Source organism: Eubalaena glacialis, chromosome 1 (genome assembly GCF_028564815.1).
Source record: "Eubalaena glacialis isolate mEubGla1 chromosome 1, mEubGla1.1.hap2.+ XY, whole genome shotgun sequence".
Taxonomy (NCBI): Eukaryota; Metazoa; Chordata; class Mammalia; order Artiodactyla; family Balaenidae; genus Eubalaena; species Eubalaena glacialis.
The window spans coordinates 197,346,915-197,491,093 of record NC_083716.1 but is presented as its reverse complement, the minus strand read 5'-3'; the positions used below and the strand labels follow the sequence as shown (position 1 = coordinate 197,491,093).

Below are 144,179 nucleotides of genomic sequence, written 5' to 3'. Positions count from 1 at the left end.
TCAGTTTTCTCTGACTACACTGATTCCCTTGGTGAAGAAAGCAGTATTATGGCTTTAAATACCAGTGATATGCTGCTGACCTCCAAATGTATATCTCCAACTCAGACCACATTCACAGGCTCCAGATTTGTATGTCCTTGGATGTAAAATAAACATCTTAAACACATCTTAAAAACCGAATTTGAACTGATCTTACTGCCAAAACCTGCTCTACCCTCAGCTTTCTCTCAGTTAATAACAACCCCACCTTCCTATTCAGCAAATGAAAAATGCTGGAGCCCTCTTTGACTTCTCTCTTTCTCTCACAGCTCACATCCATTCCAACCACAGATCTTATTTGCTGTACTTTCAAAATATATTCAGAATCTGAATGCTTTTCCCCACCTTCTCTGCTGCCACCTGCTGTACGCCATCATCTCTCACCTGGCTACTGCAGTAGTCTCTTAACAGTTCTCCCACTTCCACCCTTGCCCCTTTACAAGACTCTCAACATGGCGGCTAGAGTGATTCTTTTAAAACACTCTTGTATCCATCTTCTGCTCATAATCCCCAATTGTCCTCCCCCTGGCACAGAGTAAAAGACAATGGCTTACTAGACCTTACAGGACTGAAAACACCATCTTGCTTACCTCTCTGACCTCATCTCCAACTGCTCTTCCCCTTGATCACTCCGCTCCAGTCACATCAGTCCCTTCTTCTTCCTAGAACATGGGCCAGACAAGCTCCCACCTTAGCACTTACACTTTAGCTGTTCCTTCCATGTGGATGTTATTCCCAGCTTGGTTAAATCCATAGCTTTTTCATGTCTTTGCTCAAATGTCACCATATCATGGAGGCTTACCTTTACCACCTCATTTATTACCACCTCATTTATTACTGCAATGACACAACTGCGCAACACACACACACACACACACTGCCAGTGCCCACTCACCCTGTCTCATTTTTTAAAAATTGTCTGGGGACTTCCCTGGTGGTGCAGTGGTTAAGAATCCGCCTGCCAGTGCAGGGGACACGGGTTCGAGCCCTGGTCCGGGAAGATCCCACATGGCTCGGAGCAACTAAGCCCATGCGCCACAACTACTGAGCCTGCGCTCTAGAGCCTGTGAGCCACAACTACGGAGCCCACGCGTCACAACTACTGAAGGCTGCGCACCTAGAGCCCGTGCTCTGCAGCAAGAGAAGCCACTGCAATGAGAAGCCCGCGAACCGCAACAAAGAGTAGCCCCCGCTCGCTGCAACTAGAGGAAACCTGCGCACATCAACAAAGACCCAACACAGCCAAAAATAAATTAATTAATATTTTTAAATTTTTCTGTCATTTGTCATATTCTAAGGTATTTAGTAATTTATTTATTTATTTATTTTTATTCACTATCTTTCCCTAATTCCTTCCTCTTCCTCCTACAATGCAAAATGAAACCTCTTTGAGGGCAGAGATCTTTATAATAGTCACTGATCTATCCTAAACCTAGAACTTCACATAACCTAGTCAATAAATCAATAAACAATGTCCTCCTAGAATTTACCACCAAGAGATTTTAGGTATAGGTTCTACAGCTAATTCGTAGAAGAGCTAAAACTTGAACTCAGACTTTATGATTACAAGTTCAGTGACCTTTCCACTCTCTTGCTCTACCTTCCAGACAAGAACAACCCTTTATCAAACCCTTGAAATACCAATATTATTTGTTAAATTTTGACAACTTAATGAGAGTAAAATATATTACTTTAATTAAGTATTTGATTATTAGGGCAAGTATTTTTCATGTTTTTTGCTGAATTAACTGAACTGACGGTATATTTTGCACCTCCAAAACTTCTGTTTTGTGGCCAAGAATGATTGCTTTCTTAGACCTCTATTCTTTCTCTTTACTACCATTACCAACGCTATTTTCTTTTATAGCCCATTTTACACAAAGAAACTAAGGTTTTATCACTTTAGGAGAGTTTGTGTGCATGCTAATGAGAAAGAACACAGCCAAGTTGAAATTCAGAGGCTGTGGTGGATGCCTCCCTATTTCTGTGAGTCATTCTAGCACATCAGTATTGCAAAGCTTACCACCAAAATTCACTCCTCAGCGAAACTGCAAATCGCTACATGTTAAGTTGCTTGAAAATAGTCAAAAGCACAAATTTTTAAAACTCAAGTGCCAATGATGTACTGTCATTGGATTGAATCATTACAACAAACACCTTAAAGTAGGGGATAGCACACAGATGAAAAAGAAAAAGAGAAGGGAATCCAAAGTTAGGACTACGTAGAGTTAGAAATTTTTCTGCTTTGGGCAACCCTCTGCTCCTCCAGACGGTGGCAGGAGGAAGGTAGCAGAAGCAACAATGAACTGTCAAAGTAAAAATGTTTTAATGTTACAATTGTGACTCTTATAAATATTAAGTATGTCAAAATTTACATAACTCATTCATGAGGGAACCAGCAGGATGATAAATCTGGCTCAAAGAGGATATGGAGAATTGAGTAGTTATAGAAACTGAAGGAAGAATGTTGGAATAGATTGCTAGGTTAGATACAAAACTGGTTGATATTCTACAAAGCAATAAAATCATCATCTCAGGGTTATATTTTCTATAAACGGAAATCATTTGCACCTCTACCAGATAAAACTTTATACATTAACATGTAATATCACAGAATACGGGCCCTAATCAATACAAAATAATATGTCAAACAAAAGGATAGTCCTCCAAAAGAATTAAGTAATTCTTGGGTGGGCCTGTTAGACAATGTTACATTATGATGCTGAAAAGACACACAGCCATCCCTTTGCTTTATTTCCAAATTTTTAATAATTTTTTTTTAACAGAAATGACACAGGAGAGCCTTCTCTTGAAAAGCTGCCTTTGGAGAAATACTCTATTCTACTCCATGAGAAAGTGTGTATGGTCTGTTTTGAGAACCCCTCCTGGTTCCAAACGCTAAAAGGATCCCTTCAGACCACAGCCTATCTTAGTACAGAGTATTTTGCTTAAATATAATTATATCTCTTGTAAACAAGAATATAATTTATTAATTAATGATTGAATGAATCCCATATTTCAGTCTGACTGATAAAATTCTCTATATTCAAAGAATTTCAACTGTATTTCAGAAATGGGAAGCACCGTAGTGAAGAGTCTTAGAGTAAAATGATGTCCAGAAAGGTTAAGCAATTTGCCCAAGGTCACCCTGTGACTCTCAAACTTAGCTCATAGAGAAACTTAGAGCAGAAAAACACATGGGGCTATAACAGCTGTAGAAATTCCAGCTTCTGTGGTTGGTCTCTCCATAACCATGGTCTCTAACCCTCAAGTCATGCCGCTGTGCCAGAAAACAGGCTTTATAGCAAGGAGCTCATGTTTAAGGACCATGAGAACTTTCTGACTCTTAGTAATTTTCTCCAGGAAGATGCACAGAAAAAGAAATAGGTTAATTCAACTGCAAAAAACGAAATGATGAAAGCTTAGACGTAGCACCATTTAAATTGGCTAGTCGCATCATTTCCTCTTTCATAACTTGACCATCGCTTTTTCTAATTGTTTTTCCAGAGAGAAAACTGCCTCCTTGACAAACACTTTCATTTTAGAAAATAAGGCCATATTGGTGAAATAATCAGGTTTTCAAAAGATAAGAGTATGTGCTGATACCAAAAACACAAGGGATTTTGACTAGTGAATAACCTTGATGGCAGATTAGAAGGCACTCATCTTCTTTTTAATTCTCCTTATCTACGAATTGAATTTCGAATACAGGATGGGCTGGTAGCGTTGAGAGTGAATTTTGTTACTTACTCTCAAGTACTTATGTCAGTCATGATAATTATGCTTGAGCAATAACAGTCTTTCATCATGAATCTGTGGAATACTGATTCTTCTCCTACCAAAATTATTCACTTAAAACCAAGGATTTGGTATTCCAAGATGAACCTCAATGAGTGTTCAAAATTGGTTGCTAATTCCTGCCTTGATTCTGTAGTCCCTAAGTTACTCTGAACAATAGTCTTCACACAATTTAAAGTTAATTCAAATCTACATTAGTTTAAAATACATATGCATACAACATGGCACTTTTACATTTAGGGAGACGGAGAAAACTGTCAGACAAATAGGATAACCAAAATGGATGGTCAAAATTCTGAAAACTTTAATAGTTGTAATATCAAAAATACACCTTCTTAGTTATATTTAAAGTTTTAGCTCCATATTACCTCATAATTATCTTAAATCCTAAGAGGAGGCTTAATACTAACTACCCAACCTGGACTATTGAAAATATATATTTTATTAAAATCCTCCAGATATACCTTTCAAAATGACTGAATAAAAATCTTTTAAAATGGAATCTGATGATTCTTATTCAGCTCTCTCAAGGTTGTTAATAAACACTCACCTTTTAAAATAAATGAATATATCCTAATACAGAACAGAGGTTTCAAGAAAATTTAGACAGCTTAAGCCACCCAAAGCAGTATTTCCTAATAGTGTTCTTGCCACATTCAAATGATTTCATATTCTCCCACTTTGGCTAAATGTATACTAAAAAGAAGTGTTACTAGTTTGATACAAGTGAGTGACCAGAATGGGGGATTTTGGTGGCACCAACCCCATGCTCTGACAAGACAAACTGGAGCCTTCAAAGGGCAGAGATCCTTTATGACTGAGAAACCAGCCCCTGAAGTCTGGGGAAACTTCTGCATCTCCATTCTGCTAGAAAAAACAAAGCGTCTAATTGTTCTTAAAAATATAATGGGGGCTTCCCTGGTGGCGCTGTGGTTAAGAATCCGCCTGCCAATGCAGGGGACACGGGTTCGAGCCCTGGTCTGGGAAGATCCCACATGCCGCGGAGCAACTAAGCCCGTGAGCCACAACTGCTGAGCCTGCGCGTCTGGAGCCTGTGCTCCGCAGCAAGAGAGGCCGCGATAGTGAGAGGCCCGCGCACCGCGATGAAGAGTGGCCCCCGCTCGCCGCAACTAGAGAAAGCCCTCGCACAGAAACGAAGACCCAACACAGCCAAAAACAAATTTAATTAATTAATTAATTTAAAAAAAATATGATGAAAGGACAATAATTCTGGTGTTTTGTTTTTTGTTTTTTTGTTTGTTTGTTTTAGCATTTGAATTAAATGTATGTGTATGCCTAGGAGAAAGAGGGAGCTGAAATTCCCAGGTCCTAAAATCTAGAAACTCGTTGAGTGAAAGTCAGGTTCAAAAACGTCCTTTGGCCATTGAATCATGTCTGTATTCCAGCTGACCATTTTCCCCCCCTTTAGACCTCCTTAAAGTCACTAGAAATTTATATCTTGAGGGATTTGCATCATTTTAAAAACAAAATTCCTTACTAGAACTCAGATACAAAGTCACTAAGGTCACGCTTTCACTTACTCTAGGGGATTGATAAGTGGGGATAATTTCAACATATTGCTCCTCTCTCATACTCCTTGAGTTTCCTATATCAGGTGGGTATTCATACAGATTGAAATGGAAATTAACAATGATTTTTTTGCCTAAGGCATGAAAAATGCTAGCAAAATGCTACCTTAAAAGGTTTTGGTGGTCCATCCAGCTTCACAGGTGATCCATAAAAGGGTTAAAAAAAAAAAAAGGTTTTTATTAGATGAAGAGAAAAGTCCCAAACTGGAAATGTCAAAGATAATCTAAGCCAAAGGGGACATTCTAAAGTCGGTGGTGACATCATTGTCTTTCACCTTACTGTCAACAGACACTGTATATTTTTTAATGGAATTATATGAAAGTATGTTTATGTAATTCTAAAAGAATGAAATATCGCTATCTCAAGAGATAATACATTTTCCCAATGTATACGTGCCCTTGGGGATTTTAGATTAGAACAGAATATGTGCCTTATATATCTAAGCAAGGTTAAAAAAAATGTGCTTAATAATAAAATTTAGCAAATACACTGGGAACATGACATGCCCTAAAGTTATCATTTATAACAAAAACAAAAATAATCTGAGAATAAAGACTTCTTTGAAGAAATAAGAGAAATAAATTCACAATCATGTAGATGGTTGATGCTGAAGCTAGAAATTGAATTCACTAACATATTTCTATGCCCTGTTAGTAATAACTCCCTAGGTTTCCATACTATGTTCAGTCTTTTTGCTGTTGTTTTTAATTGTTGTTTTAACGAATGGAAACATTGTATATGTAAAATAAATGAGAAATTAATGAGTATAAACTACTACAACAATCTTGGTAGCACATGTACAAGATATAAAATAAATGCTTTAAAAAGTACTTAAATTACTCAAATCCTAGCTCTGAAAAAATGGGCCCACATCAAGGAAAACACATAATCAAGCCAGACATGTGGAAATTGGGAAGTAGCCTTAGCCAGCCACATGGATCTTCCCCTCCTAGCCTCCCAGGCTCAGTAGGTCTATGCTGTACTATTCCCTGGGAAGGACTGGTGTTTTCCTTTTTGTAGTTCACAGGTAGCAAGGTCAAGTTTGAATCTACTTGACTTTTTCTCTTTGTAAGCAGCAAGTCTCCTGTAACCAAGGCAACTGATATTGGCTCTGGTTACCTATTCCATATTGTTGTGCTGTCCAGGGTTATTTTCATAGCCATAATGAATCTGTTTGATAACTTCAGGGCTCCAGGTAATATAGACAATCTTGGGACGTCTTTTTCTAAATAAGAGGAGATGCTTGCATTCTCCTAGATACAGAGAGTTTCAGTATACCTCTCACCCATCATTAATATCTTATACTACCATAAAACATTTGTCAAAGCTAAACCAAAACAAAACAGAACAAAATCCTTGATACATTATTATTAACTAGTCTCCTAGTTAATAATAATTTGGATTATTAAATATTAATAAATATTTGGATTTCATCAGTTTTTCTAATAATATCCTCTTTCTGTTCCAGGATCTAAGGGTGACACGCTTCATTTACTCATTATATCTCCCTAGTCTCTTCTAGTCTATGACAGTTTCCCGGGATTTCCTGGGACAACTTTCCAGTATTTTCCAGGTTTCTCTACTGGAAAGTTACTATTTCTCCCTTCCTATAGTCTCTTTTTAGAATTAAGTCACTAAGTCTAGCCCACCTTCAAGGCAGAGAGGGTCCACCTCCTGAAGAGGAGAATATCAATATATACAAAATAGAATTCTTTTGTAAGGAAGGTTTGTATCTTCTCCTCCAAACTCTTTATATGTGTCCCATCTCAGTACACACACACACACACACACACACACACACACTCTCCCAGTGTTACTCTCTGAGTCCTTCTCCTAACAGTCTCCCCCCATTCACTCTGTGCGGGCTACACTGGCTTCTATGCTATTTATCAGCCCATCAGGCATGCCCCGGCCTTAGGTAAACTTACTGTTTATTCTGCCTGAAATGCTTTTTCCCCACTTATCCACATGGCTCATTTCTTCACCCCTTCAGGTCTTTACTCAAATGTTATTCTCTTAGTGAGGACTTTCTTGGCAACCCTATTTAAAATTACAATCTCCCCTCCTAATCACTGCCCATCACCTTCCTACTCAACACTACTTATTCCACCTCCCTGATTTAATCTTTTCCATAGCGCATGGTCAAACATGCTATGCATTTTGTTTATTTATCTTTTTATTGTCTAGGCTACCCTTTGAGAATGCCTAAAAGCAAAATGGTTATCTCCTGTGGTGATCACTGTTTCCTCAGTCCTTGGAACTATCTCTGCCCCTTTGTAGAAACTCAAAAATACATGTTGAATGAAATTATTTTTTTCAATATCTTTTTTTCAGGATCATTTTTTTCAGGATCTTAGTCATTTCAAGCTTCTGGGCCTCCTCACTTTGTCCTGGGGGCTGTATCTTTGTTCTTGGGCATATGCAGAGTCATTGCAGCAGGGGGAGAGCACCTGGTCCATGGTTATTAAAGATGATAGTAATAAGGCAAGCAGAAGTAAATGACATGAAATCTGTATATTCACCAAGATTTCCAATTGAATGGTCCATGAACTCTGCATCCTCCTCATTCCCACTGTGGTGTCCCTTCAGGTCCTCTCACCCTCCAGCCCAAACCTTCTCAAGAGATCAGGAATGCTCTGCTGTCTGAGACCTGTGAAGCTGCCTGCAGCCTATTTGTCTATGCCCGCCTCACTACTGATTCACCATGCCAGCACCAAGCAAGCCAGTGGATTCATGGAGAAGCTAACAGTCTCCTCGGGCTACATTCTTTAAAATGAATCACATGGGGCTTCCCTGGTGGCTCAGTGGTTAAGAATCCGCCTGCCAATGCAGGAGACACGGGTTCGAGCCCTGGTCCGGGAAGATCCCACATGCCGTGGAGCAACTAAGCCTGTGAGCCACAACTACTGAGCCTGTGCTCTAGAGCCTGCGAGCCACAACTACTGAGCCCGCGTGCCACAACTACTGAAGCCCGTGTGCCTAGAGCCCGTGCTCTGCAACAAGAGAAGTCACCGCAATGAGAAGCCCACGCACTGCAACGAAGAGTAGCTCCCACTCGCCACAACTAGAGAAAGCCCGCGCAAGGCAACAAAGACCCAATGCAGCCGAAAATAAAACAAATAAATAAATAAATAAATTTTAAAAAAATAAAATGAATCACAGATTTTTTCCATAGCTTCCTCCAAACTTTATGTGGAGTTGCAATCACCCTCTCTATCTTGGTGGATGGGAGTGTTAAGGACATAATTAACCCTTGAAAATTCTTGTCTTCATCTTCAGTGCAGAAAAGGTTTTTAAATTTCTTTTGTGTGTGTGTTGGAGGAGTGGGTAGAGGTGGTGGCACAATTCTCTCACACTTACAGTTAATGGATAAACTCTATATACGAATATTTGTTAAGACCTTTGGCTCTTGATATTCAAAGTAAAGCTTGTACAATTCCAAAAAAAAATCTTTTCTCTCTCAGAAAGCTCTTGCAAATCAAAAGCACCCAGGCTTCCAAAATTTGGAAGTCTACTATGGATATTTCAATGTATTTAGAAGTGCAAATAACATTTTCTTCTTTCCTGACTCTTCCGTGTCTGGCCATCCCTGGAACAAATGAATGCCTCCTGAGGCCACAGAGGGTGTTAGTTCAGTGAGGGAGTCGACGGTTGGGAGGTGGAACAAACCAAGAGAAACAAAACTCACCCTGATAGTTCCCAAATTTACTCTACCATGCAGAATATTCTGCTCCAACTTTTATGAAAACTCAGAAGTGCAGGCCACCTAACTTGTTTCTGAACAAGACAGCCAGATGGGGTCTCTTGTACCAAGCAAGTGTCAGGAAATGGTGCAAACCTGGCCCTAGTTGACTTGCCTAAGGCCATGATGGCCAATAAATGGCTTCATTGGTTTAGCTCAGGAAGAGACATAGCAAGGAAAATGTTATCATGCAGTAACTAAGTGGTCTGGAGTAGTGGTCTCCAAAGAGAGGGAGTACAGTCGAGGAATTCTAGAAAAATTATTAGAACTATTATTTCTATTTTATCTAAAGAAAAATAATAAAGTAGTTTAGCTTTGTTATTATCTCATACACCAGTTGACCCTGGCACCTTGCCTAGTTCTGTATGTTAAGTGGTTGTGTGCACATTAAATTCCTAAACGGCCTTGAGACAAGAATGGGAGTTTCATGAAGTCGAGAGTGGCACCTGCTCTTGTTCATCTGCCTTCATTATATTTTGATATATTATAGCTAACCTGTGCCTGGTAGAGCAGCCATACTCATCTGAAATTAAATTCGCTGATGTGGCTTTTCAATAAGGAAATCAGCCCCTGAAGTAATCCAGCACCACATACAAGTTGTTAGAGAAAGCAAGTCAAACTCTCAACAAATGGATAGACTAATATTTTACTGGACTAGCACTGTGACCACTTTCAACTGTAGTATATTATCTTGTTTTAGCTACACTAACCTTCAAATGTTGGGCAAGTGACTTAAAGGAGTTGCTACAGTATAAACACTAATATACTACTAATAAGATAAACAGAAGTAAATTTTATAAATTTATTTATTTATTTTTGGCTGTGTTGGGTCTTCGTTTCTGCACGCGGGCTTTCTCTAGTTGCGGCGAGCGGGGGCCACTCTTCATCGCGATGTGCGGGTCTTTCACTGTCGCGGCCTCTCTTGTTGCAGGTCACAGGCTCCAGACGCGCAGGCTCAGTAGTTGTGGCTCACGGGCCCAGTTGCTCCGCGGCATGTGGGATCTTCCCAGATCAGGGCTCGAACCCGTGTCCCCTGCATTGGCAGGCAGATTCTCAACCACTGTGCCACCAGGGAAGCCACAGAAGTAAATTTTAAAATGGCAGCAATGACCCACAAGAGAACTCTTAGCCACATACAGACAAAAGCAAGGACAGTTTAATCCAGAGGCTCCCAAACATTCTCCATTCACGTCTTGATGTCTCAGTAGTATTTTCTTGGTAGCCCTAGATTAAAAAAAAAAAAGTTTAAAAATTCAATAGTTTCATTTATTAAGTAGTTAGGTCCAAAGAATTTAAGTATTTCTTTCCTAACAACTTAGTAGTCATCTGAAAAAAAGTAATACACATAAATTGAAAAAAGAATTTATCTCATTCTTTAACAGGGACAATTACTAATAGGATAAATGCACCTGTTGGGGTCTGCACAGCCTCTCAAACCTTGGAATCAGATTAGACACACCACTCTCTTTTCCTGTTGCACACTGATTTTCAGAGGCACTGCTTTTTATTCCAGCAACCACCAAAAACCTAGGACTGCAAATATATGCCATCACTGAAAATATTATAGCATTACATAATGTTGAAAATGGAATCTACCTTGTGCTGGTAGTTCACATCCTATCCAACAGATGTTGATTTTTGCTGTGTTTCACTCAAAAGTTTAAAATATCTTACTGCATCTCTGTGTAAGACCCTTGGAAAAAATGCCTGAGTCCAAGACTGGGGCAGAAGATCCACAGGATAAATCTAGAATATTTTCTCATATTCATAGGGGGAAGGAAAAAAACTCTTAAAAACTACTAGAGTTATATCAGAAGGATTCTGGAGCCAACTTAAAGAGGTTCTCATTGGCCAGAGATGGGATAATTTAAGCATGTTAAGAATAATATCTTTAATAGATTGAAACGTTATCAGTTTGTTTAAATCCTTGTCTTAATAATAATGATTTAAAAATCCAGTTGGTCATCTTGTAGATATATATCAAGTCATTATTTTGAAAGCTGGTAAATAAATAGAAATAATCTAGCATTTCTCCTCCCTCTCTTCTTTTTTTTTTTTTTTTTTTGCTTTATCTATTACAATATTTTTAGTCTACTTTTTATTGTAGTTTACATACAATATTATATTAGTTTCAGTTGTACAACATCGTGATTCAACGTTTATATACATTACTAATTGATCACCATGATAAGTCTAGTAACAATCTGTCTCCACACAAAGTTATTACAATATTATTGACAATATTCCTTATGCTGTACATTATATCTTTTCAACATTTATTTTATAACTGGAGCTATATATTTTGTAGCTTTCAGTCTTCACCTTTTTCACCCAACCCCCCCACCTCCCTTTCTTCTGGCAACCACCAGTTTGTTCTCTGTATCTATGGGTCTGTTTCTGTTTTATTTGGTTAGTTGGTTGTTTTTTAGATTCCACATATAAGTGAAATCATACTGTATTTGTCTTCTTCTGTCTGACTTATTTCACTTTGCATAATACCCCCTAGGTCCATCCATTTTGTCGCAAATGGCAAGATTTCATAATTTTTATGGCTGAATAATATTCCATTGTGTAAATAAAATATACCACATCTTCTGTATTCATTCATCTATCAGTGGACACTAAGGTTGCTTCTATATCTTGACTATTGTGAATAATGCTGCCATGAACATTGGGGTACATATATCTTTTTGAATTATTGTTTTTTTTCCAGAAGTGGAATTGCTGGATCATATGGTAGTTCTATTTTCAATTTTTTGAGGAATCTTCATACTTTTTTCATAGCGGCTGTACCAATTTACATTCCTACCAACCAATAGGAGGGCTTCCTTTTCTCCACATCTTCACCAACAGTTGTTATTTGTTGTCTTTTTGATAACAGCCATTCTGATAGGTCCAAAGTGATATCTAATTGTGGTTTTGATTTGCATTTCCCTGTTGATTAGTGATTTGAGCAATTTTTCATGTGTCTTTTTTCCATCTGTATGTCTTCCTTGGAAAAAGTTTATTCAGGTTTTCTGCTTATTTTTTAATCAAATTGTTTGTTTTTTTGATATTGATTTGTGAGAGATCTTTATATATTTTGGATATTGACCCTTTATCAGACATACAATCTGCAAATATCGTCTCCCATTCAGTAGGTTGCCGTTTTGTTGTATTGATGATTTCCTTCACTGTGTAAAAGCTTTTTAGTTTGGTGGGGTTTTTTTTTCTTTTTTGCATTTGTTTACTATTGCTTTTGTTGCCCTTACCTTATAGATTGAAAAAAAATATTGCTGCAGCGTCAAAGAGTGTACTGCATGCTTTTGTCTAGTAATTTTATGGTTTCAAGTTTTGTATTTAAGTCCTTATTTTGACTTTATTTTTGTATATAGTGTGAGAAAGGGGTCCAGTTTCATTCTTTTGCATGTAGCTACCCAGTTTTCCCAACACCATTTATAGAAGAGACTGTCTTTTCCCCCACTGTATATTCTTGCCTCCTTTGATTAATTGACCAGTTAAGCATGGGTTAATTTCTGGGCTCTCCATTCTGTTCCATTGATCTATGTGTCTGTTTCTGTGTCAGTGCCATACTTTTTGATTACTATAGCTTTGTAATATAACTTAAAATCAGGGAGTGTGATATCTCCAACTTTGTTTCTCTTTCTCAAGATTGTTCTGGCTACTTGGGGTCTTTTTGGGTTCCACACAAACTTTAGGATTATTTGTTCTAGTTCTGTGAAAAATGCCATTGGTATTTTGTTAGATTCCACTGAATCTGTAGATTGCTTTGGATAATACATTTTAACAATATTAATTTCCAACCTATGAGCACAGTATATCTTTCCATTTGTTTGTGTCATCTTCAATTTCTTTCATCAATGCCTTATAGATTTAGAGTACAGGCCTTTTACTTCCTTGGTTAAATTTATTCCTAGGTGTTCTATTCTTTTTGATACAATTGTAAATGGTATTGTTTTCTTAATTTCACTCTCTGATTGCTTTTTTTTTTTTCATTTCTGATTTTATTTACTTGAGCCCTCTTTTTTCTCCATGAGTCTGGCTAAAGGCTTACCAATTCTGTTTATCTTTTTAAAGAACCACCTGTTAGTTTCAGCTGTTGATCTTTTCTTTTTTTTCTTTTCTTTTTTTTTTTCTTTCTTTTTTTTTTTTTTGTCTCTATATCATTTATTTCCACTCTGATCTTTATTATTTCCTTCTAGTAACTTGGGCTTTTTTTATTCTTCTTTTTCTAGTTCCTTTAGGTGTAAGGTTAGATTGTTTGAGATTTTTCTTATTTTCTCTCTTTCTTATATAAACTGAATCATTGGGTAACCAAATAGTAGATGAAGGGTGTTTCTCTTTATACAAGCATTGCAGCTAGCTAGTAAATAAAGAAGAGATGAAATAATTATAGAATATTACCATTTTGCAACATCTAGTAAGTTATAAAATCTTGAAATCAATTATAAATGGTTGGGACCATCACAGGAGAGAGAGAGAGAGAGAGAGAGAGAGCGAGTGAGAGAGAGAGAGAGACATCCAGACACTTGATAAATTTGACAACACACAAATTTTAAACTTTAAAACACCATAAAAGATGTCAAAATACAAACAAGCTGGAAAAAAAATATAATATATATATTAGAAAATAAGTTAATTTCTTTAACATTTAGAGAACTCTTAAAAATCAGTTTGAAAAAATTAAATATGCCAATAAAAATAGATGAAAACATGAAACATCAGTTCCCAGAAAAATAAATACAAGGACATTTATTTCAGCTTTGTTTATAATAGTCAAGTCTTGGAAATACATGTTCATCAGTGATAAAAAGATGGAGAGGAATATATAAATAAAAATAAAATTAAAAGACATGTCAACCAATCACTATGTGTGGACATTATTCAAATGATGACTCAAATGAAAATATTTTTTAAAAAGGAATGACATTGGGGCTTCCCTGGTGGCGCAGTGGTTGAGAGTCTGCCTGCCAATGCAGGGAACACGGGTTCGAGCCCTGGTCTGGGAAGATCCCACATGCCGTGGAGCGGCTGGGCCTGTGGGCCACAATTGCTGAGCCTGCATGTCTGGAGCCTGTGCTCCGCAACGGGAGAGGCTGCGATAGTGGGAGGCCCGTGCACCGCAATGAAGAGTGGCCCCTGCATGCCATGGCTGGAGAGGGCCCTCGCACAGAAATGAGGACCCAACTCAGCCATAAATAAATAAATAAAAAAAAAAAAAAAAAAAAAACTCAATTGGCAAAATTTGTATGGGCCCTCTAAATACGTTGGCCAAAAGCACTGCCATTGATCCTTCTAAATCTTATAAAAAAAAAAAAAAAAAAATAAGGAATGACATTTATGAAACAATTGGAAATTTGAACATTGACTGAATATTTGATAATAAGGAATTAGTGTTACTTTTTTTCATCTGATAATGTTTATGTTTTAAAAAGCCCTTTTCTTTTAGAGAGTCATACTGAAATATTTATGGATGAAATGACATGATATCTGAAATTTCCTTCAAAATAAATAAGGGAGAGAGATGTGTAGATGAGCCATGAATGGCTATAAGTTGATAGTCAGTGGAGTTGGGTACTGAGTACATGTATGTTCAGGAAATATTTTGTCTACTTTATTGTATATTCAAATTCTCATAATAAAATTAAGTTTTAATTTTTTAAGAAGAAAAAAAAAAATGAGCCAAAGAGGAGACAGTATAGCTTGATTTTTAGGAGCACAGGTTTCAGAGTCCAATGCCTAAATTGAAATTTTAGCTCCATGGGGCAATTATCTGAGCAGTTGCTTTCTCAGTTTTCTGATCTGTAAATTTGAAGTGATAATAATACCCACCTCACTGGATTGTCCTGAAAATGACCTTGACATAACACCCTAAATTTGGAAGACAGAATGCCATTGACTTTGAGTTCAGAAAATCATGACATGGATGTAATTCTTTCTATTATGTACACTATTAGTTCTAAATTGTTCCCACACCATCCTTATCAGTGTAAATAATCAGAATCCCAGAATAAGAGTGATATTTTGAAAATTCTACACAGAGACTCTAGTATGCTTGACACAGGGGTCATGATTCTGCAGACCATTACTCAGGCAGTTTCTTGGGGATGCTCACATGGCAAGAAGCCAACAGCCAGCACCAACTTGCCAATCATGTGAGTGAGCCACCTTGGAAGTGCATCTTCCAGCCCCAGTTAGGGCTTCACATGGCTGCTGCCCCAGTTAACAACTGACTCAACCTCATTAGAAACCCTGAGCCAGAACCACCGAGCCTAGACACTCATGAATTCCTGACTGGCAAAAACAATAAATACTATGAGTGATAATAAAATAAATTATTGGCCATTTAAAGCCACTAATGTTTGGAGTAATTTGTTACACAGTAATGGATAACTAATAGACATATAAAGATATGTGAACATTAAGATTCACTGGTAAATATAAATTCAGCTGTAAAATGCTACTCCAGTTTGCATAATTCTCAGAAAAAAAAATGTTCTGGAGTGCACTACAGAGAAGTTCCTTTACAAGATCAGCAGTGGTCATGATTAATATATGGACCAATTAACACAGCAGATTAAGTGTTGGCTCAAAAAAAAAAAATGAATTTGCCTTCTTGGGCTATATCATCCACTTGTTTGAAAACAAAGTGTGTTTTTAAAAAATAAACATTTGATTAAAAACTATCTAATGTAAAGCATAAGAGGTAATATGGATTGTCAGCAACAAACTGCTCCTGATGGCATGTGTAATTTGGGTTTGTGGTCAATTTATTTTTTTCCTCAATTGATCTTAGTATTCTTGTTGGAACCAGCTGGCAATACTATTTCCAAATATGCATTGGAAGTTCCAGTATGGAACTTTGCATGGAGCTATGCAAATAAGGTCAGGGATAGTTAGAGCTATAAACTATAATTGACAAAGACTTCGGTTGAACAGAAGGTCTTCTATTTGTCAAGTGCTGTGCTAGATGCCTGAAACAGAAAACTCAGTCAAGTGTGAATTTTTAAAAACTCAGAGACTGAAAACTCTTTTAAGTAATAAAGGCATTGATACAAGGGATTAATCAATTCAAAAGGGATGGGAGGGGAACCAAAATGAAAATCAGGGGCCACAAAGAACTAAGATGACTGAAGAAGACAAGGGGCCAGCCAAGAGTTATATGACTTCCCTGCTGAAGAGAGATTGGAAGTTCAGTTAACACCATCACGATGCCTGTTAGTTTTAGGTTTTTCTCTAATATAATTATGATATTAAATTTTTTTTTTTTTTTTTTTTTGGCTGTGTTGGGTCTTCGTTGCTGCACGCAGGCTTTCTCTAGTTGCAGTGAGCAGGGGCTACTCTTCATTGCGGTGCATGGACTTCTCATTGCAGTGGCTTCTCTTGCTGCAGAGCACAGGCTCTAGGTGCGTAGGCTTCAGTAGTTGTGGTGCACGGGCTTAGTTGCTCCGCGGCATGTGGGATCTTCCTGGACCAGGGCTCGAACCCATGTCCCCTGCATTGGCAGGCAGATTCTTATCCACTGCACCACCAGGGAAGCCCGATACTAATTATTGAGTAAACTCAACTCTCAATTAACTCTCATTCCATGGGGTGGGTCCTATTAGTCTCGGTATTTCCAATAATGATATAAATTATAATTGTAAAACATTTATACAGAAATATGTATGTCACACTACAGTTAATCTTTTAAAACTTAAAAAAAATTTTTTTTTTAATTAATTAATTTATCTTTGGCTGCGTTGGGTCTTCGTTGCTGTGCGTGGGCTTTCTCTAGTTGCAGCGAGGGGGGGGCTACTCTTTGTTGAGGTGCACGGGCTTCTTGTTGTGGTGGCTTCTCTAGTTGTGGAGCACAGGCTCTAGGCGCGCAGGCTTCAGTAGTTGTGGCACGTGGGCATCAGTAGCTGTGGCTTGTGGGCTCTAGAGCGCAGGCTCAGTAGTTGTGGCTCACAGGCTTAGTTGCTCCACGGCATGTGGGATCTTCCCGGACCAGGGCTCGAACCCGTGTCCCTTGCATTGGCAGGCGGATTCTTAACCACTGCGCCACCAGGGAAGTCCCTAAACCTTTTGAACTAAAAAAAAAAATTTTTAAAGAACTAATTTGGTAAATGTACATACCCTAAACCTACTAATTTCCCTTCTAAGGAGCTACCTTAAAGAAAAATCTTGCACATTTGCACAAGAAAACGTGTAGAAAATATACTTTCCTGTATTGTTTATAATAGGCAATATTGAAAAGTTTAATGGGGTATTAAAATATAATTTCTTTCATTGCTTTTCATTTTAGGGTTTGCCTAGTTGTTCTTGCTTGTTTATTTTTCAAATTATCTTTAGATTCAATTTGTCTAGCTCTAGGGGAAAAGTTCAGTGGTATTTTTATTGGTTTTGCCTTAAACTTATATACTAACTTGAGAGAGTTGACATTTCTATGAGGTTAAGCCATTCCATCCAAGAGCAAAGAATATCTTTCCATTTGTTTAAGTTATCTGGGGTTTTTTTCTTTCATACAGTTTGCAGAGCCATCCCTCTCTTACTCTTTGATCATTGGTGTGGGTGGCGTTGAGCCTAATCTGACTGAGGGGAAAGAGTGGGCACACGGCCCAGGTTCTATCCATCAGAGTGAATGTTGGGTTCAGGAATGGATATATGACCTGACCTGGACCGATGAGCATCAGCTGGAGAACTGTTTCTGCCTCTATAAGGAAAGAGAGACAGTCTTTTGGGGTTGCTGAGGTGATAGAACGTAAAGCTTCAGTTGTTTGGAAAGAGTCTAAGAACAAAGCCAACACCAAGAAAAAGACAAGTCAAGGGATGGAATGAGTCAGGCTCCTGAGAACAATCCTTGTACACCAGGATCCAGCCTTGCCTGATCGTGTACCTTGGAGTCAATACATTTAGTTTTTTTAAGACAGTTCAAGTTTAATTTTTATTCCATGCAAGTGAAAGAGACAACATGACTAATATAATACTTTAAAAAATTATTTTGTTAATCCATGTAGCGCATGATTCCATTGTTATCAGATCATTTCTGTCTTCTACCTTGGTCACCCTCATCTAACTTTATCTGGATCAAGGTCTTGAGGCAGAGGAAGGACATAGTGAGAGCAGTCCACACACATCATTTTCTCTGCAAACTTTTTTGTCTCTATAGCTGGACAAGAAGGTCTTTGCTTAGAGACATGCAGTTAAACTTATATTAAAGATTTCAGCTCCGGAAGAAACGGCCTGGCCCTCTGCAGCCACGGGACACTGTATCACACGTATAAGACTCCTGATAACAATGAGTCTGACACATCCCTTTTTTCTGAACGTAAAAATCAGCCCTCCGGCTCTCATTTTACAAAGCGAAGACATGCTTTGTAACTGACTAAACACATAAAGGACAGAAGGTATGAACCTGGAGCTACTGTTTCTAAGTAGTTGAAATACATGCAACCAAAAGCTACAGGAGATCTTTAATATACCTGTCCCCGGTTCACATATTCCGCTGCTTCTGACTTGCACCACAAAACACAAAGAGCCCAGCAACACAAGAAACCCAGCAAATGTGCAGACGGCATGTCCCAGCAGGGGCCTCAGCCTCTCACAGCATGGGGCTCTGCCTCTCAGCGATGTGAAAAGCCCATCACAGAAACGAGGTTTCCAACTGATGCTGCAGCCTTCTTACATTGCGGATAAGCAACTTCTCTACCGCTACTTTTCTCCCACGAATTTCACAGATGGTTCCCGTGAATTTGGCACAACCTCGTCACCTGAAATTTCCTAAGAAATGACATCTCTACCCCTGGAGAGATGAAGTAAATGTGTAAATGTATTTGAGGATTTTGCCTTAAATATCATGCTACATATTCTAGTTACATTGTATCTTGGCCATCGTAATGTGTTTCTTTTTATACATTCTAGATTATATAACATACACTCTCTAAAAAATGTATCAGAATCTATAAAACTGTTACTTACTTCCATCCATTCCTCTTCTCTTAAATTGTTAAGGATTTATTATGTACTCAATTTCTTGAATTCTGCACCAGAACTAATTATTTATTCCATTCCTCCTCTTTTGTTTTCCTCCCCTTTCATTTCCCTCCCCTTTTTATTCCCTTGTCCAGTCCTTCCTTCTTACTGTGCAAGTTCCTTCACTAGGCCCTGGATTACTGTTCTGTGTGTGTGTGTGTGTGTGTGTGTGTGTGTGTATGATAGAGTTTAATGAATCTATTATAGGTACATAATCTGTTAGAAGTATATCAATTTACCCTAAGGTTTGCTTACTGGGGGATTTAGGAATGGTGAAGCAGGCAAATCAAGAGTCTATCTGCAGGACTTCCCTGGTGGCGCAGTGGTTGGGAATCCGCCTGCCAATGCAGGGGACACAGGTTTGAGCCCTGGTCCGGGAAGATCCCACATGCTGCAGAGCAGCTAAGCCCGTGCGCCACAACTACTGAGCCTGTGCTCTAGAGCCCGCGAGCCACAACTACTGAGCCCACGTGCCACAACTACTGAAGCCCACGTGCCTAGAGCCCGTGCTCCGCAACAAGAGAAGCCACCGCAATGAGAAGCTCGTGCACTGCAATGGAGAGTAGCCCCTGCTCACCTCAACTAGAGAAAGCCCACGCGCATCAACGAAGACCCGATACAGCCAAAAATAAATAAATAAATAAAATTTAAATAAATAAGTGAATAACAAATCTTTAAAAAAAAAAAAAAAGAGTCTATCTGCAGCAGGAAAAAAAAAAAAGGAATTTCCTCAGAAAAACTCATTCTAAGGGGAGAGTCAAGATGCACAATTTAGTGGTAGGAGTGAGGGTGGTGAGTGCCAGAAAAAAGGGCTACAATAAAAGAGTGAGAAAGCAGGTGATGTCACCATCACAGTTGAGTAGGAGACCCCAGCTTCCACCCGCAACAAAAATCAACAATTAGACAGCTATCCACGAACAAAATTAGCTCTGGGAGAGCTTGGAAGTCCACTTAAGAAACTTCAGCAACACAGTGGAACAAAATTCCTTCTGAGAATAACCACACACACACAAAAGGAAGAAAAAATAGCTTCATTTTCCCTACATCATCGTATCCTCCAGATTGACATTGCACAGTACCAAGAGGGAACTCTCTGGCTCAAAAGAGTGCCCCTCACCAGGAAAGCGGGAACAAGGTAAGTGACCAACTTCCCCAGACTTTCAGGATGCTTCATGAAAGACCCTCTTCAGTCTCGCCCTATCTAGAGACTAACAAAGCTGAGACATCTAGAGATGGCTAGAAACAAGGAAGAAGAGCAGAGGCTAACAGGATCAGACATGCAGTGGGAACCATGAAGCAGGGGAACCATGAAGTGGGGGGAGCCATGCAGAGCAGATTCCTAGTGACTGGTTCTGCAGAGGACCCCAGCAGCTTTCACTGCTGAAGAAACCAAGGCAACACAGCTGCCTCAGGCCCCCTACAGATCTCACCACTGAGGTTTCCCCCCGAAGATTTTTCCATTTGCAGACACCAGTTCTCTCCTTGCTTTCTCTCCAACCCTTCCCTCCCCTTTCCCCAACAAAGCTGGGATCCATACTGGTAGCCAGCGCTGGCCTCTGCTACTGTGTGAGTGTGAGATACCAGCCTAGATGCCAGCAGCTGGCCCCCAGAACTATATGTGCTTTGAGGACTACCCCCTCCAGCTGTGCACCTGCAAGACCCTGGCCCAATTCCTGTCACCAGTCTCCAGTGCCATGCACATGCCCATAGGGAGACCCTGAAGCCACAGGAGTACACACAGACAGCCAGGATTCCCAAAGCTGATTGTGGGCCCAGACCTGACACAGTCTCCTGTCACTGGCCTGTGCTGCTGGCTCACCTGTAGCTAACCCCTCTGGCTGTACACCTGTTTGCCCCTGGCCCAACTCCCATCACTGGCCTTCACTACCGTATGCATACCTGTGGGGATACCTACAGCCATACGAGTGCAACGAGGCAGCCAGGGCCTCCACAGCTACTAGCATGCCCACAGTTGGCCCCAGCACTTACTGCTGGCCCTGGCCACAACCACTATGTATATGTCTGCATCCAGCCCCTGCCACTATACAGGCACCTGAAGTCAGCCTCCATGGTCAAGTGTATGCACACCACCAGTGCCAACCACCACTGATGCCCTGTTCTGGTAACTGGAGGCCCTGCTAAAGACCCCAACAGGCCTTACAGCCACTGCAGAACTCCTTCAGTGCTTGCCAAGGACCACACAGTTGTCAATGCCATGGACCTCAGCAGCCTAAGCCAACAAGACATTATACCTCCCCCAGAACCAGAATCACCACAAGCCCCCACATTTGGTGACTTATATCACTAGACCCCAGTTTGCAGCATGCTACAACATGCACCCACCCTGAGGTGAAGTACTTTCCATACCAAAGTTAGTCTATAACATCTGAAAGAGGTGACTGCTTCTTCAAATGTGCAGATACCTATGCAAGCCTACAGGGATCATGACGAATTAGGGAAACATGACACCACCACAGGAACACAGTTAACTTACAGTAACTGACCCCCCAGAAATGTAGATATATTAATTTCCTGATAAAAGATTCAAAATAATTGCTGTAAAGGTGTTCAGAGAGCTATAAATGAACAGAGATAAACAATTTAACAATTATCCATTTGAAATTATCCAGTCAGAGGAGGAAAGAGGAAAAAGAATGAAAAGGAACGAAGAGAGTCTATGGGATCTATGGAACACATAAAGAGAAACAATCTGTGCATTACTGGCATGCCAGTGGGAGAAGAGAGAGAGAAAGGGACAGAAAGATACTTAAAGAAATAATGGCTGAGAACTTTGCAAAACTGGGGAGAGATTTGGACATACAAGTTCATGAAGCTCATAAATTTAAACCCAAAATGATTTCCTCCAAGAAACATTATAATAAAACTGTCTAAAATAAAACACAGGCAACTTTCCAGAACGCTCGGTGGAAAGGCTGAGGAGCGGCGGCTGCCCGAGCTGCGCACGGCAACGCGCTCCTTCCCGCTCCCCCACACCGGCATCGGCCCCCTCACCGGCTGTAGGAAATGGTGAAAGAAACCACTTATTATGATGTTTTGGGGGTCAAACCCAATGCCACCCAAGAAGAATTGAAAAAGGCTTACAGGAAACTGGCCTTGAAGTACCACCCTGATAAGAATCCAAATGAAGGAGAGAAGTTTAAACAGATTTCTCAAGCTTACGAAGTGCTCTCTGATGCAAAGAAAAGGGAATTATATGACAAAGGAGGAGAGCAGGCAATTAAAGAAGGTGGAGCAGGTGGCGGTTTTGGCTCCCCCATGGACATCTTTGATATGTTTTTTGGAGGAGGAGGCAGGATGCAGAGAGAAAGGAGAGGTAAAAATGTTGTGCATCAACTCACAGTAACCTTAGAAGATTTATATAATGGTGCAACAAGAAAACTAGCTCTGCAAAAGAATGTGATTTGTGACAAATGTGAAGGCCGAGGTGGTAAGAAAGGAGCAGTAGAGTGCTGTCCCAATTGCCGAGGTACTGGAATGCAAATAAGAATTCATCAGATAGGACCTGGAATGGTTCAGCAAATTCAGTCTGTCTGCATGGAGTGCCAGGGCCATGGGGAGCGGATCAGTCCTAAAGATAGATGTAAAAGCTGCAATGGAAGGAAGATAGTTCTAGAGAAGAAAATTCTAGAAGTTCATATTGACAAAGGCATGAAAGGTGGCCAGAAGATAACATTCCATGGTGAAGGAGACCAAGAACCAGGACTGGAGCCAGGAGATATTATCATCGTTTTAGATCAGAAGGACCATGCTGTTTTTACTCGACGAGGAGAAGACCTTTTCATGTGTATGGACATACAGCTGGTTGAGGCATTGTGTGGCTTCCAAAAGCCAATATCTACTCTTGACAACCGAACCATAGTCATCACTTCTCATCCAGGTCAGATTGTCAAGCATGGAGATATCAAGTGTGTGCTAAATGAAGGCATGCCAATTTATCGTAGACCATATGAAAAGGGTCGCCTAATAATTGAATTTAAGGTAAACTTTCCTGAGAATGGCTTTCTCTCCCCGGATAAACTCTCTTTGCTGGAAAAACTCCTACCTGAGAGGAAGGAAGTAGAAGAGACTGATGAAATGGACCAGGTAGAACTAGTGGACTTTGATCCAAATCAGGAAAGACGGCGCCATTACAATGGAGAAGCATATGAGGATGATGAACATCATCCTCGGGGTGGTGTTCAGTGTCAGACCTCCTAATGGGGCCAGTGAATAACACTCACTGCTGGCATTTTATTTGCAGTAGTGATTGAGTGAAGGACTATAATCATAATATGCTCACTACTTGCTATTGTTTGTTTTAATATTCAACTATAGTAGTGTTTTAAAAGTTAAATGAAGAATAAACTCAAATATAAAAGCTCTGACTTTGCCCTGTATGTATGATGACTTCAGTGTGCAAGATAAGTTTAATAGTTGTAAAAACGACTTTAAAAAATTTCCCCTAGCATTTGTTAGGCCATACTTTGTGATTGATTTCAGCTATGTACATGGAATAGCTTAGACTGAAATGCCAGGTATATGTATTGGCTTCAGTGTATGACCCTTAATTGTTAAGCTATGAGTTAAAACTGTATTTAACTGGCAGTCAGACAAAGAATTTGTAGAGAAGTGTTGGTCTGTATAGTGGTATTAAGTGGGATTCATTGTGATGCCTCTGCATTTACTCTATTGCCTCAACTGTTACTTGAAGATGGCATGCTATATAATTTAATTTAGCCTGTGGTATCAGTGATAGAAATGATACCTTTCTAAAGAAGGGGTTTATTATATAACATGCTGCTTCTTGAGGGCTTGCACTTGTAGAATTGCATTCCCTTCTGCTGTGCCATCTTTTTTTAATATATCTAGCTATTGGTCCTGGTTACTTGTTTTTTTTTTCTTCCTTCTCTTTGGACCACAGTAAGCCTTAGAGTAGTCACTTCTGGAGCAAGGTAACTTAGAGGTTAGAGTGATGAGACCTTTACATGGAGAAGTAATTTGCATGTATGAGTTAGGAAGGTGTTTTGCAGGTATGTTACAGGCTTACTTTAAACCATTTAACTTATGCTCCAAAGTAACTGTAATTTAATGTTGGTAGAATAGCAAATTATGAATAGCTTTAATTGTATGTTTAAAGTCATATGTTCATAAGCTTAAATCTGGATATCAGAATTTAAGCAATTCTTGAAATGTATGAATGTCTCCTTAATATACTGATTCAAAGCATGAAAAAAAATAAATAAATAAAACACAAAGAGAGAACCTTGAAAGCAGCAAGAGAAAAGAAGCTTGTTACTTACCAGAGAACCCCTATAAGTTTATGAGCAAATTTCTCAGCAGAAACCTTACAGGTCAGAAGAGAGTGAAATGATATATTCAAAGTGCTAAAAGAAAAAAAAATTCCAACCAAAAACACTTTTCCCAGCAAACATTGTCCTTCAGAATGAGAGATAAAGACTCCCAAACAAAAGCTGAGGGAGTTCATCACACTAGACCTACCTTAAAAGAAATGTTGAAAGGAGTTCTGTAAGTTGTAATGAAAGGATGCTAATTAGTAACATGAAAACATATGAACATATAAAACACACTGGTAATGGTAAGTACATAGCAAATTCAGAATACTTCAATACTGTAATATGGTGGTATGTTAATCACTTAACTCTAGTATGAAGGTAAAAGGACAGAAATATTAAAAATAGCTTTAGCTACAATAATTTCTCAATGGGTACACAATAGAAGAACATGTAAATTGTGACATCAAAAACATAAAAGATGAGGAGGGAGTAAAAGGGTAGAATTTTTTAATACAATTGAAGTTGCAATCAGCTTTAAGTAGATTGTTATACCTGTAAGATGTTTCATGTAAACCTCAGGGTAACTGCAAAACAAAAACCTATAGTCGATATGAACAAGATAAAGAAAAGGGAATCAAAGTATACCACTATGGAAAATTATCAATTCACATTGGAAGACAGCAGGAGAGGAAGAAAGGAACAAAATAATTAAAAACCAGTCAGAAAAAAATTAACAAGGTGTCATTAGCAAGTCCTTACCTATCAATAATTACTTTAAATGTAAACTAAATTAAATTCTTTAATCAGAAGGCGTAGAGTGGCTGAATGGATTAAAAAACAAACAAAACAAACAAACAAACAAAAAAACACCAAACTATCTGCTGCCCACAAGAGACTCATTTCAGCACTTCAGCTTTGAGGACACACATAGGCTCAAAGTGAAGGGATGGAAAAAGATTTTCCATGCAAATAGAAAGCAAAAGAGAGCAAGTATAGCAAAAGCTATACTCATATCAGATAAAATAGACTTTAAGTCAAAAACTGTAACAACAGAAAAGGTCATTATATAATGATAAATGGGTTAATTTACCAAAAATTTATAATAATAAATTATATAAATATATGCAACCAATATCAGATTACCTAAATATATTAAGCAAATATGTAAAATATCTGAAGGGAACAATGGAAAACAATACAATGAGAGTAGTGGACTCCAATACCTCACTTTCAACAATGGATACATCATCCAGACAGAAAATCAATAAGAAACATTGGACTTGAACTATACTTTAAACCAAATGAACCTAACAGACATATACAGAACATTCCATCCAACAGCAGCAGAATACACATTCTTCTCAAGCACACACTGAACATTCTCCAGGACAGATCACAAAACAAACCTTAGCAAACTTAAAAAGATTAACATCATATGAATACATTTTCTGACCACAATGGTATGAAAGTAAAAATCAATAATAAAAGAAACACTGAAAAATTTCACAAATATGTGGAAATTAAACAACACACTCTTAAACAATGAATGGGTCAAAGAAGAAATCAAAGGGGAAATGAAAAATATCTTGAAACAAATGAAAATGGAAACATAATATATCAAAACTTATAGGACACAGCAAAAGCAGGTTTAGGTAGGAAGATTATAGCAATAAATGCCTACGTTAAAAAAAAAAAAGAAAGATCTCAAATAAACAACCTAACTTTACACCTTAAGGAACTAGAAAAAGAAGAACAAAGTAAGTGCAAAATTAGTAAAAGAAAGGAGATAACAAATATCAGAGCAGAAATAAATGAAATAGAAAATAGAAAACAAATAGAAAAGATCAACAAAACTAAAAGTTGATTTTTTGAAAAGATAAACAAAATTAACAAAACTTTAGCTAGAGTAACCAAGAAAAAAAGGAGACTCAAAAAAATAATATTATAAATGAAAGAGGAGACCTTAAAACTGATAGCACAGAAATACAAAGTATTGTGAGACTACTATGAATAAGTTAAGTAAACACCAAAAAATTGGACAAGCTAGAAGAAATGGATCAATTCCTAGAAATATCCAACCTACCAAGACTGAATCATGAAGAAACAGGAACTCTGAGCAGACCAATAATGAGCAAGGAGATTGAATCAGTAATCAAAAACCTCCCAAGAAAGGAAAGCCCAGGACCAAATGGCTTTATGAATGAATTCTACCAAACATTTAAAGAAGAATTAATACCAATCTTTATCAAACTCTTCCCAAAAAATGAAGAGGAGGGAATGCTTGCAAACTCATTTTATAGGCCAGCATTACCCTAATACTAAAGCCAGATAAGAAAATGAAAGGAAAAGAAAAGTACAGGCCAATATCCCTGATAAATATAGAAGCCAAAATTATCAACAAAATATTAGCAAACCTAATTCAATAACCCATTAAAATTATCATACACCAGGTCAAGTGGGATTCATTCCTGGGATGTAAGAATGGTTCAACATATGTAAACCAATAAATGTGGTATATCACATTTATAAAATGAAAGATAAAAATCATGATCATTTCAATAGATACAAAAAAAGTATTCAACAAAATTCAATACCCTTTCCTAATAAAAAAAACTCAACAAAGTATGTATAAAAGTAACATACCTCAACATAATAGAGGCCACATATGACAAGCACAACTAACATCATACTCAATGGTGAATGGTTGAAAGCTTCCCTTCTAAGATCAGGAACATGACAAGAGTGTACACTACCACCACTCCTATTCAACACAGTACTGGAAGTCCTAGCCAGAGCAATTAAGCAAGAAAAAGAAATAAAAGGCATCCAAATCAGAAAGGAAAAAAGTAAAATTGTGTGCTTGCTGATGACATAATACTGTATATAGAAAATACTAAAGATACCACCAAAAAGCTGTTAGAACTAATAAATGAATTCAGTAAAGTTTCAAGATACAAAATCAACATACAACAATCAGTTTTATTTTTATACACTAACAATAAACTACCTGAAAAATAAATAAATAAATCAATTTCATTCACAACAGCATCAAAAACAATAAAATACTTAGGAATAAATTTAACTAAGGAAGTAAAAGATCTACACACCAAAAACTATAAGAAAGAAATTGAAGAAGACACAAATAAATGGAAAGATATCCATGTCCATGGATTAGAAGAGTTAGCATTGTTAAAATGTCCATACTACCCAAAGAAATCTACAGATTCACTGCAATCCTATCAGAATTTCAAAGGCATTTTTTACAGAAATAGAAAAAAAATCCTAAAATTTGTATGATATCACAAAAGACCCTGAATAGTCAAAGCAATATTGAGAAAGAAGAACAAACTTAGAGGCACTACATTTCCTGATTTCAAACTATATTACAAAGCTATAGTAATCAAAACCATATGGTACTGGCATAAAAACAGATACATCAACCAATCTAACAGAATTGAGAGCCTGGAGATAAACTCATGTACATACAGTCAACTAATATTTGAAAAGGTAGTCACGAATACTCATTAGGGAAAGGACAGTGTCTTCAACAAATGGTATTGGGAAAACTAGATATTCACATTCAAAAGAATGAAGTTGGACCCCTACCTTACTCCTTTCACAAAACTTAACTTCAAATAGATTAAGGACTTAAGCACAAGACCTGAAACCTGAAACAGAAAACCCTTAGAAGAAAATAGAGGGAAAAAACTCCTTGACATTAGTCTTGACAAGTATTTTTTGGATATGACACCAAAAGCACAAACAACAAAAGCAAATATCAACAAGTGGGACTACATCATACTAGAAAGCTTCTGCACAGCAAAAGAAACAGTCGACAAAATGAAAAGGCAACCTATGGAATGGGAGAAAATATTTACAAACTGTATATATGATAAGGGGTTAATATCCAAAATATCTATAGAATGCATATAACTCAAAAGCAAAATAATAATAATAATAATAATCCAATTAAAAATGGGCAAAGGACCTGAGTAGATATTTTTCCAAAGAAAACTTCCAATTGGCCAACAGGTACATGAAAAGATGTTCAATACCACTAATCAACAGGGGAATGCAAATGAAATCCAGAATGAGATATCACTTCATATGTGTTAGAAAGACTATTATCAAAAAGACAAGATACAAGGGTTGGTGAGGACTCAGAGAAAAGAAAACACTTGTGCACTGTTGGTGGCAATGTAAATTTGTATAGGCACCATGGAAAACAGTATGGCAGTTCCTAAAAAAATTAAAAATAGAACTACCATATGATCCACCAGTCCTACGTTTGGTTACATAGCCAAAGAAAATGAAATCACTATCTCAGAGAGCTATCTGCACTCCCATGATTATTGCAGCATTATTCACAATAGCCAAGACATGGAAATATTATTCAGCTGTAAAAAAGACGGAAATCCTGCCATTTGCAACAACATGGATGGACCTTGAGGGCATTATGCTAAGTGAAATAAGTCGACAGAGAAAGAAAAATACTGCATGATCTCACTTATGTGTGGAATCTTATAAAGCCAAATTCACAGAAGTAGAGAGTAGAACTGTGGTTCTCAGGGGCTGGGGGGTGAGGGAAATGAGGAGATATTGGTCAAAGGATACAAACCTCCAGTTATAAGAGGAATAATGCATAGCATGGTAACCACAGTTAACAATACCGTATTTTGTAGTTGAGAGTTTTTATGCGAGTAGATTTTAAATGTTCTCACAACAACAACAACAAAATGGTAATTATATGAGGTGAAAGATGTGTTGACAAACCTTATATATCTCCACAATATATACATCTATCAAATCATCACAGTATACACCTTAAACTCACACAATGTGTCAATTATATCTCAATAAAACTGGGGTGGGGGGAGAATGGAAAAAGTGAGAAATGCTAAAACAGACAGAAGTTCAAGACAGCAGAGTGATTAGCATTGAATCCATCAGCCTCTGCAGCATCAGAACATGGCACCCTCAATGTATATTACGCATGCTCTCACAGTCCTGGCTGCCTTGAGCCCAGACTTAGGGACAGACCCAGAGGCCTCACTACCACCTCTGGCAGTGTCCAATACTAGGTACTAAGGCAGTGGAGCCATCAACAAGGAAAACTGACCATCACTGATGGACATCAGTGGACACTCCCATAGGCATTGATGTTTGGGCTCCCATAGCAGCAGGAACTATCACCATCCCCAGGGCCTAGAGTGAACTCTTTCCCAGTACTCATCGTCAGAAGCTGAGAAGGGCCAGACTGTGACTCTATTACAAGTTGTTATTATCCCAGCATCTACCACAATACCTGACACAGAGTGGGCATACGCTGAATATTTATGGAATGAATGCGTGAATAAATGGATGAGCAATGAATGAATGAACAAACTAGAAAATACTGAAGTCACTGGATACACATTTTCAACTATGGGAATAAGCTTCAAAGGCTGTCTTTAAAAATGTATGAAGGGAATGTTTGTGAACAGTTAAAACTCCAATCAAGGTGGCGGAGAGCAGTCTCAAGGAGGCAGAACTGTATTTGGTTGTAAGTAGAACCCTAATCAAGTATATCAGACTCATGTTTGAAAGAAAAACCACACGAATAGAAGATGATCAGCCACATGAGCAGAGGAAAAAAACAGGATCCCAAAGGAAGAAAATGTTTACAGATAACTATGCAAGTGTTACCTAGAGGAAAAGGAATTCTGACTGAACACTAACATTTTGAACTTCTTGGTAACAGTACCCCAATCTGTTCCAGCTGGGGGATACTTCTTGAATCGAATCACTCCTAATATTTAGATTCCTTGCTCACCAATCTTCTGCCAATCCAGGCATTTTCATTTCTTGACAGTTATAATGCTTCCTAAAATTTGACAAATTCGTGCATAGGAGACAAGCCTCTGAGAGCCGGGTTAATGGCACTCTCTTGGGGTGCTGGAAAAATGAGATTTCTGAGCCCCAGGGCTGAGGACTAGCTATGCCCTGATGGTAGTGAAACTCCCAGAGTGAAGGCCACAAGCTGTGGAAAGTGGTTGGTGGCTGGCTGGTCTTCTAGAAGTCACTTCTCTTCTTTGCCCAGTGCCCTTGCCAATATCACCTCTCCCCCAAGAGAGTCAGAGGAGGACAGTAGGAAAATGGTGAACGCCACTTAGCAACCAGTGGTTTGTAATAAACATAAAAAAACACCCTGGAGTTCCCCAAAAAGGTATAAATAATTTTTAAATCTCTGGATTTTTCTACAAAGAAAATAGAAGCAGAACCAAAGAAAATCCGTTTTGTGTCTGTCACTATGACGCTATACTTTGTTGGGCCAGTGTCTCTGGGAAACTTTGTTTACACCATATTTATCCCAAATCTAATAAAATTCAAAGTCACTTAGTATTTGCTTCTGTGCATCTCACCAAGTCGCCAATTACTTCCAAATTACCAAGTTCATCTTGTTCATTGATTATCTTGGTACCTCTGAAACATTTGACATTGTAGATCACCAGCTCTTAATGGAAACTTTTTCTATTAGGCACAATGATGGGGCAACATGTTGCCTCTCACCCTATCTCTTCAGTGGCTTCTTCACTAATTCCAATTTTTCCTCCTTATGCCTACTGGAGTTTGAGTCTTCAGACCTCTACTCTCTATCTTTACTCCCAGCGAGTCCTGACCCGTTCTGACTACTCCAACCATTTTCAACCAATATTTATTTATTGAGCAGCTCCTGTGTGGTATGCTATCTTCTTCATAATTGTGACTCAAGCCCAGCCCTGACTGGTGTCTGGAGCATTAGATGCCTGTCTTTAACAGAACTTCCGGACATTTATGTGTTGATGGCCTACCTTCACCTCCAACAAAGCACAGTATTGGATATGCAAATCAAAATAGCTTAAATATAAATGAAAATCATTTGCTCAAGCCCAGGTTTAGAGTGAATTTCAGGATTCTGGCTTCTTTTTTCTGTCTCAGTTCTGCCCTCTTCCATGGGTTGAATTAATGCTCAGGCAGGCTACTGGCCCTAGCACCATCTTCTTAGAAACCTCCACACCATGAGAGCCAAGTGGAGGAAGAAGCAGATGTGCAGGCTGAAGCCCAAAAGAAAAAAGAAAGATGAGTTAGAGATCCAAGCAAACCACTACCTTGAACACTCATAGAGGCCACAAGAGCAGAAATATGGAAGGCAGGTGGCCAGGCACAATGGTACAAGTTGTTAGATTGCATGCTACTGCCTGGAACTTGTTTCAATGGATCTAGAACTTCCATAGCCATCTTGTTGCCACAGCCCCCGCTGAGAGGCCCACTTTGCACACACCAAAACAGGCTCTCTTGGTTCTGTGACATTCTGGACTAGTTGTATTCTCAGGTGTGGCTGAGTGTAACACATGTACAATAGATCATCTCTTCTGCTGCCTTAAAAAATATCCTCAGGTGGACTTTCTCATTGTAATGAGTGGTTGCCGCAGTTCCAGGACTCAAATGTACATCTCAGATTACAGGAGAAGAGAGCCTCTCTTCCACAGCCGCTGAACAGAAGCTAATGGCTTTATCCTGACTGATGAATTGGGGTCAGCATCTACCTCTGAATGGTCACTGTGGCCAGAGAAATGCTTTGAGCTGTTGGTTTAGGTCACAGCTCCAGGCTCTTTCCTGAATCAGTTACTGGGGCAAGGGGATGTGATTATCATGACTAGCTTAAGTCAAGCAGAGCCTTTCTCTGTAGCTAGAATTGTGTCAGCCCCACCAAAAGTATGGCTGCCAACTAATGGGAGGAGGGTGGAATGGATGCCAGAGAGGCAACCAATAGTTTTAGCTACATCTTGTCTATTTGGAACCCATAGAAAAAGAGGAATTCTGTATAATCAAGTTTCCATACAGCTAAGGGTTTACTTCATTCCTTATGCATATTAACCAGCTTGAAGGACATACTTCAGAAGTGTATTCTTTATATCTTCTACTATTAACAGAAGTATACCGAATATAAATTAACAATTTAATGATGATTTGAGGTCATCATGCTGAAAATTTATTATTGTACCAATTACAGTACAGGGACTGACCCCAGGAATTACTGAGCTGTGCATGGCTATGGCCCATGAAATGATCCAGAACACTATGAGCTTTAACAAATTGTATCTACTTTTTATGACTTTTCTTTCTCTTCCCTTTCTTTAGATTGCTACTTCTAATCTACAGTGGAATAATGAAGGTTTTTAAATTGCGTATAAATTAAAAGTAAAAAGAAATTGCCTAGGTGGAAATATGCCAGAATGCAAACCATGGTTGCCTCTGGGAAGGGGTGTTAACTTGTTTTTATTCATCTTTGTTTCCTCATTATTGTTGTCTATAATGATTAAGAGTAACTTTTATGATCTCTCTCTCTCACACACACACACACACACACACACACACACCACACACCCCATACACACACACATGCAAAACTAAACAAAGTAAATAGGATTTGGGTGGTGCCTTAAAATTCCCCAAGTGGAAAAATGTCCCAGGTATTAATTCTTCCAGCCTGTGACAGATTTTCTAGCAGATTTAAGGCCTTGTTGTTGATTCTCTGTTGCCTGGTGTTTTCTGGGTCAGGGAGTATATATGCTTGAAGCGAAGAGATCATAGAAATGTCAAAACATACCAGGGGGAAGGTCAGCTACCTACCTACCGTGAGGCTTTGACCTGGTAGCTCTCCACCAGGCAGAGACTGGCCCTCAGCCTTACAGATGGGGAAACCCAGTTTTGCTTGTGCCTCAGGGTTGCACAATTCATGAGGATGATGACTCAACACTGTGGAAACTCATGATTGACATGTGTGTTTCTTACCCAGAATATCAATTTAATGACAGACAATGAAAAAGGACCTGCTACTCAAAAGGAATTTCTCTCCCGGCATAGAAACCATATGGGGAGCCAAATTATATTTAGAAGGTTGATTTGGTGAGCATAAAATTAGAACAAATTATGAAGTGTCATAAGGTTAAAATAGCCTGGTACATCCATCCATCAACAGGCTGGGTCATATCTGCCAATCATACCAGACTGCCTAAGGCCTCAGACCATTCCAAACAATGCTTTTTGGACACTGCCAAACTTTATCTTCATGGCTCACCATTTTATTTATTTCATTACCAAATAACCCCCTTTCTAATGAGCAATTCTTTCTTTGGATGAGTTAATACAGTCACAGGCTTTGGATAAAGATTATTGCTCTTAAAGTTACTTTTCATACTTCTCTTTACATATAGCTCCGGGAGAGCAGTTTTCAACTGCCAGGGCCACCTCGTGGTTACCTCCCACTCTACATACTGTGTTCAACTTCTAAGAGAACCGAAATCCAAATCAAAAAGAGTACAAATAAATATAAAACCAAACTAATTACCTTACCCACAGCTCCTCCACCAAACCAAATCAGTTCCCCAAACTACCTTATCTTTTTAAAAAATTAATGATAAAGCTCATCTTCGACTCTTCTCTCTCTGTTGTCCCTTATTCTTGAGGTGGCCAAGTCTTATTTTCTCCTCCTTCTCAATGTCTCCCCCATCCATTGTTTGCTTTCCATTCCCACTGCCCCACTTTTTAAAAAAAATCTCAACCTGAATTACTGCGAGTCCAGTAATTCCTTTCCTTGCCTCCTGTTTCCTCTCTTCTCCTCTCATCTGCATATCATTGCCCTATTAATCTTCTAGAAACTTTCTCAAAATATTTAAGGACCCCTCATGACACAAAGAATGAAGTGCGAATGCTCTGGACCAGTGCTCAAAGTTCTCCCAAGTTCGGTCTTTATGTTTTGTTTGGCTTTGCTTTCTGTGACCCCTCAACAGGACCCTGCATTTCAGCTTTGTATATTCACTATGGACAAATGAAAAAGTTAAATACAGACAATACTTATGTTTTGTAATGCAAACCTACTGGGAAGAAGTCTTAGAAATCAACACCAATAGATGCCGTTTGCAGATTTTCATATTAACAACTCATTCAACTTTTTAAAAAAAATTCCCTGTATTTACCTTCACAGACACATACATACTTTCATAGAACCATGGCTAGTTACCAGGTAATCAATGAGTATCCATAGCTGCAGTCATGCTTTTGAAGGAAACCTAAACCTGTCCAATATAGGTCTTAATCCAATGACAACTTCAGACAAGCATCACATAACTCATATTGACTTGTGACCTACAATCATTCAGGAATATCTTGGGACATAAATGTCTCTGACATTTAATGTGATAGAAACTCTGCTTATTTCTTACGCAGGCAGGATGTGACCTTGAGGGACATAATATGATCTGTTGGGTTTAGTCACCTTTCAGTAAGAACCCAACACAAAGTGATTTGAGCAATAAAGGGAATATTTTGACTCATGTAATTCAAAACGTGACATAGCTATACCCAAGTATTCAAACATGAACATATCTCAGCTCTGCATTTCCTCATGCTTTATCTCCAGTAGATTCTTTCCAGATAGAAGGAACGACCAGCAGCTCAGTCTTAGCAACCAGAGCAAAAAGATGGTGTCACTTTCCCAATACTATCAATAAATATGCTACGGTAGATTCTTATTGGGCCAGCTCAAGTCATATGCCCATTACTGAACCAATCATTGTGGCAGGGGGGTACATTGTCTTGATTACCCAGGATTGTCTCATATACTCCTGCTCCCTGCTGAAGCCACAGGATGGGGTCAGCCCCACTGCACTACATGGATTGAGAATGGAGGAAATGTAGTTCTCCAAAGGAAAATCAAATGCTGTTATCAGAAGAAGCGAGAACAGATACAAAACAAACAGGTGAATACTAGGGGCAGATTCTTACATTAATGGGCATCCCTATTATCTCTTACTATCATATATTCATTCATGAGTCCCACAACTTTATAATCAAATTTTAAGATTAACTTTAGCAATTTGTATCAATATTTTTAAAATACATACCCTTAACCCAGCAATTCCGTTTCTAGGAATGATAGTTCTGCTATTAAGTGTTTTCCTACGTGCCCAGCACTGGCCTGTGTACATTGTAGACATTATTTCATTTAATACAGAACTCTAGGATGGAGTGGTATTATCTCTATCTTTGAGCTGAAGAAATTGGGCTGTTAAGGGACTTAAACAAGGTTGCCCAGCTAATAAGAGGTAAAGCCAGAAGTCAGCCTTCAAAGTCTTCACTACTATTAGTTACTTCCCTCAGCAGTCTCTGTGGCATATAGTCTCATGAATTTACTCTAAGCAAAACTATGACAGGTGAGAAAAGATGTACATCCCAGGAGGTTATTTATAAATATTTGTCCACAGAACTCAAGTATGAAATAAAGTTTCAATAAATTATGTCAACCTACATATTCCTCTCATTATCAGTAAATATATACTAAGTTCTTACTTTATAAAATGATAAAAGATTAATGACTTTTTTGGTAAGGCTGTGAAATTACAATTTTGTTCAAACCAGCTATCTAAGCTACGGAAGCATCCACAGTTAATCAAACACAATAAGGCCTTGTGCATTGTTTCGTATCTCTCACCATGTCAGTTTACCATTTAGGAAAAAGTTGGATACTTAATCTGTACAACAACTCAAAATATATCTTTATACATTGCAGCTGTCTATTATCAGGCCAAAGAGAGCTTTAGGCTAAATTATTTAACCTTGATGACACTCAACAGTGGAACATTCCATCAAATTGGAAAGTGAGTGGCCTAGGAGCCCACAGACCTGCTGGTTTTAACCATTTCACCCAAGAGTGAGAAGCTTCTGTTAGCAGTCAGAAACCTTTGCTCTGCCCTAGTCCCCAAATCAGGGCAAAAGAGGGGGCAGGACAGCAATGGCCCTGAAGCCAATGAAGAGCTTAGACCACTCTAAGGACAGCTGGAAAGGTAGCCATACCGGTCTAGGTTTCTGACAGCTGCCTGGACTAGGTGGGAGGAGGGGGAAAACTCAATACATAGAACTCTGTAACACATAGAAAGATCAGTTAATTTATAATCAGTCTCTTTTTTACCATGCCTCTATTTCTCATTATCCTCAGGAATGTATCCTCAGCAAATATAGCCTTAAAACACTACTGAAAAGCACATGAAGGAGAAGCTCATTTGCACAAGAGTAATGATTTAGTCTTGTGAACTTTTAATTTGCATAATCCCCTTTCCTTTCCCCCTTTTGTAAAGGTCTTTGATATTTTTTTCTCCAAATGACGTGGGTTGGGGAAAAGAATTAAGCATGCATCAAAGTTCTCCCTCCTGTGTTCTCAGCTATTACATTAATCTTTAAGATTTTTCTCTCCCATTTATTAAAAATCAGTGACTCATCCAACTTTACACATAAATCCACATTAAAGTTAATTAGAATCTTGGTAGGCTAATGTTTGTCTCTTCCCTTATTAATTCCTAGAAGCTTGAAGCAAGGCTCTGTGTGTGATTGTGGAAGAAAGGAAAAGAGAAGCCAGTGGACTGACCTGCTAGGGTTTCACGGGCTGGATTGTGTTTGCATGGCTGGATTCAGAGTTGGGCCCAAGCCCACTTGCTGTGAAGAAGGACCAGGCCTCTAAGTAGCCCTGCTGATGGTCAGGTCAACCTCCTCTGGAAATGCGGTGAACTCTGACACCAATCTGAAAGAGGGAAAATGGAAGTAAGAATTAAACAACAGAGGATAGAGCCTTGCTTGCTGTCTTTTGCTCTCCCTCCTCTATAATCAGGAAAAGCAGCCAATCATTCTTGTAAATTGACTTTCTCTCCTTCCTTCCTGTAAAGTTAAAAAAAAAGATACCATGCAGGTTTGTAGAACTTCTACTGGAAGCAGGAAAAAAAAAAAGTGCAAGAGGTAAGAGGATAGTGCAAGATAGAAATGATCACGCAGCAAGACATTTTTGCGTTTGGTTTTCTCAAAGTGCACCTGGAAAGAGAATGTAGGGAGAGTACATGAGTAGGACAGGGGATTCGATCTAATGTACTTATTAGTGAGAAACTGACAGCACCAGCTCCAGGATTTTATTGCATATTGATTTTGCTTTAGGAAGTATGTGTGGAAATCACATAAAACAAACTGAGAAAACAAACTTTCTTCCCAAACTATTCTTGAAATGTGTTGGGAAATCTTCCGAAGTATTTTCTTATTTTGAAAAATTAGTTACATTATTAACATTCCAAAGTCTAAAGAATACATAACAGGAAAGCCAAAATCTCATACTTCTGCCCCATAACAAGAGGCTTAAATTATCCACAGATAAGACAAGTTAAAGTTTTAGAGCATAATAAACTTATTTCACATTCATACATTTGAAACTACTCTTTATAAAGCCATATAATTCCATGCTATATGTAAGGAGATAATTTGAAGTCCTAGAAAAACTTAAAACCAAAAGAGTTCATATTGAGTTTAACCCACACTGGAGGGCTGATGCATTGTATTCAGAGCTTCCTCCCTTAGCTCTGATGACTAAGACTTTGTTCTGGGTCACATTCCCTGTGCTCAGATCCTTTCCTCCCAGGAAGTTTCTTACCCTTTCCCACCACCTTCCTCTCCCCCTCAAAACACAAGTGTCAGGCCGTCTCACCAGCTTGCCCAGAGCCAATGCTCCTGAGCCCCAGCTTGAGTTCACCTCCCAGGAGGCTCTTCTGCCTCCAGAGAACAAGAAATCCAGGCAGGTTGAACCCCCAGAAGAATTGATGATTACAGAAAAAGAACAGGGACGTTAACGGGCAGAATCAAAGGCACTTTCAGTCCCACAGAGGGGCGGCCACAAGATTGCTTTGGATCAATGGGTTCTTCACACCATTACACAGCATGGCTAAAATGTAGGGCTGGGGGTGGGCACAGATGCCTCAAATATGATAATCAGTTTATAATATTCACATTGTCACATAAGACCAGGTAAACCAGACTTGGGTTTTGCAATTTACATAGCCAAGTTCACATCCTTGTGGCAACTCTACCACATTTCTACCGGTTACTGTTCAGTCCCTTTGAGATATGAAAAGGGTTGTTTTCCAACATCCCTTGGCCCTTCCTTCCCTAGATGCTACATTTAAACTTCATCTTCACTTTTCAATGCTCAACCCACCCTGCTCTTAAGGATCTATTGTTGTTTTGTATGAAATAAAATGATAAACATTGAATTTTGACACACCTCTGTGCCACACTAATTCAACACCTACAAATGAGACGTTTGTTTTGATTCATTATATGTAACAGAAATCATATAGAGGAGTCATGTTTTATGCAGGGATAGGTCTAAAGTCAGCATGTAAAATAAAATCACGTAGCAGCTAAATTTGTTATGCCCTTAAACTAATTTGGAATGCATAATTTTGTGTATACAGCTCTACTCAGTAATATATATCACTTTCAAATGATTCCACTTAATATAAGTGAAAAATATAATTTTCAACATTTTTTAATTTTGTAAGAAGAGAGAGTGAGAAGTTGGTATTCTTCATTGAGTTCTGAATAAGGTAGCTGGCTTGCATTTAGAGTGCATGTTCTATTAAACAAAAAACAAAAAACAAAAAACACAACCATGTCTTTAAGGGCTAGAATCCCACAGAGCAGCAAGATGCTCCTCTCTGAGAATCACACAAGAGCTAGACACGCAGGGGAGCACCTGTTGTTGGTGTCATGGTGGATGCACGATTAAAATAAATACTTTTGTCCTTCTCTCACCTTTATCTTGTTTTTTATTGTTGTGTAGGTTGTTGGTTTGCTAAGCCAAGCACTTTTAGTTGAATTCCCATAAATTAAATGTGTATGTGTATGAAATGCAACTCCACTGTAGAGGCAAAAATGTGTATCAGGTTGATTACCCAGCAATGTTCACTTATTTGTCTATTTACTCTAAATATGAAGTTTGACTCCTTTTTACTGGGGGATTGAATCTCCTATTGCCACTGCTGCATGCAAAAAGATGCCCATATACACATGCACAGATGCATGCGGGCGTCACACACACATGCACATACCGCCACCACTGAGGGGGCAGTATATGAAACACCCTCCTGCAAAATCTCCAGTCAAGGTTTAAGCAAATTTGTGCCACTAACTGTTAAACCCCTTGGCATCTACAACCCCACCCCACCCTTGGCCATGTGGCCAGATGTCTCATCTACTTCCTTGTGCCCCGGAAGTTACCTACATGGTGCCTACAATGCCCCTTTGGGCACTGAGTTCCTCCGGGGCCCCACCAGTACCCTGCCCTGGTCCAGGGCCCTGCTGTGTGCTGCAGGCTCTGCTGCCCTCGCTGTGACCTGCACTTTTGCCATGGCCACCTTTCTGCCCCCAGCACTGCTGGTAGTCTCTACTGTTGCTGCATGTGCTGCGGTAACCAGTACTGCTGGCTGCCTCTCCCCTAGAAAGGCAAGAAAAAGAGGAAACCAAGACACTCTTGGGTACTAGTCAGCTCTCTCCTTCAACAGTTCAAGGTCTGAATTTCTGGGTTATATGGAGTCTTGAAGATACTACCGCAGGAGGGAAGGAGGGGGCCTTGTCAGCAAAGGGCATATTTCAGGTTAGTTGATGATGGGAAAATCATTAACATGAAATAACGGCAACAACAAACACTTACATAGCACTTAGAACACCCTAAGCACTGTTTTAAGTGCTGACACACATTAACTCATTTAAGGCAACTGTTTTGGCCCCTTTCAACGTTAAGAACATGTTGCTACCTGTATTGGCCTCCTAGCCCCACCCCAAACTTGCCAATAGGAGGGAAATCCCTTTCTCTCCCATCGTCAGCCAGAGGGACAGTTCTGTCTTCCCAGTCAGGGCATACTCAGATTGCATATGGTTGATAGCTGGCTTCTCCCAAATTCTAGCAGTCCTAGGTTACTAGATTACAATATAAAGTGTAGGCTTCCTAGGAACAGATAATGTGTTTGCATTCACATTTTTAAACTCGTTTTATAATGAAAATGAGTAGGAAACGTTTATACATACATATATACATGCATATGCATTGATACGTTTATCTCATATATATGAGATACACATGATATACATATGAGAAAACAAATGTCATATATATATATATAGTCATATATATATATACAGTCATATATATATATAGTCATATATATATAGTCATATATATATATATAGTCATATATATATATAGTCATATATATATGAGAAAAACATATATAAAAAGTAGAGAGAAGAGTATAATAAACCTTTATAAACCAGTCCTAATTTCAACAATTATCAACATGTGAATAATCTTGTTTCATCTATACCCCACCCACAGAATTATTTTGAAGCAAATTGCAGACATCCTATTTTTTCATCTATAAATACCTCAGTATGTGTGCCAGTTATCAGTTTAACATTCCGCAGCTCCAAACCCACCCTTCTTTGTTCCAATGTGTGATTCTGGAGCTGGACCCTAGAAACATTTCTCTTTTGCCAGCTGGCAAGATGTTAAGCTTTGTCGTTAGAGGACATCAGAGGGACCCTGGAGGCGGAAGGGGTGTCTCTTCCAGGCCTCACTGTGCTCTCCCCTGTCGGTTCTTGTAGTCGCAGGCAGCCGCAGCTCAGGAGCCGCATAGGGGCACTCACCTCCCAGAGAGTTTGGCAGCACCCAAATGGGTGGCTTCCCGGTGAATTCTGCTGGCATCTCAGCCAACCTCCCAGTGAGTCTCACATGTGCTCAGCTGGGGTCCTCTCATGATTTTATATATGTGTGTGTTTGTATACAGCTATATGCAAAACATTTCCATGATTCTAAAGTTATAGCTACAAAACAAATATTTAGTGCAGTCTAGCTTCCATTCGTGTCCTCTTCCTTTTCCTTTAAGAAATCATTTTTCATTAATTTGTCAATTCTACCATTTTTAAAGATAAAAGCAAAAATATTCACATTCCCCTTTCTTTAAAAAAGGTGGAACACTATATGTACTATTTTGTACTTTGCTTTTTTCCACTTAACAGTATATCCTGAAAATCACTTCGTAAATGTAGAGAGACTTCTACTGCAGTTGCTTAGTATTCCCTGAGTGAATGCACGGTATTCAACCATCCCTGAACTGGTGGACATCTGAGTTTTCTCCAGTCTTTTGCTATTATAGGCAATGCTTCAGTGAACATGTCTTTTCATTTTTGTGTCAGAGTATCTTCAGTACTGTATCAGTTAGCTTTTGCTATCTATAGCACATTACCTCAAAACTTAGTGGCATAGAGCAACATCATTTATGCTCAACATTCTGTAGGTCAGCAATTTGGGCAGAGCTCAGCCCTGTCCTTCCTTCTGCTGTTTTCACTCATGTGACTGAAGTCAGCTGTCAACTCAGTTGGAACTGGAGAGTCCAAGGTAGACTCACTCACATGTTGGGAGGTTGGTCAGCTGCCGGCCAAGAAGCCACGAGTGGCCTCTCACCCTCTGGTAGGCTAGCTAGCACTCATTTATATGTTCTTGTCGCACTCTCAGGGTTCCAAGCACGTCAAGAGAAAACAAGACCCAGTGCACAAGTACTTTTCAATCTTCTGCTTGCATTAACTTTGCTACTGTCCTAGGGTACTCAGACAAGCTCATTGTCATGGGGAAGAGGGTGACTACCCAAAGATATGCACACAGGCAGAGGTATTCTAGCAGTCATTTGCAATCTGTCACAGGGATAGATCTCCAGAGACAAGGTTGTTGGGTCACAGGGCAAATTCAAATGTAAAATTTCCAAATCCCCCAGCCTCCTAACCCTAAGGATTAGACCATTAGTACTCCCTCCCACTACGAATGAAAGTGCCTGTTTCTCATAGTGTCAGTGTCCATACAATAGAGTATGTTTTCAAACTTTAATATCTTTGTCAATCTAAAAGTGAGTGATGGTATCTCAGTGGCAATTTAATCTGCATCTCTCAATATGAGTGAGGTTGAGCATTCTTTTCATATGCTTAGGAGCCATTTGGATTTTACCTGTGAACTGCCTATATTTCTTGTCCATTTTTTCACTATCAATCGCTACAGAGTGATTGATCTTCTCTACTTTTACAAGCTTTGTATATATTAGGACTATTAGCCCTTTGTCAGTGATATAAATTACAAATATTTTCCCCAATTTATCATTTGTCTTTATGCTTTTTTAACTGTGCAGTCTTTCCTTTGTTTCTGGATTTTGAGCCATTGTTAGAATAAGTTTTATCCATTCCCAAATAATGGGGGAATTCACCCATGTTCTTCTAATATTTGTGTGTGTTGGGAGGAGGGGATCTAAATATTCCAGTTTCCCTATCAAGATACCACCTCTGTTGTAAACTAAATTTCCTTAACTAATTGGGTGTATATTCAGTTGACATTTAAAGTATGACTAATTCCAAGTGAAAATGTGAATTAGTCAAATTCTGTATTCCTGTTCTCCATCTCCGCCTCTACCTATAGCTGAATTTACACTTCCTTTTAAAACCAATTCAAACCCCATCTCCTGTCCACACTGTCTAGTGAGTCAGCAGGAGCCTCCCAGTTTCCACATTGTTAGGTAGTTGAAAGTACAAATTCCTGGTTGTGTGATCTCAGGCAAATTATGTCAATCCTCCTAAATCTTAGTCTTTTTATCTATAATCTGTGAGGATAACAAAACCTCCCTCACAAGGTCATTTAACAGAATCAATGAGATAATGTAGGGAATTCACTAGCATAGTACTGGCACATAGTAAGTGCTCAATAAATTATGGGTCACCCATTAGAGAAGTGGAAAGACCAAGTAATGAAAAAAGGAAAATACCTAAGACTGGGAAATGTGGAGCTTAATGCAGAAAAAGCTTTGTTGGCAGTGATTAACATGTATGTATATAAACATGTGTGCACAAACTGGGAAAGAACACACAATTGTGTTTTCTTTAGTGTGTTTCATCCAGGGATGCTTCCCTATAGACTGAGAGTGGTGGGCTCTTTGCTTGGCAAGGAACTTTTACACTCTTGAGTATACCAACTCTGAATCCCTGCCTGTGAGAAGGCAAAACCGTGAGCAGAAGACACTTCTGGTCAGCTTAAACCTTAAGGAAATCAGAGTTTTCGACTCAAAATGTGCTAAATAGCTGAGCACTTGACCTGCAAACACTGAAGTTCCAAGGTGCCTCTTGCATGCCTGGCACTCCATCCCAGAGGACTTCATATCATGTCCTGCCAGAGGTTCCCCTTCCAACTCCGGACTCAGAGCTGCTTGGGGCAGATGGTATGTTCCAGGTAGCCAACTCCTTCCAGCCACTCCCGTGGAACTGCAAGTTCTCCTGCTCAGCTGGTCTTCATTCTAGCAGTTTCTACCCCAAGAATCTAGGATGTCAGATGTAAATCTTGAGGGGGGAAAAAATAGATATTAGTAAGGGCAGTCCTGGAGCTAAATTGAAACAAGACAGAATAAAAAATGCCAAGGTCATGGAATTAAACTTGTGAGGTGTGTGAGGGTGCTGGGTTTAGTAGCACTCTGGCATGGCTGGAACAGGAGTTACATAGCTCAGTGAGGCAATCTAGAGCTGACCTTGGCACATGTGAAACTTTTACCTTTAGTTAAGCTAAGAGTGGTTTTTAAAATATCAGAAAAGTGACTGCCACTGGAGCTGTGGGGAGGGGGGTTTGCTTGGGAAGATGCATGAGGGAAGTTTCTGGAGTGATGGCAATGTTCCATATCTTCATAGGGGCTGGAGTTACACAGGTGGCATAAGCATTTGTTAAAATTCACAAATGTACACCTGAGATTTGTGCATTTCTTTGTAAATTTTACACTAAAAACAGCAAAACCTTGAAATCTAGTGAACAGGCACGCTGAAATAGAGAATTATTTAGTGCACTGATGTCTGCAATTTATTTGAAATGTATTAAAAATGGACTAATGGATGTCCAGAATAGGATGAATGAAAACAAACATAGGGCTTCCCTGGTGGCACAGTGGTTAGGAATCTCCTGCCAATGCAGGGGACACGGGTTTGAGCCCTGGTCTGGGGGGATCCCACATGCCGTGGAGCAGCTGAGCCCATGCGCCACAGCTACTGAGCCTGCGCGCTAGAGCCCCCGAGCCACAACTACTGAGCCCGGGTGCCACAACTACTGAAGCCTGTGTGCCTAGAGCCCGTGCTCTGCAACAAGAGAAGCCACCGCAATGAGAAGCCCGCGCACCACAACAAAAGGGTAGCCCCCGCGTGCTGCAACTAGAGAAAGCCCGCTCGCAGCAACAAAGACCCAACACAGCCAAAAATAAATAAATAACTAAAAAAAAGAAAAAACACATAGGTGGTAATGGTAAAATCGCGCTGGTGAGTACACAGGTGTTTACACTACAATTCTTTCAACATGTTTGAAATTTTTCCTAATAAAACGTTGGGGAAAGTTATCAGAAGTAAACCAGCAAACTCCGGATACACAGCAATCCTGAGGACTGTCACTGGGAAGATAGAATTCCTTCCAGCACCCTCTTCTCTCCCCTTGGCCACTGACCTCCTCCCTGACACAAACCCTGGCGCACACATCCTTCCTCTTCCCCTGCACCTTCATAATCCTGCCCTCACCCTCTGGGCAAAGGTGAATGGAAAAACAGCACAGGCTACTCAGGTATTGGGCAGACTTCATGATGAAGACTCAAGCCGACATGCTATCCTCGTAATCGTGGTAAATTGTCAGCACACGTACTTTTCTGCACCCAGAAGACTGTAAAATCTTGTTGTTTTTTTTTTTAAAAAAACCTAATTGCAATTATATAAATTGCTTAATATTCCAGATTTTAAATTATAGAAAGGATTGTCTCCTAATAATGGCATGGAGAAATGACCAGTATTTGCCTCTTATTTCCATTGCTCACGGGGAAAGAACATAACATTTGTTAAGCCCTAGATACAGAACAGACGTTTTGCATACATTGACTCACATAGTTCTCATAGCCCTGCCAGCATATAGCCCCAATATCCTCATTTTATAATGAAGCTCATGATTATAGAGCCAGTAAATAGTAGATCTAGGACTCAAACCAAGATCTCCTCAGCTCAAAACCAGTTCTTTTCACCAAAGCATATTGTCTCTGGCATTTAAAATAGGTTATGTTCTGCAAAGCTAACATAGCTCCAAGAACAACAGCAGTCACTTGGCCAGGATTTGACAAAATACCACTAGTAAAGGAATAAAATTTATAAGGGCAGTTCATGTTCTACTTCAACTGTTTTTACCAAACCACCACCCACCCAAAGGTATTTTTAACAGTTTACACTTCCCACCAGTATTATTGTTAAATGTAACAAGCATACAAAACTTGGCAACTATTCCCATATTTTCTGTAGCTTTAGGGGCAGTTCAGGGTTTAATAAACCTGCTTAACTGAGGGGAATTTACTTTTGACGTCGGTACTGCCTGTTCATAAACTAGAATTAAACAGATAGCCCAACTTCTCCTTAATGATCTTCCATATGATGCTTAAACCATCAAAAATTCCTATCCAATAATGGAATAATGGAACATTTTCCTCACATTAAGCCAGATTTCTATACTACTGAAACGATATAGCAATCACCCAGTAGATGGCACTAATTGTGCTGACTACCCTGTTTTTATTGGTTTTCTATCTTAATTAGTCCAGAGACTTAGGTCAGAGGTCTTACTCAGCTCCCTACTAGGGTTATAAATATTTAAAACAAAAGACTAGCCCCACATGGCAGTCAAATCATACCTTGTATATTACTTCTTTATGTAAAGTATTTATGGTATTCATCTCTCTGAACAGGATTAAGATCTGTTAAGTGGTAGGTTCTGTAGGCATTCTCAGTAATATTTATCATGCCTCCAACCCCACCAGCATCTCTCTACATAATAAAGTAGGAAACTGAGGAACGCTTTGGGGGATAGGAGGAAGGTAGGAGATGCTGCAAACAGATTTGCTGAAATAAGCTACAATAAAATCTTTTTTTTTTTTTTTTAACAGAAACCTATGGTGAAAAGGCTTATTTTCACTTTGATCTATATAGGTCCAAAGGAAGCCAGGCAACTCCACTATGGGTAATCTGATCTTAACATACTCTATTTGAACCTAATTCAAAACTCAGCGCTCAGCTCACATCCAGAGGCCATACTCAAAACTCTGTTCTGCTGGGAACTACTCTGCTTTACCCATCAATTCTGACCTTCACAGGTATATGCTTCCAAGTACAATTCTTCCACATTTTATAATACAGAACCTTCGTATATTCTGGCCTCACAAAGATAAACTGGTACGTGTATGTGTGTACATACGCTTCAAAATAAAGTTATTTCTTTGTTAATGGGAGATATCAAGGGCAGGGGACAAAAATTTTCAGGGACTTTGTTTCAAGTGCAGCTCTCCCAGACCTACACTTATGAACTCTTCTTCTGGTAGAGCAGAGAAATAATCCATAAACAAGTTCCTGGGGAGAATCTCATATAGGTTTATAAACCAGTTTTATTCAACATCTATTCAATTTGAAAGTTTTATTGAAAGTTTTATTCAACATCTATTCAATTAGTGGACCAAGAAACTGGACTCTCTCTTCTATGTCCAGAAGCATAAATTTTGATGGCGTGAAAGTTTTAAAAATGTACTCAAATTTTTGAAAACGGTTAAAGACCTGATTTTTAAGGACATGTCAATGGTCCTTCAGTTGAGGCTGTTAGACAATAAACATGGTATGACAATGAGGACTGTGGTGTGTCGACAGTCTCAAGAGACCTGGGCTCTAATATAATTCAACATCTAGTCCCCTAAGTTTTCAGGAGGCATGTTTTTAAAACTTTGGGAGCCATGATAAAATTGTGTATTCTCTATCAAGACCTTTAAAAAGACTTAAGTGATTAAATGTCTACTAGCCAAACTTGTGAAAATGTTCATCTTCTTTACATCATACTGATTATCTCATTGTGGTAAACAGCTCTTCCTAACATCTTTGGACATAATGTTCTTAATGAGGAAACTTACTAAATAAGGGGCTTGTCAGATAGTCTGGACTTGATTCTCTTGCCTGTGATTAGTGCTTTAAGAAACATTATACCCTTTTAGCTCAGAAACCTGGAGTAATGTGGTCACAGTACTGGAAGACAAATTCTTGTGCATCCCTAACAAAGCAAACCTTGAGGAATTTGGGAAAAACTTGAATACACCTGGAAAGTAGAATGTTTTTCTAGCTTTTCCCTCGGGTTCTAACAACATACCATCATTCATGATAGTGCTGTTTTTCCAAGGTCACAATTAGATTTCCTCAGAAGCATAACTTAACTGTTAGTCATTATGGCTACTTTGTGAAATGTGGGCTGTTTACTCCATTTACTTAATAATTGGCTGGAACCTCAATACACAGATTTTCACTATGGCCAAGTATATCTGCTTTTACCCCTGTCATTAAACCCATACCAGAGATCGACTGTGACCCTCTTCTACTAGAAATGTTCACCTTCATCAGACAGGGGATAAAACAAATTAAGAGAAGGAAAAATAGATTATTAAAAAAAAAAAAAAAAAGAGGCCATCATAGGGCAAGTTTTCTCAAGAACAAGTCTAGAGGTAAGAACAGACTTTGGTGTGGAAAAGTGTTCCATGTTGATACTGCTTTTCACATGGTTTTCTGGTTTGTTGTCTCTAGAACCTTTGTGAATACATTAAAGTCTCTTAAGAGTCATGGCAGCCTAAAATTGCTTGGAGCAATCAGTCATTATGGTACATTATGATACTTAATGGTATTATTAAGGTATAAGAAAAGGGAAGTCATGTAAGTAAACTGGAATGTCAGATCCATATAAACTTAAACAACTGCTACTGTGTCTTAAGACTGATGTAAAATACTCTCAATTTGCACCTTCTGAGAAAACTTTTTAGTTTATCTTAAAACTTCCTATACTTTAAATGTTCTTTATATATCATAACATTACTTTTTTACTAACCTCACATCTATTTGTTTTTAGTATCACTCCCTTGGCATTATTACTCAACCCAGCAAATTAAACATCCTTAAAATGTTAAATAATAAAAATACAAGTGACAAATACTCAGTGATACAAATATTTAGGGTAGCCTCAAGTTAAACTGTCCTCAAATTTAAAACACAATTACTAAAACTACAGGAACAAAGCAAAAATGACTTGGTATACTATAGGAAAACCAGTCTAAGTGTCCTTGGGAAAGCATACTGCAGCCTTCACTATTATACATCATCATCTGGGCTTATGGGTTTCATCTTTCCATGTCTACTGTAGCAACTCCCAGGAGGGGCCACCTGCCTAATGAGACTTCAATCCACTTCAGAACTGGTTTGTAAAAATAAAGTGGGACCCAAACCTAGCAGTGTGTATTTCTATACTAAATGGCTTTTGTTTTCAGTAGGTGTTTAAACTTATTTAAAAGTTGATAGCTGAAAGTGCCAGGAAGGAGGAAGGTAGGAAACTTTCTTCCTCTTAACTTCTTGATGAGTACTGTCCAAGCAGGCTGGGAAGGCAAATATTCATTATGGATTGTAACTCACTTTGCTTTGGTTTTGAAGGCTTTCCTTAAGAAAAAAGAAATTTGTTAATAAATGATAAAAAATACAGAACAACAAGGTTAAATGATTGAGGCAAATGTCAATTACAAAAGTAAAAGATAAGGTCTTTCTCTACTTAATCTCAACACGTTAAAGGGTAACAATACTTCCACACCTAACCCTGCATTTTCTTCTGTTCTCGAGGTATGACTAGACAACAAACATTTGACTGCTTATTATGAGCCAGAAATCATTCTACTCATTCACATGGGAAAATCTTAAGTATACAAAGGGGTAATATTACTCACTTACTTGTTTTTATAGTTATGGAACCTATGGCTTACAGAGGTTTCAAGTGGAATAACTTGCCCAACATCACAGGTGAAGAGAAAATAAGGCCAGGATTGGAAGCTCAGCAATCCATACCTGATTATTTTAATCTTCCAAAACTCCAAAATTCTTTCTTTTAAAATCACCTTAAACACTATTCTCCCACAAATAACTCAGTGTTAGTGCTCCTACATCTACTGAGATTTAAAAAAAAAAAAAAATTATGTACTAATTTGTAATGTTTTTTTTTACTCCAAACATCTGTAATTTTGTGAACATCTTAAGAAAATACTAGTCACAAAGCCAAATTAACTATAATCATCAGTATATGAATAAAGGAAAAACTTATTTCTATAACATATAATCCCCAGTTACTGAAATACTATAAACAATAAGCTTCTTGAGATTATTCATTATTTTGTCTACCCCTTAACACTATCCCCACAGTGCCTAATATGTGACATACTGAAATACCTGTTAGACACACTGGATTCGAGCAAACAAATATCTGGCACAAATTTTTATATTTAAACGCTATGGCACTTTCAGAAAACAAAGTCCACTTAAATTATTGTTATTTGAGGTGGGGAAAAAAAAAGACACAGTGACAAATACAAAGCTAAGTAGTCACCAGGCTGAAGTCATCATTACAATTACAGTAAAAAGTACTGGCTCTCCATTGTAAACCATTAAAAGAGCAAAAATAAGGTAGGTCTGTTAACATTAACGTAAGTTTTATTCAAGAGATAATGTTGAAGAAGAGTTTAATTCCAACAAAGGAAAAATTTACCAGTTATCCACCCTACAGTAAAAAGTGGAACTGGACATCATTTACAACACATAAATAAATTCTACCTTTACATTTCTAAATAAAGCTGTATTTGCTTCTTTGAGAGAGCCATTTCTTAACTTTTGCTGATAAGGCTTTGTGAATTGTGTTCAGAAACTGACAATAAACACACACACATACCCTGCAAATAAAGTAAGAACCTAGGAATTTCACTCCAGGCTGAGTTTCTGCAAGGACCTAGGACGCTATAAATTAAGATTACATTTTTCTACATAAATTCAATTTGAACTGCCTTCATTATAATATTTATCTACCATAATTTGTAAAAATTAGATCAATGTTTATTATGTCTTCATAACTCCCTCAAATTAAACTTCAATATTTGACATAGTAGTTTAAGAAAATAAACATTCAAGGCCTCAGTTTTAAATTTCCATTCAGTGTAATGCACAAAGCTGATAAGTATTAATAAAACTACCCTAAGATAAAGTAAATGTAGCTTTCTTCTAAAAATTTCTTGTTATAATACAGATCACATTCTGTTCCATAATTCTGATAAAGAATATGTTTTTTGGTAACAGAACAAGAGTTTAGGATGATTCAGTCCCTGGAAAATCTTAATGGCAGTCACTCAATGAAGAAGTCAATCATTCCTGGAGTCACAAACACTCAAAAATTGCTGTTAGCATTAACCATGTTTTTGTTTTTTTGGTGGTTATTGCTTTAGCTGGCAATATCTGTTTTTAAGACAAAAGAACATCTCCCACTAAGCCTTATTTTAAATATTACAAAGTTTATACAGAAAATAGACTCATAGAGGCTAAAATGCTGATGTCGTAAGTAACTCACCCATGAAATGGGTGCAGGTATTTTAGAGGATATCCAAAGATCTTTTTGCTCTAAAAATAAATGCCCCTATTCTTCAGAGTGTTCCCATTCTTCAATAGGAGACTCGAGCAGCTTAATAGTTCTGCTATAAAAAACAAACCACTCTTGTTAACAAACCAAAAACATAAAAGGAAACCGATAAAGGACAGTTTTCACAGTTAACAATAAATAAAAGTGCAGTAAGTGTTCAAGTAGGGCATGTAGTTTAAAAACTACATGTGCGTATTTGGCATAGGTCATCTTTTAAAGGCTCTCCGAGGGTCCCTGCCATTACTTATTGTGGTCATGACTGTTTGATTATTAGCTGTTCCTGGTAGCTGTGGATTTACAGGTCCCCGGCCATTGCTTCTACCAGCATATGAAAATTGGCATCCCCTTGCTTCTGAGCCAGTTTGAACACCGTTTCCTAAAAAAGAATATAAAAAATCACCACCATTTTCAAATAGAGGTACATCTATTTGAAGTTGTAACACATGCTATTAATGCTTACAAGTAATATTATGGAAAACAAACTCCTTTATTTTTAAACTACTGGAAAAAACTCAGTTTGAGTTCTAGGTTTTCCCAAATGTATAATTACTGTAAATATATTAACTTGATGCTTGAATTAATAGGGAGAGGAAAAAAGAGCAACTTGGGCAATAGAATGAGAAATTAATAAAGTAGGAAAAAAGCATAGATAATGCACTACCTACATTATAAGGGAAAAAGAAAAAGCAAAATGGTATATAAGTATTGGCATTTGGTTCAAATAAGGTTAACAATGTTTTAAGAGAGACACGTAATTCTAACTTTTTAAAAAAACCAAAGCGTCCCACAACATAATAACACAGCTACAGCTGTGCTCAAACATGTAGCCAACAGGTCAAATAAAACTTCAGCCACCTTAATGAACTCCAATCACAAAAGACTTTCCCTCTGGTCTTTAAGAATAAAGGCTTCAAAAGACCTTTAACAAGGATGCAAGAACCACTGACCTTTGAGAGTATTTGAGGGGTAAAGGGCAGTCTTTTAAAGAGGCAGCCATGAGCATGTGAAAAATTAAGGTGAGCATCAATCTGAAGATAAACTGCTTTCGGTACACAAAAATAACCAGTTATTCTGCATCTATTATAAATAATCACTAGATTACAGAAATTTTGTAAAAATCAATGGAAAATAACATAATGAATCACCAAAACTTAGATTTCTTATTATTAGCCAACGTTCACCCAGTAACTGGCCCAAATGTTTAAATACAGGATGTGCTCAATAAATTAGCTTAAGAGGGAATCTCCTTTCTAGAAAAATCAGTTATATTTTCATAAGATAGATTCCCTTAATTCTTACACCTGATCACAAATACACCAAAAAAAAAAAAAATCTTACCCACTGGTCCAAATGTACCTGTACCCATATTACTATTCATGGAATTATTCTTCTGTTCACTGTGTGCCTATTAAAAAAATGTTTTAATTTAATCAAATGAAGATTTTTAAAAAACCATATTATTATAACATGTTGTAGCCATTCTTTTTTTTAACTTTCAAGGTTTTTTTAAACAATTTAAAAAGATTTATCCAAGTCCTTTCAATGTTAAAATATTCAGGAATGTTTCCAGACCTTTCAAAGCTTCTGTTACGTCTTACATCTTCCTGATATTACTCCCTGCTCCTCAAAAGTGCTAAACTGCTAAATGGCACATACAGTCGTCCCTCAGTATCCCATGGGGATTGGTTCCAGGACCCCCCCAGATACCAAAATCTGAAGATGTTGAAGTTTCTTGTGCAATATGGCGTACTGTAGTCAGCCCTCTGTATAGGAACGTTCTGCATCAGCAAATTCAACCAGTGCAATCCCAGTTGGTTGAATGATCCATGGATACGGAGAGCTGACTGTACATTTCATATATGATACTACAGATACCTATACAGACTCACAAAATATATAAAATGGAAAAGAATTCCATTAAAGAATCTTTAAAAAGATTCTTTTTAAACTTGTCTCCATTATACTTAGGGTACAAAAAGCTTGGCAACCTAGCCACAGATTTATAGTACACAGTCAAAATTACCCTAATCATAAAAACAGACAATACATTTGGATTAATTACCCCTTTGTTCTGCTGTCCTCGATAATCTGGGTTAGGTTCACTGAAATTTGGCACTTCTGAATAAACCATACAAAATCTGAAAGACAATAAAAGTACAATTTGAATGACTTCTGAAATAATCAACCTTTCTTTACATAACATGCATAACTTTCAGGAATAAAGAACATAGATGTCAAATGAATTAACAAACAGCAATATGCTAAACTCTATTCATTTACAACAAAAACTTTCTAAATGCTTATGTTTCATTAAAAAGAAAATCAAATATTTGATTGCCTACAATGTTTAAAACATTCTATTTTGTATTTTAATTCTTCTTCTGCCCTTGTCAAAGATCAAGGACACAGAAACACATCTTTGTCCTGTTTTTCCACATAGGCTGATTGATGCCTCTGAACCATGTTTAGGGTTCCAGAGTTTTTCCAGCAATGGTGATGGATTTGTACTGATCCACTCACACACTTTCAATGCAGTCCCTCTTTGCCCAATCACTGTGAATCTGCAAAGATAATCATTCAAGGTTAAAAGTGGATTTTGCAGGCATGAATAAAGACAACTGGCTATCAAGACACGGTTTATCCCAATGCTTCTTATCAGCTGACTATGGTGTATATTGATAAATATTACACATAAGCATTTTCTTAGCTCCTCAACCCACAAATAAATCGGAATCAGTTTTGGTAACTCCTGGACTGACCCTGACAAAGTCACTATGTATTGAGTGACCCCCAGTGGTTCTTCACATAACTGACCTCCATTATTATAAATACCTCTCTATACATGGAAGTCAGAACAGGATCCTCAATCTTTCTGTAATACTGATGCTAAGACCTCTCATAACACATTGCTCTACTACTACTCTAAGTACGAACATAAGTGAATCCTAATTTTCCTCCTAAGAGAAAGCAAAGTGTTACCAGTTTCTGATCTTTAAAAGCTAGCAAGATTGCTTATTTTTCCCAAAGTATCTTATTCCTGTAGTGTAGAATACATTCTTCCTTCCTTTATTTATTTTTGGTGCCACTTGTGGCTTCTCTCTTTAGATATCATCTATTTTGACAGGCATTAAGTAGATGTCAGGCATTAACCAAACAGAATGGACTTTATGATTTGGCTCATTGTCTACACCACACTTTATGAGTACATCCCAAATGTCTAGGCCAGCATGGAGGCTGAATTACCTTTACACCCCTAGAGAGGATGGTTCCTCCAAGTCAGGGTGGAGATTACCAGGGTAGTAGTTTATAGAAGCTCGCATTGTGGCTGCCTGTACGATACCTAGGACTGTGGATAAATACAGGACTTCAATTGTCATTGCTGCAAGTCCTTTTACATATGGGTACATATTCACCCATAAGCAGAGAAAAAGAAAAATTAAACTTATGGCCTAAAACCCACACCCAGCTTCTTAACTGGCAATTCACTAGATGACAGAACTTACTTCAAATGGCATTTGTGACACCTGAAAGATATACATTCCCAAAGCCTACAGAAACGGTCCCACTGGGGATTGTCTCAAGTGCAGCTTCTTAATGCTCTTTGCCAGGAAAAACTGACATTCTCAACCACAGGAAACAGTATTGATAGGTGTTAAACTAGCACATACATGCAAAGTTAAGCTGCTGCAAGCATTCAGTTTACCAGTCAAAAAGTCAACAAATAGGTTTATAGTTTATACCTACCAGTTATTCTGTACATATTATTTGTAATTTATTCAATTATATGAAATGCATCTTGATACTTACTCCCCAATTTTTTGAAGTTCTCCACCCCTTCCAGTATAAAGTGTCAGACATCCTTTCCACATGGATGCATACCTAGAAAGAAAAGAAACATCAGTTCTATGGAAATATGTATATTTCCTTCTACTTAAATCAAATAAATCTTTATACTATATTTTTTGTATTGGGGTGCAAGTGGGGCTCAAACCCTGTATCTACCGTTGATTAACTTGTTACTTATTAAGGAATAATACAAAGAAAACTCTACTGCCAAATTTTGACATAATTATATAAACAATAACTAACCCTAGAAAATAGAAGTCTTTTTGCAAAGCAAGCATTGTTATACTCCAAAGATCACATCTTCAGTCAATTAAGAAAGGGAGAACATTCAAACTGCAGAGATTCAAGCAGAAATTACTTTTCAAACACAGGACATATAAAATCAACACCCTAGTGTTTACTTTTATACGCATGTACTTGGTCTACCAGATATTGATATATTTTTTCCTTTGCCTCCATAAAACACATAGGCTAGTATGTGTTATTCCTAAGCTACTGAAAATTCAGTAAAATTTAATCAAGGGGCTAAAAAACTATGATCACAAATCTTTCGCTTATCTGCGTTTCCAAATTCCCAATTTTTAGCAATAACTTGGCTGAACAATTATTTACTGAGAACAATTTTGAATGCAGGCAGCATCATTAGATAAAATAATCCTATTCACGAATCTAAGACAAATGTAAATTAATCAATATTATAAAATAAGCCCAAGGCTTGGTTTTCAGTGGTTCTTTGTACAACTACTATGGTAACTTCATGATTTAGAAAGATAAATTACAACCAAATATTGTTTAAGTATAATGATAGTTCATCTTTTAATACAGGTTAATAAAAATTTTCTCGTTTCACATTATATATTTCTCTTCATTTAGTAAAGGTTATTTATTAAAGACTCCATTCACCACTTTTAAGTTACACAAAAAGTGACTTAGGAGACAGTGCACTAATATTTCACCTTACTAAAGTAAAAATTAATGCCTATTTTGAGAGAAAATTTGAAGTTACTACAACTACAACATTTAACTTTCACTTATTTCAGCAATGAGATCAATGTTTGCAGGGTTTTCTGATATGCATGCCAATATTCAAATTACCATTATTGAGATGTATACCTTTCTTCAAAAGCTACTTTTCTTAGATTCAACCAAAATTTAAGGGCCTTACAATGGGCCAGACTCTGCTAGATATGTTACTTTAGTAAGGTACAAATATTCCCATTTTACAGAAAAGGAAGTTGAAAAGTGTAATAACTTCAAGGTTACACTGAAGTTAAAAAACAGTAGAGTTTCTTTGGTTTTGAATTTTCCTTTAAACTGTACTCCTTGGTAACTATACTCCTTAAAATCCTATAGACACTATAAGGCTACTGACTTAGTTTTTCCACATTTTTTTTTGATGGACACATCTATGTATTTTCCCTGACTACAAAATATGAAATAATTGAAAAGAGATGCCATTTACAGTGTATAAAATAACTTCCAATCACTGGATGAGATACTTTGGCAGCCAAAAAACTTTAATTATGCTAATTCTCACCATATCCTCCCAGGTAGAAATTCTCTTTTGTGCAAGTTAAAGATGTGGAAGTTTAAAAGACATAACCAGTGTCATAATGAGTCACTGTATGAGAAAAAAAATGTCTAAGTCCTGACTCTCACTTCCTTCTTTGATGATACTCTGCCTCACTTCCTGAAGATGTTGTAAGACCTGTAAGATACTATCAAAGGGCTCTAAGCTCCTACTTTCAGGGTGATCCAACACTTTTCTGAGATTCTATTTACTATGCCAACGTCAATCTCCACCCACTTTTCCTACAGTTATGACCAATGAATTATTACAATTCTACTGACCACAAAGTTTCCAAAATATATTTTTAAGACCCCTTTCTGGCATTTTATCTTCCTAATACTTGGTAAATCTTTAAAGGCAGTCTAATTACTAATCAAAAAAAAAAGGTTGTACTAAATTATTTTTAAAAGCCAATCTGCCAACTAACTCTTTTGGACAGAGGTATCATAGACATCTTTCTGCCAAACATTTTCTGCACATCATTTTGTTTTTGTACAACATTGACCTTACAGCAGCAGGCACAAGAAATTATTTTCAAGAACGTGCCTTCCAGATATTGTAACTTCCTCTCTCAACTTCTACATCCGAGTACAAATCTGACACACTACAAAACCTACTAAATTCTCCAGCTACAATCTCGATTTACGTCCACACTGTCTAAATGAGTATACAAATAAAATATGGGCAGGATCTCAAAAGTCATTAAAAAGGGGAAAAGGTTGGAAAAAAGCGAAGTGACAACTATATTAAATAGTTTATGAAAAAGATTAAGTATTGATTATGTTAGTTTTAACAATCTACTAAAAAGACTCAATAATCCCAAAACAGTATTTAAAAATCTACTTAATCTGTAAACTGAGGGTGGGGTTGTTTAGATTCGGCTGAAACTGACTGCTTTTAAAGGCGAAGGTGTTACATCCCAATGCCGTCCATCACCTGAGGTTAACACTGAAGGGGCTTAAAAATCCTCGGGGTGGCCCACAGAAAAGATGAAATTTTAGAACTTGCCAAGGTCCCGGGCGTCAGCCAATTCCGATTTCGCAGACTCCTACTTAGGAGGCACTCTGATCCCCCAACCCTTTTATGCACACCTACCCTCTGGTCAACCGGATAATATCCCCTGGCTGTATAAGACCTCCGATTTCATCCCACACGGAAATAGTGATGCTGCCAGTTTTATCTGCTACTTTGCATGATCTCACTTCATGGCCGTCTTTGGTTTTGGTCACGCGTCCTGTGAGGATTTAAAAATCAAAATGGGGAGGGGTGTATTAGATAATGAGGACTTCCAAAAAGCTAACTCCTCCTCCGGGATCAAAATGCACCTGAAAGGTGGGAAGAGGTCGAGCCCCGGGTTCTCGCCGCAGGTAGGCTACGGCCCCAGCTGGGGCCAACGGGGCCACGTGGATGGGGGAGGGGAGAGGAAAGGGAGGAAAGGGGGAGGGGAGCCCCCGGCTCGCGGCAGCGGCGCCCTTCCCTCCTGTCCCGGGACGCACAGAGGGCGGCGAGGCGGGCTGCGGACCCCACTTACCTATCTCCAGCACAATAAAGACGACATTTAAGTTTTTCAGTCCGGGCTTAATATCTTTTATAAAAAGAGGGGGGTCGTTGACCCCGTTCATACTGAAGCAGGTGCTGCTACGCTGCGGAGACTCGAGTGGGCAGGGAGCCTGACAAAGCTTCCCACCCCCCGGGCCAGGGGCGAGGGCAGAGGGGCGACCTTGGGTGGGGGTGGCGAGAGAAGGGGCAGAAAGCGGTTAGTCAGGGACCAATGAAACCAGTCCAGACGGCACTGAGCCTAAAAAAAAGGGGAGGAAAAAAATAAAAACAAAAACAAAAACGCTCACAAGTTTAAAAGAAAAAAAGACGAACCACTCCGCACACCAACCCCGCTCCCAACGGGGCGACAGGAAGGCAAGCGCGAGAACTGCCCCCTTCTTTGGATAAAAGGAAGAAAAAAAGACAGCGAGAGGACGCCTCTGCCTTGAGTCCCGCTCACACACACACGGGCGTTGCCCTGTCTGTCCCGGGCTCCCGGGAGTGACGGGCTGTGACACCGAACCCGGAGCAGAAACTAAACTACCGCGCACCAGAGTCCCAAACACCGACTGCGGAACGCGCCCGCGCGCCGGCTGCACCCCCGGGTCGCCCCGCCTCTTGTGACGTCCCATGGCGTCTGGCTCGCCCGACGCCCCGCCCCCCAGGCTCCGGGGAAGCCAAGGGGCGGAAACGGGCAGGCGACGCCAGCGCAGCCTCCCTCTTTCCTCCCCGGCATGTCAGCGCGGGCCCCTCCCCCTCAGCCGTCCAATCGGCTCTCGGCTCCGCCCCACCCTCCTCCAGCTTCCGCCGTCGCTGCGCAGCGTCAGCTCTACTCTGCCTAGTCTTCCTTCTTCAGGTTTCTATCGCTTGCTGTCAGTCTTCTGGGTTTTCTTGCATTTTTTTTTTCCCCCCCTCAGAGTTCAGTCCTCCCCCCCACCCCGCCCTTTAGTTTCGCAGTCACGGTGAACGGTTGCTGTGTTTTAGGACCCAGTGAGTACGCCAGAAAGTATGCAGTAGAGTAAGAACGAGGTTCAGGCTAGGGTGGTTGGTCTGGGTTGAAAGAAAAGAAAAAGGTAGGGATGGGTCCTTAGCTGTAAGGCTGGAATTTTAGGGCCGGAAGGGAAGTTAGAGATCAACTCAACCGCCTCATTTTAAGCAAATTTAAAATTGAGGTCCAGAAAGGTGAGGTAGTTTGCTGAAGGTCACCCAGGAACTTTGTGAGCAAGCAGGGCGTCTACACAAGTTGTCCAACCTAGTCTTGGTGCTTTTCACTCTATAATGCTAGGCAGATAGACAGGTAGTTAAATTCCTTTGCAAATTTATTATTTTTCCTTACCCTTCTCTAGATTACACCGCTTCCCCATGTTGCTTTTCTTTATGCTTGTTTGTTTTTTAATAGACTATTTTTTAGAGTAGTTTTATGTTAGAGGAAAAGGTACCGAGATTTCCCTTATACTCTCTACCCCGACACAGGCATAACCTCTCTCCATTATCAATATTCCCCCCAGAGTGGTACCTTTGTTGCAGCTGATGAACCTACATTAACACATCATCACCCAAAGTCCATATAATTTACCTTAGGGTTTGTTCTTGGTGTTGTACATTTTATGGTTTTGGACAAATGTATAATAACATGTATTCACCAATATAGTATCATACAGAGTAGTTTCACTGCCCTGAAAATCTTATGTGTGCCACCTACTCATCCTTCCCTCTCCCCTAACCCCTGGCAACTACTGATATTTTTACTGTCTTCATTTTCCAGTATGTCATATAGTTGAAATCATACAGTATGTAGCCTTTTCATATTGACTTCTTTCACTTAGTAATATGTATTTAAGTTTCCTCCATGTCATTTCATGAGCTATCAAGTCATGCATTTGTTTTCATACATACAAAATAACTGTGTGACAACAGTGGGAGACCCTGAAACATTATAACCTGGGGAGGGAAAAGATGAATAAAGTTTTCTTTATGTTGTGTAGTGAAAAGGACATGTGCTTTAGAAGCAAACCTGGGTGTGAACTATTTACTAGCTGTGTGACCTTTAGGACAGTTGATTAAGCTTTCTAGTCATAATTTAATCATCCAAAAATAAAAGGATGTCTACCTCACAGAGGATTGCATGGGCTCATAATAGTGCCTAGCAAATAGTAGATACTCAATAAATATTTTCCCCTTGCCTATTTTCTATGATTAATGAAAAGGAGACAATAGTAGCTTAAGCTGTGATTACTTAATCTTTTCTACAATTCTACATGGTGATTGCTAATTTTTATCCCCATTTTACAGATGATGAAATTCACCTGAGACCACATAGCCAGAGAAGGCCAAACTGAGTTTTGAATCTAGGCAATCTTGACCCCAGAGCCTTCCGGCCTAAAGGTAATTTTTAGACTTAAATTGCAGTAGTGGAATTATGAGTCAAAAACAGACTAAATAAATAAAGTATTAGCAGCAACATATATCTATAGGGCTTTAGAGAATCATGTAATTAACTATTTGAGATGGTAACAGATACGTTGAGAAGAGTATCAGAGAATTTGTGTGGCAGAAGACTTTTTCCTTGAATCTTTCTGAATATTTTTGGCTCAACCACACCACTTCCCAAACATCTGCAAACAAACAGCATAGATATATTACAGCACAAGAAATGAGTTTCAACGATAATCACAACATTAATAGGGGAGTCAAGACATTCTTAAGGAAGCAGAAGCTTTCAATTCGTGGACAAATAAGGTCCAGTGTGCCAAAGACACTGATGTAATGCTGGAAAATGGTGTAAGATAATATTATAAGCATGATTTCAATATCCAGTAAAACAATGATGAAACATGTGAGTTAATGGCAGAACCACATCCAACGTCAGGGCTCCCATAAACTCCCAATCTGGCCCAGAGTTTAGGCAAAGAAAGTTAGCCACTCCCTGAACCCTGGGTCATTTGTTCCCAGAAAGGGGATTAGGTAGGACTGCTCAAACCAATTTTACAGACATTTAGAAGGAGGAACCAGACACTTGGGAAACCAGCCCCACAAAAGTAGAAGCCTGTGCTCAGAGGCACAGCCCAGCCCAGCCCTGCACTTCCCCCACAGGACAGAATTCAGTCGAACATCTCTCACTTCCTTTCCTTCTAACTCAGCAGTTCTCAGAAAGGAAATGGCAACAAGTGCTTTCTCATTCACCAAAACTAAAGGCAGTCTTGAGAAACAAGATGGTGTGGGCAGTTTAGGAACTCTTCAACCCAGGTCAGTTGGTTTAAACTACCCCTGATCACTCCTCAAGGGTGGTGGTTAATTAAAAAAAAAAAAAAAAGCGAAAGGAGATGTCTAGAAGAGCAACTATTGCCACCCAAATAATCTTTCCTAATATTACCATTCAGTGAAATAAACAAAGATCCATCAATGCCCAGCAAGTTAGATCGTAATGACTATATTGCTGCTTCTTTACTGTCTTTGCAGGATTACTTCGTGGTCTTGCTTCTAAGATTGTTTGTGGGCTTTCGTCATTTTCATAGCCCAAACATAGACTTATTCTGAGATGATGAGAGGTTTATGCCCAGAACCTCAACACCACTACTCCATGTAAAGAAGATATTGCCTGGTCAGATCCAGTACAATACCAAAGGGCATCCATTAGAATTTTGTGCATAAGTTTGCCCACCACCCACTACCCGTGCTCACTACCAGGTTCTGGTTTCTGGGACCCCAGTGGTCATTTTCACTTTCTTTGTACTATCCATCTATTTTAAACTATTACAACATCAATAAAATACCTGGCCAAGTACTATTTGATACTAGACATATTGTGCAGTGAAACTAACAATAAAAAAAACTAACAAGGACTGCAGTGTTCTCACATTACAGAGATAATCCACTTTGTAGCATAATTGGCAAGGTCAAAAAAAAAGTCTTAATCTTCTTTAAAACATTTAATCAAAAGCCTCATAAGTAATGTTTAGTAATATTTAAACACAAATCATCCCTAGAATGGTAAATGCTGACACACATTGAGCACTTGCTATGTGCCAGGCATTTTACCTTAAAAGCACTTTATGCTTATTTATATATTACTTAATAATTCATGTGAAGTGGATTTTCTCATTTTATATACTAAGTTATGAAGCTGGAATTTAAAACCAACTGTCTGTTACATACAGTGACCTTTTTTCCAAAACAGGTTATTTTCCCTAAAAAGTGCATTTCTTTTTTTTTTTAATTTTTGAATTTTATTTTATTTATTTTTTTATACAGCAGGTTCTTATTAGTTACCATTTTATACACATCAGTGTATACATGTCAATCCCAATTGCCCAATTCATCACACCACCACCCCCAACCCCCCCGCCACTTTCCCCCATTGGTGTCCATACGTTTGTTCTCCACATCTGTGTCTCAGTTTCTGACCTGCAAACCAGTTCATCTGTACCATTTTTCTAGGTTCCACATATATGCGTTAATATATGATATTTGTTTTTCTCTTTCTGACTTACTTCACTCTGTATGACAGTCTCTAGATCCATCTACGTCTCAACAAATGACCCAATTTTGTTCCTTTTTATGGCTGAGTAATATTCCATTGTATATATGTACCACAACTTCTTTATCCATCCATCTGTCGATGGGCATTTAGGTTGCTTCCATGACCTGGCTATTGTAAATAGTGCTGCAATGAAGATTGGGGTGCATGTGTCTTTTTGAATTATGGTTTTCTCTGGGTATATGCCCAGTAGTGGGATTGCTGGATCATATGGTAATTCTATTTTTAGTTTTTTAAGGAACCTCCATACTGTTCTCCATAGTGGCTGTATCAATTTACATTCCCACCAACAGTGCAAGAGGGTTCCCTTTTCTCCACACCCTCTCCAGCATTTGTTGTTTGTAGATTTTCTGATGATGCCCATTCTAACTGGTGTGAGGTGATACCTCATTGTAGTTTTGATTTGCATTTCTCTAGTAATTAGTGATGTTGAGCAGCTTTTCATGTGCTTCTTGGCCATCTGTATGTCCTCTTTGGAGAAATGTCTATTTAGGTCTTTGGCCCATTTTTGGATTGGGTTGTTTGTTTTTTTAATATTGAGCTGCATGAGCTGTTTGTATATTTTGGAGATTAATCCTTTGTCTGTTGATTCGTTTGCAAATATTTTTCTCCCATTCTGAGGGTTGTCTTTTCATCGTGTTTATGATTTCCTTTGCTGAGCAAAAGCTTTGAAGTTTCATTAAATCCCATTTGTTTATTTTTGTTTTTATTTCCATTACTCTAGGAGGTGGATCAAAAAAGATCTTGCTGTGATTTATGTCAAAGAGTGTTCTTCCCATGTTTTCCTCTAAGAGTTTTATACTGTCCGGTCTTACATTTAAGTCTCTAATCCATTTTGAGTTTATTTTTGTGTATGGTGTTAGGGAGTGTTCTAATTTCATTCTTTTATATGTAGCTGTCCAGGTTTCCCAGCACCACTTATTGAAGAGTCTGTCTTTTCTCCATTGTATATCCTTGCCTCCTTTGTCATAGATTAGTTGACCATAGGTGCATGGGTTTATCTCTGAGCTTTCTATCTTGTTCCATTGATCTATGTTTCTGTTTTTGTGCCAGTACCATATTGTCTTCATTACTATAGCTTTGTAGTATAGTCTGAAGGCAGGGAGTCTGATTCCTCCAGCTCGTTTTTTTCCCTTAAGACTGCTTTGGCTATTCGGGGTCTTTTGTGTCTCCATACAAATTTTAAGATTTTTTGTTCTAGTTCCGTAAAAAATGCCATTGGTAATTTGATAGGGTTTGCATTGAATCTGTAAATTGCTTCGGGTAGTATAGTCATTTTCACAATATTGATTCTTCCAATCCAAGAACATGGTATATCTCTCCATCTGTTGGTATCATCTTTAATTTCTTTCATCAGTGTCTTGTAGTTTTCTGCATACAGGTCTTTTGTGTCCCTAGGTAGGATTATTCTTAGGTATTTTATTCTTTTTGTTGCAATGGTAAATGGAAGTGTTTCCTTAATTTCTCTTTCAGATTTTTCATCATTAGCGTACAGGAATGCAAGAGATTTCTGTGCATTAATTTTGTATCCTGCAACTTTACCAAATTCATTGCTTAGCTCTAGTAGTTTTCTGGTGGCATCTTTAGGATTCTCTGTGTATAGTATCATGTCATCTGCAAACAGTGACAGTTTTACTTCTTTTCTGATTTGGATTCCTTTTATTTTTTTTTCTTCTCTGATTGCTGTGGCTAGGACTTCCAAAACTATGTTGAATAATAGTGGCGAGAGTGGACATCCTTGTCTCTTGTTTACATCCTTGTAAATCCCCCTAAGATATAGTTTTGCTTTGATTTTGATTTTGCTAGAGTGAGTCCTCAAGTAAATTCCCCAGAAAGAAAAGCAGAAGGTAACTTTCTGGTACTTTACGTATCCAAAAATGTCTAATTTTTTTTCTCATATACATATCATATCTTGGGCATGTATAGAATCTTGATATTGTAATCCTTTTCTCTTAATATTTATCCCTAAGTCCAATGGATAGAATGTTCCTTGAAACACTACTATTAGAAGGAAAAAAATGGAAAACAACCTAAATGTCAAAAAGGAAGAGATATATTAAATGGTAGTGTATCCTTTGTAGGCAAGTCTATAAACTTTTTTTAAGTTACGTAAATATATATGCATGATAAGGAAATAAGTCCATGTGGAAAAAAGGACACTGCATAACATGTATACTATGATTAGATTTTTATTTATTTATTTATTTATTTATTTTTGGCTGTGTTGGGTCTTCGTTTTGTGCGAGGGCCTTCTCTAGTTGCGGCAAGTGGGGGCCACCCTTCATCGTGGTGCGGGGACCACTCTTCATCGCAGTGCACGGGCCTTTCACTATCGCGGCCTCTCTTGTTGCGGGGCACAGGCTCCAGACGCGCAGGCTCAGTAGTTGTGGCCCACGGGCCCAGTTGCTCCGTGGCATGTGGGATCCTCTCAGACCAGGGCTCGAACCCGTGTCCCCTGCATTGGCAGGCAGATTCTCAACCACTGCGCCACGAGGGAAGCCCCTGATTCGATTTTTTGAAAAATAAAACCCTACATGGATATATATTCATATATCTATTTTTGTACCTATACATCTGGAAGAATATGAACCAAAAATTAACAAATCACTATGGGGATTAAGATTAATGTGTGTGGAAGGAAGAACTTTCACTTTTTATTTTATATACTCTAAATTATTTGAAGTTTTAGAATGATGCCTTATTACTAATTAACAGGGTAGAGTTTTATGCAGCCAATGTACACATTTACTTGACCTTTTCCACGCCTTTATTTCACTCTACGCTGTTGACCACACTCTCTCCTGTACAAACACTGGTTTAGGTGACTCTTCTGAGTCTTTCCATGACACACTATACTTATTCCAATTTAGAACTTTGCATTTTAATTTATTATTGCCTATTTATTTGTCTATTTTTTCCAAGTAGACTAGAAAGTCAGATACTTTCCCTATTTCATCATTTTATACCTTATAGAGTGCCAGTTCAACGACTATTTGTTGAAAGTGTCTGTGATTTGAAAGGGAATGTGTATTATCTGGTTCTCTGGAAAGTAAAAGAAACAGTGCTCAGAAGGTAAAAAGGGAAGTGATAGAGGCAGGATGGAAAGTCCTGAAGATGGGCTGTGTCCATTGGCTGAGCAGTTGAACTACTGAGGGAGAGGTTCCCTTAACTGCAGTCTAACTAGATGAAAGGAACAAGGTGGAGATGTGTGTGAGAAACTATGCAAAAGTGGTGAGAAGGTAACTGGCCTTCTCCTTTGGGGGAATTCCACACTTCAGTAGGAAACTATTATGTAAATGTCTGTCTCTGGTGATCTAGTAGTTTCTGCATCTCATGTGGATGGGATATATAGGAGTAGCATGGGACTTCCGAAGGGGAAGTTGGAAGGCAAATATCACTATAAAAGCAAGAGAAAGCAGGACTTGCTTATTAGGGTAAAGACTAAGCTGTCCCCAAAAAGAGACACCAAAAAGTATACATCTATATGCAGAGGCTTAAATAACATGTTTTCTCATGTTACAGTAAGGTGAACAGTCCAGCTTAGCAGGGAGTCTCTACTCCACAGAGTCATTCAAGGACCCATATTCCTTTCATTTATTGCTTCATGGTCAAAGTTAGGTTGTGGGGACATTCAGTGTTCCAGCCTGAGGAAAGGGAAAAGAGAGGAACTTCAAGGCAAGTCACTTATCTTTTAAGGTAGAGATGATCCAGAAATTACATATAACTTCAATTTACCCATTACTTCTACTTACATCCCATCAGCCAAAACTTAGCCACATAATCACATCTAACTGTGAAAAGAGGATGAAGCTGTAGTCTTTAGCTGAGTAGCCATGTACCTAGTGTAACTTCTATTTCTATGGAAGAAGGGAAGTATGGATTTTGGAGAAAAACTAGTTTCTGCCATATAAAGAAATTATTGTTTTCATAACCTGAGTAATAAAAGTTGTCTTGAAACTCTAGTTGCCATCAAATGCTGGTCTACTACTACTAATGCACGTGCAGTGCAAAAACCAAGGACAATGGAAGAAACTTAAAGCTAAATGTATTCAACGTAAGAGATTGTCCTTTATTATGAGATAATGTTAAAATATCTTTAATGATATGCATAGCATTTTTTTTGGTCTTTTTTTGTTTTCATTTTCTATGCATAGCATTTTAAATGTCCTTTAAAAAAAAAAAAAAAGAAGCAAAATAGAACATTGGCAAAACTACTATCAGTATACCCATTCCCCAACTTCTGTGTGTGTGTTTGTTGAAATTTTACTGATTCTTGAAATCCTTATCTGAGACTAATGCACCATATTGCTGAGACCAAGCACAGAGGGTCAGCAGAAAGGCTAGTAGTTAGGAGTAGACTCCCTACTCCTCCTTCAACATTGAAGGTGGCATCTCACCCCCAGAATAGGTTTCTTAAACTCTCCCCACTGGACCCGCCATCATCTCCCTCTCCATCACCAGTAAGGTCCCCCTCCTCTGGACTCCCATAGTATTCTTTACATGGTTCTACTGCAGCATTTATCACATTGCATTGTATCAAAAGTTACTGTCTCTCTCCTCCAACTTGAACGGGATCACCTCAAGAATAAGGACCATCTGCTCATTGAAGGTACTAGTTCTTTTTCAAGATGAAAACATCTGTATTAATTTGCTAGGGCTACCCTAACAAAATACTACAGACTGGGTGGTTTAAACAGCAGAAATTTATTTTCTCACAGTTATAGAGTCTATAAACCCAAGATCAAAATGTCAGCAGGATTTGTTTCTTCTGAGGCCTTTCTCCTTGGCTTCCAGATGGCTACCTTCTCACTGTGTCCTCACATGGTCTTTCCTCTGTGCACATGGATCCCTGGTGTCTGTACATCCAAATTTCCTCTTCTTATAAGGACACTGGTCAGATTGGGTTAATATCATGCTTTGTACCAGTCAGATTGGATTAGGACCCTAACAACCACATTTTAACTTGTCTCTTTAAAGGCCCTATCTTCAAAAGCAGTCACATTCTGAGTTACTGGGAATTAGGGCTTCAGCATATCAATTTTGGGGGCAAAATTCAGCCCATAACACCTTTATGATCTTTGTTGATTATAAAAGTAATATAATATTTTTTTAATCAAATCATGCAGAAATGTGTAAGTAGAAAGTCAAAGTCTCCTATCACTTCACTTCTCATGACAATATCTCCCGACAGTTAGGGGTAATCAGTGTTTCATGAATGAATGAGTGAGTGAGCATGGGGTGGGCTTCATATTGCACCTGAGAAAAATGAGCCACCAAGAGGCTAAGCAACTTTTTCTAGGTCATAAAACTAGTTAATGAAAAGAGAATCATACCCAGTTCTACCAATTTCTCATCTAACATTCATATTTCTCTTTACAAGTTATCAAACTTGGGAATTCCCTGGTGGTCCAGTGGTTAGGACTCGGCACTTTCACTGCCGGGGCCAGGGTTTGATCCCTGGTCGGGGAACTAAGATCCCGCAAGCCGTGAAGCGCGGCCAAAAAAAATTAAAAAGTTACCAAACTTAATTAAGTGCTTTTCACTTATATTTGCCTTTGTCGTAGGCTCTTTCTGCAGCAAGAAACAGGTATTCACTTAGATTTTCATGTACTTATTGCTGCATAACAAACCTCGTCAAAATTTAGTGAATTAAAACAGCAATTATTTCATTTTCACAATTCTGTAGGCTGGCCATCTGGGTGTGACTTCTGATTGCCTTGCCTGCAGTCACTCATGTGGCCTCATTCACATGTCTGCCAGCTGGTGCTGGCTGTGCACTGGGGTGCTTCTGTTGCCCTCCACAAGGTTTCACATCCTCTGGTAAGCTACACTGGGCTTCAGAGCTTGGTGATCTCAGGATTCCAGGTGGCGAAAGTGGAAGCTGCAAAGTCTTTTGCAGATTAGACTGGAACGGGCATTATGTTACTTCTGTCACATTCTGTTGGTCCAAGTCAGCCACGAGGCCAACCCAGATTCAGGGGGGTGGAGAGATAGGCTCTGCGTCTTCATGGAAGGAATAGCAATATCACATTGCAAAAAAGTATGTGGACACAGGAAGGTGTGATTCACTGGGGGGCATTACCATAATGCTTTTCCACAGCTGACATTTCCTACAGGATGACATTCTGCGTGTTGGCCTTCCTATCATGCCCACAACTTCCTTTTAAAAAAGTGAATAATTCGTATGGTATCATGCTTTGTACTTTGTAACTCTCCACCTGGCTTCAAGAAGTCAGACTGGAGATTAGTGCTTGTATTAGTTAGGATTAGAGCCAACTTCAAGTGAGAGAAAACCCCACATGGCTGGACTTAAAGCAGAAGTTTATTTCTGATTCTTGTCAAAGTCAAGAGGTAGGTTCTTCAGAATTGGTATTGGCCTCCACATTCTCTGGCCTCTTCTTTCTTGTTCTGCTCCATTGACTGTACCTTCCATCACCAAGGTTGCCTCATGATCCAAGATGGCTGCCAAAACTCCAAATATTACAGTCTATTTCACCCAGCAGGAAGGAAAAAAGGGAGGGAAAATAAAATCCACTCTTATAATGATACTTCCTAGATGTTGTACATCTGACTTCCACTTATATCTCATTGGCCTGTACTTAGTTACAAAGCTATACCTATCAGCACGGGATTGGGAACTGTACTCTATTTCTGATAGCTCTGTGCCCAGCCAAAAATTAGGGGTTCTATTACTACAGAAGAAGGAAAGAGTAGATATTGATGGATAATCAGCAGTCTCTGCCACAGTGTTCAGCCTAAAGCCAGACATCAGTATGCTGCCCATGGGCGTATAATGTGGCCTGGTATGAGAAATATGCCCAACAGATATGCGTTATTAATTCATTCCTTCTGCAAACATATTTATTTATTGAGTCTTTTCTATGTGCCAAGCACCTTTCTAGCTACTAAAAATAGAGCAGAGAACAAAACAGACAAAGTCACTGCCTTCATTTAGTTATACTCTAGTTTGGAAAAATAGGCAATAAACAAACAGTATAAAGTAAAAAACTGATAACTGATATGAACAATTCATCTAGATGAAGGGGTAGACAGTTAAGAAATGTGAGTGGGAGAGGATAGCTATTTTAGGGAGGTAGGACATGAATGAAGACAGCCATGCAGATATCTGGAAGAAAAGGCACAGGCAGAGGGAACAGTAAGTACAAAGGCCTTGAAGCAGGAGCATGCTTGGAATGTTTGAGGAACAGCAAGGCATAACTAGAACAAGGAGTGGGGGAGTGGTAGGAGATGAGGATGAAGAGAGCCAGAGGCCAGACCATAATAAGGACCAAGTAGTAGATTGTCAGTAAGATACTCTTTCTTCAGGAGTCTAAAAGCAAAGATGTGTCAAGTTTCCTCAAGATCACCCCAGGTTCAGCGATTTGCTAGGAGGACTCACAGGACTCAGCTTATAGTCATGCTTAAGGCTATGACATCAACAGGATACAGAGCAAAATCAGCAAAGGGAAAAGGTGTATAGGGCAAAGTCTGGAGGAAGCAAGCTTCCAAGAGTCCTCTTCCAGTAGACTCACACAGGAGGTGCTTAATCCCTCCAGCAACAGATTGTGACAACAGGTATGAAATGCTGTCTACTAGGGAGCTCATTACAGACTCAGTGCCCAAGGTTTTTATTGAGGATTGGTCACATAGGTACCCTCTTCCTAGCACATATCAAATTCCCGACTGTCAGAAGGAAAGCAGGTTTTTAGCATAAACCATGTTGTTTGTACAAACAGTTTAGGCACAGTGAGCCATGCTTATCATTTAGCAAATGGTCAGAACCCTACTGAAACCTAAATTCTCAGATGGCAGTCAAGGGCCAACCTTGCAAGCAGATCTTTCTAAGAATAGCAGTCTTGGACCTGTTGTTAACTCTTTTCTACATAAAAGCACACAGAGAGATATGCATGAAGCAGAGCAGAATATGAGCCAGGAAACTAAACAGAGACTAAGCAGACTCCATGGGTTAGTGGAAGCAATGAATAAATAGATCCATGAGATAAATAAACTGAGAAGTAGCCAGAGGGCAGAAACAACAGCAGGAGGAAGAAGCAGAGAACAAAGAAGCCGAATCAAATGAATAGAAGGACATCTTGTGCAGGAAGAACAAACATCCTTCTATGTGACGACCACCCCGGTATTCCTTTTGGGACATGAGAATTACTAGATGATCCCAGAGACCAATAAACAGTGCTCTTCATGAGGCCTGATTGCTCCATTAAATTGACTTCCCATACTTGCCTCCTAATTTCCTCTTGTATCGTATAGTAAATTCCCATCACCCAAGATCAGAGGCATGACTGTGCTCCTCGTAACCTGAAACCTCCTCACTAATACCTGGGTTTTCAGCCATTCAAAGCATAGACTTTAGAGAGGAAATTAGTACGGTGACCAAGGGATCACTGGCCAACTGGTTGAAGGACCCAGATTTGTAACATAGCATGAACCACCCCACCCCTCCCCCCCACCACATGAAGCCACGTTCCAGTCGTATCAAACTACTCACAACTGTACTCAGAGGCTAAGTGGACTTTTATGCTTTTTAAATTTTGATCAGGTACTTCACTCTGTCTAGAATTTCTGGTTTTTTCATCCTCAAAAAAATACCTCGGCTGGATGCTGTTTGCATTCTCTATGAAGTGTCTCTGACCGTTTCTCTCCCCACACTCTTGTCTACCGTCTTTTAAATGAATTCTTCCCTCTGCACTGCTCTCTTAGCTACTGGTCTATGTTTCTGTAGTAACACTTGTAAAACGTATTGTAATCAACTCCTTATGCATCTGTCTCTGAAATGAATTATGTTCCTAGTACCTAGCATAGTACTTCACAAATGGTAATTTTTTAATAAACGCTTATTTGGTGAATGAATGAATGAATGAACCAAGAAACAAATGCATTGAGTCACGTATTGAAGAGTTCTGATTCCAGAAGTCAAGGACAAAGATCCTTGACCAAGACACCCTATTCTCAATTCTCATGTTTGAAACAATAATATCTCTTATCTATTGGGATGCTTATTATTTTCCAAAATTATATTGCTTTTGCGCTACATTATTTCTTTGATGATATTGTTGCTTTATAGATGTTAAATAGCCATGTTAGCATTGATTCTAATCATTTCCCTAGTGAGGAAGCAAATTTTTTTAACTTTTATTTTTTAATTATGGGAGGACTTAAATATTCCCCAACTAAAAAAGCATGTGATAAATATACTCAATGTTGTGGTTTCTGAGTATGTTTATACAAGTAAATAAACACACAGAATCGCTCTCCTGCTATGAAAGTACATCCTACTACTACTGCCTCATATACGCATGTATATTTTTCAAATTAAACTTATCAGAGGGGAATAATTTCAAGAAGTATTGTTTTTACAATCCACTGCTTATGGCACTGAAAGTGAATTCCTTAAGAAATTTTATAATAAAACCAGTTCTAAAAAGCCTAGTCATGGTCATAGCAAACATCAAATAAAATCTAAATTGTTAGTCTTTTCACAAGATCTCTTTTGAGTAGTGGCCCTTTAAAATCTGGTAGTATATTTTATAGCTTTCCTTTACTTCCCTAGGGAGTTATCAGAATTAAGGCCTTTGCTTGAATGCTTTGATGACATGTCGTGATTGGCTTTTAACATGCAAGAGGTTGCAAGAGCCAAACAAAATGGATTCCTAGAAACTAAGGACAGATTTTTTAAAAATAGCATCATCTGAAACTAAAGGTAATTAGAATTGATTTTTAATTTCCACCATTAGCCATCTAAGAGAGGGTTTGCAAATATATGTGAATGAGATGGGGTATTGCCCAGTTTGCATGTGTTTTTGTGGGGGTGGAAGGGAAACTAATATTTTTTGATTATTTTCTTTGTGTCAGGCGGTTAACATACACTTTCATTTAATCATTACAACACTCCCTCTAAAATAGGACTCTGATCCACAGTCCATAGATGGGAAAGTAAAGGTAGGAGAGAGAGGCTCCAGGCCACACAGTGCAGAGCAGAACTGAAATTCCAACCTAGTTTCTCTGACTTCAGAGTTTGTGTCTCTACCACCCAATATAGGAGGCCAGGTTATCACATCACAACATATAAATAACTCTAATTAAATGTAACCTATCCTGGATATCATCCCCCAAATGGAATTTTCTGCTTGGAGATATTTAAAAAAAAAAAAAAAAAAAAGAATAGATCAGGGGTCAACAAGCTGTGACCTCAAACTTGTTTTGGTAAATGAAAAGGTGCTGGAATGGTGCCACAGCCATTGCCAATGGCTGCTTCCAAGCAAGGGCAGTGTTGAGCAGTTGTGACAGAGGCCACATGGTCTGCAGAGCCCAAAATATTTACTATCTGATCTTTTTCAGAAAAACTGTGCCAACCTCTGGAATAGAACCTTTGTCAATCAATATGCAGTGCTGTCCCAGGGAGAGAGGTTCAGTGTTGGGCAGACACTTGGAGAGCTGTACTGCTGGGCAGGTGCTGGGGGATCTGCTGACTCTGCCCCATCCTGGAGGAAGTATTTTATAAAATGAGTCAATTCCACTTGCCCTGACCTATTGTCCATCAAGGAATCCCATTACAGAGACCATTCTCTGGGTACCATGATCACTGAAAACATGTATGAAGAAAAACATTAAATAATATAGTTGCTATAAAAACGTAACCTAACGATAAATTAGTAGACTAGAAATAGAAAACTAATACATACAGAAAAACTTTTCAAGTTTGGTTTAGGCTGCCCATCCCTGAACCAATTAAACATTGGTAAAGGAGATGGGGTTATGGTGATGGGTTTAAACTAATCTTGGCCACCACTGGCCACCCAATATGACAGCTAATCTTAAAGGTGGAGTCAAGTGTATGTTGACAGACCAATCACCATATTCACTACAATAAACATGATTTTGTGATGAAGGGTCTTTTAAGACATAGCATAAAAATATACAATCCTAATTAAACAGTACAGTTGTCATTATTATTCTCCCATTTGACACACAGATTTAACTGATCATAAATGACCAAAACTTTTCATCATACAATGTCATTGCTTGACATTTCTAAAGGGTATTTCTAGAAACTTTTGAAATTTGCAAAATTGAGAAAAACAGAAACATTTCATATATTAATAGTTTTTTGGCTTTCTTCCTGTTCCATTGATAGACATGTCATTTCCTATGCACAGAATCACACCCTACAAATTACTGCCTTTAATTCCTTTTTAAATAAAAAATTAATCTAATTTATTTTTGAGAAAATAACATGTTCACACGATTAAAAATTTTCAAGGTAAATTGTCTCTAGTGAGACCTCTTTCCTATCTCTGTTCCCCAGTCACCCAGTTTCCCATTCCCCTCTACCACCAACGTTTCCATTTTCTTCTGCATCATTCCAGAGATAACCTGTGCCTTTATAAGTAAATATGTATATATATTGTTTCCCTCCACCTCTTTTTTACAATATTCTGCCCATTGCTTTTTTTCCTTTATAATATATCTTGGTGATCTTTTTATGTGATACATATCTTGCTCATTCTTTTATGGGTCTTCATAATATTCCATTGATGGATGTACTGTAATTTATTTGATTAATCCCCTATTGATGGACATTTGAGTTATTTCCAGTCTTTTGATATTACAAACAATGCTGCAATGTGTAAGCCGAGACATATGTCATTTCTCACGTGTGGGAAGATATCTATTGAATAAATTTCTGCCTTTTCATCTTTCACCAAAATTTCATTTTCACTTGATGAACAATTTTTGTACCGGGAATGCTCACTAAAACACTTTAATCTCTTGTTTGTTTGATATAAAAGACTCATTCATGTCATAGACTGAAACTACTTCCAAATTATATATTCCACATACTAACTTACACCAAAACTCTGTTGCTTGGCTAAGAACAATCATTTTCTTAGAGCTTCACTTGTATTGCCAGAACTAGCAACTGGGAGACACACACACACAAAATAATAACACCATTGACTGCCTATGAAACAAGTTGAGAACAACACAAGGAAGTTGAGACACACATGCCAGGCAGTTTTCTGGCCTTGTTCATCAGCACAGCAACTGACTTACTGGCCTCAGAAACCTTTCAGTTCAACCTGACATCTCAGCAAAGTCTCTAGGTTTGTGGCCCTTCTGGGGAAGCTTGTATGTGTCCAAAACTTTGAAAAGTTTTCCTGTCAGAGTTTGCAAAATTGTAACCCTCTGGCTATTTCACAGGATCCCATTAGCAAGGGTCAAGAAAGCTAATGGCATTGTTTTCTAGTTACCAGCCCAGAGCAGAAGCCAACAGACTCTGAGCAAGGCCCAAACAGTTTATTTAATGTGGATTATATCACCCCCTTATCAATGAATGTTCAGTCAATGCCCTAGGTGATAGGAGCTAAGTGATAGGATCCATATGATAAAATTACAGTAAAAATACTAGCTAACATTTATTGAGCATTCACTATGTGCCAACCACTATGCTAAGAGCTTTACATGCATTCTTGTTTCCAAGTTCAGTCCATTGCAGATTTAAGCAAGGGTGTACAAGAAGCTCATTCCTTCCCCTTCTGGTCCCGCTCCCAAAGTAAACCCTGATCCCAGACTCTCATTTGTCCTAAGAGCTACTAAAATGAAAATATCCCTGCAAGAGGGAACACTGTAAACGGAACCAGGTTTTATACATCATTTTGCCTGATTTTATCGTATTCTTTACAGGACAACATTTTAATGGGAGAGCTCTATGGATGCGTTGTTAGGTGGAGACAGACTGCCACTGACAGGGAGGCACCGATACACAGTAAAAGTTCAGCTTGCCTCGGAGTAGTCTCTGGAATATAATCACCACCATCGCCCCTTCCCAATTTTAACCCCCACTCCCTTATGAATGCGTGGGAAAAGCAAAGGCCAGGATGGATTTTTTGACTCTGCATTGTTATAATAATTAACTTTACTTAATGGTTCATTAAGTATTGACATGCTCAAGGATCAGTAACTTCTAATCAATGCATTAGACCATCTTCAGAAGTTGCTTATGGGTACTTATGAAGGGTGTTTGGGACTATGCCTTTAGTCCCAATCAGCTCTAAGAACAGTTTCATTTCATAGCAATTTCTTTTTCAAAATAATTTTCTTAAGAGTTGATCGTGGGTCTTTAAGCACAGACTGAAGACTATCTCTCACAGAGACATAATTTATCAAGGCCTAAAACCACTCAGACTGAGGAAGACCTCTGACTAATTGTTGTGAGGGGTGGGCAAGTGGAGTGGAATGCCTAAAAAAGTGGGTCACGCAGCTAATCACAGGGTTAAGCCAAGAGTTAAACAAAAGGCAATCTCACTCTGTCTCTTTGATCTGTATCCAGTCGCTGGCATTAACTTAGTTTTTGAATCTTTTGAGTTCCCACAGGGAACTGGGCTGGGCTGTATTATTTATGGCCTCTCCTGGCACCAAGTGTAGCTTGCTGAGTGAATGTCTGGGGCAGAGGGAGAAAAAAAATCCTGTGGGTGTTACGCTGCATACAAGCCCTAACTGAAAGCATAAAACTGGGCTGCAATTACCATGCCCTCTCCATTATTTCCAGAGAATTACCCAGGAACATTACTGGAAATGAGCTGTCTTGTCCAGTCAGCTCCCATTCTCTCAGGAAGGTTAGAGCCCTGTGAATTTCACAACCCTTGCAGCTTCTTTGGAAATGCGTTATGAGTTTCCAAATCTCTTGCTCAGCCTTGATAAAATTCCCAAGTGGTTGCAAATGTGAAAATAAAACCCAAAGCTACTTTGTACCTTGGTATATATGAATAAGACAGGGAGTGAAAATTGCACATAAGTAACCTAGACTTCATAATCATATGGACTTTTGGGCACTTAGTGGAATCCACAGTCCCTATATGGCAGAAATAAATATTGTTAATGATACAGGCTAACTCTTGTCATATACCTCAGCAATTCATGGAATGTTGGAGCTGGTAGGAACTTAAAGGTCATCTACTTCATACCTTCATGTCATGAATTCGAGACCAGAGAGATTAAGTCACTTATTTCATATGGTAGAAAGAACACTTAGCTTAGAATGAGAAAACTTGAACTTGAGTCTTCACCCTGCCCCTTTCTGGTGGTGGTTTTCAGACAAGCCAGTGAGCCTCAATTTTATATTGGCAAATTGGAGTTAATTTATGCCCCAGACAGGCTGTGAATATTGCTTTGGTGGGTAGGAACAAGGAGGTGCCACTAGGAACTTGGAAATAATTTAGCTCTTACAGAGTCAAACTAGTAAAATTCACACATAATAGATGAGAAAGTCACATGAAATTGTAAACTTATGACAGAAGAGTCGTTTTTAAAATAAGTCCATTTTCCCCCTGATTTTATAGAGTACCATGTGTCCATTGTACTGAAAAAAAAAAAAAAAAAAAAAGAATAAAGAAGAAAATGCAGATTATGAGTAAATGCATGGTGAATGCATTCCAGATATATGCTGGAAGAATTCCTCATATTCATGAGGATGGGATCATGCCATACATGCTTTTGACTCTTAGCGAGATATTGGTATAATCTTTCAATGTATTTGAGAGCACTCAGAATTCCAAGCAAAATGAACTGAGTATAATATCTGGGAAGCCAATCTTATCTGAAATGTGATGGTAATATGATAATCCAAGGAAAAACTGAGCGAATAAAATAAGCACGATTGGCAAGAAGCAAAGCAAAAGGAAGCCCCCAAATGCCAGAATGTAGACCAGGCATGGGGCTAGATTAAGCTTTACAAGCTTTACTTAATTTAATCCTCTCAACTACTCTACAGAATAGGTACCATTGCTATTTTCATTTTTCACATGAAGAAACTGATGGTCAAGGAAATTAAATAATTTACCCAACATCATGCTATTAATAAGTGTTAGGAACTGGAACGTACCCAAGCAGTACACTTCCAGGGCCTGATTTGTCTAATTTATATTTTATTTTTACTAAAGTTACACATACACATAATTTTTTTTTTAATATTTATTTATTTATTTGGCTGTTCCGGGTCTTAGTTGCAGTACTTGGCATCTTCGTTGTCGCGTGCGGGATCTTTAGTTGTGGTGTGTGGGATCTAGTTCCCTGACCAGGGATCAAACCCGGGCCCCGTGCATTGAGAGCGCGGAGTCTTAACCACTGGACCACCAGGGAAGTCCCAACACATACACATAATTTAAAGAATCAGAGTTCTTCAAGGTTTGTTTGAAAACAACAGTCTCTAGTCCCTACCTCCCTATCCCATTTCTCACAATCTAGAGGTAATTATTTTCATTCCCTGCCTAAACAGCTGATTCTTAAGGTATTTACCTCCATATTGCTAAACAACTTGTTTTAATTCTTTGTGGGTTTTACATTTTAGACATTCTCTGTTGTCATTCCACTCTAGAAGATGAGGATTTAGCCTTCTGTCTCCCTCATTCCCCACTCCCATCATGAGCTGTCTTCCCCTCTGCCTGTTCTCTCTATGTAGTCTGCTGTGGACTGAATGATTGTGCCTCTCCAAAATTCATATGTTGAAACTTAATTCCCAAGGTGATGATATTTGGAAGTGGGGCCTTTAGGAAGTGATTAGGTCTTGAGGGTAGAGCCCTCAAGACTGGAAGTAGTGCCCTTATAAAAGAGACCCCAGAGAGATCCCTTGCCCCTTCTGCCATGTGAGGTTATAGCAAGAAGGCGTCATCTGTGAACCAGAAAGTGGGAGCTCACCAGACACCAAACCTTCCAGTGCCTTCATCTTGGACTTTCCAGCCTCCAGAACAGTAAGAAATAAATTTCTGTTATTTACAAGCCACCCAGTCTGTGGTGTTTTGTTACAGCAGCCTGAACAGACTAAGACGGTCATACTGTGATTTTCATTATATCTAATATTCAGTTGTCAGAATTCCTTGTCCCTCTTGTTCTGGATTTTTTGTTTATTCTTCAGTACAAATTTATTGTGTTCCTACTATGTGCCAGGCACTATTATAGGTGCTAGCTTATGTCAATGAAAGTTTATCATAAGATTCTCAGGTGGGCATCTATTTTTACCCATTGTTCTGGGCAGTTGGTGGGCCCTTCACTCTGGAAACTGAGATTGTAGGATATTTTCATTAATTTTTTTGTTATGATTTACTATCCTCTGTTCTTTTCTTTTAGTAATCCTATTATTAGATATTGGACCTCCTATACAGCTCCTCTAATTTTCATCTTTTCTCTCCTACTATCCATATGCTAGTCTTTTACTCTACTTCTTGGGAGATTGCCTTAACTTTATCTTTTAGCCCTTGTATTGAATTTCTCATTTCTATGTCACGTTTTTAATATCTAAGTACCTTTTGAGTTTACTGACTATTCCTTTTATAGCTAACCTGTTATTGTTTCATATCTTCTCTTATCTCTCTGAAGACAAGATAGTTTGTTTTCTAAATTTTCTCTTGGCAGACCTTGTTTCCTTCAAGTTGCTTTCTTCTGTTTTTTGGTGTTTAGCTTGCATTAATGGGCATTCCTCACATATCTGATGATCACTGGCTGTCTAGTTTTATTTTAAGAATGGGGCACTGAAAAGAGGATGCGCTGCATGCAGAAGGGGATTCTCCGTTGAGTTTACTACAGGATGATGTAACATAGGCCAACATACTGGACCCATGTCAGTATCTTTTCTCTAAGGCTGATTAGATTACCCAGAGAATTCTTCCAGCCTTTTGCCAAGAAAACATAAGCCTGGCTAACAGTGTTCTGGGAACCAAGTGGAGGAAAAAGATTGAGGAAGTCTCAACACACAATTTAAATATTTACATTTAATCCCTGGTATTCAATATAGTAGTCCTCTTCCTTCCCCCGATCTCAATCTAGAGTCCTTCTGTTAGTTCTTGGCATGGGAATAAGCCTTCAGTTTCATACTGAATGAGGCAGAGGCAGTCTCCTGCCTGCAAGGAATAGGAGTAGGGAATTAGGGATCTACCAGCTTCTTAAAAAGACTTTCCACTAAATCCCCTGTGTTGTAATCCCCACCCTCATTCTCACTTCCTAAAGTATCTGTTGCTCCAGTTTTTTTAGGGCTCTGTATTGTAAATTGGGTTGGTTATCATCAAGTTTAAGATTCAGCTTTATTGACTATCCTAATTCAGTTAGTACTTGTCTCTCTGCTTCCTAGTTTCTAAAATTTTATTGCTGTTGTTTCCTATCCCATTCCCTTTGTCCTTGTGCGTTTTATTAAAATTATTCTATTGTTTTCTTAGCTGGGTGAAGGAAGGAAGGGATTTGAGTGCTTATATTCAATCTGACATCTTTAACTGGACTGATCCAGACCCTATGGCGTTATCAATACATTACAGAAAAGTTTGCAAGGTTTGTTCTAACTATTCTAGAAAGACAGATACTAAATCTAGCAAACAGAAACACAGTCACTAAAGAACCATGATAACCATAGTTGGACGAAATGTCCATCAGGACTCTCCATCTTTTTTTTGTTTGGATTCCATGCTTACTGGAAATCTTCTAATTATATAAAATTCAATATGTCTGAGGTAAAATTCATAATCTAACACCCAAACTAGGTTCTCTTACAGTGTTCACCATCTTAGTAAGTGGTACTTCATTCTTTCAATTACTCATGTCAGAAACATTGGAGTCATTCTAACTCCTTCCTCCTTCTCAGCCCCCACATCTACCCATCACCATGTCCTGCCTATAAATACATATAACATGAGTCCATTTCTTCCCATCTGTACTCTGAAGACCCCTGTTCAAGTTACCAATACGTCCTACACTTGCACCGCTATCTCCTAAATGATCTCCCTGCAACCATTACAGCCCCCTCACCTGTCCGTTTCCCACACTGTAGTCATAGTCACCTTTGCAAAATGCAGGTCAGATCTTGTTCTATACGATCTGCTTAAAATCTTCAGTGATTTCCCACTACTCTTTAGATAAGGACAGCAATCCTTAGCAAGGCCTGTAAGGTCCTGCAGGGACTGGCCTGTCTCCTCTGGCCTTATCTAGTGGTATTCCCCCCCTTGCTGTCAGCTCCCCAGCCACGCTGCCTTTCTTTCTGATCCTCTTTTTTCCTGATGCTCTCACTGCTACCCACCCCTCACCACAGGCCACTGTAGGCAAAACAGCTCCCTCCTACAGCTGCCCCTAACAGCCTAACTGCCCCAGTCACTTGGTCCCAGGTTCTCACCTACTGATTCCTTAGGTCTTGGTTCTAGAGTTACTTCTAAGGGAAACCTGGTGAGGTCAGACTTCTATTTAGTATAGGCACACAGAAACATGCTTCATTTCTTTATAGCACTTATTAATTAGGCCCTCATTTTTTATGACTGTTTTATTAATATCTGCCTCTCCCGCCAGATTGTAAGCACTATAAGAGCAAAGAGCATGTCTATTACTATTCATCACGCTTTTCTCAGGACATGGCTAATTGCTGATTTTTCTTTTAAGGGTTGATTTAAAAAGGAAAAACTAGTATGTATCGTGGTTGACATCTTCCTCAAAGTAAGAAGAATTTCAGTATACTGAATATCATGCAATATTTCCTTTAAAGATTCAAGGTCACCATTATAAAAACACATCGTGTAATATAGTAAATTTCTTAGTTTTTTGAATATGTAGGGATATCAACCATGATGTTAAATAGCCTCAGACTGATTGTCCAGAAAAAAAACGAGGCAATTTTGAAGTTTTCTAAAGGGAATTTGAATTTTTTAATGCTTAGAAGACTAAGAGATTGGTTCAGTTATCACCTTCAAATATAGGAATCATTTAATAACAATTATTATTATCGTTATTGAATACTTAGCATATACTTTACTATCATTATTGAATACTTAGCATATACTAGTAGTAATCAAGAAGTTTAAAAACATTATCTCATTTAATCCTCACAGCAACTCTCTGAGGTAGGTAACTGGTAGTATTTTCATTTTACCAATGAAGAAACTCAGGCAAGTTAAGGAAGAGGTTAAGAACTAACTGTGGGTAAAGGCAATCTGGCTCTAGAGCCTGTAGGTTTAATCCCTTTAATGAAAAAGGTGATGAGCAATTCCTTTCAGGAGACCAGAAATTTGACCAAGGAAAACATCTTAAATGAGGGAGAGCCTTCATTTGGACAGAAGGAAGAATCCTTTAAAAGTATTAAACATTGCAATAAACTATTTTTAATAAATAAGTTGCATGTTTATTCTGTTTAGCTTTGAAAACTAGAGTGGGTAGGAATACAGCCCAGAGGGGTCAGTTAATTGTGTATTTAAGAACAGGGCAGCACAGGGAACTCTACTCAATGCTCTGTGGTGACCTAAATGGGAAGGAAATCCAGAAAAGAGGGGAAATATGTATACATATAGCTGATTCACTTTGCTGTACAGTAGAAACTAACACAACATGGTAAAGCAACTATACTCCAATAAAAAGTAAAAAAAGTAAAAAAAAAAAAAAAAGAACAGGGCTTAGACCTGATTATCTTTTGAGGTCCCTTCTTGTTCTCCAACTCTGGAAGGTTGTTTAGTGCCAAGTTATCTTTTGTCTTCAACCTTTTCCCTGGTTGAAAGTTTGCCTAATGTAGTCAACTCATTTATGGTATTATCCCAGGATAGCTTATCCAGGGCAAATCTTGCCTTATTGAGTTTAGCAATCACTTTGCTTAATGACTTGCTGTGTTAACAACTTGGCATACGCTTCATCCACAGTCAGCACCTACTCAGTTTAATTACTTGCTTTGTTGATGTTATACTGTCTTCAGGGAAATACTTTGAAATCCAAAACTTAACTGACTCCTGTAGTACCAGTCACCCGCCACCACCACCCCCCCCCCCGCCCCAAATGAGATCATAAATGATGCCACAGAGGAAGAAAAAGGAGAAGAATTTAAAGAAATTGACATGATTGTCATGAGGAATTTGATGAATACAAAATGAAAAAAAAGACAATCTGACAATAAATCAGAACAGCAAGAGTCTACAAGAATAGTGTTAGGAAGACTAAATCATTCTTTAAAATTATCTTGAGGCTTGCTAAAAATATGCTAAGGATACTTTGCAGAAATAGATTATATTTTTAAACACCAAGAGAGCCCAACTTTATGGGGCAAATGGTCTACGTGTTGGCAGCTGCTGTGTAAAAGGAAAGCATGCTGCATCTCTTCCCTTGACTCTCCATGGAGCTGCCCTGATCCAGGAAAGCCTTTTTTCTCCAATCCTCATGCAAGAGAAATCCCATCCTGTTGCCCTCACCAGGTGCTATGCTGCAGGACTCAGACAAATGGCTCACACTTGCTTTGGGAGAAGGCTTGTCTAAAGGCCTTAAAACCTTAAAACCTGTGTGCTCAACTTCACCAAATGCCATATGTCTGCCTGTCTTATCTTTAAAAACCGTCTTCAGTCCTCAAATGAATCATTAGAAAAAGATGGGAAGTAACGGGTGAATTGTATATCTGTTTGGACCCTAGGCAAGTTCTCTGCAGGATTGTCTTTGGCTTAGTTAACTAAAAAAAAATATATATATATATATTCCCACAGTAAGTCTAAACTGGTTTGTGGAATTTGAGATCAAAAGGTCAGGGGCAGCCTACCCATGGGCTTCTGTAATGTTTGAATGAAAGAGAGCACTTGATGTATATATACATATAAAACCAGTTAGCAGTTTCGATTGTCTTCACAGGACAGTGCCAGTGGCCCCAAATGACCAGTGACTCTCCTGTATGTGAAGATGATTGACATTATCATTCCCTAAATACACTAAAGCTCTAATTTTATAAGGTTTGTCATATTTGGAATTCTTAGTTCAATGTCTATCTCATCCCCAAGTTCACTGCAGGCTTTGTCTGCCCAACTTTGAATGGTATCCAGGGAACTGTACGATGCAATACCCAGCTCCTCACACTTTATACCCTAATGGCATCCCCAGACCATGATCTTTTATGAGGCCAGGGGAATTACAACTGTCTTCTCTGATGCATTCCCAATATTTAGCAGAATACTTGTCATAATGTAAATGCTCAATAAATAGGTGGGTGGATGAACAAAAAATAAATTAATGGCCTGGGTGTGTTTTCTTACTTTCCTCAGGACCCTGGGAAGGTCACTTAATCCCTGTGTTCCCAAATCTGGCTGTACTTCAGGATCACCTTGGGAGCTTTTTAAAAAACAGGGATTGGTCCCCACCTCCAGGCACTCCAAACAATAGTTTACATAACTCTCACAAGTGACTGTGATGTGCCACTAAATTTGAGAAGAAAGGGTCTAACCTCACTTTCCTCATTTGGGAAACAACTGGCCCTGCTGCCTCACAGGATGTCATTAAGGTCAAATATCTTAAACTGTAACATACTCTAGCAAAGAGGGGGGCTGTATGTGACCGCACAAGGTAGGACAAGACTGGAGGCTGACCAAATAGACCTGCCAGAGAAAATGAACACACAATTTCAGAACCCAAGTGGCACATACATGACTTGTCAAATTCTAAGATTTCAATGGGATCTGAAAGTTTTCTGAACAAATCAACTCCTTACCTCTTTCCCTATAAATCTCCTACATCTGTCTCCCTTTGGCTAATCCTGGCAACAAAGCACCTATTTTATATTAAAAGTATGGGAAGTTTAGGGGCTTCCCTGGTGGCGCAGTGGTTAAGAATCTGCCTGCCAATACAGGGGACACGGATTCAAGCCCTGGCCCGGGAAGAACCCACATGCCGCGGAGCAACTAAGCCTGTGCGCCACAACTACTGAGCCTGTGCTCTAGAGCCCGCAAGCCACAACTACTGAGCCCGCGTGCCACAACTACTGAAGTCCGCGCGCCTAGAGCCCATGCTCTGCAATAAGAGAAACCACAGCAATGAGAAGCCCATGCACCGCGACGAAGAGTAGCCCCCGCTCGCCGCAACTAGAGAAAGCCCACATGCAGCAACGAAGACCCAATGCAGCCAAAAATAAAGAAATAAAATAAATAAATTTAAAAAAAAAGAGTATGGGAAGCTTATTGGAAAGAGTAGTCTGAGGAAAGACCATTCATTCATTCCCGGCTGTATTTATCTACTTGCTCAACTGGTCATAATTGGTCATTTCAATCTCATGCAAGATGATACCTCAGGCTGCTAACCCCCTAACCTGACATCAAGACAATTGTTGAAATACCATCAACACTCCACCTAGATTCCCTGGATTCCTCTTTTGTATCTGCCCATCCCCCCAGCTTCTGCACAATTAACTTTAACTTCTGGCAGCCTTCTTCAGAGAACTACCTTTGGGCTACAGGAGCCCCTTAGAATGCACTGGGAGCCAGAAATGGGGTGGGACGGGGGTGGGGGGGAGTTGATGTTCTGTCCCCTCACCCCAGGGCAGCAGGTAGTCAACTTCTGACTAGTAGAGGAGTGTGAAAGCCCAGATCACTTGCCTTGAGACAGAATAAACTATGCAGTGTCATTTACACTCCAGAGCTCCCCTCCCCTATTCTACTACCTCCACTCCCTTACTGGCTTCTCATTTAAGAACTTCCTTGATAATCATTTGCATGTAAATCTTCATCTCAGCATCTTCCTCATAACTTCCTATCTTGCTCAGCTATAGGTATTTTAACTTAAAAATAACTTTTATTTGCATTTGTCTGATTACTCAGATGGAATGTGCATCTATGTGTCCATGAGAGTTATGTCAGTTGATTTCTTTTGTGATCTGAAGTCCTTTGCCCATTTCATTAATTCAGATTAGATTCTTTTTTTTTTTTGAGGTGTAGTTTACATACAGGAAAGTAAACGAATCTTAGTGTACAGTCCAACGAATCTTTACATATGTACACACCCATGTAACCACCACCCAGATCAAGATATAGAACATTTGTGTGTGTGTGTGTGTGTGGTATCGTTGATTTATAACATTATATAAGTTTCACGTGTACAACACAGTAATTCACAATTTTTAAAGGTTATACTCCATTTATAGTTATTATAAAATATTGGCTATATTCTCTGTGCTCTACAATATATCTTTGTAGCTTATTTATTTATTTATTTTTTAGCTTATTTATTTTATATATAGTAGTTTGTACCTCTTAATCCCCTACCCCTTTCTTGCCTCTCCCCTCATCCCTCTCCCCACCAGTAACCACTAGTTTGTTCTCTATATCTGTGAGCCTGTTTCTTTTTTGTTATATTCACGAGTTTGTTTTATTTTTTAGATTCCATACATAAGTTATAACATACAGTATTTGTCTTTCTCTGTCTGATACATTTCACTAAGCATGATACCCTCCAAGTCCATCCATATTGTTGCGAATGGCAAAATTTCATTCTTTTTTATGTCTGAGTAGTATTCCATTATGCACAAACACACACACACACACACACACACATCCCCCCCACATCTTCTTTATTCATTCATCTGTTGATAGAAACTTAGGTTGCTTCCATATCTTGGCTGTTGTAAATAGTGCTGCTATGAACATTTGGGTGCATAAAGATATAGAACATTTTTAGCACCCAGAAGCTCCCCCATATCTCCTCCCAGTCAGCAGTCACCACTCCCAAATATTCTAATCGCTATCATCATAGATAAGTTTAGCCTGTATTATACTTCTTATAAATGGAAACATCCTGTGTGTACTCTTGTGTCAGGCTTCTTTCATTCACCATTGTGTTTGGGAGATTCATCCATGTTGCGAATATCATTTATTATTTTTCATTGCTGTGTTATTTTCTACTGTATGGATATACCACAATTTATTTACTCATCCTATTGTTGATAGAAATTTGGGTTGTTTGCAGTTTGGAGGTATTATGAATAAGGCTGCTGTGAACATTCTTTACATGTCTTTTGGCAGATATAAGCCCTCATTTCTGGGTATATACACAGGACTGGAATTGCTGCATCATAGGTTATATGATTGACTAGCTTTGGTTGGTGCTATAGCAAACTTATTAACTCTTTGTTCTATTTGGGTAAATATCCCCCTACTTGATTGCTTACCTTTTAAACTATAGTTATCTTCTTTTTTCCCCAAGTTTTATTGCAGAATAATTTTCACACATAAAATTCACCCCTTGTAAGTGTAAAGTTTAAGAGTTTTGGCTAGGATTACTGTGGGTTTTTTTGTTTTTTTCACTTTTTAAAAAAATTTAATAGATCTTTATTGGAGTATAATTGCTTCACAATACTGTGTTAGTTTCTGTTGCACAACAAAGCAAATCAGCCATATGCATACACATGTCCCCATATCCCCTCCCTCTTGAGCTGCCCTCCCATCCTCCCTATCCCACCCCTCTAGGTGGTCGCAAAGCACTGAGCCAATCTCCCTGTGCTATGCTGCTGCTTCCCACCAGTCAACTATTTTACATTCGGTAGTGTATACATGTCGATGCTACTCTCACTTCGCCCCAGCTTCACCCTCCCACTCTATGTCCTCAAGTCCATTCTCTGTGTCTACCTCTTTATTCCTGCCCTGCAACTAGGTTCATCAGTACCTTTTCTTTTTTTTTTTTAGATTCCATGTATATGTGTTAGCATACGTTAATTGTTTTTCTCTTTCTGACTTACTTCACTCTGTATGACAGACTCTAGGTCCATCCACCTCACTGCAAATAACTCAATTTTGTTTCTTTTTATGGCTGAGTAATATTCCATTGTATATATGTGCCACATCTTCTTTATCCATTCATCTGTCGATGGACATTTAGGTTGGTTCCATGTCTTGGCTATTGTAAATAGTGCTGCAATGAAAATTGTGGTACATGTCTCTGTTTGAATTATGGTTTTCTCAGGGTATATGCCCAGTAGTGGGATTGCTGGGTCACATGGTAGTTCTATTTTTAGATTTTTAAGGAACCGCCATACTGTTCTCCTTAGTGGTTGTATCAATTTACATTCCCACCAACAGTACAGGATGGTTCCCTTTACACCACACCCTTTCCAGCATTTACTGTTCCTAGATTTTTTGATAATGGCCGTTCTGACGGGCATGAGGTGATACCTCATTGTAGTTTTGATTTGCATTTCTCTAATAATTAGTGATGTTGAGCATCTTTTCATGTGCCTCTTGGCCATCTGTATGTCTTCCTTGGTGAAATGTCTATTTAGGTCTTCCACCCATTTTTTAACTGGATTGTTCGTTTTTTTGATACTGAGCTCCATGAGCTGTTTGTATATTTTGGAGATTAATCCTTTGTCTGTTGTTTCATTTACAAATATTTTCTCCCATTCTGAGGGTTGTCTTTTTTGTCTTATTTATGGTTTCCTTTGCTGTGCAAAAGCTTTTTATGCAATCCCTATCAAACTAGCAATGGCATTCTTCACAGAATTAGAACAAAAAATTTTACAGTTCGTATGGAAACACAAAAGACCCTGAATAGCCAAAGCAATCTTGAGAAAGAAAAACGGAGTTGGAGGAACCAGGCTCTCCAACTTCAAACTATACCGCGAAGCTACAGTAATCAAGATAGTATGGTACTGGCACAAAAACAGAAATATAGATCAATGGTACAGGATAGAATGCCCAGAGATAAACCCATGCACATATGGTCACCTGACTTACCACAAAGGAGGCAAAGACATACAACGGAGAAAAGACAGCCTCTTCAATAACTGGTGCTGGGAAAATTGGACAGCTACATGTAAAAGAATGATATTAGAACACTACCTAACATCATACACAAAAATAAACTCCAAATGGATTAAAGACTTAAATGTAAGACCAGACACTATAAAACTCTTAGAGGAAAATATAGGAAAAACACTCTTTGACATAAACCACAGCAAGATCTTTTATGACCCACCTCCTAGAGTAAGGGAAATAAAAACAAAAATAAACACATGGGACTTAATTAAACTTAAAAGGATTACTGTTGTGTAACTACTACTAAAACGAAGATAGAAAACGTTTCCATCACCCTAATTATCTTCTATTTTAACGTAGAAATATTTACAATTTTGATGCAACCATCTATGACTAATCTCCTATTTCTCTATTTTTAACACACTTTGTTAATTTTACCAGATGAACTCTAGAATTACTCTACAAAGTCTCAAAACAAATACCATTGCCTTCTTATCTAGAAACACAAACATGTAATAAATACAGAGTCCTAGCTCTTGAGTTGGACAAGCCAGCATAGGAATCCCAGTCACTTACTTGCTGGATGACATTAGGCAAGCCCCTAGCCTCCCTGATATCAGCTTCTTCCTCTGTAACTGATTATAATAATGGTGCTCGTGTCATGAGGCTGTTGTAAGAAGTGGTGAAGGTAACTATAGCAGTTGCTTGCTATTTGCCAGGCACCGTTCTGAGCACTTTATTTGTAGTGACATTTAAATCTTATAACAATTCTGTGAGATATATATTGTACCTCTCCTGGTTTTACAGATGGAGAACTGAAGCACAGAGAAGTTAAGGAAAGCAAGTCAGGCTCAAGAGTGTGCCGGCTACTGCACTGCTTCTCAGCTTCATAGATAAGGAGGTGACACAGGGAAAATATGGAGCGTAGGCCCTAGCACAAAGTACACAGAAATGCTAATTTTTATTATTATTATTCATCTTCTTTATACATTCAATAAAGTTATATAATTGTCTTCATATCGGTCATGCACATTTCTTGTTAAGGCTACTCATAAATTTTTTATGCCCTTTCATACTGTGTGCATGGGATGTCTTTTTTTCCATGATGTTTTCTCATTGGTTATTTTGAAATGTGGTGAAGGCTACTGACTTGTTTATACTGTGTAGCTAAAAGAACCTCAGCAGCACTTCAGTACCATTTAAAATACCCCTCCAAAAAGTAATTTTAATTATGTATAGTGCTCTTTTAATAGCAAATGAAGTTAGTAGATAGGAAATGAGAAAAAAATGAAGATTAGAAATAACGCTTTTGATTCTTTCCTCCTTGGTTAAAGAGAAAAGAGAGGGGAAAAAGTAGAAAGAAATAATTCACTCATCTGAGAATAGTACACAAAAAGCAACAGCACATTATCCCTCCCCTACAAAAAAACTGTTTATTCTCAAGCTCCTTTTCTTATGTGATACTTTAAAACAATATTTACAGTTTAAATTAACTAAGTGAATTTTTAAATGTCTTCTCACCACTTGGAGAATTCTGAGATGAGCAAATACTTTTCCTATCTGGATGTTTGTTTTATTCTTCTTGAGAATCTGATCAGGGAAAAAAGGAGGGGAATATTTCTTTTGAAAAATTGATTTTTCTTCAATAGATAGCCAAATGCTGTCCTTGTTTGCAGGACAGGGGAGTGAGTGGGTGGGGTGGGTAAAAAGTTTCTCTTGGGTAAAAGATTCAAAGGTTTTGACCTTTGTATAGTAGCTGTATTTAAAAGTGACTACGTCAGCTCTCTTGAGGACATTTTAGTGCCAGTGAAGGTACATCTGTGTAACATAATGACTGATCTGCTCTCAGTCAGGAGGCCAATGGGAAAAGGCACTACAGTCAAAGAACAAGTAGAATAATCAAAGGACTTTTGATTATCCAAAGGACTTAATCAAAGGACTGTTTACAAAAGGTATGGGCAGGTGGAGGAATTCTAAAGGATGGTGCAGTATGCTAGGGCCGGTAATACTGAAACTTACCGCCCCAGACCGGAAGGGAGTGGGTGAAGGAGCAGTGATAGGAACTTGGAAAGCCTGACGATAAGGCCATGTTATAAAGATTCCAAAAGGGCAGTCGCATCCAAATCCAATACTAAACCTAATGTGCTCAAAGGAGGCCCATTTACAGCACTAGAAAAGATGGTATTTCCCTCTAGCCACTCAATACGTGTTTCTTGAAATTGATTTTATTAAATATAAGAACATTAGCTAACGTATTCATCAAAACTTCAGGTTTGTAAATAACAAAGACCTACATCAAACTGGCTTAAACAAAGAAAGAGAATTTATTTGTTCGCAATTGGGAAATTCAGGAGTACAGGTGGCTTTATATGTAGCTGGATCCAGGAATTCAAGCAGTTGTGACTCTCTGAGGATGAACAAGCATGAGAAGAACTCTAGCACTCTCCAACTCCTCATTCATTCCTCATTCATAGGAGGAGTGATCTAGATCTGCGGGCACACTGATGCAGTGGGGGCAAGTAGGGGCTAAAATATAGCAGAACCTCAGGTCACCGAACCATGAGCCATAGCCTAGGAGAGAGTTATTCAGCCGGGGAATTGGAAAAAGTATCTGGCGTGTGGGCATGGTTCGGCTCTCCCAGTGCCCTTCATTTTCTCTGATAAGATGGTCTGTCTTCCAGTCTGCCCTGCTACCTTGTGCAGTCTGCAGTGGAGGGCAAAGTCTAAAGGTCTCAGCCTTGCCAGTGACTGGTTGTAAATCCGATTAACTAAGGAGCAGAGTGTTAGAAAGTTCTTTTGGGCAGCAATCCAAAGCCATGACCTCAGTCAGCTTCTCAGTAATAAAATGATTTCATCTCCATTTACCTAACCTCTCCATCTATCTCTCAATTATTCTCAATTTAGGCAAAGAGGGGTATTATATTTTGGACCCCTAAAAACTCCATCAACACTTATCAGGATACCGTCTACTCTTTCCATTTCTCAACAGTGCTTTCCTCTCTATGCTTGATTCTCAGGCAGATTTTCCTGATTTTGGAGTAAAGATAGCTTAAGGAAGTTCAAGATTCAGTGATCTTTCAGCTCACAATTTCTGTGAAAAGAGAGTGCTTCTTTTATGATAACCCTAGCAAATATTGTGGGAAATTTTTTCATTGGTTCGACTTGGGTCATGTGTCTATCAGGACAGGAATAGAGCACCCTGACCGGGCACACCTGGGTAACTTGACTACTCCAGTTGCTGGGGGATGGGTCAGCCTAACCTGAATCACATGGGATAAGAATGGGGAAGGGACTACACTCACGTGCAGCTCGAGCAGAAAGCAACTAGTTTGGTCTCAGTAGATTGCTAAAGACCTTGCAAATGCTTTGAAAATTGTTTTCCTTATTTCCTGTTATTACTGGTTGTCAACGTTGGCTATACATTGGAATCACCTGGGGAGCACACCACCCCAGACCAATTAAATCTCCGGGATGGGACCCTGGCATTGGCATTTTTACAGCTCCCAAGGTGCTACTGATGTGCAGCCAAAGTTGACAAACATATCCTATGGAGAACATTATTTCTAAGTCTGGGGCCAATTAAGAATGACATTGATCTTGCTCTGTAGCTAGTTTAACTTGTTATAAAATAGAAAGCCTGAGAGTAGAGGGAGATTCTGGGAAGATAGAAGTAATAGTGACATGGTTTTTTAATCTTTCTATAATTCTACATAAAAACAGACTGAACAACTAAATAAAAAACCCCAAAATCCACGAACAATGTATGCAACCACAATGGGTGCAAGATATGTGCACAGACCATGGAGTAAAAGCAGGTGACAGCAAACCACAGTGTCTGTGCAGATGGATGCAGAGGAGAAGCAACTGGGTGTCTGGAGGATGTGAGACAAGGAAATCCACAAAATAGTGGATTTGAGGACAGCAGCTCCCTTCCTGGACAGGGCACTACCCAGAGGAGAAACTTCTGGAAATGAAATCAAATTGAGCAGAATAGGGTCAGTAAAAAAATGAAGGGAAAAGAAGTTCCTACCAAAGTGGAGGAGAGTTGGGAACTTTCACAAAATATCAATAGTTAACTCCAAAATATGGAAGGTAAACACTAAACTTTAAAAAATGATTATCTTTGGCAGTAAAATTTCTAAAATTTTTCACTTCAACTTCACATGCTTCTTGTTATTTAATACGTTATTCCAGTGAGCATTTACTGCTGGAACAGCAAGCATATATTTGTAACATACATATGTTACAAAAGCCATATATATATACATATATAAAGTATGTATTTAGATTATAATACATATACTTAAATTAACATTGAAAAACAGTATACTAAAATACAGGTGCCTGAACTAGCCTATATATCCCAAAGGCAGTTTAAGTAGAACCCACTTGGAGATCACCAAAATGAAACCCTGTATATCATGTGAATCCAAAGCAGGTAATCAAGGAGGAAAGTGGGACCTTGCAAGAAAGACTGTGAAAACAAGCCGCTGGTGCCATACCTTTTTCTGCAGACTTGGAATTGTTTAGACATTATGAAGGCAATAAACGATGACTATTTGAAAGAATGAATCTAAAATATGAGTGAATGTAGAGTATAAAAAAACTTTAAATCAGTTTTTTTTTTTTTTAATGAAACAAAAATCAAGTAAGCATTTCAGGAGAATGAAAAACTAGAAGGAAAAGTATTTAGAACCTTGAATTGGAGAGTACTGTAGTGTTGGACTAAACTCAGTTTCAATAATTAGAATTTCCAATAAGAAACTCTAAAATCAGGTCTCAGTCTTTTCTCCACTGTGATAAACATACGAAAGATTTCATGAGCATCGTAGTTTCTCACCATTTTCCACATGTTAGCCATGATTCTAGCCTCATCTCTCCCTCAAAACAACATATTAGAATGCAAGTGAGAAATTCTTGGGTCCCTTTAATTAAAAAAACTAGAGAAAATCCTAGAAACCTTCAGTGTAACTATTGTCAATAACTATGTATGGTTAGGGCGTTAGCATTGGAATGGATCTTTTTGATAATCCAAGTGTTTCCTCAATCTGTGTTCCCAGGCAAATTACTTTACATCTCTAAGTTTCATTTTCTCCATCTGTGAAATGGGTTTCATAATTGTACACATGCTGTTGTGATAACAGAATGAAATAGTGAATGTAGAGCATATAGCAAATACCAAAATATTGGCTAACAACAACTTACCAGTAACATTCTCAGTATAGATGGTAATATACTAGTGTGAAAGGAAAAAATGCCATTGAAAACCATTAATTGATAGTCTTAAGCTTCATTCTTAATAAAATTCTTTAATTCTTTATATATTTCCCTCATACTCAGGTTAATAAATCTTTTGCTATTTATTTTAAAAGTTATGAGTACCTACTATGTATAAGGCACATGCACATTAGTTGGTAATTTGATGGAAAAGGTATTATGTTTTCTCCCATTTTATTTAGCTTTTATTTGCATAGTATTTAAGTTTCAGGATCCTCCTCAAATGAAGGGGGATTTTGAAACCAAAGTAACACCTGGTGGGTGTTACTGTGCAATTACCGCTGGCCTGTGCGGCCAGCTCATCTTGTGCCCCCAGCCTCAGCGGGACGTGGGCAGGGTTGTGGGGCCTGAGCTGTGCCTCCAGCTGTGCAGCCAGAAGCCCCTCTTCCAGTGCAGGGAGTGGAAGGTGTGTGGGATCACAGGTGCACCAGCTGATTGCAGAAAAGCCCTGAGTTCATCGTAACACTTGTGTTCTGAGTTGTCCACGCCCTGGGAACTTGGTAAACAAGCCTCCCTCAGTTTTAGTCTCTGGAGTCAGCAGCGTATAGCAACCAGCTGGTTTCCTGTGCATGCTTGCAAATGACTCGGTTTGCATGATTTCTCACCAAGGTGACTAAATCAACTGGTGGGCTTTGTGTAGACAAAGACTTTGAACCTGTTTTGCGTGGTGCAATTTCAGTTATGATCTCTCCAGTTATTTTTGTTTACAAGCTGTTGGTCCTGACAATTATTTACATTTTAATTACGAGTGTTCAACCCCCTCAAGAGGAGAGTCAAGCAGCTTATTTACTTCCTGCTGGCAGGCTTCTGAGGAAACAGCTTAGCCAGGCTTGTGGAGCCACTGAACTAAAATAAAGTAACTTTCAGAAGAGCAGCACCACATCCTCAATAGCCAGCTTTGCTTCTCCTCTACTGGGGCTTCTCATGGGGACCAAAACTGAAATGAGCCTCGCAACGTAGCACTCAAAATACTGCTTCATTTTTCCCTCTCCCTTTTATCGCAATGAAGAAAACTTCTAACAGATTCTATTTGCATATATGTACAGCACTCATTTATTGAGCACCGCAAGGGAGAGAGTTGTTCTCTGTGTGCCTTTTCAGATAAGCGTGTCCCTTTAATCATTTAACCTTTTCCTTATTTACGAAGAAATAGTTTTAAATATTAATCAGCCTCAACCCCCTTCTAAAACAATACACTAAACAGAAAGCAAGCTTCCGTTGATGACACGTGGCCATCATTATGGATTAGTCATTGAGATGTACTCTGATATCCACAAGGCCTATGGAGGTGAGAGGCTTTTACTTAATGTTAAATAAAAGCCTCTCACCTCCGTAGGCCTTTTATAAATGTTAAATAATTTAACATTATTTAATGTTTGTTCCAACATTAAATAATCCCACACTGTTACCTCCTCAGTTCTTGTTTCTGCCTTGATGTCTCTTCCTTCTCTGTCCGGCTACCTGTCTCTAACAGCTCTTTCTCCACTTTTAACGGGCTGTTGTTTTTAATCTGCCATGAACTGGGAAATCAGATAAGCCTGTTTCCTAGAACTAAATGCCTGACATAATGTTCTATAAACAGAGTGCACAAACTTTAGTGCGTACTTGCCTATTAGTTAGGGTGTTTGGGCTGCAAATAATGGAAAATCCTGACTCATCATGGCTCAAACAGCAAGGCAATTCATTGTTTCATAGAACTAAGAGGGCCCAAGGAGGATGGAGTCCAGGCATGATACTTCAGGCTCTGTTTAACTCCTGGTGATTCTACCAGCTCTGCCTTCTTCCATGCCTGGCTTCATCCTCCAGCTGGTGGCAATATGGCTGCAGTGGTTCCAGAGGCACATCCTGACCCAGCAATGTTCCAAGGAAGGAAAGAGAATATCTCCTTCTGTGTCTCTTTTAGGAGAAGGAAACCTTTTCCAGAACCACGCCACCCCCGCTCCAGCTGACTTCCCCTTCCTAAACTTGCCACCAACTAGGGGGATAGAATTCTCATGATTGATTTGGACTAATTAGCATCCACCCTGGGCCAAAGTGGAATTCTCTTAGGAAAAAGAAGAGGGAAAAGTAGACATTGGGAAGGGAACCAACAGTGTGTGCTAGGAATTGAAATCATTTGCTTATGATATTTTAAACAATTTTTATAGATTTGCAGCTGTGTCTATAATTAGTTCAGATATGGAGCAGATCACTTTTAGAAAAGTGAGGTATTGTTTTAAAATAAAATCAAACGGTAACCAGAGATATTTAGTGAAAAACTAATATTGGGGCTGTGTGTACCCATAAATGGAGACAAAGTTTGGGGGTTGCTTCTCTGTGAATATTATAGCACTTGAATGATTCAACCTAGAAAAAAAAGACTACACAGTTTATCACAAGGAAATGTTTGGAGGAAGGAGCTGTTGAGAGGGGGAGCTATAGAGGTGACTGTGGCTTTTCGTGAAGGTCAGGTACCCTTCAAATGACTACAGGTAAATCCATTAAGTGACAGGAAAATCCCATGAACCAATATTTTCTTCTTGGAGCACATTAGGAAAAAGATATTAAGACCTAGACCACTCATCAGGGTGTAAGCAGTCATGGATAAATTAGGCAAATTCACTTATATCTTTTGTTTCTTCCTTGAAGCTCTGGTAAGCTTCTCCCTATATGGGGAGCTCACATGAGCATTTCTTCAGTTAACATAAGCGTATAGAGTAGGATGTTTCTTTTAGATCAACTAATGAACCCCTCTCATTTCATAGAGTTCAAGCTTCCAAGAAAATATCACCTTTTCTTCAAAGTGGTCCCTGACTCTCCTCCCCATCTCCAAGTGTGATTTGATGTTCTTTCTCTTTGCTCCTTTAGCACTCTTTGCACATTTCCAATATCGTGTTTACCACACTGAATTATAATCTTTGATTTTTTGCTTGTCTTTTCCCCTAAATTCCAAGTATCTTGACAAAGGACCCAGGTTCTACTTATTTTTGTCCCACAGGGTCATGGTGCTTAATGACTCTCTGTCAGAAGGATGGATGAATAGATGGATCAGGAAACTAAAGAGCAAAGCCATTAATGATTTGTCCCAGCCCCTCTCAGGAAGTTAGCTGCACAGTTAGGAAGAGAATCATAGATGTTAGGGCTATTTTCCAATCCACAAATTTGCTAGGTCTATGCAGATGGTATTTTTATTTTAAAGTAAATGCTCTAAACTATGCTAGGGCAAGTAGAGTGTGGGGACACTAGAGGCAAAACAAAACAAAAAAAGCCATGAAATCACAGCCTCAGGCTGTGCAGGGTTTTAAGAATGGCAATGTGGCGCGCGCACACACACACAAACACACACACACGCAAAACTTCCTATGAGAAACAAACACTTGTAATTCTCTTTTCTAAGACACCTTTGGTTACCAACCATTGAGGAGACTGATTCCTAAGCCTGTCCCTTACTCCCCTCCCCAAATCCCAATATGTACAAAAGGCAAAGTGCTGTGAACATGGGGACAACAGCCACTAGATGCCTCCAGCATTCACTTCAGCTTTGTGACAATTCCCTGGAAGCTCAACATCTTGAAGGATAAAATATTTTTTATGGCAAAGTTCCAGTGTCACTTCAGATTTTAGTAAGATCATAGCACTCTCTTTTCTTAGACTAGAACCAGGCAGAAAGTCTCATTCAGTTATAGCCCTGAAGCTCATCATAGACTAACTAGTCACCTAAAGTAATGAAAGGAGGGAAGGGTCACTTTCCATTTGACCCAAATTCACCAGAGCCACAAACCTGTTAGAGCATTTATTCCTCAGTGCAGAATGTAACTCCTGCTCATGCCTGAAAAATTAGAGTGACCCATTTTATTGAATGGTGGGCACATTCCAGGAGGTAGACTAAACTGGCTCCAGGACTGATGAAAGTGTCCTTTTTGCCTCACATTTTGGGACTCTTATGAATTATCAGCACATCAAGCCCTGACTGGAAATGCCAAGATGTTTCAAATTTCACAAACTGAAGCAGGTAATTTGGCTGAAAACAATTTGGCTAAATGAAATTTCACCAAATATAATTTGACCAAACATAAAGTTTGTATGTGTTTAACTTAAAGTAATTTGGTCAATAGGAAAATTAATAAAAATAATACTTACATGAAAGTGAGTAATCATAATCACTGCTTCTTTTAGTGTTGGTAATTTTGGTATGTGTACCATGAGGTGGCTCTGTGTATCCTTGCATTTTTGTCTGTTAAAATTGGTTCTTTTGTTGTTATTGTTGTTGTTGCCAGTTACTTATGCTCTTTGTTTCTTAGAATACTGAAAAGTTGGAAAAAAGAATTCTTCAACAACAGTGGAACAACCTAAATGGCCGACAAAAGTAGATTGGTTAAAACAACCTAAATATCCTTTAATAGGGGAATTCATTAAAACAGAATTTTCATATGCTTTCTTCCATGCTTTATTTTATTAAAGTTCTTTTGTTAATTTTCTAGTGATATAAAAGCAGTGTTACTAAATACAAAAAAATTAGGACATATAGACATGCAAAAAGGGATATTATGAACACATAAATTCAACCTATCTAGTTGAAACTTTGAAATCTTGAGTTATTTCCTTCCAGGACACACACACACACACACACACACACACACATACACACACATCTAGTCCTTAAAAGTAGGATCATGCTATGTTTCATAACCTCCAATATAAGGCCACAAATTATTAGATCTCTAAGTAATTTTAACGAATATTCGATTGATCGAAAACTAGTTAGGAATTATTTTAAGTCCAAATAGTAGGGGGAAAATGTGATATGAGGACACAAATGCTTATAGCCAAATATAGGGTTATGAAACAACCTTATGATTAATATCAATTATCAATATTTTAAAAATTCAGTTTCTACAAATTCAGAATTTTAACCTGATTGTCCTATTGGTCAGTTCTCTTTGGATCATATTCTTTAGTTCCTATATGCTTGTGGCCAAATCACCTTTGAGCAAATTATTAGAAGATGCAGTTTATTTATTTATTTATATTTATTTTTGGCTGTGTTGGGTCTTCGTTTCTGTGTGAGGGCTTTCTCCAGTTGTGGCGAGCGGGGGCCACTCTTCATTGCGGTGCGCGGGCCTCTCACTGTCGCGGCCTCTCCCGTTGCGGAGCACAGGCTCCAGACGCGCAGGCTCAGTAGTTGTGGCTCAGGGGCTTAGTCGCTCCGCGGCATGTGGGATCTTCCCAGACCAGGGCTCGAACCCGTGTCCCCTGCATTGGCAGGCAGATTCTTCACCACTGCGCCACCAGGGAAGCCCCGATGCAGTTTATTTTTAAGTTAAAGCTTAACTTCCCATGTCAAAGCTGCCAGAGATGTCCGCACCAGTCATTTCCAACCCATTGGACCAGAGGCACACAACCTCAGATGGCCAAATTAGTGACACACCTGTGGGCCTTGTTCCAAAAAGAATTTTAGGTGACTTTCACAAATATATCCAATAGAACAACATTAAAAGTAAGAGGAAATGGGTGAAAGGTACACAGGAACTCTCTGCTCTATGTTTGCAGCTTTTCTGTAAGCCTAATATTTGCTCAAAATAAAGTTTAAAAAATACCTTGAAATATAAATAGATTGGAGAGAAATCTTTTTCCAAAATTAAGAGAAATCAACCCCCCCAATACACACACAAAGATGGGTAGTGATAAGATGAGACCTGATATGAAAATTCGTAGACAGGAGACACGCTGTAGGGTTTTACATAATTACTATAGTTGAACAGTGCCAAAGTAAAAAAGAAACATGATTGTTATAAGAATCACATTACTATCTATGAAAATGTACTGATTAAAGAGGAGAAGCAAAAGGTTTCCTGCACTTAGGTCCAAGAGAAATTTTTCCGCAGGTTTTTCCAAAGTGAGGATAAAGTGATGGAGGAGTTAACATTCTCAACAACACCCTAACTCTAAATAAACAATGTCCTGTAGAAGAAGGAGTAGGATTGGATTGATAGGCAGAGAGGGAAAAGCAGTTAGATTTCTTTAATAGTCATTTGAGATATTACAGATATACTCTAAACAGTTTTCTCTTTAAAAGAAAAAAAAAACCAAAACATAATTATGGGGAGGGGTGGAGTAAAGAATGCTTTCAGGAAACATTAGTATACCTGTCCTGTCAGGAAGGTTCAAAAATAAATTAAATACTAGACAAGACAAGCAGATGTGATATATACAAGTCAAGAGTCACAGCTATTAGCCAAGGCGGAAAAGCAAGACTCTAGGCAGATGAGTTTTAAGAACGAATGGAGCAGCACCATGTTTCCTTAACGTACATGACGTACCCCATGACGTCAGATGCTGCCTGCACTGTTTGTTTGTTGGCTTCTTTACTTTAGTCTGTTTAAAAAAAAAAAAAAAGTCTATTTGTTGGGAGACTCAGCCCATCTCAAGCAAAATCAGAAAGTAACACAAGCTGTGTCTTCTATTTGCTTCCTACTTACAACTCTCTCCTCCACCAATTTAAAAGAATGTTTCAAATGGGCCTAAATAAAGGAATGGAAGCATTTAGCCCTGAATTCCTGAGGTCCAGCCTTGACTAGAGGAGGGACTCTTAGGCTACAATGGTGAAGAAAAATGAAGACACTGTGAAGTGTGGAGCCCAGGAGCAGAGGTAAACCTTCAAGGGGGCAGAATCCAATGGGGCACTGGTGGGCTTACATGAGCTCCAACTGGGAAAAGAAGATCCCATGGGCTTCCTTAATTCATAGGACCTTCCCCTGGTGAGCGGAGGATGGAGATAAGCCTGTTCCCACTTTAGACTCACAATGTTCTCATGCCCTTTTGTCCCAAGATATCTACTCCTTGCTTGGTATTACTATTTACTTATCCTATAGTGTGAAGGAGGTTGTAAACCAGAATTGGCCCTTAATGAGGCTGCTAGAAGTCTATCCTGGAGTTTATAGGGATTGGAAGGGAGGGGGTATTGTCTAAGGGCCCAGGCTTCCTAGTGACAACCCGAGGACTTGGAGCCTAGTCAACCTGAGCACAGGTCTCCCAGCCCAGCTAGTGCCCTCTGTCCTCACCCCTTGTCTCCTCTTCCCCTCTGCCCCAAGATGCTGCACATGCAGTATCCATTCTTACTGCAACTTCTTCTCCAGCCTTTGCCCTGTCTGTGCTTAGGTTTCTTCACCTCATTCCCCCTCGCCATGTGCGCATCCCAAGCATGGCAACATAGATTTTCTATGCTGGACACATCATCCATCACTCAGCCTCCAGACCCAAGAATCTGGTTCTTTTGAGAGTGGTTGGGTGGAGCTGCATGGGGGGGAAAAAAAGGAAGTGAACCAAAAAGCCTCAGCAAGTGAGGGGACAGGAAATCCTATAAGCTACTAATGGCAAATTCTGATGTCCACTTCCCTCATAATTCAGATTCAGATAAGAAAGTTGAGATCCCAAGTGACTTATTCCAGATTACTCAGTCATTCATTGCCAGAATCAAAGCTGGAATCCAGCTCACATAAATATCACCCAATTGATGTGGCTTCCTTCATGCCACATGGAGACAGAAAGGAAAATTGAGGTCTTTCCAGAAATGCCCATGCTAATAAGAGTGTGGGAAAGATATCAGGAAAGGTTTACATTGGAACTATTTACAGATACTATGAAACTAATAAAAGTCTAAACTGATCTTTTTTTAAAAAAGCTTGCCTTGTCCATATAAAATAATATTAATTAGGGGCATGTCCACACAGGGCAAAGCATTTCATAAATATTGTTCACTAGTGTGAAATATTGATTACATATTTTCATAGCAACAATCAAATATAGAGGTGGAATTTCACCCCTAGTTCTGCCTTCCTTCCTGAAATTAGGCATTGTTTTGATAAACTTGGTCAACTGAAAATATTCCCTCTATATCTATCAAGTTGGTAGATGTTTTTTAGGAAAAAATATTGTTTTTCTGTTTAAAAATTGGATCACAACACCTATGTATAGACACCAGTTTCTAGAAGAGGCGCTATTTTAAAATAGCACGTGGGGTCTGTAAGCCATTTCTTCAGCGTTGTCTCCTTTGCCTAAGAAAGTAATCTGATACCAACCAAATGATTTGATTAATCAGTCCAATCAAATAAATGTTTAATTCCTTAGTGTTTTCTGTATGGGATACAAAGAGCTGCTGCAGTCACAGAGCTTGCCATCGAGCGGGGAGGATTAGATAAGGGCAGAGAGCTGTCACTGGAGATTCAACGTGGGGGGAAGGGGGGTAAGTAGTGTCTATGACACAAAATCACTCTTTGCACTGCAGAGTGCAAAGAGCTATGGGGATTCAAAGGAAGGTGGGAACACAAATATTTGTTGAAAAAAAATTTGAGAGATCAGGAAAAGCAGCTGTGGAGGTAGATGCTTTAAGACAATCCTTGAATGATGGGAAGGATTGAAAAACACCATTCCTGGGCTTTGCTCCAGAGCACAAACGTTTAGAAAAATGCAAATATTTAGGATATTGATTTTTAAAAGATTGTGCAAAACATTTAAATTTTGCTACTTCTAAAAACACTTGTCTCTTGCCACTGTGATGAACTTTTCAAGTCCCCAGGTCCTAGCCATTTTTGGCAGCCTTCTAATATGAAGCCAGAAGGAATCCCAACAGCCTGGAGACATTTTGCTTTTATGTCACAGACACTACTTACCCCCCTTCCCCCCACGTTGAATCTTCATTTGTGCATGTACTGAGGATGACTTTACTTTTAACTAATTCACTCATTGGATAAATATTTATTGAACATCTGCTATGTTCCAGGCATTGCCAGGCACTAGTAATAGAAGGGTAAATACAAATCATCAGGGAAATGCAAATCAAAACCACAATGCGATATCACCTCACACCTGTTAGGATGGCCATTATCAAGAAAAAAGATAACAACTGTTGGTGAGGATGTGGAGAAAAGAGAACCCTTGTGCACTGTTGGTGGGAATGTAAAATGATGCAGCTGCCATAGAAAACAATATGGAGGTTCCTCAAAAAATTAAAAATAGAACTACAATATAATCCAGCAACCCCAGTCCTGGGTATTTGTCCAAAATAATTGAAATCAGGATCTCAAAGAGGTATCTGCCCTCCCATGTTTATTGCGGCATTATTCACAATAGCCAAGATATAGAAACAACTAAAATGTCCATGACAGATGAATGGATAAAGAAAATGTGGTATATACATATGATGGAATATTATTCAGCCTTAAATAAGAAGGAAATCCTGCTGTATGTGACAACATGGATGACCCTGGAGGACATTATGCTAAGTGAAATAAGCCTGACACAGATGGACAAATACTGAATGATTCCACTTATATGAGGTATCTAAAATAGTAAATTCATAGAAACAAAATAGAATGGTGGTTGCCAGGGCCTTGGGAGAGGGAGAGATGGGAAGTTGCTATTCAGTGGTTGTATAGTTTCAGTTATGCAAAAAGAAAAAGTTCTAGCTGTCTGCTGTACAACATCACGCCTATAGTTAACAATACTGTATTGTGTACTTAAAACTTGTCAGGAAGGTAATCTCATGTAAAGTTTTTTTTAGCATAATAAAAAAAATTAAAGTTTTTTTTTTAAAGGGGTGAATACACCTTAAAAAATCAGTTACACACAAGAGAATCAAAGGACATGACAATGAAAAGGTAGCTGGGGCCACAGGACAGAGGAACTAGACCACCAGGGCAGAACATTCCTTAGAGGTATTCCTGGAAGCAAATTAAGCCACCCAGACTATAGTCACAGGCCCATTATTTTCTAAGAACTCCAAATTAGAACAGTATGTACTTCCTAATTTTCCAGTTTGCCAGTTTTATGGACAAAAAGTAGTGTATTGTTTTCCGCCTGGTCCTGGAATATCACGGACTCCTTGCCAAAGTTCCTGCTCTCCCAACTCCTGGCTGGTCCCCTTATGGGAATTGCCATCTGATACATGGCTGTTCTGGAACAAGCTTCTAGGATATTCTTCAAAGGCAACATCAAAAGCCCAGGTTAAAACTGGAAGGTTCCCTATGAGCTTCCTATTCTGTTGTGGCCCAAAGAGAGGACATTTGGTAAGAAAGAGATTGGTGTTCAAAGAAACGATCTCATCCAAAAAGGTAAGACTAGCTCCAGTTTAACAAGAAGTATCTTTGTCTCCTGATATCAAGGTAATGCAATACCCTACATCCAATACAGTTCCCCCAGCACACAGTTGACAACAGGGGCACACACTTCTCCATAGAACATCATTCCCTCCCAGGGCCAACCACGTGAAAGGAAGGGTGGTTACTCAATGAATAATCCATGTCCTCCCCTGCAGATGATGTGACCAGTATGCCCACGGCTGAAAAAAATCCGTCAACGCATCTGTGGATTTGTTGGGCCTGAGCTAGCCCCTGCCTCTATAGCAACATATTTAGCCACTCTCCTCATCTACTAAGAAAAAGATGTGACTGGGTGACTCGTAGCCGCGAGATTTGGGATTTGTCATCAGGCAAGGAAAACCAACGCCTAAATGGAATTAACAAAAGCCTTTATTTGTTGGGTTGGGTTTTTTTAAGCTTCACTGAATTGTAATTTACACACCATAAAATTCACCCATTTTTAAGCATAAAATTTAATGATTTTTACAATAGTTACAGTAGTGCAAAATGTGCAAACTTTCTATCACTCCAGAAAGATCCTTTGTCCATTTGTAGTCAATCCCTATTCCTAGCCCCTGCCCCCAAACAACCATCATTCTGCTTTCTGTCTCTCATTGATTGGCCTTTCCCAGAAATTTCACATAAATGGAATCATACCACATGTAGCTTTTTTGTGTGTCTGGCTTCTTTCACTTAGCATAACGTTACCGTTGCTGAGGCTCTTCAATTTTGTAGCATATATCAGTACTTCTTTACTTTTTATCATTGTGGAGTATTTCACTTTATGGATATACCACATTTTGTTTTTTCATTCACCAGTTGATAGACATTTGGATTTTTTCCAGTGTGCTGCTATTATGAATAAACCTGCTATGAACATTCCCATCCATGTCTTTGTATAGACACACATTTTCATTTCTCTTGGGTAGGTACCTAGGAGTAGGATTGCTGGGTCATATGGCAAGTTTATATTTCACTTTTTAGAAACTGCCAAACTATTTTCCAAAGTGGCTGTACCATTTCACATTCTTATCGGCAATAGTTGTTATTGTCTGTCTTTTTTACTATAGTCTTTTCAGTGAGTTTGTTTTTAAGACTCAGATTTTTCTCACCACTCACATCCCAGAAACCAGCATGGCTAAGCATAAGATCTGGGTCATAACTGGCTAAGGCTTTTGAGACTGTGGCAATTTAGGAAAGAGTCTGGTTGTGGGAGATGGACAACTACATGCTTGTTATTATAACAAAGAAGGGGTAGAGCAAGGCCAGACACTTCCTTTGTCCAACCTTTATTGGCTGAGGCAGGAAAACTAGTTCTTCTAAGAATGGAAAGTTTCATTTAGATTAGAAGTAGTCTCAGCTTGTTCATGCAAGAACTAATGAACATTTATGAGCGCCTGTAGTGTGGCGAATAAAAGGTATTTCTCATATACTACATAAAATGAGAGTCAGTTTAACTTAAACATTTTTTGACTGTCTGTTGAGAATAAAACATTATATTGGGAGATAGAAGAGTGCCAAAAATCCCTGATTCAAGAAGTTTGAAATCTGCTCATTCTGGTGCATGGAAGTGGGAGAGGAGGTAGGATGGGGAGGGAGTGGTACCACTGCCTGTCATTGATACAGACTGCTGAGTCACAGACACCTTAGCATGTTCTAAGAAGTGCGTGTGTATGCGTGCAAAGGGGGCTAGGAAGTTGAGCAAATACTTGAAAAAAATTAATTTGGAAGGTTAATGACTATAACCCCAAAGTTAGTCTGTAGTACACATTACTAATTCTGAGAGTTGTGAACTGCCATCATATTAGTGACCCTTAAGAAACTGCTGAGTAGATCCATTTTATGACTCGTTGCCCATGACTTTAAAGTTATTTCAGTGTTTGTCAAGATCTTGTGCGGTTGGCTGGGGAGGGGCAAGAGGAGGCAAACATGGAAAGTGAGACAGTCGTATGAACAGGTACTACAGGCTTGCTTGTGCAGGTGGAGGAGGGATTCAGTGGCCTTCTCCATTCCCTGCAGAATAGCATTTCTCACTCTCCCTGAGGTGTGTGCCACGGACGTTCTGGAACTTTCTGAAGTCTGGCCAGCAGGAGCCAATTTTGTACATTTCCCAACTCCACCTTCAGTGAGGTCTAGAATCAGCAAACACTAGGAATCAGGCCTTCCGTCTCACCACCCACCTCAGAACCTGTTGTTAAACATTTACCAGCATACCACTGCCATGAGCTGTACTAACTCTCTAGCAAAGCATTCTGGGTGATCTTCCTCTGAGCTTAGGGAAGGGCCTGAAGGTTACCTTTGGAAGACATCTGCAACATACACTGGAAAAGACTCAAACGGTTTACTAAGTAGAAAACAAAGACTGGGTACTCTTACCATGGGGTGGGGGAGATGGCCGTTGGAAATTAAGCTCACATCTTGTAAGACAGATAAAGCAGTTTCATACATAATTATGACAGGAGACAGGAGGTGGTCAGAAGCACGAAGTGTAAACTAGAGATGATTCAGAGGAGGGTGAGGCTGAGCACACCCCACGTTCCAGTGCAGGCCCTTAGAGCCGAGAATTGCCAGGTTGCTCCCAGCTTTGAGGCTCCTGGTATACCAAAACATGAAGAAATGCCAAAACAAGGTTAAAAAAATGGTAGTATATTTTAAACGTTTCCACTAAACATCTTACACACTAAATGCAATGCCATATAATTGCAGTATTCATAAAAGCATTAAAATATTAACTTACTGCACACTGTGGGGGGGGGGAATGGCTTAAATTAAAAGTTGTCTGATAAACATCTTCTTTGAAAACTGTTAGCTAGTCTCAGTGACTGCCTGTTAAGCCTCACTGGGAGGTGAAGCCTAAACGTAAGGACCATCGGGACAGGAAAGCCCTGACCCTAGAGCCCTTTTTTTACATGCTTGTGTTCGGGATTATAGCAAAACCTTCATGAATTCCAAGCAGGACCTTGTCTGTCATCTACAGAAAGAAGTATCTATCTCGTAGAACTAGGAAATTTTAATTTTGCATAGGTGAATTACTCTAATAACTGAATTTTATCTCTTTTAAATGCCCAAACAATTTTCACTATATTTTATGGGAAATTTTCCACAGCCTTCTATAGGTTTTTTAAACTAACATCACCTACTCTTGACAATTCAGGAATATTGTTATTATCTGCTCTCATGGTACTACACGGCAATTGACAACAGTTTTGCCCTTTTAAGGTTTTTCTGCTGCTCTCTCAGTGCTGAAGTCACTTCCTGCTGCCGTTGGCACATCCACCCCTCGCAGTGTGGCTTTTTTCTGGTTGGTGGTTACTGTACCCACTGGGCTGCTGCAGTTTGGGGAATCAGATAAGCACTTTGTTTACATTTGATATGAAGAGTCTGTAATGTGAGAGAGGGGCCTGCGACATCTGAACCTAATGGGGCTCCATAATCCGACTTTCACACAGACTTTGAGGTTTGGGGGCTGTGTTTTAGAACTAATTGTTGTTGCTGGAAATATGGTATTTATGTGAGGAATTGTTAATATACTGTTACGGGCTGAATTGTGTCCCCCTCTAAATTTATATACTGAAATCCTAATCCCCAGTACCTCAGAATGTGATTGTACTTGGAGATAGGGTCTTTAAAGAAATAATTAAAATGAGTCTTAGAGTGGGCCCTAATCCAATAACTGGTGTCTTTATAAAAAGAGATTAGGACACAGACACACACAGAGAGGAGACCATGTGAAGACACAGGGAGAGAAGGGCCATCTATGAGCTAAGGAAAGAGGCCTCAAGAGAAACCAACCCTGTTGACACCTTGATCTTGGACTTCTAGCCTCCAGAATTGTTAGAAAATAAATTTCTGTTGGTTAAGCCACCCAGTCAGTGGTACTTTGTATGGCAACCCTAGCCAACTAAGACACTAACCAAGTTTCTGCCCCTGTGGTGTAGTGTCCTGATATTACACCTGGAGTAGAGAACAGTAAGGGCTATCTTGAAGGCTCCCATTGCCAAGCCCATGTCTTAGGACAACTCTTTAAGCTGTTGGTAAATTATTGCTAACACTGATTTTCCAGGTAGTGCAGTGTCAACTCATGAAGCAGTAAGGAAAATATAACTGGACACTGCAGGAAGAAAGAGAAATGAGCTTCTATGTATGCACGAATAATGTAGAATTTAAGGGAAAAAAATGTTTCACGTACAGGAAGATAAATTCTGAGCTATCAGTTAAAATCTAAGAAAAGCACCAGGAGTCATTGTCAACTCTTAACAAATATATTAGTCCAAATAGCTACTGAGAACAAAAAAACAAACAAACAAAAAAACCACTTATAAACTGGGAAATTTTATACACAAAAAATTTTTTTAAAAGCATGAAAGTAAATCATTAGGGGGCTTCCCTGGTGGTGCAGTGGTTAGGAATCCGCCTGCCAGTGCAGGGGATATGGGTTTGAGCCCTGCTCCGGGAAGATCCCACATGCCGCGGGGCAACTAAGCCCGTGCGCCACAACTACTGAGCCTGCTCTCTAGAGCCCGTGAGCCACAACTACTGAAGCCCGGGCGCCTGGAGCCCATGCTCCACAACAAGAGAAGCCAGCACAATGAGAAGCCTGTGCACCGCAATAAAGAGTAGTCCCCGCTCACCGCAACTAGAGAAAGCCCACACGCAGCAATGAAGACCCAATGCAGCCAAAAATAAATAAATAAATAAGTTAATTAATTAAAAAAAAAAATCATTAGGGTATCGTCAGACAAAAACCACAGTGAAAGATGGATGAGTGTGTGAAACGCTGATTTCAATTTAAGAAAGACATCGAAGAAAGAGAAAAGGCCCAGAGAAAGAAAATGAAAATTTAAAGGGAAAGAAGTGACTTAGAAATGAGGACAGATGGGACCAGGAAAAGGGGAGTGAGTTGGAATAGAATTACAGTTTTTGAAATTACGAACATGAAGTCTGGTTGGACAGGGGCTGGTCCTCCACACCCCAGGGTGCTAGACCTGATGAAAGCCCTTGGAGTTTAAAAAGTGTTGTTTTAGGATCGCTTATATATGGAATCTAGAAAAATGGTACTGATGAATACCATCAGTATTCATCTGCAGGAATAAAGATGCAGACGTTGAGAGTGGACTTGAGGATACCGGGGAGGGGGAAGGGGAGGCTGGGATGTAGTGAGAGAGTAGAATTGACATATATACACTACCAAATGTATAATAGATAGCTAGTGGGAAGCTGCTGAATAGCACAGGGAGATCAGCTCGGTGCTTTGTGACCACCTAGAGGGGTGGGATAGGGAGGGTGGGAGGGAGGCTCAAGAGGGAGGGGATATGGGGATATATGTATGCATATAGCTGATTCACTTTGTTATACAGCAGAAGCTAACATAACATTGTAAAGCAATTATACTCCAATAAAGATGTATTTAAAAAAAAGTCGTCGTTTTAGGATAAATGAAAGGCACTCTTGGCCTAATAAGTGAAAGACAGTATGCTAATTTCTCCCAATTGTTGGTACCAAAAAAAAGATACCTAGATGTGAAGCAGATGTGCATCAAAATATGTGTGATGGACAATGTTAATGGAAACTGTGGACGTTTGGAAAATTTCTAATCAGCCACAACTGAATCCAGGGTGAGCAAACCCGCTTACCCACCATTGATCCCAGAGCCTTTGCCTGAGACAGAACTGCTCTGTCCTCACGAGGCACAAAGCAAAGACACCCCAGAAGTCTGAGTGAGTAGGGGACACACAGGACAGGGAAGTTCCGAGTCTTCACATACCTTCAAGGGGACTTTATTTTTTATTTCCTTACTAGCCCTAAAATTTTCCTGTCTTCTTAGAAGTGGTGGCAGTTTCTGAGACCACATAAATAGCAAAAATATGGTTTTAAACTGTTCCTAAATATTACAGTAGAAAAAAACTTAAACCAACTTGGAGCCATTCGCAGTCATTTATCTCCTATTGATTGAAAAGTGCTGTCCTTATTTGCACATCATGCCTGCCAGGTGCTCAGACAGAATTTACGTGGCTTCAGGACTGTTATTCCTGGGCTCAGATATGTCCCTTTTAGACTTAATTCAAAAAAAGCAAACAGGTCCAGATTCCGCATGGCTGAGCCCTAGGGCAACGAGCTGACATCATCAACACGTTAGCTCCAAAGCCCAGCACCTGCAAGCAAGGGCACAGGGCCTGGCAGACCTGCTAACAAGTTAGATTCCAAAACACTTGACAGACTGGAAAAGCAATCAGATGAGCATGACCAGGTGTCCATAACTTGACCACTTAACCTCACCTGATTTTACTTCTCTGACCAGAATGGCAGGAAATTTAGCGATGTAACTCACCTACCTCTGAGCTCTAATTAAAGTTTGCTGAGAGCTTTATGATCTGCCCAGACAACTACCCTGGGAATGCAGAAGGGCTCAGTCACAGTGCTGCTGTTATTATTTTGTTGTTAGTATTGTTCCTGTTTTATAATAATGATTCAGAGCATAACTGACTCTGAGAGTTCTGATTTTTGTTTTTGTTCGTTCAAGGGGCAGTGGTGGGGAGTCTTTGTTATGTGCCTCCTTCTCTTTTGACAGTGATGTAAGCAATGTATGCAGCAGGGCTGATGCACTTGCACTAAAACACCCATCTCCTCTCCTCAAGCCTCCTCTGACCAGGGGAATTGGGTGTGAGATACACTGTCGGGGTGGAGGATGGAGGTGCTATCTCTGGGCCATCCCTGACTTGTTCTCTTTGTACGCGCATTGGTTAGCATGGCAATCAAACCCAGGTGTTGATTCTGAAGACTTTTTAGCTCAGATTCTGTGGTTTCCGATTTGAGAGCTAGAACAAAAGAATTGTCTAGGGGTTGAAGGCAGACATTTAACTTTCGGATTCATTTGAGAACCTGAAAGATACAACACCCACACCCACATCCACCCACTCAGTCCCAAACACCGCAACATTGTTTGGCTGTCAGACAATTCATTCCATAAACCAGCTTGGGGTGAAGATTACAGAGAGTCAAACTTTGACCTATTCAATTCTCAAACTGAAGCCAAGTTAACAAAATCTCTGCATTTGGAGGAAACTTAGTGGTCTATCACGTCCAGATTATACACAACATCTGAGTTCCCACGATAACATTACCCATAAATGATCATGAACCTTTTGTCTAAATACCTCAAGGCAGAAGGTAGACATTTATGCTGAAACTAATGAAGCATCAGCACCAGGGCTTCTCATTTGCAAAGGCTTCTTCCAAGCCCTGTACCTAACTTTGTATCCATTATTTGTAATTTTTGTCTTAAAGTGGACCCCCCAAAATGTATAAGCTTCAGGGCCCACAAAAGCTGAGGTGGGGAGAAGAACATTCCAAATCTTTACACTGGAATAAAATTTGCCCCCCTATACATATGCCTGAAATATCAGAAACATGTTTTCTGTAATACAGTGATATTTCTGAGATTGGGTGTAATCATTGAGTGAGTATTTAAGAGGGTTATCTGAAAGTCCTACATTTAGATTTAACACCACTTGTTCTTTTTTTGCCCCAGGACCTTTGGCCAGGTTGTTCCCTCTTCCTGGAAACTCTTACCCCTTTTGTCTGATTATCTCCTACTTTGCTTTCAGATCTCAACTCACATGTCCACCAGAATGTCCTCCCTAACTTCCCTGATCAGGTCAAATCCTCCTCTATGTAGCATCATCACACCATGCTTCTTCCTGGCACACATGACACTGTAATTTCACTCATGTTTACGTGTTTATTCTTTTGATTACTCTAACTCCCCCACCAAACTGAACAATGCCTGAGCCCTGGACATGACCTTCTTTTTCTCACCCCTGCAACCCCAGGCTCAGCACAGAGCCTAGCACAGTACCAATTTGTAGACCGAATCAAGAATGCACAACAAGGGTTAAAAGGAGTTGGTAAGAAAAGATCCTCTGGATTTAGGTTAAACACAAACTTAATAAGAACTAAAAAGTCAACATTATAAGGAATTACATTTTAGCTCGTTATAGTGGACATTTTCTGACAATAATTATTTGATGTCTAAGAATGAAACAGGCTGTCTTAAAAAGTAGAATCTGTTCCTCAAAAGTACATGTTTACTACTAAGGAAGTTGAAGAGGAAAATTCTGTAAAGGGTTAGAGATGGACTGAGATCAGCTACATCATTTAAGATTTGTCTCAACTAGAAACCTTGTTAAGTCTATGGTCACTGACGTACCGTAATGGCACTTACGATGATCTACATTTGTGAGGATGTGGTGCTGTGTTTAACAATGAAGACGTTAAATAGAACTAAATAGTTTCTGTCAGAAATGTATGTTCAATATAAGTAGAAACGAACACATGGGAGTGAGTATATGTAAGCAAATAAAAACATGACCACTGATAATAACTTAATTCAAGAATAAATATTCTGGGCTTCCCTGGTGGTGCAGTGGTTGAGAATCTGCCTGCTAATGCAGGGGACACGGGTTCGAGCCCTGGTCTGGGAAGATCCCACATGCCGCGGAGCGACTAAGCCCCGGAGCCACAACTACTGAGCCTGCGCGTCTGGAGCCTGTGCTCCGCAACAAGAGAGGCTGCGATAGTGAGAGGCCCGCGCACCGCGATGAAGAGTGGCCCCCGCTTGCCACAACTAGAGAAAGCCCTCACACAGAAACGAAGACCCAACACAGCCAAAAATAAATAAATAAATTAATTAATTAAAAAAAAAAGAATAAATATTCTTTCCAAGATGGAATAAAGGGGTTAAATTTAACCTCCCACCTGAAATAACTAGAACACAAAACAAAACATATGAAACAATGGTTTTGAAAGTATTGAAAAACAAACAGCACAGGACTGTGATCCCTGAAAGGAGGGAAACAAAGAAGGTGACTCCTGCGATTGAACCAGCATTTTTCCTAGAGGCTGTTACCAGGCTGTGACACAGGAAGGGGGAACCCACACAGAACCTGCAGTCTAGCTGAGTGGCAGAGAGAGAGATCGGAGTTCAGAGAGGCCATGATAGCTAGGATTTGTAGAAGAGTGCCAGAGAGGAGGGAGCTGCACAGAGAGAAATTTGGAGAAAGGTCCCTTCAAGTCTTTGGCTGAGTGCTAATCTACATATGCATGAGAGGAAACCACCCAGGGCTGGGGAAAGAATCCTGAGAATAAAGTTTCTGGAACTCATGCCTGGATGGGAATAGTTCGTGTTCCTTTCAGTCAGAGTGGAAAGACCTCTTCATGCAAAGGACATCAGATAGGGCGGGGTTGGCAAACTACAGCCCACAGGCCAAATCCAGCCCACAGATTGGTTTTTGAACAGCTTGTAAACTAAGAATGATTTTATATTTTTAAAGGATTATAAAAACACATGAAGAAAAATATGCAACAGAGACTATATATGGCCTGCAGAGCCTACAATATTTACTATGTGTCCCCCTTACCAAAAAAGTTTGTCAGTCCCTGATATAGTCAGCTTAGTAGTGGAGACAAATTAGCCCCCAGCTAAAGGCTTCTCTGGACCCACCCTAGCAAACTTAAAAGCAATCCTTAAAAGGATTCTACAAATTCCTAGTAATATAGCTAACAGTGAACGAAATCTAACACTATTTAATGAAATACAACAAAATTCAGTGCCCCAAAACATAAAATTCATCCAATAAAAATTGCTGGGTTGTAAGAACTAGGAAAATATTACCCTGTATGATTTATCTATTGCTGTATAACAAAATACCCCCAAACTTGGTGGCTTCAAACAATGATCATTTATTCTTTCTTAGCATTTCTCTGAATCAGGAATTCTGACAGAGCACAATAGGGAATGCTTGCTTCTGCTTCACAATGTTTGGGACCTAAGCTGGAAGATTTGATGTCTGGGGGCTAGAATTTTCTGAAGTCTTGTTCAGCTACATATTTGGCAGTTGATGCTAACTGTTGGCCACCTTTTGTGAGGAAAGTGTTGACAGAGCAGGTCTGGTTGCTTATTCCTTGCATATCTCCAAGAGAACGTGGAACCGTGAATGATCCTTGGCCATCCACTGGGAATATGTCCCTTGGATGTCAGGGATTGATTTGGTTATGTACACCTAGAGCAATGGGCTGTGCTATATCAGCTTGTCAAGTTTCTCTGCACAAATATCAAGATGAACAAGGTGCACCCGGTTTCATTGTTGGGGTCCCAAGTTTTAGTTGCCATGGTTGGTTGCATAGCAAGATATGCTTATGTGACCAGCACACCAAAAAAGCCTTGGACCCTAGGGCTCCAACAGGACTCACTGGGTAGGGACATTTCACACATGTTCCTACAGTTCCCTGCTGGTGGCCTCTGATGAAGGACTCTGAAGCCTGTACTGGACCTCTCTGGACTCTACCCAATGAAAATATCTTTCCTGCTGCTTTACTCTGTATTTTCTGCCATAATAAATTTTAGCTGTGTGTATAACCTTCTCTTGAGTCTTGTGAGTCCTTCTGGCCAATCACCGAAATTGGGGTGTCTTGGGACCCTTAAAAACACCATGAAAATATTAGTCAAAAGAAAGCTAGAAGATGTAGAGGTTATTCATTGCTGTATAACAAATCACCTCAAATTTAGCAATTTAAAACAACAAATATTTACTATCTCATCGCTTCTGTGCATTGGGATTCTGGGGTGGCTTAGCTTGGTGTTCTTATTCAGGGTGTCTCACAGTCTAGGTGCCAGTCTTGGCTGGGTCTAGAGGATCTGCATCCAGGCCCACTTACCTGGTGGTTGGCAGGAGGCTTCAGCTCCTTGCCACTTGGATTCTCCATAGGGCTACTCATGACCTGACTTCTGCCAGAGAAAGTGATCCCAGAAAGAGACAGGGCCTTTAACATAAGCCACAATCTGTTATCATCTAATCTCAGAAGTAAAATAACTTCACTTTTACCAAGTTCATTAGTTACACAGACCAATTTTGGTATCATATGAGGAAGGACTACACAAAGGTGTGTTTACCATGAGGTGGGGATCATGGGGAACCATCCTGAAGGCTACTAGAATAGCTACATTAACATCAGACAAGGTAGATTCCAGAAGAAGGGATATTATCAGAGATAAAGAGAAATATTTCATAGTAGTAAAGGGGTCAATTCCTCAAGAAAATGAAAAATTCTAAATGTGTATACTGAGCTTCATGACTAATTCTAAAACCCAAATAGAGGTTTTCTCCATTTGTGTTTATTGTTATAAGCATTTTCTGTAGGAGATATTTGGCATATTTCTAAGTCCACCTATGTTTCATCATCATCTTCATTATAGTTGTCCTCATCAATATCAAGGGAATCTAAAAACCAATATATTTTTTCTTTTATGAAATAATTATGGAAATGCTGTAAAAAAATAAAAGTTCATTTGTAAATAACTTGGCTTTAAGTAACGCTCAGTAGGAAAATCACCTAGGTGTTAAGAAAGGGCATGGGGATTTCAAGAAATCAGAGTTCAGCAAGGCAAACAGGAAATCATAACCACAAACGAGAAACAGTGCCAAGACAGTGGAATGTGATGTCGAGGTAATGGATATTTTTAATGGTTGATAGGCCAGCAAAATTTGACACTGATGATGTCTGGGAAGTGGGGAGAAGGCACTAGAAATTCTAGTAACTAGGCCATGAGCACCTGAGGATCAGACTGTCTTGTTCACCACTGACATCTTGGTGCCTAGCACGGTACTGGGCATATGAGTAAACGAAATATGAAATGTTTATCTCTTTTTGGAAAGAAAAAACAGTCTGTAATGGGAGAGCCTGTCAAAATGGACCGACAGGTTTAAAGACATCATTTGAATAAGGGCTCTAGAATATAGACTTTCATGCTTCAAGACTAGTTTATCTGGTCTCTTCTTAAATTCTAACAGCTTGTGATAAGAAGAAGAGAAAGATCTGGAAGAGAATTCTATGCTAGAGTCAAAACAGGCAGATTTCAGATGTCCCCTGGCATTCAAGACTCTCCATGATCTGGCTTCTACTTACTTTTCTAGAATTTTTTTTTTTAATCAATTCTACCTTCTAGAAATCTTCCATTCCAGCCAAATTGACCAAATACTGTATTTTTTAAATTTAAGTTGTACATTTCTGCCCATTTTTTAATATCTCTGAAATCAAGAAGTACATCAGTGCATTTGGATGATGGCCCTCCTTTAAACATATCCTCTGTTTTCTTCTCCCAGAGATTTGGCTAAAAGTACTTTTTTCCCCCCCTCTTTTACATCAGTGGAAATCCAATCAGTTTTTCCAGACCCAATATAAATCCAAAATCTTCTTTAAAAAACCTTCCTGATCAGCCTTCATAAGAATTAACTTTCTTCTGACATACAGTGGTACTAAAATCTAAGTTTACATATTCTGTACTACTTAATATTATAGTTGTATATGTTCCTGTTTTATTTCTCTTTCCAGATTATAGTAAGCATCCAGAGGGTGAAAACTATGTCTTTTACAAAGTTGCACTTTTCTATAGCAACTAGCACATATTTTCCTCATTTTGATGATCAATAAATATTACTTTGGTGAATAAAGGAATAAGTTAATAACTATACAAATTATGCTTAAGGAATACAACTAATTATAAAAGAATGGGAACAAAAACAATATGAGAAGATGTCCATGGTACATGGTTAAACAGGAAAAAAGCAAGCTGCAGAATAGTATGTATAGAATGATTTTATTTTTGCTAAATCAACCACAACAAATTCCTCCCTAATATGCAGGATATAAATGTTTTCATGTACTTTGAAAGTTGTTTGGAAGAACATAGGCCTAATGGTTAACATCAATTATCTCTGTAAAGTGGGATGCAGGTGATGAAATTATGAAAGTTCAAGATAAATTTTCCCTTTTTACTTGTTTTCTTCATACACACACACCCCTATGTTATTTGGCTTTGGATTTTTTAAAAAATCAGCAAAGTATGTGAATACATTTTGCAGTGAAAATTAGGGGAGAAAAAGGAAAGTTCTGGCTATCTTTCAGATATGTAGCTTTATGGTGAAAAAGAAGAGAAAGCTCCGAATTCAATACCTAGAAAGTTGTGAGTTATGAGATATGACAACCAAGAAATAAGACTAATTCAGAAAACTATAGAAGAAGATAGTTTTTTGAATCCAGATGTGACAGAATTCTAGGGCCTAGTACATTGGTTGATTTAAAAGCCACTATCACACAAAACAAAGTGGAAAGTTCAGGGCAGTGGGGAAGTAAGTTATTTTAACAAAAAAGCCTCTTGCTTATGTTAAGGTATAACTAACTGAAGCAAGATTCCTATGCAAAAGACATCTCTCAAATGTGTTTTTCTTTATAACATTGCCCCGTCAGAGGCATATTGCAAGTAGAGAAAATTGTGTATTTGTATGTAATCTTGTGATACCACTGATGTTAACTAAACACCCTGGGTGAGATATTTGTATCTTTACCTTTAGTAACAACAGTTAACTTTTAACTTTTTATTTTATTTTATTTTATTTTACCGCTATCCATATACCTGGCACTGTGCTAAGTGTTTTACAGGTTTTATTTTATTGGTGTCTCCTGACAACCCTATGATATTACTCTCCCCATTTCACAGATGGGGAAACTGAGGCTTAGATAAGTTAAGCAAGTAATGGCGTCAAGTTTGAACTCAGTAAGTCTGCTAATTGATGCCAAATCCCTTTGCCTTTCCACAAATGTGTCTGCCATATAATCATACCTATTATTACTAGACATCCCATTATTCCTATTTCACTTTATTGCCTCATTATTGTGTGAAGGTATGTCCTAATTGCCCACATTTGTACCAACATAACACTAGAATCATTGTAACACATCTCAGAACAGTTCTTCGATCTACTCAGCTTCCTGTTTTTATCAGAAACATAAACAGTATATTCTGCTGGAAGGCAGGTGTTCCCAAATATTATATTTTCCTTTACTAACTTGTAGCTCCACCACTCCTAAATTCACCTATTTTCTTTTTTGAACAGTGCATTCTTTCAGCTTTATTCAGTGTAGAGAGAGAGAAGTATGTTAATCATTGCATAAAGTAGTCTAGGTTCATCATCCCTTATCCACCAATTCTGAAGTCTAAAGAGGTTGGAAAAATGAAAGACTTTTCATAACTCGCTTGGCCTTAAAGCCTGAGCAGACCTGAACTCATTTGGCAACAAAACCCGCCCTGAACTGACTTGAGGCTATTTGTAACCTTCATTGATCGCAATCAGAGTGAATGTTTACACGTTTCACTGCTGAAATGTCAATTTGTTTTATTACAGGGTGCCGCCCAGACCACACTCAGGGTTTTACCTGTGATATGGTATACTTACTTTTTTACCTATCCAAGGTCCAAAAAAAGTCCTAAATTACAAACATTTCTGGACCCCAAGGGTCTCGGATAAGTGATTTCAGATGTGTATCCTTTCTTTTACTCCCCCACCCCCTACGCCAGTCCTTTTTAAAAGAGTTAAGTGTAAGGTGTTTTCTGACATCTAATACTTCGACTTGGTGAACATCTATGGCCATGTTATACAAACACTTTGTGACTTTAGAAAATTCAAGTGTCACAGTGAATTTTAAACTTTTTAAAATTTTAGCTCTTTTTAAACTTAATTTTTATACAGAAGTCATTACAGTCGTCCCCCACCCCCTATCCCCTTGCTGATAGTTTCCTTGTTCATTGATTGTGAGCTACTAAAACATTTTCCCCCAGTGGACTTTTTTTTTTTCTCCTTAGACAGTGTCTAAATATGGGAAATTGCTTTATCAGGCCACTGGTTGGTTGTTTGATTGACTTTTTTGGAATGTGTAAAGCAGTTTATAACTCCATGTGGGATCAGATTAACCATGATGTGATTAAAATTAAGGAGATCCTGATGAGCCTTAAATTTCTGACTGATCTGGGTTTGTTCAATCTGAATTTTTCTGGATATATTTATACAGACTCACAGGGTTCATCTTCCCATTCATCTGTCACATTATTTTTCTGGCATACTGGCATGCTCTCCCAACCTTTGGTGCTAAACCATAACATCTAAATGACCCTTAAATCTGGCACTTCAGAAATTTTTTTAACTGTCACAGAATTATCATTCATTAGGTGAAATTTTCCATGATAGATGTCTGAGTCATGCAACTTAATTCTAAGAGCCAAGGAAAGCTTCCCAAATGAAGGGAAAGGAAAAGCTCTTCTTAAGGCAATTCCTTGCTTTTCTGTGGTAAATCAGTTGCTCTGACAGTAGACTTGCTCAGAGAACATGTACCTAAGTGCTTAAAATAGCAAAGAGTACTTCTCCCTAATGAATCAGATTCTGCAAGGCATTACTAAGTCTTACAGTATTTATATGAGCAGTATTTCACTAATCAATAACCAGAGCTACATGGTAGGGTTGAAAACATTCTATCACTTACAGTTTTTTAAAAAAGGAAATTCCCTAGTGATTAACATATACAGGTGTATGTGCCTGTTATTTTAAAAGCCTTCCATGTGGTTTAAGTTGAAATTATTTGATTTGAAGTCCACACTTTAAGTCATTAATTAATCCTTCTAACATCAGTGTGGCCTAAATGAATGCAATGATGCCCATTTTAAAGGGACTGATTAAAGATATCTAGTATATTTCCACCTTTAAGTAAATTTTCATTCAGAAATAAAACTCAGACTCTTTGCTCCCTGAGTAATTGCTATGTGATGACTGCTTTTCTCCACAAACTAAGTTATTCTTGATGATTCTCAAGTCTGCCCTTTGTCTTTACAGAATACTCGTTGGGCAGGCAATGGGGTTGAGGACCTCGGAATGCGCGAGGAGGAGGATGGCTCCCTCAGAAAATGGGGGAGGAGGATGTGCCAGTGGTCCCTCTGTGGGTTGGTAATAGCTCTCTTTGAGTTGTCATCTTCGTTAGCAAGCATCCGGGGCACCAGCTCCCTTAGCTGCCCTTTCCCAGACAATCCAGGCTGCTTTCACCCCTGAATCCCTCTGTGGAGTTTCTCTCATCAGCCATTCTTGTGCACAGACCTCACTCTACTGCCAAAAGCTATAAATGGCCTGTCAGTCTTGATGTGCACGGGGCTGTTAACAAATAGGAACTGAAAGCCAGAGAATTTCATCTCCATGAGGTACCAGGGCTATTTCAGAAAGCAGAAGTGCCAGCTTCATCCTTTAGTGATGGTCCTCAAAGGGTAATTAGAGAGTGCAAGAAAAACCCTTAAGAAAATCCAAAATAATATACTGTAGTTGGGGAATTCTGAAAAGAGAAAACATGCTACAGACTTTTCTGCTTCTTCTCTCTCTTTTTAAACAGCCACACATCTTGTTGGTGTGCCAAGCACATATTTCGCGAAATGGGAACTTCATTCAAGTTCTCTCATCTGATAACATTTATTTATTATTCTACTTCCACTTAACATTTTTCTCAGTAAATATAGCTATAGGATACAGGAAATCCAGTAGCACTTATTATCTATTGAGCCAGCATGGTGCTTATTAAGCCGGAGGAGAAGCCAGTGAATGCTATAGGTGTGGCCTGCCCTCAGGGAGCTTACATTCTGGGGGCCTGAGAGAGGCTGGGAGCAAAAGCTTTACAAACAAGTCGCTTCTGTGGTGCTGCTGTGAAGGTTTGGCAGTTGCTGGAAAAGAATAAAGATATGTTGGTCTGCATTAGATATTCAGGATCAAGTATCAAAATGAAAGCCTATAATAGGCTTTGGCATAACCCCAAATTTGAATTGTGGGGGGATAAATGTTCTTGGCATCATACTGGAATTTTTTGGAAGAAAAGTGCTATTACAAAAAAAAAAAAGACTCTGGGACTTCCCTGGCGGTCCAGTGGGTAAGACTCCGGGCTCCCAATGCAGGGGGTCCAGGTTCGATCCCTGGTTGGGGAACTAGATCCTGCATGCATGCCACAACTAAGAGTCCGCAGGCTGCAACTAAGAAGCCCATAGGCCGCAACTAAGACCCAGCACAGCCAAAAAAAAAAAAGACTCTAAGGCATTGTCTAAAATAGTACAAAAGCCACTGGTTGAAAATGAAAATGTTAAAAAAATTCATAATAAAAAGATACATTGTTATTTCTCTGTATTCTTTGAAAAGAATGTAGCCAAAGATACATGTTAAGTAATTAGTCATTTCAGCCACAGTGATTACACCAGTTGCTCATTCACTCAGTGATTATGTAAGGGTTGTGGGCAGAGATTGCACTTTGTCTGACTGTCAGAAGGAAAAGGGCCTTATTTTTATTGGTGGTCCTCATCCTTTCCCCCACTTCCTGGGAACTACAGATCCCCTCACTTTTAGGTCAACCTACACTCACATCATCTTGGAGGAGATGCCATAGCCTCTCCCTGTGAGCCTCTGCTTGACCAACTTCACTGTTTGGAGATTCTTTCTTACTAGGTTTCTTTCAAAGATCTAGGGCCTGCTTTTGCTCTCTGCTCAGAAGTTACTAATATACATGTTTATGGCTCCACTACATAATGTTGCTTTGTCCTGAGCCAGCCTGCACTCTGCCAAAGAAGGATTCCCTAATTTAGGAGATCATATCCACTAAACAAACTATCCAGCTCTGCTTTTAATGGCCCTGTGGGCACAGGTTAAATGCTTTTGCTAATATAGTTGTCAAGAAATCATGTTTGGAACCTGGACTGAGAAACAGGTGTCAAGATCTACAGCTGTGGCCCTGTACCTCCAGACCAAGATGAACAGAGCCAAAAAGTTCAACATCTAATCAAGGGTCCACCAGTCTTCCAGTTTTTAAATGAGACTGAGAAAGATAAACAGATTTGGAGAACTGCCTGGACACTACTCTTGAATAACTACATCACCCCCTTTTAATTATTTATAACAGATAGATATAAATATAAATGAATCTCAAGCAAGCAAGGGAAATATTATCTCAAGTTCACTGGAAAGCGCTCAAGCTGTGGAGTTTCTGGGGGGTGCTGGACCAGAGATGAGAGTCCTCAGAGGCCAGTGAGCAGGCCAGGTCAGCAGAGCCACCTGACCCATTCAGGGCAGTACACAGACTATTAGGGGACACTAAGGAACTGCCCCCGTTAGGTATAGCCTCCCCAGAGGACACTGGCCAGACATATTTACGTGAGTAGTTCAGGCCAGTAGAGGACCTCAGTACAAAAAAATTGGTTTTGCCTATAATATTTATTGATATATCTCAGTAGCACTTACTTCTAACTTGTTATTACTAATATGTTTGCAAGTCTCCCCAGCCTACTGGCTTCCACCTACAAGTTATTATCTTCTGAATTTTAACCCACTATTTCAAATCAGACTTCTTTATTCTAGCAAAAATTTCAAGATGTTTATGCCATTTTTTTTTTCTTAGCACAGTAACACCAGATCTGCATACATGGGTATCTAAAACAGTTACATGCAGTAGGCAGAGCCCAACCCCTGCCTAATTCTGTGAGTTTCATCACCTGATGGTCCAGAGGGCACAGAGGCCTATACAAAAGCATCCACTGCCAGAATGCTTTGTGTATGCCCTTCCCATTTTTCTCCACGCACGTATATTTCTGTATGTGTGGCACTGCTATCTATAAAGTAAAAGACTGGAAGCAACCTAAATATCCAAGCTTAGGGAAATTTTCATTTATACTGTATTATAGCCAACTGCTGGGGTATTTTGCAGCTATTTCAATGATCTTTATAATAATATGTAGCAATGTGGGAAAAGAATTCAAATGTACATTTAACCGAAAAGGTAAGGATACAAAATGATTTGTATGCTTTAATACAATTTATATAAAAATAAATGCACATGGGAGGAACGGGAACTGGAAGAACACATACAAACCTGATTAATAAATAGTTCATGTTCTAGGTTAGTATGATTATGGATAATTTCCTTATGTTCAAAAATTTCATAGTGTTGATACATTGTTTTTACACAAAATGATATTATACACATACACATACGTACTTCTTCCAAGACAGAGATTAGGACTTTGATAGGTCTTGGATTTTAATATTATCAATCACTTACAAATAGAAGTAAAAGAAGTTCTTATTCAAACTGGTTGAACCTAAGGGAATTTACTAGGATATATCATTGGAAAGTTCAGAGGTTGGACCACCCTCAGGGTGAACTGTTCCAGAGATTCATGAGGTCCTCAGTGCCGGGGTTCCATTTCTCTTGACTCTGCCTTGCTGCATATATCAACCTTTTTGTCACACTTCTTCCCTTGTGACAGAAAAAAGGTTGCAGCAGCCCCATATTAGAGAAAGAGCAAGGTCAACTCTTCTCCAAACCATCAATCAACAGTCTTCTGATTGGACCAATATGGACCAATCACTGAGACCAGGGGACTGCTACCCTGGCTTACGGTTAAATGATGCCATCTGCACACCAGTCTATGGTAAGCTGGGTACAGTTCCCAAATATTTGCTGCCCCTACCTGTGAGAGGATTATCCTTCCCCACCTCGCTGACATCAGGTTTGGCCATAACTTGCTCTGGACATGGAAATACAAATTATCAACGTTCAAAACCAAAATGTGACATAGCTGTTTAATGCTGCAGCTGGCTGCACTGAAACCATTTTGCTTCTCTGCCAGGTAGAAGGGTTCAGAGCCACTGTGTGGTTCACAATACTCTCTTTCCCCTCTGCTGCAACTCCTGGCAATATTGCAGACAGAGGTTTCACTGTCAGCGGGGTTAGAGAATGAAGATGAAACTCAGTAGAGCCACAAAAAAACCAAGGTGCATGTTTAGCATGAGCTGCACCTTTGTTATTAGAAGCTGCTGAGATTTGGGGGTTGTTTGTTACTAAACATAACCTAGCCTATCCTGACTGGGCTTGGGTCCTGGCTTGGCCATTTCCAAGTTACGTGGCCTTGGACAAGTTATTTCATTTATCTATACTTATTTTCCTTATTGTGAAATAGAGATTATATGCAAAATTCCTGATACAAACTCAAAAATGACAACTATTATTATTTGTTGATAATAAGAATTATAATTCTTACTCCAATGGGGGATTTTCTTCTAATTTACCTCAGTGATTTTCGGTGGGGAAAAAAGTGCTGCTATCTGAAAGAGGAGGTATATTGTATTCCTTTTTCCAAAGGCAAAGTTACAGACCCAGAGTCTCAATATATATACTGATCACCTGTAGATAGAACAAGAAATTCTTCCTCAAATATATAAATGTTAGCTCCTTGGAATGCTCTTATTTTTTTAAGGAATAAAAAAAGATTAACCCAAAATTTCATATGGGAAAAATGCTTTTTCATGTTCAATACCAAAATGTGATATAACTATTCAACAGTCCAGTTGGCTTCACTGAAGTAATTTTGTTCCTTCTCTGAGATATCAATTATTGAAGATAGTCAGGCAACGGATATTGAAATAAATGATTTTTCTATTCCACTGTGAAAACTCTTGTGTTCCCTGCACCCCTTCCCACAAAGTGATGTATTCTTTTGTGTGTATGAGACAGAGAGAGATTATAGTCAGAGGAATGCAGTTTAAAAGTAAAATGTCTACTTTCTTTTTTTTTTTTTTTTTTTTTTAAACAGCTGTGTCTGGACACAGCCTAGTGGAATTTTAATAGGAATAGTCCGATTTCTTACTCATCACTAGGACTTTTTATTTTATTTTATTTTATTTTTTTATTTATTTTTATTTTTTTAAAGATTTATTTATTGATTGATTGATTGCTATGTTGGGTCTTCGTTTCTGTGCTAGGGCTTCCTGTAGTTGCGGCAAGCGGGGGCCACTCTTCATCGCGGTGCGCAGGCCTCTCACCACCGTGGCCTCTCCCTTTGCAGAGCACGGGCTCCAGACGCACAGGCTCAGCAGTTGTGGCTCACGGGCTTAGTTGCTCCGCGGCATGTGGGATCCTCCCAGACCAGGACGCGAACCCGTGTCCCCTGCATTAGCAGGCAGATTCTCAACCACTGCGCCACCAGGGAAGCCCTCTACTTTCGTTTTTAATTGAGATTGTAATTATATCTAGACTTGAATCTAAGTTGACAATTTTGTAATCAATAATTATTTTACATTATGGAACACATTTTCCATCTCAGACATCCATCACTGACATCAGCATGTTTTTTTCAGATAGTGTAGGTTTTATCTTGCTTAGTTTTCTGGTATCCAGTAATTAAGATATGAAGCAATTATTTGTCCTTTTAGATAAAAAATGTGCTCTGAAAAATGTAGTGTGAACTAAATCATGGTTTAAAGGTATTAGAGCAGTAATTCCCACACACTGCTATGCAACAAAACTACCAGAAACTTTACACACACACACACACCACACACACACACATTTCTGGGCCCTACTCAAGGACTTGTGAATTACAATCTTTGAAAGTAGGGCCCAAATTTTTTTATTTAAAAAAGCTTCTCAGACACCCAGATCTTGGTTTTTAAATATTATTCCCCACCAAAAGAAACCAAGGATCCTTGGTGAAGTGGCTGATTCTAGGGCCAAGGTAGAAAAGCCTGATGGGCTTAGAATATTTAAGATGAGCTTAGAACATTTTCTTGTGCCAGAAAGAAAATTGCTCAAGGAATGGTGGGGATCATGTCCAAGAACACAGAAGCCTACTTGATGGGGCTCTTGCTGGCCACCTTTGGGAAATTTTGAGCATGAAAATAAAATAATAATAATATATTATAACCCATTGAATAAAATAAGTCTATATTGAAATAAAAAAGGAAGGAAGGAAGGAAAGGCTCTTACAATAGAATGCCAACTAATAAATGTAGAAGGAATAACGCAATTAGAAAATCTCTAGTTGGGCAAGAATCACCAATAGATGCTAAAACCAATGGGTGAGAGTTTGGTGAGGAATAGAATGTTTACATTGTCTCAAAGTACCTCCCCATTAATTATGTGTTAATGAAAAAAGAAAAATAGTAACTTTACAGTGAAAAAGCCTGGCATGTGCCCCCTGTACTGGCTTAAATGGTGGCCCCCAAAAGATAGATCCACATCCTAACCCCCAGGATTAGGAGGTTATGTGAATGGGACCTTTGACAAAAGGGTCTTTGCACATGTAATTAAGTTAAAGATCTCAAGATGAAATCATCTTGGATTACTCGGGCCCTAAATCCAATGACAAGTGTCCTTATAAGAGACCAGAAGAGGAGAAGCCATGGATAGAGAGAAGGAAAAGAAAGCCATGTGAAGATAGAGGCAGAGATTGGCATGAGGCAGCTATGAGAAATGCTGACAGCCACCAGAAGTCGGAAGATGCAAGGAAAGATTATACCCTAGACCCTCCCCTCCAGAAGGAGTACAGCCCTGATGACAGCTTGATTTTGGACTCTGGCCTCCATACTGTGAGAGAAAACTTTTCTGTTGTTTTAAGCACCCAATTTGTGATAATTTGTTACGGTGGCCCTAGGAAACTAAGACACCACCTTAACAAAATGACTGGTTAACATCACCAATAAAGGGATTAACCTGCATCATGTGGTTCCTAATGAGAACTGAGAAGTTCACAGCATTACTCTCATAATGTTTCTGCCAAAATTGCACAACCTGAATCTAATCATGAGGACACGTCAGACACAATCAAACTGAGAGCCGTTCTACCAAAAAAAGTAGTCTGTACTCCTGAAAAATATTGAGGTTATAGAAACCAATGAAAGGCTGAGAAACTTCTCTAGATTAAAGGAAACTAAGAAATATGATAACAAACTACAATATGTGTCCTTCACTGGAGTCTGGACTGTGAAAAAAATAGTCATGTTGGGGGATAATTGGCAAAACTTGGATATGGACTGTGGATTGATTAATAATATTGTATTAATCTTAAAGTTCCTGTTTTTGTTACTCATATGGTGATTATGTAAGAGAATATCCTTATTCCTAGGAAATACACACTTAACATTAAGGGGTAAGAGGGCATCCTGCCTGAAACTTATTCCCAAACGATCCAGAAAAAAGCATCTATGCATATATGTAGAAAAAGAATGAAAAAGTACATCTGGCATATATTAACAAGTGGGACATGAGAGTTCTTTGTACTATAATTGCAGTTTGTCAGTAATTTTGAAATTATTTCAAAACAAGATGTTAAAAAAACTTAGTAGATTATTATAATATGTAACCAGGTATGAAAACTACTGCATTAAAACTCACTCTTGGGGCTTCCCTGGTGGCGCAGTGGTTAAGAATCCTCCTGCCAATGCAGGGGACACAGCTTCGAGATCTGGCCTAGGAAGATCCCACATGCCACGGAACAACTAAGTCCGTGTGCCACAACTACTAAGCCTGCGCTCTAGAGCCGGCGCTCCGCAACAAGGGAGGCCATGGCAATGAGAAGCCAGTGCACCGCAGCGAAGAGTAGCCCCCGCTCGCCTCAACTAGAGAAAAGCCCGGGTGCAGCAACAGAGACCCAGTGCAGCCAAAAACAAAAAATAAATAAATTTAAAAAAAAAAAGCAGAGCCTTTAAAAAAAAAACAAAACTGACTCTTTAAGGCAGTAGTTGTCATCTGGGTGATTTTACCTCCCAGAAAACATATAGAAATGTCTGAAGACATGTTTGATCATCGATGACTGCACAGGGTGGGGAGGGGGGAGTGGGTCTGGAGAGGTACTACTGGCCTCTAGTGTGTATAGAGGCCGGGGAACCTGCTAAAGTGGTCAAGTGCACAGGACAGCCACTCACAACAAATAATTTTCTAGCCTAAAACATCAATAGTGCTACTGTTAAAAAACCTTGCTTTAAGGAAATTATACGTCTTCACTAATATAACCAGATTCTAAATGCTTATGGGAAATAGCACCAAATTTGAATATGAGCTTAGAATAGAGCAAAATTTTATATCAACAAAGGATTCCCATTTTATAGGTAAAAATATGTTTGCATTTCAATACTTGGAAATCACATACAGAAATGCGTACAATTGCATGTCACATCATACATCAAACAAGAGTAGTGGGGGAATAAAGAAGCATAGAAGTTCAGTTCGTTCATTTTAACATCAACCAAGTAGCTTTCATAATATTGGACAGTAAGTCCACTGAAAATGTGATTTCAAGGCATTAGAACAGCTTGGTGAAAAAGATAAATAGATTTTTCTCAAACTTATGACTATACTCATAAAGCAGTATAAATATATTACATTTACTGGTTACCTGGGGTAATCCATATCACTGCTTTCTAAATCTAATGAGATTTCCAGTTTCTATGTTTAGCATAGGAGAGCTACACAAACATCAGCATAATTAATGAGTGATGAATCCCACAGTATTAGTCAGATTTCCACATAATAAAGAATCCACAAACCTCAATGACTCTTAACACCAAACGTTCATTTCTCACTCATGGGTCTGTGCACTGACTGAGTTGACTCTGCTTCAAGATCAGGTACGTTCTGTGTGTCTCTCACTCTGGGCCCAATAGTTACCTAGACAGATGGCTGCTACCTCATGGCAGATCACAGACGCTCAAGAATCCAGGCCAAACTCTGCAAGCACATATAAAGCCTCGCTCACATCACATCTGCTAATATTCCGTTGGGCAAAGCATACCATGACCAAGCCTAAAACATTGGGGCAGGGGTGTATGGGTCTACTTTACTGAGAGACATTGCAATGTCATGTCCACAAAGATATGGATGTATAATCCTATTACAAAAGCAGCAGAGAAGAATTGAGAAAAACAATGCAATCTACCATACTACTAAAGGCACTCTAAAATAGCAGATTTTTGTAAAAGAACTGATGCTACTGATGCTACTTACACACATAATGTTAACTCAGGGGCTGGCAAACTTTTTCTGTGAAAACCAGCTAGTAAATATTTGGGGCTTTGCGGGGACATACAGTCTTTGTTACAACTCTGATGTTATAGTGTGAAAGCAGCCACAGAAAATACATAAACAAACAAGTGTGTCTGTGTTCCAGTAAAATTTTGTGTATGGATACAAATTTGAATTTCACATAACTTTCACATGTCACAAAATGTTACTCTTCTTTTGATTTTTTTTTAATCATTCAAAAATGTAACAGCTATTTTTAGCACGTGGGCTGTACAAAAATAGGTGGTTGGTCAGATTTGACCCACAGGCCATTGCTTGATGACGCCTGTATTAGCCCCTTAGCCAGCAAAGCCCTTAGCATTTATTGGTCATAGAAGACTGTATAAGAGAAAGAAAAGGCAATAACCAAGGAGTTTATACAGTTGAGGATGTAAAATACATACATGTGAAAACTATTTAGTAATATTTGAAAAATAATATATAGGAATGAAAGTCCCAAGTCATGAATGTTAGGAGATATGGTGCCAAGTTATTAAGGTTTAATATATTAGGACAGAATTCCTTAAAAAAGTTTTATGGATGAGGACATGGATTCACTGAATGATTACCCCATTCTTTCTTCATACACTGAGAAAGAAAACTTTTAGAAATAATACATAAGCCTACAGTCTATTTTATTTTATGAATTTTTCCTTTTATATAACATTTAAATAAAACATTACTTTTAAAATTATTAGTATTGCAAAAATAATTCATACAATACAAAAATGTTGAAAATAGAAAGTGGAAGTCAGCTTATAGTCCCTCCACCTACAGGTATCCTCTGTTAACAGCATGGTATGTAATTCTAGAGCTTTTTCTATACATACACATATGTGTTTTATTGTTATTTATTAAAATTTTATACCTAGTATTTAGCAATTTGCTTTTTTCACATTTAGCAGTATATCCTAAACATTTTTCCATGTCAATGTGAGTAGTTTTATCTCACTTTAATTGTTGCACAGTATTCTGTAGCATAGAACAGCTTATTGATGTGCATTTAGGTTGTTTCCAATTTTCCCCCTATTATATGTAATGTTGTGATAAACATCCTAAATCTTTACCTAAATTAACCATTTATTTTTAAGGAAAAAAATATCTGCAAGTGGAATTTCTGGGTCAAAGCATAGAAACAACTGTTTTCAAAATGTTTTTCTTCTCAATGTTATCTGATATTAAATCTGGTATTAAAATCAAGAGTGTTAATGGTAAGCTGTTGGTTGGGGATATGAGGATTTGAGATATTGACCACATATAACGTGAGAATATGGTAATATGTGTGGTTTTTGTATGTATATGAACAGGGTGGATAAGGGAGAGAGAGAAGCAGAAGGGAAGAGAGAGGAAAGAGAAGGGAGAAGAAATTTAATGTGAGAATCATCCAAATCCAATGTAAAATGATACCAGGTATTATATAATAATTACTGGTTGTACTAGGAAAACCCTTTGTGAATAGCCAGGTATACTCATACTGATTTGTAAATGAAAAAAAAAAAAACTGTTCAAATCCTAGGTAGTAATTTTCATAAGATATACTAATGTACCGCTAGTAAATTATTGGGCCTCAGAATTTTTAACTACAATCTATTAACTTTATTTTTTTTTCTCAATAAATCATTAAGGGTGGTTCTCAACAGGAGTCTGTGGGTGTTACAGTTATCTACTGCTGTGTAACAAATCACTCCAAAACTTTGTAGCTTAGAACAACAATTTGTTATTATTACTTATGGTTCTGTGGGTCAGCTGTGCTCAGGTGGGCAGTTCCCTCTGGGTGTCTTTCATGCAACTGCAATCTGATGTTGGCTGGGGCTGACTCATCTGATAGCTCAACTGGGCTGAGTGTCCAACATGGCTCCCCCCAAGAACTGGCAATTGGTAGTAGTTGTTGGCTATGAGCTCAGTTGAATGTGCTAACCTGAGTGGCCACATGTGGCCTCTCCTTGTAGTTTGTGACCCTCACAGCATGGTGGCTATGCTCGGGGGTGGAGTGTGCTGAGAGTGAGTGAACACTCCCAAGAGTGATTGTTCCAAAAGTCCCAGGGAAAAGCTGCAAGACTCCCAATGATCTAACCTTGGAAGTCCCAGAGTATTTCTTCCACTGCTTTCTTTTGTTTCAGCAGATCACTCAAGCCTTCACAGAAGCAAGGGGCGATGCATTAGACTCTACTTTTTGATGGGAGAGCAGCGAGTTACACTGCAGAAGTGCATGTGGGATGGAAGCTATTATTATGGCCATCTCTGGAAAATGCAATCTGCCACGGTGAGTAGTTGGCAGGAACTCTCGGAAATTGTGGACTAATTTTTCACATGTTTACATCTTTCTCTGAAGAGAATCTTGAATATTCATAAGATTCTCAAAGGAATCTGACCAAAAAAAAAAAAAGAAAGAAAAGAAAAGAAAAAGTAGAAACAATCACTGATCTAGGTAGATTATGGTCTATTACATAATTAAGTTTATTCTATACCCTAATATTCCTTTTAAGGATATTTAATCTCTACCACTATCTTGGAATTGTTTAGCATCTAGCTGTGATTCACTAAGAAACTCATCCAATTAAAATCTTTAAAAACAAGTCCGGATAATTCCAACAGTGTGAATGACCGTAAGTTCAATGAAACTGGATAAATACACACACACTCTTGTACATGTATAAAAACATGCTCTGAATTTTAAACAGAGGGGGCTGATTAAATGGTGTTTGTATTTTGGACCACTGTTCCCACTAGATCTACCTATATTTGACACTTAAAGAGAGAACTCTAATCGACTATTAATATTCTACACACTTTTCAGGGGAAATTTCTTTTTAGAACCCTGCAACACAGTCCTGCACAGTGCACAATGATTTACATTATTGAGCATGAGATTTGATTGCTTTTATCTCAGCATATGTAATTATAACTTATTGATCACAAAATTATCTGGTTTTTATTACAGCATTTGACTCTGTGACGTCCCCCCCCCAATCCATGATGGCCTCAGAGAAACTCCATTTTGAGTAAGAACTATTTATGTCTGTTTATGCCCCTATACTTGCTATTAGTTTCATGAACTTGTCCCCTCTGGATTTTGATGGAGGTGGGAAGGGGAGGGCAGAGAATTTGGGAGGGGGTGCAGGAATCACCAGCCAGCTATAGTCTTCACTAGAGGTTAGCAGAAGCACAACATCAGTCAAAAAACCAACCACAGTCCTTTGCTTAAATATCAATATATGTGCAAATTCAAAGTATAGAATTAACTAACATAAGGGAATTTTGTTGCTGCTGCTGTTTAAGTTGATATGTCTCTTAAGTCTCTTTTTTGTCTGGCACATTCATCTCCCCCATCACCCTGTTCTCAAGAATTGACTTCGTGAAGAGACTGGGTCAGTTGTTCCATAACATTCCAGATTTTGCTGATTTTTTTCAACTTGTTTCCTATCACCTATGTTTCTGTAACTGGAAGTTAGCTATAAAGGCTTGATTAGATTCAGTGTTAACATTTTTGGCACAGATACTTCACAGGTGGTCCTGTGTATCAATACTTCATGTGAAACCACATGAGGAAGTACATAATACCTCTTTGCCCTCCTTTTAAAGATGCCGATTGATTGGTAGTTGTAAAGTTATAAGGTGACCTTTTGGCTCCCTTGGAATATCCAGTTCCTCATTAATATTTAGTTTCTTAGTTTTAGCATCCATAAATGTTTATTGCCTGAATCAATTATTTCATTAGATGTTACAGAATGGTGAATTATTCTATCATTCCTTCTACATTTGTTAGTTAAAATACTTCTGTAAGAAAACGTTCTCTCATCCACTGGGGCTATTTTGTAACTTGCAAATAGATTTTCACAGGAAAGGCAGATCAAGACAATTTTTTTCCCTTTAAATACTAATTTTCAGAGTACAGAGTTGACTACCTCTAATAATGACAAATGATTTGTACTTGTTGCTTTGGCTTTCTCTTTTGAGTATCATAAATTCATGCATATTTATTTAATCAGTGTGTTTCAATCAATTGCTGTCATCTTCCATTTGATGGTAAAATTGTCCACCTTTAGCCAATGGACAGCTTCCTTGCTTTCTAGCATAACAAGATGATCAATTCTCGCCTTGTCATTTGCCATTCCACATCTGGAATCAGCAATCTCTTCAAGAATCACTGGTTCCTTTCAGTAGGAAATAGTATTCAGAGACCAGAGTTTGGGTGCTAACATTCTTATTATTACTGAGTTGTCATTGCTGCTGGATCTGTTCAGTGGACAGAGCTGGGGTATTTTAACATTTTGAATTTTAAAACGTTTCAAAATTTTAAACATTTTAAAAACCATAATCACTTATTCATAACTATAATTATAATAACTTCAAAATAATACCAATAAAATATAGTATAATGAAATATATCAATATTACTACTAACATCAAGACAATAATGAAAGTGAAGATTGCTTTGTATTTTTATTAGACCATATTCCACTAATGAACGACGTGTAACATCCTGTGTTCTAAAATACCTAATGGGCATGTAAGTTTAGGCCAAAGCTTTTCCCTTGAGGAAGAGGAAAGTTCTGGCAAGGATAATGGTCAGAATGACCTCAGTTATCTCATCTCCCCCCGCTGAGTCCTGAGAAGAGAGGAGAGGAGGAAAGGCCCAAGGTGAGTAGAAGGTGGGGATGCATTAGCCTCTTGATAGGCATAGCCAGAGACGCTCTGAGCCCTGCCCTCCAGGACTGCTGGGTGTTGCTGGCAGCGGAGGGGATATGCCCCAAGCAGCACTGAACAAAGACAGATGAAATATGAGATGTATGTTTATCTGTGCACAGTGTCTGTGCTGAGACTGCAAGCACGAGATAGCCAGACGCTTCACTGAAGTGATAGAAACATTTCATAGTAGTTTGTCATTTCAAAAGAATAAATCGTATGAATGGAAATTATATACTCCCCTCCCAGCCCCTAGATCATCCAAAATATTTCATTGGACAGCATGTGGCACCAGCCTGACATTTTTGGGTGCATCACAAGGCTTGTTGCTATTATTTATCTTGTTCTTACCATGTTGGCATTTAAACACCTTATCTCTGCCCTTGAGAGAAAAGATCCCATTTCTTTGGGCTGTATTTTTTAACCAGTGATTCAGGGGCACCGATACACTTGCTCATTTAATTTTGAGCTGTACTCACATTTCTGCTGGGAGGCAACAACAAGGAAAAAACAGGTGAGGTTGGTAGCCCTCAGGGAGGCAGCAGGTGGGAGGAGAGTGATCTGGAAGGAAAGCAAGGAAAGGCTTTGGTTCTTTTGGTAAACTGAAATCTGTGTTTTTCTCCCTGTGAGACACCACAAACTGTCTCACTTTCTTCCCATCTCACCTTTTCCTCGTTTGTTTTGCCCAAACCCATCTTTACAAGCACAGAAAGGGGGAGTGACTTGCTTAGGTCCCATTCTCTATTTCCATGCCAATTAATTAGGTCTCCCTCACCCGCACCCCTGAGGAAAGACTCCTGCTCCTGTCACCTCCCACAGTCTTCTTATCATCTTGGAAATTTGCTTAGTTCAATCCATTAACATGAATTACTGGGAGCAATTTGGCCACTCTGTTTCTTATTCTTCTAGCCCTTTCCTTAATCCTTTATATTTGCAAAATATTTGCTTAAAGCAATAGTGTCAGTCATTAATGTTCATATGGAATGCTCAGCATCCCATAGAGAGCTTGCTCGAAATACCAGGTCTTCTACCCTGTATTTACATTCTGATCTAATAAGATCAGATCTCATAGTGGGGCCCTAGTGATACTGATAAAGGAAGTGCAAGGTTTGAACTTTCAGGAAAAATGGTTTAAACATATGAGGAGTGGAGGAAACAAAGGATAGCCCTCACATTCTGTCTGTACTCTCATTCCACTGGGGAAGACTCAGAGGGATATGGGAAATTTGCCCATGCTTCATACAATGGAATACTAGTCAGCAATTAAAAGGAACTAATTGCTGATACACATAAGAGGTATGAATCTCAAAAGTATTCAGTGAAAGAAGCCAGACACAAGAGTGCATATATGATAGAAATCAGATCAGTGGTTATTTATGGGAGGGAAGGGGATTGATTGGGAAGTGATCTGAGGCAATTTTCTTAGTGACAAAAATGTCTGTCTTGATTGACAAGGGTGTGCATTACAGGAGTACATGCCTTGTCATAATCTACGTGAACATTTATGATCTGTGCTTTTCATTGTATGCAAATTATATCTTAAATTTTTTAACTTGAGTATACCTATTTTGGGTAATAATAAAATGTTTTACCAATCTTTTTTTACCAGTTTATATGCAAAAGTCAAAAAAAGAAAACTTTTGAGATAGAAGATGATTTAACACAGTGCTTCAAACATGGTGTGCACTTAATAAAAATGTATTGACGACTAATAGCCATGCAAGAGTGGTTCATTGCAAGAGTTTGTTTATAAGATGCCTACTTTCAGCCCAGCAATATGTTCAAATTCAGCATTGTATACAAGATTCAAATGTCCTAACCCTATAAAAATATTTTTAGTAATCCTCCATCCCATCAATCTGGTTATACAGCCTTTTCATGCAAGTATAATAAATAAAATCAATACCTTTTATTACTTCACCACCAGAAACTCTTAGTACACCCAGATTCAAAGGCATAAGGCTGTCTGCAAGGCTGATCCAAGCTTCAGGGAGTATTTTACAAGGAAAGCATACTGTTACAATTTTGTATGAATAAGGAAAGCTATCCTCAAATCCTAAAAAGGATTTCTTTTTTTTTTTTTTAATAAATTTATTTATTTATTTATTTATTTATGGCTGTGTTGGGTCTTCGTTGCTCCGTGCAGGCTTCCCCTAGTTGCGGCGAGCGGGGGCTACTCTTCATTGTGGTGCGCAGGCTTCTCACTGCGGGGGCTTCTCTTGTTGCAGAGCACGGGCTCCAGGAGCACGGGCTCAGTAGTTGTGGCACGCGGGCACTAGAGCGGAGGCTCAGTAGTTGTGGCGCGTGGGCCTAGCCGCTCCGCCGCATGTGGGATCTTCCCAGACGAGGGCTCAAACCCGTGTCCCCTGCATTGGCAGGCGGACTTTTAACCACTGTGCCACCAGGGAAGCCCCATGAAAAGGATTTCTTAGGTTGAAAAAGTACATATAAGGGCTATCAATCCCCTATGGATGATCTCTAGCTGGATAAATATAGGGAAAATTCAGATATTCTTCCAAAGAAATAAAATTTTATGAAAATATATACTGGATGAATTTTATACGTATTCCTATAATAAAAAGTATGCACTGTCAAGTCTCAGGCAAATCGGACAAATCACTCAGTAGTACTTATCTTTCTTAATTGTGCTGTCTTTCCAGTGGTGACTGGCCTCCTAATGCATATGTGACTATCTTCCTTTACATTTTCCTACAATTTGAGGAATATGACCAAAAAAATCAACTAACAAACAAGCAAAAGTGTAAATCAAACTGAAGCTTCAGATTAAAAGATAATTTACTGTTAGATTATGCATCCACAATGCTAAAGACACAAGTTTGAAAAAAATTCTTTATCAGTAGGAACTCCTCAACTATTTTCAATTGTTTTGTTTCTAGAGAATTCACATACAGAGGAGAAATAAACAATAAAACATTACAGGACAGCTATTACTGGAGAAATATGATTTTCTTTTTCAATTTCAAGAGGATAAAATTTTTAAAGGGAAAACATAGAAATGATGAAAAATGTTAAGGACAATTCAAAAACTGGGAAAAGTTTTAAATCTCTCAACTATATATAAAAATTTTCATATTGTAATAGAAGAATTAGAGCTTTAACAATTCAAACTCTATTTATTCCAGTGATCTCAAAGTGTGGTACCCGGACCAGTAGCACCAGCATCACCTGGGAACTTGTTTGAAATGCACATTCTTGGGCACCACCCAGGCCTACTGAATTGGAAACTCTGGGGATGGGCCCAGCCATCTGTATTTTAACAAGCCTCCAGGTGATTATGGTACAGGGTAAAGTCTGAGAATCATTGATTTATTCCAAAAAACCTTTATTGGGTACCCACGGTGTGCCAGGCTCTAAGAAAAGCACTGGGGACACAAAAATAAAAACTTAACATGAACCATAGTTTAATCAGTCACAAAGAAAAGGAATATTAGCCAGTAAGATTGTTTTTTGAATACAGGAAAATAGGAGATTCCTCTGGCTACAGCTGGATCAGGAAGAACTGCCAAGAACACTGAGGAATTCTACTAAGGTGGGGGCAATGGTCCTCAGTCAGAATCACCTGGAAGGATTTTTCAAGAACACAGGTCCTGGCCCTTCCCAGACCTCTGGAATCACAATCTCCTGGAGCGGGGCTCAGGAAAACTGTATTTTTAACAGTTCCCCCAGTAATTCTGATGTTTACCCAGAGTTAATGATGCTGCTGCTGTAGAGTTGTCTCAGGTTCTGTGCTTTTCACCACCTCCCTGCTGGCAGCTTCTCCCTGTGTTCTGTGATTATCTGTAGCAAATTGCCTCTGGGAGCATTGCTGGCGAGGGGAGATGTGAGCGTGCTCTTGGGTCAAGCGCAGATCCCCAGGCTAAACCACTAAATCAGAATCTTTGGGGACAGGGCTCAGAAATATGCATGTTTTACAAATCCCCAGGTAATTTTTAAGCATGCAACAATTTGAAATTTACTGCCTTGTGGGTCTCCCCAAGGAGCTACTTTTCTACTCTCCACTACAGTCTAGTCTCCGAGGGCATCTTATCAAAACATGTTCCCTAACTTTTTTTTTTCTCTCTTGACATGTGTGTTGCATAAGTAATGGCCCCTCAAAGATGTTCACATACTAATCCCCAGAATCTGTGACTCTTACGTGATGAAAAGGACTTTACAGATATGATGAAGTTGATTTTGAGATGAGTGATTATCTTGGATTAGATAGGTGAGCTCAGTGTAATCACAGAGATCCTTATTAGAGAGAGGCTCGTGGATCAGAAAAGAGATGTTACAGTGGAAAAAGGAGGAGCAGAGTCAGAGTTTTAAAGATGCTGGTTTTGAAGACGGAGGAGGGGCCGTAAGCCAAGGAATGCAAGTAGGCTTTAGGAGCTGAAAAAGGCAAGGAAATATTCTCCCCAAGAGCCTCCTGAAGGAATGTAGTCCTACCAACACCTTGATTTCAGCCCAGCATAAACTCATATCAGGATTCTGACCCAAATTTGTGGTCATTTGTTATAATAGCAATAGGAAACATACAATGTGTAAAATATATAGAAAGGAAAGTATTGTAATTCAAGACAAGCAGTGCTAATACTGATGAAGCTTATCTCATTTGGAGATTATACCACATAAAAGATGGCATATTTAGTGTTCCCTTAGGATTTATATTTATCAAACAATTTCTTTGATTAGAGGTCTTAATTAGACCCATAGTTACAATGATCACAGTAAACAATTCCAGGATCTTAAAAAACAAAACAACAACAAAAAACCAAACAGCCTCAGTTGCTTGATAGCAGTAAGATTTCCTTCTCAGATTCAGTCTTCACAATTTATCAGAAGATATGGAAGGTCATCTATTGTGTACAGCTAAAGACATCATGCTCACTAGTGTCTACTCTCAGATAGCTGACAAGCCTAAAAATACTCAATTCAGAGGAAGAATCAGGAAAAACATTCATAACAGATATACTTAATGTGATGTCATCAGCTACACAGTAAAACTTGTGAAGGAACACCACCCTGGGAAAAAGCCTTCAAAATCCTCTTAAATTATCAGCCACTTTTGAAGATGAAAAAAGATAGGTGAACAACTGCCACATTCTCTCACTCACTCTTTACTTGCTTCACTCTTACCAGTGGAAGTTTCGTTTCTTTAAGCCGGGGTTCTCAAACTTGAGCGTGCATCATTAGATCACCTGGAAGGCTTGGACCCCAGTCCCAGGGCTTCTGACTCAGGAGGTCTGGAGTGGAGCCCAAGACTATGCATTTCACACATGTGCCCTGGTGCTGCTCTGCTGCGCCGTCCTGGGATCACAGTCTGAAAATCGCTGCCTAGAGCAGGGATTTGCATGCTCTCAATACTGCCTGCAAGTCAGCATCACCTGGAGACTTGTTCAAGCCCTGATGCCTCAGCCACACCCCAGGCCAATTAAGTCTGACTTCCTGGAGGTGAGATCATGCATCACGATTTTCAAACACCCCAGGTGATTAAAGATGCTGGTTTTGTGCAGCCAAAGCTGTGAACCACTGCCCTAGAAGCCAAAAGAACAATAAAGAAAGGGAGCAAGTAAATGTGAAGGAAACAGGGCAGTAACACTGACCATGAGCTGCCCTGCCCTTTGGCTGCCCTGGGCCCTAGGATTTTCTCTCAAGCAAATGCTTCTCCTGCTTAAGAGTCGAAGTTTAAAAACAGCCTCTGATCTAAAGGAATAAGAATATGATGCTACAACACACTACCAAGTCAAAATATATGACATTCCTAATTAGATATTTAAGCTAAGGGAAAATGGTAACCTGTTGAAAACGATAACACAATTCTAAATACTGTTTAAAAATTTATAATAGTTTTGTATTAAATTGCAAGGAAAGCCCTTAATTCTCCTTTTACAGAAAGAGTCAAAGGAATAGTTTCTTATATTAAGTAAAATAAAAGTTCAGTGCTTTATTTCTCAAACAGCCCCAGTATTTTCTATTTCTCAGGCAGTTAATGTCCTGTGCTTCATACTTCATATTCAAATATTTCTCTCTTCCACTCATACACACAACCTATTTTTATTGTCATGAATCTTCATTGGTTTCAAACAATGTTGCTCACCTCTCAATTCAAGTTTTATTGTTTTAAATTCATAGTTTTCTATCAATGACCTGGAACTTAGAATACCTACCACTTTACTATTTTTGCTGCTTTTGGAAGTAACCTGAAAGGCAGTACTACTTTCATTCATTCTTTATTTATTTATTTGTTTGTTTGTTTGTTTATTTATTTATTTATGGCTGTGTTGGGTCTTCGTTTCTGTGCGAGGGCTTTTCTCTAGTTGTGGCAAGCGGGGGCCACTCTTTATCGCGGTGCGCATGCCTCTCACTATCGCGGCCTCTTTTGTTGCGGAGCACAGGCTCCAGACGCGCAGGCTCAGTAATTGTGGCTCACGGGCCCAGTTGCTCCGCGGCATGTGGGATCTTCCCAGACCAGGGCTCGAACCCGTGTCCCCTGCATTGGCAGGCAGATTCTCAACCACTGTGCCACCAGGGAAGACCCAAGGCAGTACTACTTTCTTTTTTTTTTTTTTAAATTTATTTATTGATTGATTGCTATGTTGGGTCTTCGTTTCTGTGCTAGGGCTTTCTCTAGTTGTGGCAAGCGGGGGCCACTCTTCATCGCGGTGCGCGGGCCTCTCACTATCGTGGCCTCTCCTGCTGCGGAGCGCAGGCTCCAGACGCGCAGGCTCAGTAGTTGTGGCTCACGGGCCTAGTTGCTCCGCGGCATGTGGGATCTTCCCAGATCAGGGCGCGAACCCGTGTCCCCTGCATTAGCAGGCAGATTCTCAACCACTGCGCCACCAGGGAAGCCCAGTACTACTTTCTAACACACAGCTTGCTACCTGCTGCTTAATGTCAGGGGCGCTCTGAAAATAATTGGGGATTTTTTGTTTTTGTAGTGTGCCCCAAATAGCAGTTCTAATCTATTCAGAAAACTCTGATACATAATCTGACATATTTACTCTATTCTATCCTAGATTTGTACAGGATGTACGGAAAAGTACTTTACTTTGGATTTTAGCACCTATCAACAAATATTATAAATCCCTTAAGCAAATATGTTTGTAACATACTACTGTATAAGAAAGAGCTATTAGAGTCACATCTATTTCTCCCAGGCTATTTGATGTAAAAACTCCTTAAATATTTACTTTCGTAAATAAAGGAAATTCACAAATTCTTTACTTCCTGGTAGGAATCTAGCCTCTGAACATCCCCTTTTCAGTTTTTTTTAGGTGATTGTGAAGGATAAGACCTGAAAAAGTGACCCTCACTTCAAACCACATCGGACTATTTTAGCACATTTTGTTAAAATGATCCTATGTGTTGTATTGCAGAGTTGAATCTCCTCCAGAACACAGACCGGATTTTATTTATGGTACTTTTAATTAGAATCAGCCCATAGGAAAAATTAAATAAAAGTGAATTATAAGATTTACTTCATCAATGTCAAAAAAATTAAAATATGAAAATGTATGTCAAATGGGTCATTGAACACCAAACGAGTTACACACACGCACATAAGTTGAACTATTTTCAAACTGGAGGGGGGGAACGTTCCTGAATTTACTCAAATTAACTTTATAATACAAACATATCAAAGGTATGAAATTTTAATCTGATTTTTATTTTACTTTAACATAAGCTTATTTCCAAAGTATCTATGTTTTGTTGCTATTTTCCTGATAATGTATGATGGCTGAAAAAATTCACATATTTCAGGAAAAGTAAAAACCTCCACCCTTATACCCCTGTGTTTTAGTAAACATAAATGGGTCCATACCATAAACAGCATACTTTAAGTGCATTTTTCTTGTTGTTGGATAGTTTTCCACAAAAATACATTAAGATTCCTATGGCAAAAACCACACTTGTAGGCATTTCAACGTTTGGATATATTCTAATGTATTTAACCAATCCCCTGTTGATAGACATTTAATTATTTAATTTATAATTAAATTTATTTCAGTTATTCAATATTGTAAACAACTTTGCAAGAAACAATCTTGCAGCATGTATCCAAATATTTCTTTAGAATAAATTCCTAGGAGTGGAATTGCTGGGTAAAAGAATACAAACATTCGAATTTTTGAAGTTTTGGTATATATTACCAGATGACTCTCCAAAGATTATGCCAAATTTCATTCTTACCATGTATTAAAGTGCTTATTTTCTTCCATATTCACCAGCAAATGAAAGAAAAAGGTTTACTGAGATAAATTTTCATATCTTACAATGTACTTGTTTTAAGCATAAAATTCAATGATTTTTAAGTACATTAACTATTGTACAACCATCTCCACAATCCAGCTTTAGAATATTTCCAGCACCCCCAAAGGGCTGCCCAGGCCCATTGGTAATCATTCCTCACTCCCATCTCAATCTAATCTAGGCAACCACTAATCTACTTTCTGCCTCAATAGATGTGCATTTTTTCCATATGTCATAGAAATGAAATCATACAGTATGTGGTCTTTTGTGTCTGGCTTCCCTCACTTAGCAAAATGTTTTTGAAGTTCATCCATTCTGTAACACTATCAGTACTTCATTTCTTTTTATTGCCAAACAGCATTTTTTATAATTACAAAAAAAAAATCCTCTCATTCAGAAAAGGGAAGATTCTGGATATGGGAGTCACTGCTCTATAGCACTTATGCTGACTGAAAACTCCTACGTCCAGGGTGGAGAAGTGCTTTGCATTGACCTTGATTCTACTTTCTGTAGGAAGCTTCTCTGTCCATTTTTCTCCACAGTTGTTGGATTTGCCCTTTGGGAGATCCTTCCTTGTCCATTTCCATCTTGGTCATAATTCCAGTGAAGTGGGAGACCTCCTCCTGTGGGACCAAAGAGCGTTTTCAGCGCATTTCTTGCTCATGCAAGTTTGGGGGTCCAAGAATGATTTTAAGGCAGCCAAAGGGTTTTTTACTCCAGGTTTATGATTTCTTTGGCAATATGTTTTTACCACTCAGTCTCACATGCCAGGAACACCACCCAAAACTCTTTCTTAAATATAATTATTAACTCTCATGTCTATCCTTGCTTCCTCACCCTCATGCCTCTCTCACATACACACAACTTAATGCCAGCATCGTTGAGGTCATACAGAGTATGGGAGTCTTGGCAGAGAAGGCTATGCCCTTAATTAAATTGGTCTTTGTCATGGGGCCATCAATTAAAAGCATTTTCAATCTTATTTTCTATTGTTGGGGATCTAGAAACAGTTAGCTTTTCCAACTCTTTGCTGCCCCAAATTTCTTTTCTCTCTGTATTTTTTAAAAATTTCTGCTTGAAAATCTTCCAGCTATTTTCTGACTCAGTTTTTCTTCTAGTATATTCCTAATAGAAGCCAGTAACGACCAACACACATCACATAATTCTGTTTTCCAGTCTCTTCCCCTAGAGCTACAGGCTTAGTAAGTGCTTGATCTGCCTTCAAACTATCTCCAGTCACAGTTTTAACACATATTTTACCACTGTATTACATGGGTCTCCATCTCCCCATCCTCTGATATTAGTTTCCTCACTACTCAATGCCGATTCCACATCTTTTAGGTTTTTATTAGAGTTGCAGCTCATTTCCAATGCCAACATCCCTATTAGTTAAGATTATGCTAGCAGTAAAGTGAATAAAACCCCCAATTTTAATAGCTTAACATAATAGAATTTTATTTCTCACTCATATAATATCAATTAGAGGCAGTGGAAATTAGAGCTATTTCGCTTCACAGTTCTTCAGAAACAGCCTGACAGACGCTTTACTGTCTTCAACAAAAGCCAGCAGACAAGGGAAGAGAGAGGCTGAGCATTGTGTGAGAGGTGATTACGGGCCACACTTGGAAGTATTGTACATCATTTCATCACTTCTTCTCACGTTCCTTTGGAAATAATTCTGTCTTAAGTGCACATATCACTGCAAAGAAGGCTGAGAAGTGTACTTTATCTCTGTGCCCAGAAGGAAAATCAAACAAGTCTGGCAAACAGCTAGCCAATGTCTGCCATAGCATTGTATAAAACATTTAGTCTTTGACTCAGTAATTCCAGTTCTAAGGATCTTTGCTAAGCAAATATTCTGAAATGCAAATATGTTTGTTCATTCTGAGGTCATTGAAAGAAGAAAATATAAATGTATAAATAAATAGAACATTAAAGGTAGAGCCATTTATGTAATGGAATATTACACAGCAATTAAAAATGATTCTTATTAAAATGTTTAATCACATAGGAAAATGTTTCTGATGTACTATTAAGAAAAATAGGACACAAATTTTACATATAATACATATATATTTTTTAAAGAGAGCAGTAAAATGACAGAAAGAAAATATGCCAAAGTGGTAACACCTATAAACAGTGTGAAAGGATTATAGGTTTGTCAGTTTCTTCTTTTTATGATTCTAATTATCCATACTGCCCACAATGTAACAACATTATAATCAGAAATAAAATACACATTCTTCTAAAACATAATAAATTCACAGTCATATCTAGGTCTTCTAGTACTCTACCTTAATGTCAATATCTTTAATAATGAATTCAGGAAAGTAACATAATAATAAAATAACATATCTTTTTCCTTTATAAAATATAAGAAGTGAATATTATTATTTAATTACATATTCCAGAAAAATAGTTTGAAATGGATAAAGTTAAAATAATTTCTTCAGAGATGACATTACTATAGGAATGCAATTTTTACTTATATTTCCCTACCTACAATGCTTTCTGTTTTTTGTTTTTTAAATTTCATTTCTAAAAATGTCTAAATCCATTTCTAAAAAGAATGTATTCTAATGCCCTCTCTCTACCTCCCTCCCTCTTCTCCTCCTTCCCTTCCTCTTTCCCCTTCTCCTTCTTTCTCTCCCTCTCTCCCTCCCTCTCTCTCTCTCTCTCTCTCTCTCTCTCCACTCCTGCAATATACAACCCCTAAAAGTATGTTTGATCTACCATTGGTAAATGGTATTTATCACCCATCAAGATTTTTAGTAGAAGCTTATTTTCTGTATGTCCAGCTGCTTCTGTATTGGAGATAGACAGACAAAAAGACAGACAAAAAACCCCACACCATAATCACTAGATTTTACCACACTGTTGGTTTCTGAGAGTTTAGAATGGATGGTGGCCACATGTCATGATCAGTTTCTATCAACACTTAGTTGGCCAGCCTCAGATTCTTCATAATCAGATATTCCCAAATCTCAGATACTCGCCTAAAATGAAGCTATTATTCTTACCTATGTGCAGTACTGCAAATCTATCGATTGTCAGCATTTAAGTTAAGGAATGTTGATTTTTCTGTTCACAACTGAAGGTTATTTTTATGTTAGAATGAAAGATGCCCATCTTTCTTACCCTTTGTGGAGCTAGGACCACTAGTCTGAATATTCGG

The 144,179-nt window shown here is 38.8% G+C and overlaps 2 protein-coding genes and 2 long non-coding RNA genes across 5 annotated transcripts; 2 read left to right on the top strand and 2 right to left on the bottom strand.

The window, feature by feature from the left end:
* Positions 1-10,142: 10,142 nt before the first annotated feature.
* On the bottom strand, positions 10,143-36,995 carry LOC133099683 (uncharacterized). The gene is made up of 3 exons (XR_009702361.1): positions 36,920-36,995; positions 10,307-10,393; positions 10,143-10,202 (listed from the first exon to the last, which is right to left on the bottom strand). It is a non-coding gene; the product is annotated as an uncharacterized LOC133099683 (long non-coding RNA).
* LOC133099679 (dnaJ homolog subfamily A member 1-like) lies at positions 22,097-23,565 on the top strand. The gene has a single exon (XM_061203465.1). It carries the CDS (start codon positions 22,208-22,210, stop codon positions 23,399-23,401), a length of 1,194 nt encoding a protein of 397 aa, XP_061059448.1. The 5' UTR covers positions 22,097-22,207; the 3' UTR covers positions 23,402-23,565.
* A 13,712-nt stretch (positions 36,996-50,707) lies between the features above and the next one.
* On the bottom strand, positions 50,708-58,436 carry NABP1 (nucleic acid binding protein 1). Of its 2 annotated transcripts, none has more exons than XM_061203444.1 (6): positions 57,874-58,436; positions 57,438-57,576; positions 54,734-54,805; positions 52,989-53,064; positions 52,265-52,331; positions 50,708-51,302 (listed from the first exon to the last, which is right to left on the bottom strand). In XM_061203444.1, exons 1-6 carry the CDS (start codon positions 57,962-57,964, stop codon positions 51,133-51,135), a joined length of 615 nt encoding a protein of 204 aa, XP_061059427.1. In that variant the 5' UTR covers positions 57,965-58,436; the 3' UTR covers positions 50,708-51,132. The 2 variants fall into 2 exon arrangements, with proteins under 2 accessions (XP_061059427.1, XP_061059437.1); XM_061203454.1 differs by lacking the exon at positions 57,874-58,436 and adding an exon at positions 57,668-57,708.
* Positions 58,437-58,840: 404 nt separating this feature from the next.
* LOC133099661 (uncharacterized) lies at positions 58,841-130,298 on the top strand. The gene is made up of 3 exons (XR_009702359.1): positions 58,841-58,871; positions 60,174-60,266; positions 130,192-130,298. It is a non-coding gene; the product is annotated as an uncharacterized LOC133099661 (long non-coding RNA).
* Positions 130,299-144,179: the final 13,881 nt, after the last annotated feature.

Coding starts and splice junctions, on each gene's coding strand:
- LOC133099679 (XM_061203465.1), top strand. CDS start 22,208: ATGGTGAAAGAAACCACTTATTATGATGTTTTGGGGGTCAAACCCAAT.
- NABP1 (XM_061203444.1), bottom strand. CDS start 57,964: ATGAACGGGGTCAACGACCCCCCTCTTTTTATAAAAGATATTAAGCCC. Junction 57,577..57,873: donor CTTTATTGTGCTGGAGATAG/GTAAGTGGGGTC, acceptor AAATCCTCACAG/GACGCGTGACCAAAACCAAA. Junction 53,065..54,733: donor GAACTTCAAAAAATTGGGGA/GTAAGTATCAAG, acceptor ATTGTCTTTCAG/ATTTTGTATGGTTTATTCAG.